General features: G+C 39.6%; 2 protein-coding genes across 3 annotated transcripts; one reads left to right on the forward strand and one right to left on the reverse strand.

Moving 5' to 3' along the window:
• Positions 1-2,723: 2,723 nt before the first annotated feature.
• tll1 (tolloid-like 1) lies at positions 2,724-62,867 on the forward strand (the record flags this gene model as incomplete). Its single annotated transcript, XM_036516941.1, has 21 exons — positions 2,724-2,868; positions 23,033-23,143; positions 24,843-24,923; positions 26,107-26,259; positions 27,811-27,928; positions 32,068-32,246; positions 33,131-33,236; positions 33,743-33,867; positions 38,717-38,832; positions 40,967-41,069; positions 41,339-41,455; positions 41,984-42,129; positions 44,028-44,223; positions 45,494-45,619; positions 46,360-46,520; positions 46,908-47,088; positions 51,674-51,799; positions 55,512-55,639; positions 59,218-59,431; positions 62,167-62,417; positions 62,564-62,867. Coding segments are annotated over 21 exons (3,018 nt in total), but the record flags the coding sequence as incomplete, so codon positions are not given.
• Positions 62,868-86,990: 24,123 nt separating this feature from the next.
• spock3 (SPARC (osteonectin), cwcv and kazal like domains proteoglycan 3) lies at positions 86,991-122,268 on the reverse strand. 2 transcript variants are annotated; one of them, XM_036516798.1, is made up of 12 exons: positions 122,127-122,268; positions 121,855-121,986; positions 106,329-106,337; positions 106,188-106,227; positions 104,858-104,966; positions 100,760-100,868; positions 99,218-99,326; positions 91,453-91,569; positions 90,072-90,293; positions 89,197-89,259; positions 87,473-87,610; positions 86,991-87,292 (listed from the first exon to the last, which is right to left on the reverse strand). In XM_036516798.1, the coding sequence occupies exons 1-12, from the start codon at positions 122,136-122,138 to the stop codon at positions 87,129-87,131; spliced, it is 1,224 nt and encodes a 407-aa protein (XP_036372691.1). In that variant the 5' UTR covers positions 122,139-122,268; the 3' UTR covers positions 86,991-87,128. The 2 variants fall into 2 exon arrangements, with proteins under 2 accessions (XP_036372691.1, XP_036372692.1); XM_036516799.1 differs by lacking the exon at positions 106,329-106,337.
• Positions 122,269-144,179: the final 21,911 nt, after the last annotated feature.

Here is a 144,179-nt window from a genome sequence, read left to right on the forward strand (position 1 = left end):
GAGTGCAACACAGCACTGTCCTTCCAGGTCTCGGAGCAGCCCTTCCTTGGTTCCACCCCCCTACATTCACGGAGATAACCCTTGCCCGAACCACTCTGCAGCGTGTTAGCCTCACAAATTATTATAGCACATTCGCTAGAGCTCGGTATTATTATTATTATTATTATGTTTTCGGTATATCGTAAATGCTTGGTGGGTCGAATGTTAAAAGTTAAGTTGTTGGTAGTATAAGACTCACAGCAATCTCTGCTGTCTCTGCAACGACTGCTACATTGTTATTTCATCGTCGATTTATCTACATACATTGAGGGAAGAGCCCACGTATACGGACTATTCAGCGCATAAAGTTCGTCTATCTGAATTCGCTGTCTGGTCTGTTTGTAAGGGATTTACTCTGTAGGTTAAATGGTGATAGAGTTAGGACAGCCCGATGGATTGATGGAGTGACGTAAGCACGTACCTTGCTGAGAATTAATCTCTGTCGAAGAGACGGTCTAATCTCACAGGGGAAATGGGCACCTTTGGAATGAGATATAACAGTCAGCAACTGCTCGCAAATGTTCTATTATCATTGCGAAGTAGTTACAAAGACTTGCGAGAAATACAGCCGCTAAAGTTCAAGATAATTTGCTGTGAAGCTATAAAAACACTAAAGCCTTAGGTTCATGGGAAGGTAGGCTATGTGCATTGACTTGTGTGTTTGACATATTGCCATCTGCTTAACGTATGTTTTGTAGATGCTTAGTCGTTTCAGCTGTTAAGTTTTCAGCAATTGATGGTTCCCCAGGGATTCTTCGGCACTAAAGTCAGCTGTTAGTCGAGCAATATTAACTAATATGACATTCGGTTCGGCATAATGGCTTCATTTTATGAGAGGAAATTCAGCCATATGGCTTCCAGTGGTATCTAGAATTTACCTAAACAACAAACAGTTGGAGCCCTATATATGTGTTTCAGATGTTTACGACTTTAAATATATGAACAACGGGTTTTGAGTCGAACCAAAGAGCAGATCAGCTATTTTCGCAAAGCAGCCTGGCCCCCTACGAAGTAGCAGGTTGTCAATAGAGTCGACAGAATTAAAGGACTGCTAATGAACGAAACATCGATTTTAGGCTATGGTACACCTGCCAGATGTAAAAGCATTGACATTAATGATACAAATAATACAAGTATGAACAAAATTATACAACTGTTAAAGTAAACGTAAACAACACAGTCGTCAATTACTAATTACTGTTTATTAACTAAACTACTTTTAACAGCCTGCATTTTGAAAATCGTCCACTGTAGACTTGGCTACTTAATTTGACAACTGTCAAAAACAGTGCCGCTCTTCTGTGTGTTTAGTAGAGTCAAGGATCTTACCATACTCATTACCTGAACTCGTGACTTACGAATTGTGATAGTACAGATATAATTAACACTGTAATCGCCTATTCATTGTCAATCCCTCCCACTGTGCATCCAGGTAATTCAAAGGTGCAGCAATTTTATCCAGTAATGCAAGCACAAGCACCCGCAGTATTGAATGTCTTAAAAATGATCACACTGGTGTCTGTGTGTGTCTGTGTGCGTCGGTGCGCGCGTGCGTGTGCGCGTATTAGTGTGTGTGCGCGTGTGGCCGTTGTGGTGAGGGGTGGGGGGAGCCCCAGTTCAGAAACAATAAAACGCGTCTGTTAAATGTAACACCGCTGTACTGTCCAACCCCCACCCCCTTTAAAATTTAAGCTGAAAACAGAGATTGGTTTAAAGGAGTGTTTATTACCAAACTCTCACCTACATGGAAGCTAATTTTATACATTCAACATCCTGCATTTATTTCACCAACAGTAGTCGGGGGTTTTAATTTTAAATTGTGGTAGGCTTCTTTTACAGCTACCGGCTTCTTCGTTTTATTTCTTGCGGACAATTGACTAGAATTATAGATTGTAACAACTGAATAAAGGACACAGCCCATTGTTTTGGAACTGCTTCCTAACGAGCTGCCAAATTGTAGCCTGCTTATTTTTGTTACGTTCTTATGACAGCCCGACCATAATGACAGAGCTGAAAAGAACACACTCGTCTGGGATCATAAGTAGTTTCTCCTTGTAACGGAGGTTGCCCTGTCTTTGTGGATCCGTCACTGTTTCTCACGACTTGTGTGAAGTTAGATTGTATTATCTGGAGACTAGATCAGAGGCGGTCCGGATCCTGACCCTGATTGTATGAATAAGTAAGCAGGATGCTGACGGTGACGGGGTGCCTATAGGATTTTAGTAAGTTAGCAAAAAGTGGTAGAGCTGGCGGTCTGCCCTGCCGTGCTGCCTGTCATCAGAGGCTCGGAGCCCTCAGAGCGTGTTGTTTAAAACATTTACGTCCTGTTGTACTTCCAGAGACCCGTTTTTCTAATGCTGCACTGGACCTTTTATTTTCCCAACAGGGCTTACACCCGGGGATTTCGTCTCGTGAAGAAAACAATTCACCGGATTCAGAAGTCCTAGGGAAGCGCAAATGCTGAGACAGAACGGGTTGCTGCAACGATAGAAAACTTACAAACGCTGTCATCGGCGAAGTGATCTACGCTCCGAGCAAGAGAGGCTTCACGATGACCCTCTAAATTCCATTAACCGATACCAAGACTTTTCCGAGGAAAACGCATTTCCTCAAAGTGGCAGAGGTACTTTTTCATTCATTTCTAACTTTGGCTGGTCTGCATCCATTTGCCATTGAAATCTAAAATGCATTGGATCACAGTTTTACTTGCTGGATTGACTATATGTGGAAAAGTGACAGTGCACAATTGCTTAGATTATGAAGACAATTATGATTATTATGAAGAGGACAGAGCGGAATCAATTGACTACAAAGATCCGTGTAAAGCTGGTAAGTACTTTCAATTTAACTTTTGTCGATTGCTGCGTTGGGATAAAATTGTCCTCAACTGTGTATTTAGTAGTAAAATCACACACGCACGCACACATATATCAGTTTGTTTTACATTCATTTGGTGGGGAGTATATTTTCTTTGCACAGAAAGTGCTATTTGATCGCGAAATAACTTGCTAGTCTTTACTACCCTGATTATTCTGAGTATCGCCTGGTTCCACTGTCGCTTCCTCGTGAACGTGAAGCAGGAGAATTTCATCCACCCGGAATGGATTTGGTAATCGACTGGACTGAGCGAACAGCGTCCTGGAAGGTCCTTCATCCGTCGTTTGACACATGACGTTTAATGAGTATGACAATATCCCTAGTGTGAACACACGTACCTTGTACGATTTGCAGACCATTTCCTCCACTGTACCCGAATCTACGTCGATGTAGCTGCGGGTCCTCCCGTTAGGAATGAACGCGATGGCCCACGTGCAGTTTGCTGTCATACGTCAGTATTCTGCTGTACGCAGTTTTAACTGACGCATGCCTCCCGCCCATCGATACTCACAGAAATAACTTTAAAAATACTAAATAAATGAGTAGTTTTAGTGCTCTTTCCAGTCGTGTAGATATCTCTTGTACACTGTATAACTATTTTTATCTCCCGTTAGCATAGTGAGCTGCCTACTCATATCATGATTAAACGTGAATACATACATTTCTATGAAGCACTAACGATGGGATTATAGCTGTACATCCAGCGATACTGTTGAAACGTACATCAAGTGCGTGAAAGAAAACCTTCCATGCGTTATTTATTTATTTATTTTTTGTGGCCACTAATGGTGTTATTTTATTCACTGCTCACACCTTTGTAAGATGAACTTGTTTTCGTAACCGGCCTGTTCCGTGACCTAGAGAGGCAGTTTCACCAACAAGCTGCTCATAAAAGTCCTCTGCCAAATAATAATTATATCCATGGTCTATCAGTGAACTTGATTTGCAAGTGCTTTTGTGTGTTCTCCGAAGGCGTTATCAGACAGCGGAGCATGGCTGGTTGGTAGAAGCACTGTCTGGCTGGGCTCCAGTTATTACTCCAGCAACGGCACTGTTGTGTTGGCTGCCTGGTGGAAGGGTCACTAGTGCATCCTCTGTCTCCTTCACACATTGCTGATTAATCTGGGACCTAGTCTTGTTTATTGTTAAAAAACCAAATCAAAACCTGACATGGAGAAATCCTCGAATGTCACTGCTTCTGTCGGCTGACACAGTGATGGAGACTTGTACTGTGTCATGTATTTGTGTTTGTTTTTAGGTAATTTTGTGCAAATGTGGTGTCCACTGTGTAGAAGCATCAGTGCATCAGTTTACAGTTTTGTTTGGCAGTTTACAACCAAGCAAATTTTTAAAACTACGTTCAACATAATAAGTCAAGTGGGAACATGACTGGGTGTCTGAGCAAATGCATTTATATTGTCCATTTTTTGTCATCAATGTAAATCACATTGATGGATACAGTATTATTGTAATTCTGGCAGGGTTTGTAGTTTTAAAATCCACAGCACGATTGTGCTTTAAATTTGATCCTTATCAATTGTTCGGAGACAGTTAGGACACTTGGTTACGTAGTTCTAGATCAATTGCTTCCTTTCTGTCATATTAAAAGTTATTTAATGTGTAATATATTGCACCAGTTACATGCCGGGACCTGCTTTGGAATTCGAGATTCTTGACCTCAGAAATTTGCAGGGTTTAACCACAGTGGAGCTTGTAAAATATTAATTGTGCTGTACAGTAAACGCCAGAGAAAGGTTACTCTGTCCTTTAAAATTAAGTATTGTGGAGAAGAGATCTTAAATCATTCCCATGCTTTTAAACTATGGCTCCACTGCTTTATGTTTCTGAATTACCTCTACAATTATCAGATCATGTTGGAGCTCTTCGAGAGAACCCATGATGGGTAGTTTTGACACAGATAACAGTAGTGTTCAGCAGACTCTTGTATTGTGAAACATTTCTCCACAGTCAAAAATCTTCAAGCTATGTCTTGATAAGATTGCTCAGTGTTCTCTCAATGCCTTAATGTGGCAGACAGGACAGATGGCCTTGCCATATGTATTTTCTCTCCTTTGCTCTCATTAAATATGAGCAAATGTGAAGTGAAAAAGAGGAAGCAAGTTTGGCATGTGAAAGGGGTATTTAGCGAATATGAAATGAAACAGACCCTCCAAAACTCATTTCATATATTAGGAAGATCCCGTTCACAGAAGTATATTGATCAGTGCCCACGGGGCCATGAATTATTCTGTTAATTTAAATCTCACCCCAGATGGTAAATTAGGTTGAATGATGCATTTGCAGCTTTACACAGTGTCGTATCTGTCAGTCTTTGAGATTAAATATAACATTACATTATTTATTTGCTTAGCGGATGCTCTTCTCCAGGGTGACTTGCATAGTATCCATTTACGAAGCAAGATACTTTCTGAGACAATCCGGGTGCCTTGCTCAAGGGTACAACATTAGTATTCCACCTTGGAACCAAACCTACAACATCATGGCCAAATTCCAAGACAAATTCCAAGAGCACTATGGTGATGACTCATAAAAAAAGTTCAAGTGGTGACTGGATTACAAGGCATTTAGTCAAATGGTGTTACTGAAATATTTTTTCCTTGAAGGCCAGTCCATAGTTTTGAGGGATTCGTTGGCAGAGATGATCTCTTGCAGGACATTCTCGGTTTTGAAAGCATGCAGTTTTTGCAATGCTCACAGCTCCCAAGCCGCCTCCTCAGTCTGGCGAGGCTAAAGCCACGTTGTCACTACTCCACTGGCCCCTGTACACATCCCAACCGGTCATTTGGCAGAGTGCTGCCAATGAGCGCTGTCATTTTCTGTCGACTTAATTATACCGTTTCAAAAATAGTCTCCTCAATTTCATATCACCACACCTGGCTTTTCTTCTCTGCTGTCATTTAGGTTTATAGCTGTAACATAGAGCAGGGCCACTGTACCTGGAATATTCTGCTGACCCCATGGTGCTAGTGTGGAGGGTTATATGTATTGAACATCTATATTCAGATATGTCATAATAAATTTGTATGAAATGTGTACACATATTTGTGCTTACTATGTACCTAAACATTAAACATACAAAACTATGATGTGTAAAGAGAAAGGAGGAATGGAGAAAAGCTGAACACATCATGAATAAAAATAATTTTTAGTGTGGGAGTATTAGCATCTTTTTCTCATTGACAAGTGGCTTTATAGCTAAAACAATAACAGTTAGTGATGTTAGAAAATAAGTTTGATATATTGGAATGTCTGACCTTCAAGTTGATACCCCAGTGTTAAATACACTGGCATTAGTCAGCCTGCATGTATTGTGTGACTGTGGGTTTCAAAAAGAGGTTTTCAGGTGACCTTAATCTGTATTGTTTGATTTGCTGTAGTGCAGCTAATATGTTTAAACCCAAAAGTGTCTGTTGACATGTTCATTGTTTACTGGTCTTACATTGTGTGTTCTCTGTTGAGGCCAAGACAGCTGTTAACACTGAAATTACAGTGACAAAACACCAGTGATTTATTTCAGGACATATAATACACACACACATCTCAATTAGTGTCTTCTAGAGAATGCACAGTTATCAAGGAGAAAAAGGAGCTATGTGTATATCTGGCATTGCCTCAAAGGCTCTTTGATTATACACATTTAGTGTTAAATTGGCAAAAATGACCTAGAGGTGAAAAGGTATCAGCCCGCTTTTCTGAGTGCTAAAGCTGGGGGGTTTTCTGTGGTTTTGTGTTGAAGCAAACCTTGAAGTTATACTTTCATTCAACCAGAGAACGGCACATGAGAAAGAATGTAGATATACCCAGAACAGATGCAAAAAAAACCTTGATTTTGTGTCACATTAAGATCATACTGTACCATTAATTAATAGTAAATAGTTTCTTATCAATCACGGCTGTCTGGAGTGTGGCAGTGTTTCCTTAAGTTTGAGCACCTCATACTGGTGTAATGTAGCCATGCTCATTATTCAAGGATCTCTATTTTATCTGGAATGCAGAGAAAAGGTACCTGGAGATGTTCTATGAGATTAGAGAAAGTGGTTGGACTGATATACCAAGTCAGGTCGAACTAAACACTTTCCCTGGAGTTCTTTTATATACGCTCTTGGACATATTCCAGGAAACATGCACGTATGCACTACATAGTGAATATGGCTGACTCCATTGTATGTCACTCCATTGTAAGCTTTTTAGAGAACAACCCTACTTGCCTGGTACACTGTAAAAGTGGTACACAATACAATATTACTTTCCCGGTGTGGTGACCACCTGTGTTAACCATTCCTTCATCTGTAATTCAGCTCTGAGCATGTGCACAGTGGACAATTACAGCAAACGCATTGAACAGATGAAGAGATGAGGCTTTGTACCCTAAGATCAGCAGCAACTGTGAGGGTGTAATGGGATAACAGACTCCATCCATGGGCGGATTCTTTTTGTAAAGAGATGTCCCGTGCTTTGGAAAACATGGGGAGAGGTGCCGAACGCATCATCCAGTCACGCGCTGGTTCAGCTTTTCAGATAACGGTTCATTCGGGACTGGGCTGAAACATCCCAGATCACTTAATGTGTCTTTCATCAAAGATTGCATCAGTCTTCAGTGCTCTACGCCTACATCTCATTGCACAACACAGTGTCACATGCGTTTTCATAACATCGATTTGTATTTTTATCGAAGGCCCTCATGCAGTGTATGAATCCATAAACTGTACCATACCCTATGAAAGCTGGAACATGTGGTATCTTAACTCACTATCCTTCAGTTTCACTTAGTTTTAAGTGTTTAGAAGAACTTGAAACTCCAAGCCAGGGTTATGTATATATTTTATGCCCATCAGTAAACGTGACACCAGAATTACCCTGCTTTGACTTTAAATTCCATATGTCATGTATTCATATTCTCATCAGACAAGATGTACATTCTGATTAGAGGAATCTCATTTAGCGGCAGTAGAAAGGCTCTGATCGTTCATTAACCTGCATTTCATACCTCTTTTTCCTCAGACAGTGTTCAGACCAGAGGCCCATGCAGAGTGCCAGGAGCACCCTCTGATTTTTAGACATTTAGTGAAATTGTGAACTGCTTGCCTTTCTAAATGGGCACATAATTGACAAATCGATCGGGGCCCTTTTCAACGTGCAGGGGTCCTAACTTAACAAGACCTAAATATTTCCTCAAGGCTGTGTCAGCAAGCTGACTTGTATACCCTCCAAGAAGTGAGCTAATCTGAATTTCAAATGATATCCAATACATGAGGCCTAGGCTCAGAGTAATAGATGCTATTGATTTATGGACATTGAGCCGAATCTCATTATTATTCATTTCATTAGAAGGAGGTTGATCCCCTCACAGGCCTATGTATATCTTTCATGGCTCTCCATAGAGGAGCACTTGTGTCACGTGTTACATATGATCAACACTCTGGTCCAGAACATTTGGTCACACAACACATTCCTGTGATGTCAACAGCAGCATTACTTACAAGTACAATAAATTCTGTGCACGCATGCACACACACACACACACACACACACACGCAAACTGCAGATATGACATAACCACTATCTCTATGCAGTAGTAGGCCCTCAAGATCAAGCTTCCATACAGTAACATGTATTTTTAAAGGCCAACTCCACTTAAGATCTAAAATTGTACATTTTGTCCTTGACCTCACAGCTCAGTAGTTATAGGAAGGAACTGGGGTCATGGATAATCCATTTCTCTCCATGAAAATGTCACATTGAAGTCTGCATTTATATGGTTTATTGCTCAGGAAACATGTTTAAAGAATGAGTAACAACCTAATTGGACAGGTAGATAACATACACTTTGTTACGAAACAATCACATCCAATTTGGATTGCTCATGTCAGTCCTTACTAAAATAAATAAAGAGAATTATCACTATGAACTAAATTTAATGGGCAAGATCAAATGACAATTTTGGTTAAATTACACCTCAAGTTGTTGCTGAATCATGAGCAATATAGATGTCAACTTAACTCCTGTTCAGTTTGTCAATTTAATGCAGTTGACTGTCAGAGCTACGAAGACCAGACATCGTGTCTTATTCTTTCCCTGTTTTATGTTCCTTTTATGTTCATTTGTAAGATGAGATATTGTCTCAGATGTTTATTGTTATTTTACAGATTAAAGGTGTGTACTGTGTAATATATGAGCATGTTGGCAATATGTAAGAGTGAAAATGAGCATTTCATAATATTTTGCCTACATTTTTTAATATTTTTAGCTGCTTTGATAGAATCTGGTCCTGTTATAACCCAGCACATGACTTCTGTGAATGGGGGTTTTGACTGAATTCACCCGGTATAATTTGACTGCATGTAACCTTTCGGAGATGAAAGGAATGGTTGCTATGGTGCTAAAATGTCAGCTAAGCACACAACTGCAGTTTTGAAAAAAAAATGTATTTGCTATCCTTGCAGGGGTATGTTTTCGATTGCTGCACATTGAAAATAAGGTGTGCATATACAGGTATTTTAACTCACATAAATACTGGCACTTTTATTTTGACACGTAGGTGCTAAAAGTTGGTGTGAAAACATGTTATCTTTTATGGGTCAGTATAATGTAATAATATGTTCAACACCTATGCTCTCCTGAGCCACACTTTATGTGGACTCATGGGTCATGCAGTTAAGGTGATCTTGCATTTAAGCATAAATTTCAAGTTTTGGTAACCAAACTGGCTCATTTTCTATACAGGACTTTAATTGCATTTTATTCTCACATTGCTGAGGTTGAAAGGTAATACATGCACCCATGCAGCGGTGAATGAACCGATGAATGAGCGGTGCATGAGTGATGCTCATTTAGTCGAGTGATAATGAGATTCATTGAGAATGCGTGTGCTCTCTCTCTGAAGGTAATCTCCAGATTGTGTGCTTTGTGTGACTTTAGTCAAAAGATGAGGGTGCTGCAGCATTTTTATAATCAATTTCTTCCACCTAACAGTAGCTTCACTGCTGGCCCACACTTAAACAGGAAAGAGGAGTGAGGGGAAGTCACATTACGTGACCAGTGAGGAGAAGGTGGGTTGGGCTAAGGATATTAATAAAGGGATGTATCTTTTCAAAAAAGAAACATGTTCATCCATTTCAGTAAAGCACTAGATGGACCTGTGGGGATCAGACAACTCAATAGCCCTGTATACTTACTGTATGTCCCTAACAGCTCCTCAAAGGGATGAATTTTATACTTGAATGTTATATTTATAATGAAATCCTACTTTAGACTACCAGTTGGACATTCCTGGTGTAGTTTGCCCCCTAGTCTTCTAGCGTTGTGATCATACTCCCTGAAAACATGTAAATCCTGTGAGTAAAGGGGTGTATTTACTTGTCAGGGCTGTAAAATGTTAACCTCGGGGTATAAAACTTAAACCTTTGTGTTAGAATTTACGGTGAGTTGAAAAGGGAGTATCTGACCTTTGACCTGAAATGATTAAAAACATCTTTCTTCAGTTACTAGTGAGAAGCTGGCCTGTCTGGACTTAAATCGGCTCAACACATATACTGCGAGACCACTATGCATATTTGTATAATTGAGGCCTACTAGACACAATTTATTAATTTAAACTCTCCTGTACTGTAAATTTAGAATCAAACCAAATTCAACTGAATATCTTGATGTTGTGAGATTGGTCACAGTAGGAGGTCTCTGGGATTATAGAAATAAAGAACCCTCCCATCAAACCTTTGACACCTTTTTGTGTGTTTTACCTCTTTTCTTAGTTGCTTCCTAATGTATTTAACTCCTAATGAACTTGCTAATTAATTTTTAAGCATATTCAGTGGGCAAACACATTAAAAGGCCATTTAAATCTGTTTGTAATGTTGGTCAAATAAACATGATTGAGATTAGCCTCATGTGGAGCAAGGGCTATTTTTTTTTAAAGGTCGGGAGTATTGCCAGGCTTTCCTGACCTCGTTGCCTTCAGAGACACAAGCAAATTGGGTGCCCTATTGTTCTCTCGAAGGGCTTAATGAAGGCCTGAGGGATTAGGAGCCTCCCCCCCTTACCACTTGGCAGATTGCCCTGAAGTCTCTGTGGTCTCTATGCAAATTAGACCGGAGCTTTGATGTTGACAAAAACCGAGTATCTGAGCAATCTGAACTGACTGGTGTCACTTTTGTGTGTTTAGACTTGTCGCTTTTTTCTTTGACATTTTATGACTCCTCCATGTTCTGAAGGCATCATATAAAAGTCGTTTCCGTGGATGGGTCTGCCTTTGTTAATGGAACTCGGGGCAGTCAGGAACACCCAGAATTTCAGGCAAGACTTCTGAAATTTTTGTCAACAGAAAACAAACAAACAAACAGACAAAAAAAACCCCAAAAAGCTTTGATACATTTATGTGAATGAATTGACTAAGTCTGACAGTATCATAAGTGTACTAATGTTTCCACTATCACAGACAGCAATGAAATTATCCCCCCCCTCCCCAAAAGTGAATTCCCATGGAATAATAAAATGACTCATTTTGGCTGCTTGATGAAATTGTACACTTTAATGGGGAACGCCCTCCACCATACACCATCCACCACAGCTACCACAGAGTACAGCCCTCAAGGAAAGGCAACACCCCACCAATGAATAAAACATGCAGCTGCAGTCAGGAGGTTACTACAGTTTGTGGTTGTTTTGGCCTAAACTTGTTTGGTTTCAGTCCTGGTCTCTCTCGTTGGGGCATCTAATTTTCAGCGCTAGTGACTGTCCGGTAACATATTTGCTTTTGGTGTGACAGATTTTCTTTGTTCTTCCTAGCCCTGTCTCATCTACCAAAGTAAGAATCTATTCAAAGCCCTACAGACCAATCCATAGAGCCACCACAAAAAAGAAAGCAATACATGATTCTGATATGGAAACAAAAAATGTGTCAAATGAAGCAATCATAAATAAATTGCCACAGACAAACTCCAGGAGCCTTGAACTCGTGTGGGGTCTGGAGAAATCAGAAGAGAGTGGAAGTTGCAAAACACATCAGCACACTTATTACTGTAGTAATTCCCAGGGAAGAGAAAAGAGAGAAAATCCAGCCTGCACTACAGTTTATGAGGCAGAGGGTTTCATAAAAGCAATTCCTCTACTTAAAAACTTTCAGGTGAATATCATGATCATGATCAGCACCACGTGGTGTATTCCTCTGGTTTTAGGAATATGTGCCTGGGGCATGCATAATTAATAAACACCTGGTTTTCAAAGAGTTACTGAAATTCAGTCCTCGCTTGTGTGGACACCCGTTCCATTTGATTTTACAGTATGCTTTTGCATTTAGTCTTCTAATGGTGGAAAACCAAGGTAGGAAATTCAGGCAGGGTTACAGCTAGATATGCATGCCATTTCTGTCAATTGTACAGTGTCTTTAAACTCCTTTCTCAAGTTCTCAAAGACCAAAATGTTGACAGTCACATTACATTACTGTGCAATTAAACAGCCACTTTAGAAGAAAAGTTCAGTAAATTTTTCCCTGCGCTTTTAAGGAAAGCTAGTACATACGGCCACAAGCCTGGTTTAGGTTTTCATGTTAAATGATGAATTCATGAGATCCTGTATGCATTTACAGTTAGCACATTTACACAGCTTGCCTTAGTGTAGTCACTTTGTTTGATTTCCAGAGGTTGGCCTTATCAAGTATATATGGTGCCTTGTATGTACACAGGGGGCTCTTTAGTTGGTTACACATGGACGACTAATTTTAAACATCTGTATACAACAGGTAACAGAGCATGCAGACCTTGAACACAGTTGAGCCATTTAGTTCAGGAAGCACTTAAAAATAAAAATAACTCAGCTGTAGGTTGCAGAATTCAAAGAAAAAAGATGGAGAGGTGGTGCTCTCCAGCAAAGGTAAATATTGCTCTTTCTATAAACACGAGTCCGTGTGGAAAAAGTCAGATGCACATTTGGCCTCTGATTTACCTGTGATAAAATGGCTCCTGTGATACAGAAACACTCTCCAAGGCATCCCACCAACCCCTAGTTGTCAGTAAGTCCCCACTTTGATGGTTAAAATGGTCATTGATACAGGCATGTTAGTGTTGTATGTACATTCCCATGATTCCCCTTCAGTTTTTTCCCTCACTTGCCATGACAGCTTCTCTGAGGCTCTTTTTGCCCCAGCACTCCTTATGTTAACCTGCATTGCCGTTTGGAGGTGGTTTCTTGGAATGTAGAGGCAGCAGGGTTGGTTACAGTTACAGTGGGTACATCAGATTTTAAAAATGTTTAGCTTCATATGTAGTGTATGGGACCTAATTGCTAGAGATTACATGCAAGGGTAGTGATGAATATTTTGTTTATGGGTTTTAAGGTCATGTGTGTAGGATCTTGGGTCTTTTGCTACATGCCTGCCAGATAGCTCACTCATGTGGTAGTTCCACTAGTACACATCCTAATTTGTACATGTATGCAAAATATATGGTAACTCCTGCACTGTAACCCCATTACCCATGCAAGTATAAAGTAGCATAAATGTAAGTATAAGTGTGTGCTATGCTTGATGTACTGCAGTAGGTATAAATGGCTGTGCATGCAGGCCTGGAAAAAGATGAAAAATGTGAATGGTGATGGTGAAACCCTGTGGTAACTTTTCTATTGTGATGTGAACCTTAATCATGTAGTTAAAGTCTTCATTGAAGTAATACTAACTGTAATAACTGGTAATAGTAATAATAGTACCTCATGGTACTAGTAATTAATAGTACAATCCTATGGATGAATATTCAGAGTCATTCAGTGTTATTTTCACCTGCGTTTTGCAAACCACTTTTTATCCAGCAGTGGATACCAACACTCATTTTGGCAACCATTGGACCAACCATGATTTAAGCGCTCATTCACAGAACTCAAGAACTGTTGCTACTCTGATATCTGCAATTGCCTGTTTAGCCATGTGTATGTGGAAGTATGTTGTGAAACTTCCAAACATGACCTTGTGGAAATGGTAAGAGTGCCAGGTATTCCTGTTCATGTTATTGTTTGGAAAAACATAATGAGAATATTTGGCCGTCTGCTTATCTGATACTATCTCCTCTTCTATTAAAGAGCAGAATGCACATTTCCAACCTTTTGTAATCTAATTTCCCGACGTGTATACTGTAAGGGGCTGTGCCAAGCTCTGTAGGTTTTGTGCAAGCACTCACCATTGACTCAGTTATCTCTTCCTGGTCGTCTGCATCCGGCCACTTAGCTGGAAATGTCACACACTCTCGCTCATTCATACTTCCTACAAATAACTGTTTTCATAAAAAAATGTACACAAAGCAAAACAAACAATGAAGGAGCAGGCTTCAGATGGCTGTATCGCACACGATTTTACTTCCTGATGTCAGAACATTCGACTTTACATTTGGGAACGTCTTTTGAACAAACTGACTCTGCTTTCACAGTCAAGTTCCTTTGTGTAATCCTGTTACTTTTTTAATTCAGTGTACTAAAGGGCCTGATAAATTATCTGTGGAAAACCTGTGTGTGCACTCTGGAGCCTTGCATTGTCTCTTTGAGCCTCTTCAAAGGCATTGTTTACATCTGTCAATGGTACTGGTTCTATCATAAAATATGAACTTGCACTTGCAAATGCTATAAAAAATGTGACAAAATGAAAAGGACCCTTAATGACTTGCCTGCCAAAAGTAGTACTGCTGCACAATTTCAAACAACAAATACAATAATGAAGACCAGCTCTGTCTTCTAGTAATGGATTAATCTGAAACTACTTGTTGACTGCAAGTAATTTAATGTCTGCACTCACCAATTCAATTTGGAGACTTGCTGAACAGTTTTAGTGTTTGTTTTGTGTTGTGGGAAAACTACTGTCAGGAACAAACACTCAGTTTTTATAAACCAGGTTTCCACTTTTTTTTTGCTACTAATAAAATTCCAAGAATACACATGTCTAATGTATAATTTTCCCTGCTGTGGCTGAAATTGACTACATACCTTCTTCAACAACATATGTGAATGGTCCTAACTACTTTACCAGTTAGGCAAGATTTGCTGTTATTGACTCCGTTTTGAGTGGTAGTGCACAGTTCTTTTTACCTTGTACAAAGTCTGAAATTCAAGCTTCAGAGCTGACTACATCTATAGCCGGTCACGTTTTATATGGTAGTAACGATAAGGCAATATTATGTTACGTGCCAAAGTTCTGGGCTACAGTGGATTTCACCCCAGAGAATGGAAAACAAAAGTCCAGCCACTGTATAGTTGGATTATATTAAACAGGATCTTCCAGGAGCAAAGAGACTTGACAGGGTGCTTCCTAGATATTTTTCAGAATTCCTAGCTCAGCACAAAAGCGACAAAAGGGAATGTTTATTTTGGATATGACTGAGGACCCCAGAGTGCATTACTCAGCACTTCTATCACATCCTCTGATAATGCATTTTAATAATTAAGCAATAACCAGTAGTAAACAGTGGTCCAGGCAGAATTAAAGAGACACCAGAGACTTAAAGATGACCAATGAAATTGAAATTAAAATTAAATAAACACAACACCAAAATGTGTTTTTAAGAAAAAAGGTGTTTAGTGCCTAAAACCCACTTGCAGCGTGATATTATTGAATAAATCAGTTGAACTTTACTTTCTTTATCCACTGAGGAAAATTAAAACTTGCGTAGTCAAAAGAGTCTGAGTGAAATGGCCATAAATTTGCCTATTTGCAGTGCATGGCAGACTCACGATTAAGGTCATATCCACCAGCGTTTGGCAGGCACTTCACTGAATACAGACTATAGATCTAACTCAATCCCCACGCAAAGCTGGGAGCCATATGTCTACGCCCTGATGCGTTGTCCTGTCAGGGCTGTGCTTTTTTGTATGAGCAGCTTAATTCATTCCTAGCGTAAGGCTCCAATGTCTTCTTAAGTATACACCCTGTAGATAAAACACATTACAGGCTATGCTGAGCCTTTTCACTACAATAACTGTGTGTGTGTGTGTGTGTGGAATTGTTTCCCATTAGATACTGCTTTTGTTGCCTAGTAGATTGAATCTCAGTTCTGAGTTTTACATGTATGCACATTTTTACACATTTTTTATAATGAAATGATAATCCAAGTCCTGTCTTCCAGCAGTTTTATGTTTTGTCCACACAACGCCAAGGCTTGTATCTGGTCCATTCCCCTGAAAAAAAGACAGCCAATAGTGTGCAATTACTTCATGCCAATTGCAACATGTTATAAAACTGTACTGTGCTGCAAGCCTGTTCTACACTTTCAGGCTTTTTTAAACACATGAAACATATTCTTGTTTTGCCAGATATTGTGTTAGGGATATCACCTCTGATAACCTGACACATTGTCCATAGCCAAAAGGATCTGAGCAATTAAAAACCTTGTGGAGGGCGCAGATTTTGAGACAATCATTTTTATAATCATTGACCGGCAGCACGGACATTAAACTTTTTTCATGTAGAAACAGGCATCCATCATTGTTGGATTGTGAGGTTCAGTTCATACAAACGGAACAGCACATACACGTTAAAAAATTTCTTAATTTCACAACGAAAGAATCTGAAAGACTTGCAGCCAGCTCTTCCCCTCAGTGAATGATATGTTTACATTTAGCTATTCTGTCATTTGACTCGTTGCTAGCAATTAGTAAAATGACTGTAAATTTGATGTTAAATATGGGCACAGCTTCAGAAAGCATATTTTCAAAGTAAATCCATTATAACATCCTGGCTGAAGTTTAATGAGACAAGTTTTAAACGTTTAATGTTTACCTAACTACTGTTCTAATTGACAGAGGTTGAAAAAAGTAACATCATGACTTAAAACACTGTAAGCAATCATCATAGGGACAATAGAGCTGAATGTACACTTGGCCTTATAGGTCAGAATGGTGTCGTGGTTTCAAGCACTATGCTCAAAAGGTTTAATTGAGATGTTACCTTAACTAAGGGATTGATTAGTGGTCATGCTTTAACTTGTGCAAAATAAGAGGATTAAATTCCACCCAGCTGTATGTTAGCTCGCAATGTTCAAAGTTGTTTCACAGCCGGGGGCTAGTTTAGCTGTCTCCGGATGATAATTACAGTGATGGTTGTAGTTAAAGGCGTTAATACGGCATTGCTTGTCAAACAGTTCAGGAGAAATATGACTCAGATGCTGAAAATAGGATAGGGCGTGGAATATTCAAGGTACACAGTGTTTACACATTGTACAACTTTACCTTGCATGGAATCCTAGGATTCTGCAGTGACGTACTATACAAAAATGTTTCCCAGGCATGTTAAACATCTCGGCAAATGCATATACAGTTGCATGTCTTGTAAAACAAAGCTCCTGGAATAAACTGGTAGAGGCAAACCGTTATGTGTATTGTTTGGATACATTTGAAATAAAGGATAGATGGACACCTTGCTTTACAGAAAATGGAAGAGATTTAACTGAGATGTAACAGGGCAGTGAAACAAAGTGTGGAATAATATCTATCATATCCTCCATTATCTTGACTAACAAAACTGTCTTTTTTTAAGCTTTTGTTTACTTTTGTTTTGAGCTTCTTCCTTTTTCCGTGATTGTCTTCCTTCCTTTTGGCATTCTGGAGCAGTGTTCCTGTAACAAAGCATTAAAACCACAGAGCCATCACCAGCAGCTGTGAAAGATGTCACAGGCAATACCATTTCATTTCCCTTGCCATTTTTGTGTACGAATACCTACACTCTGGAAATATTCTGTCTAATTAAAAAAAAAAGCAGAAGCTGATACTTTCACATTTGGAGAATATTTCACCATTTTGATCGGATTTTAATATCTAAGATAAAGTTTAATCCTACGCTGGTTTTTTAGTAGAGAGCTGTATCAAAGGACTCATCTGTCTTCTAACTGGACATCATTGTGTCATGGAATCAAATTTTAAGCCATATCATGCAATCATATTCTCATATATTCTCCAACAGAGTTATTATTCTAATGGTCTGTTCTGTGGTATCAACATATTGTATTAGCTTTGATAAGATGACACTATCAGCAAATCAGCATTATAGATTTTGTCCAGTGTCCAAATGTGGAGACTCTTGTCGTAATCTTTACAGCTGAATTCAGTGCCGTGAGGCAAATCTCCAGAGATTTATGCACAAGTCCGCTACCTCTTAAATAGAATCCCCTGTATATCTCTGGACTGGAACTACGTAAAGGAACACTTAGCTCACCCCTCTCATTACACGGAATAGTCATAACAAGGAGGAAGCGTTGCTATTTACGAGAGCTCCGCATAATGTGGCAGCGTAAACACTAGCCTCGCAACATGAGCACCAGCGGGTCTGACAGCCATGAGAGAGTCTCCAGGGAGTACAGCTGTCCGCCCCCCCCTCACATTCACTGAAGTATCTCCATATTTCAGGCGGGTCGCAGACCACGTAATTAGCTGCTTTAACCGTGGATATCATGAGGAAAAAGCCTCGCGCTCCCCCCCCCCAACACACACGTCACTCTTCTCGTGACTCAGTTCAGTTGATTTATTACGGTGGGTGACTGATGTAAGATACCATGCCATAAATTGGTTGGTGTAACCTAAGACGTTTGGCACGTGTCGCAGAATTTCCATTGAAGCCCAGTTTATATATTTGTTGGGACTAAGGGTTTAGACTAAGTTAAGCTATACACTGTGGGATGATATAGCCTCTCAGAAATTTGTAAAAAAAAAAAAAAAAAGTAATAATTGAGAGATTTACTCACACAGTAAGAACATGGAAACGCAGATTTATAACCTTGACCTGTTGCGAAAGATCCCGTTGAAAAAAATTCCATCACAAGCAACCCCCCCCCCGCCAAACACATACACCATCTGCTGTCTTTATTTGCCACTCTCTAAGGACTGTGTGCTCCAGGGAAAAGACAACCTGTTTGTTGTAGTTCACAATTATGTTCTGGAAGTCTTGTGAGATCATTGTGAAAGCATCAAAAGTAGCTTACATCATGTAACAACTGCCAGTCATTTATGTAACATAATAGAAAGTATATCCAGTTGAGACCAGTGAACAGGTTTTTTCTACTTGTTAAGAAACTGTTGGTATATAGAATTGTTTGTCATGCACTACTATTGCTGTGCATAGAAATTAGAAATTAAGTTTTGCAGTGTAGTGGTATTTACAGCAACAGGTTTGGTGTCTTATATAATATAGAACACCCTCTGTAACAGATTGACATCTTAGCTGACTATGTTTAAAAAGACATCCAATTAAATATTTCCACATACACAGTGAATTATATCTGTTGTTTTTACTTTATTTTACAGTTTTGTTCAAACAAAAGTTGTTGACTTTGGCATTGATTCTCAACTACTGGCTGGCATGCACTCACTAAAATACTAAGCCTGGAGGTGGCAGATAGCAGGGGAAAACATAAACAAGCATAATTAAAGATCAAACCAGTTGACACTCTTTAGGGATATAATGTGCATACATTTTTCCACAGGTTAATTTATCTCAAGATTTTTGTTTCAGTTCAGAGTTATATAATATAATTTAAGTTCCATAGGAAATGAAAAAAAACTGTAAAGATGAGAAAAACATGTGATTAAGGGAGGGTTGAAGAGTCTGTCTGACCTCTACAAAATTTCAACTTAGATATACTCCAACCACAGCCACCCAGTGAAAAGCCTTGAGAGAACAAAAGCTTGCTTCTTTGGCTTGTGGTGATCCAGTGAGCATTGACTATAGGAGTTACTATAACCTCACTTATGTCCCTGATTAACCTTACAGGAAGTACAGTGGTGTTCTCTATTATATTCAGTTAGTTGTAAATTATTACTGCTCAACAGACTGCATGTGCAAACATTGCATACTTTGTCTGAATCTATTCATGTGAAGTAATAATGACAACCGAAGCTTCCCACAGTGCATGGGAAAACAGACATTTTATATGTCATTTATAAAACATTTAATAAGCGTTTAATCTGCTTACCAAGTCCAGAACTAGTTCACTGACATTAATCACAACATTAGGACACTTATGTTTGCATACTTAAGCAATTAACTGCAGTATACACAGACGCTCCTATTACTGTTGTATAAACAATGTCTGTACTAAAGGTATGTAATATAATGTATGTGTATAAATCTGCTCTGACAATTTACTCTGGGTATGTCCAACTAAATTGGTTTCATTTCCCTGCAGTTCATTTCATATGGATATTAACCTTTTACAGAAAACAAAGTTGAATTCAAATACATATATATATTTTTAAAAAATCATGGTAATCTAAAATACTGAAAATGTTTGTAGCCCTGAGTTCCTTTTGGAGATTGTGTGTCTGTGTGGACTTATGATGTGGCGTCCAATGGCTTGAGGAAATGGAATGCATTCCCTGGCAGTAAAAGCTTCAATTCACTTCACCAGACTACTGCATGAAAACAGAGCCGTGCATTTATATTATAGCAGAAAAATATGAAAGCATGGAAGTTTGCCATTTTTAGCTTTAAAAAAAAAAATCAATGATTTCTTGCAAAGCTATATGTGCAGAACCTGAATGAAATTCTCTGCACCTATTTGATTTCAAAGGTTAAGCTGTGTGAAAATGTCAATGAGATCATATCAAGTCCAGAGTTAATCTCTCTTTTTAATTCAACAGAACATAGCTCTATTCATCTTTACAGGGGATGCCATGATATTGACCTCGCCAGATTATAAAATCCCCTTACAGTGTCACTGATGAAAATGGAAAAATCCACAAACATGAAGGACAGTCTAAGGGGGATAAGCACTGAAAACAATGTTGGCTGAAGGGTGTCTTGAAAAAAGCTTGATAACTCACACAATCTAAGGAATCATTCATTGCAAAAGAGTAGCTCATTAGACCATAGAGAGAGTTGATTTAATTTGGCTGTTGTATGCGCTTTGGTTGTTGTATAAAATTGAAGTTCTGTCTTCTAAGGGTCACTGAGGAAATGAAATAATCACATGGTGATTTCCGTATGTCTTGTAGTGTCAAAATTAATAGAAAAAACATGAAGAAAATGTAGGTTATTGTGATTTTCCATATATTGTCTGGCTGAAAAATGGTACCAAAAGTTTTGTCTTCCAGTCACATCATGATTCTATTAATGTAAATGACATGCTGTAAATTTCAAATGTTAACATTATACTTATGTTGTGTTCATGAATAGTGTATTAATGAAAACGACATGCTGTAAATTTTAAACGTTAACATTATACTTATGTTGTATTCATCAATAGTGTAGTATTGATATATTACAGTATCTTCAGATTTGGCATTGCACCTTTTGTTTTAAGGTTATCTGTAAACTATAGTGTGTTCTCAGTTTTCAGGTTGTCTCCAGTTTGACGTAATAGTGTTGAAGTTGACGGTTGATTTGCAAAATAGCTACAACATGTTTTGTACAAGCCTTGCAAAATAAATTCCTACATAAATTCCTCGGGGTAATTAATTGTATTTTGCTTGTTTGAGGAGCTTATAAGTGGTGGTTCTCTCCTGTGGCACCTGGAATGAGTAATCAATAAGAAGTTACAACTCGCGCGGCTAAAGAGATTAGGTGACGAGGAACAAACCTCATTTCAGGGGGTTTGCGAACCGCAGGGTGACATTTCTGGAGAATTGGTTCTGTGAGTATTTAATGCCCCTGAGGCAGGAGGCCGCAAGAGTGGTCACATTTCTAAATCAATCTCCTTGCAGCACGTCCTCTGCATTAAGCTAGTGGAGTGCTGCTCCTCTGCAGATCGCCTCTCTATTTATATAGCAATGGATTTACTGGAACTCCAAAGTCAATGGCCTGCTTTGACATTGGAGAATGTGTCTCTTCCATTCACGAACGCTGCTACCTCCTGCCAGTACAAAGTCATAAGAGCTTGGGTGCTAACCCTCGTGGAGTGTCTATGGTATTATAAATGAATAAATATGGTTTTCTGGAAATAATATTACTAAAGACCCTAATGGTTCATTTTTAATAGACGTTTTATGAGTTCACCAAAGCAAAACGTTTGTAAGGTTCTTCCTACAGCCTGATGTAAACCTGCCACATGTAGGTGTTGGCCTTCTGAACCATACTTTGCTCTGTTGTTCAAAACCAGTAAGCAAAGAGTTAAGCAGAAGAATGTCACTGTACTCTGGGGATCGTTGGAATTGTGATATGTGTCCTTTCTTTAATTACGGGAGTGTCTGAATAGAATTTGGAGAGAGACTGCGGTACAGATGTTGCATTGTTTATTGTTTTAAATCAAGGTTATGATGTCCCTTACTTGGCAGACCTTCGACACAGCTTTGAGCTTCTGTGCCAGTATTAGATCTTATCCAGTCTTAACATGTACTTTTGTCATTTTCTGGTTTACTGGAAAAAAATGATACTGCTGTGAAACAGACTCTTCGAAGGTAGCAGTTGACAGACACAAGTGAAATACGGACACATTTGTTTTTTTATCTTTTATGAAAGCACCTGTTTGGAATTTAAATCGTAGAATTCCACACCATCATGGAATACACAATGGCTGTTCTAGGATTCTCTGCTGTAGCTTTTTTATTTGTGCTCTGCCAGAAACAGTTAATAAAAGCCTTGGTATTGATACCCCCAAGGATGGAAGTGACCAAACATTCATTAAATAAAAACATATTTCATGAAAATCCATTCATGAAGTCTTGGCAAGACAGGCCCTTTTAAAAAAATCTGTGGAATGTAACAATGGCTTAAGCCTGAAAGCACAATTGACAAAAACATCTTTATCACTGGTATAATCTCATGTTCACACACTCTATAAAGTGGTGCTTCAGTCTTTATCTGACTGTGGGCTTCTACTTCATGCTGGACCTTCAATGACTTCACAGTCCTTTATGAGATACATATGTGTGTATAGACTGATGGATGAATATAGACTGATGGATGAATATTAATGAATGAATATTATTAATGTCGATTTCAACATAAACCATGTAGATCCCTGGGTTTTAATGTATGTGTGGATATTATGTCTGAGGAACCTTAGAATTGATTTTTATGTCACCTACAGTACTCTACAGGATAATTAAAGACACAACAAATACATAAGACAGTTTTAGAATCTTAATACTGTTTCATCTGTAATATATGAAGCTAAAATGGATAACTTCTTTTTTATAGCTGTCTTTTGGGGAGATATCGCCTTAGATGAAGAAGATTTGAAAATGTTTCAGATCGACAGAACAATAGACCTCACTCACCATACAAACGAAAGACAAGGCCACACATCAGGTAAGTTTTGAAAATCTTTTGAGATATTTAGAAACATTTTAAAAACTTCTGCTTAATTCAAGCCTAATCATTCAAAATCTTAGCATTAGATCTGTGCTAATACAGTACTATGATGATCACACAAAGAAACTTGAGATATATATGTATATATGAGGTTACTTCCAGCCTCTGGGATCATAGTTACCGATTGCACAATTTGGTAACCTTGTACGGAGGTGAGAGAAACAAACGGAATGGATGGGCTTTGCCAGGCAGAGGAGTCACAGTTCCTTTGATTCAACGAGTCTGGTCTCCGACATTTTTGCTGCACGTATACGCTGAGCGCAGCCTCTTCCTCAGACCTGACTTCTGGAGTTTTGTTTGTTCCCGGCCTTCCTGTTGGCTTCGACATTCCATTCCTTCAGAGAGGAAAGGAGAGGAGAAAAAAAAGAACAGAGTGAGAGAGATCGAGAGAGAGAGAGAGGGAGAGAGAGAGAGAGAGAGCAGCCAGAGAGAAGCTTTGGCAGGAGGCCACTGAACCGTGCTAGACATCAATAAAGAGGAAATGCAGTATTTCACACCTCACTTGCTGGCTGAGTCAGCCAACCTGGGCAGAACTCCAGTTGTCAATAAGGAACCATCCTTCCCCCTCCACCTTTCAGAATGCATTACAATCCTGTAGGACCCAGATCTGGGGCTCCAAGGAGAAGAGAGAGTGTGCGACCACATCATCACACTGAGGACTATATTCACAGCCCAGAACACCTACTCACAGCTGTTTATTGAAGAAAGCGTTGGATTATTTACAAGGCAACATAAACACAAGATGGATGATGTGTCCTAATTCAAATTTACAAGTACCAATATCTGGTTACTGGACTTGCAGTGATTTTTATGACCTTACGTCCATGTAGTGTGCGGCGTTGGGGGCTGTGCAGTAAGATTTGCTGCAGTGCTGTGGAACTGTCCAATTCTTTGCAAATATCAAAGACTGTGACTTAAAAAATGTGGTCCTGAAACACATTCAGCTCTGTCTCAGTCACTCTGAAATAACAATGAATTCGCTCTGCCAAGAAAAAAAGGTGTTGTCAGGTACTTGCATTTTTGCCATTTTAATGAAATGTAAAATGGCTGCAGATAAACAGAAAATATTCACACCTCTCTCTTCTTACGGAGGCTAAGTAGCGGTAGGCTGAGGGTAGCAGGAGAGCAGAGCCTGCTCTCTCTGCCTCTCTACAGGGGCTGGAATGTGCCCGACCTGCAGCACGCAGCGTGAGAGAACAGGGGAGCCGTGTTATCTGAGGTAAAGCTCAGCACGCTCAAACCCAGCATGCAATTCATACGCACAAAAGTCCAATATTTTTCCACACTAATCTGAACCAGCCAAAAAAAGAAAAAAAAAAGGCTGCACTCATGACTTCCTGTGAATTTTATTTTGGGGGCGGAATAATTGCAAATAAGTGTGGTTGCTGGCTGATCGTAGCTGCATAATTCTGAGTTGTCCTTGAGTGGGTTCCATGCAGCCTGTTAGGATGACCTGGACACATAAAGTTGATAAATAGTGGCATAACCACATTCCAGAAGAACTGACAAACACTGAAAGGTCCTCCGTTGAATGCTTAAGCACATGACAGTCATCACAGTACTGCAGAAAGATTCGCTAATCTATGGGTATTTTTAAAGTATGATTTACATTCCATTGTTCCATCTGTCTTTCTAGGTGGTTTAGGTGAACATGACATAGCTAAAAAGAAAGGATCACTATACCTGCTGTTAGACAGGATACGAAGATTGGGTTTGGGTGAGTACTTCTTTTTTTATTCTGGGGCTATTGCACAAATATCAGATATTTTAGTTAAGCATTAGGTACCTCATTAGGTACCTTAGGTGTAATATTTTCTTTGGAAAAGAGAATTGTTTAGGATAGGTAAATAATAGATTTTAAATTTAAAAAGATAAGAATACAATAACTTGGATTCACAGATGATAGGTGATAAGTACTTATTGTATAAGACTGAACTTTAATATTTAAAAATGGAGCTGGAACTTAGAAAATAACCATCATAGAATAACCACAGATAAAAAGAAGGCTGCTTTTCTGTCTTTGATATTGTACCATAGATTTGGTGATGTGATCAGATGGAGTCTTAAATTTAGTCCAAGGCAGTGGGAGAGAGGGCATAATAATGTGATTGAATACTGTTTGCTTATAATTCATTTTGGCATAATTCATTTGGCAAAAATGTTTGATTTATAAGTCATGTGAGTAGCCATGTCATTTCACTAAATATCCAGAGGCATATATGACAGCTTCCAAAATACAGCTAGCACAACAGCACAAATATAACCAAAACATTTTACAGAACAGAACTTTTTAATTATTTGTCAGAAATACAGTCAAAGCTGTCATTTTCAGTACGCAAGGAAACATGTGCTTGCCTAAGCTGATGCAAACTATTAGGGCATGTACATTTTGTCTTGGTGTGCATGTCCTAAATTGACGTGTATGAAAAAAATTTGTTGACAATTTTAACTTCAAATGAACATATCGATCTACAATCTTTACACTAAAATAGCACTATTTAGTTACAGCGAATCCCCTATTTACATTATCAAATTAGCATCAGTCATATTAACTTCTTATTATTAAAGAGTAAATGCTGGACTTTAAACTTTAGTCTGAATCCTGACTTCATGCCATACATAGCTATTGCACATCTGTGAGTGAGGCCCTCAGAATGTCAAACAGGTATTAACCTGCTTTGTACAAAATGGCTTGATGAACATCCCTACGCATCTCATTTTTCTACCTCCACTACTCTTTATAAGTATGGCTTCCTGTTTGGTTTCACTGGTATCAATAACTGTGTTTAACTTTCTGCAATAAATGACAAGAAAAAATAAGTTACTTTCCTCTGTTCTCCTACATTAAAGTGATTTATTGTTTCTTGAGACAATTAAAGGATATCTCAATTATCTCACAGACAATGGGCAAAAAAATTCCACCAGGGAACCTGCAGGCCCAAAATCCTCAGGGAAAATTCAGAAAAGCAGAATTCCTCGAGCCGCCACTTCCAGAGCAGAGAGAATATGGCCTGGAGGAGTCATTCCATATGTTATTGGAGCGAATTTCACTGGTGAGCTACGCCACTTTTGCTTCCAAGGAGGTTGGGAAAAGAACAAGTGCAGAATAAGTGCTTTTGGGGTATTCCACTGATAAAGGTTCACTTGTTTAGCCTACTGTTATCATTTTATACTTACATTTCAGTCAGAGTGTGGATGTTTTTCGACAAGGAATAATTTCCTAAAAGATATAGAATTAAACATTGGGAAATTGTTTGCTTAGATGTGTCAAGAACACAACTGATGGATGTACTTTACAAGGCTCACTGATAAATTCTTGGTATATCCAAGCAAATATTTTCCCCGTGTTTTACTTTTGCCCTCACACAACCTTACTGTAAGACCCCTTTAAACAGTAGATGCTAAACTTTCCATAATCCTGTATTAACAGGGTTAATTATGTTTTAACATTTACAGTAGCGTTTTTGTGGGTTTGAACAATCCTCCATTGGGTTTCTAAGAACATGGATTCCCCCATGTTGACCAGCGGGGAAGCAAAGCCCTGGTACTGTAATCTTTGGTGTGGGGCCTGGAGATCCCAGCAGTCTTAGGGGGTTAAGGATCAGTTCAGCCTGAGGACAAAGTGCATCTTGCAGCAAGCAGTTTTCACTTGTGTTCAGAGCTGGATTAAAGGCTAGCCCCATAATCCGCAGTCTTTGATTCCTCATTTTTATTTAACTGGTAAGAATCCATGTATGTAACATGTGTGCTGTGTGGTGACACTGTATTAATAGTGGCTTGTTTGCATTTCTAAATTATGCTATATTTTGACCCTCAATTTTTGAAGTGTGTCCCTGCAAAGAAATTTTGGAAAGGGGTTGAACATTAAGTAACATTGCTGCAACACTGGCAGTCTCTTGACAGTGCATTTGCCATTAAGCAATCCAGCCTGTTTTATGGAAGTGCATTTAAAGTGTAGTGTGCACTACGTAATACAGAAGCAGCATTAGTTAAGCTGTAGTGGGATAAATATACTACATAATTAAGATGTTCAGCTTGTCCATGGTTTATTAGGTTATAACCAGAAAAACAGTTTGTAAGGGTAAAAAATATGAATTCACTTTTAAAGGTTAAAGGTTAGAAAATAACACAATTATACCAATGCAAATACCACAGAGCTTTATTGCAGCATTATTTAATATTTTATGTTTACATTAATCAAATGTGCACCATATAATAGTTAGGGGCCTGTGCTTAAAAAAACAGAAACAATCGTCTAAAGCCGAAGACAAGAAAGATGAAGGATGATTCTGCCACGCTGCAATTTTGAAAACAAAGCGAGAGCAGAAAAAAACTGTCCTATTTTTAAGAAATAACAAAAAACTATATCTGCAAAAAAAAACATTTAAAAATTCTGCAAGATATTGCAAGAAATTGAGATGGTGACATTTGTATGCTAGTTATTTTTTCCCCAAAACAAAAACAAAACCAAAACAAGCTCACTCTGCACAAATTACTGGCACCAATTAGCAGGCAGATTCTGGGAGTAAAGGCCGGGACTCTGTCTTGCCTTGCTGAGTGTGTATTCTGAGTGTGTAAAGTGTGTATGTCTCTGCTTCCCCCAGGCAGCCAGCGAGCCATGTTCAAACAGGCCATGAGACACTGGGAGAAGCAGACCTGCGTCACGTTCATAGAGAAAACAGACGAGGAGAGCTACATCGTCTTCACATACAGGCCCTGCGGGTGAGCGCTCCTCTGTTGTGGTGAAGTCATTAAGCGGGTGCAGGGTAATCAGGTTATAGGGGAGGAGGGGCGACGGGGGGAAGATTAAAGCCCTGCTTTTTAGGACACAGCGGGGCCTGCGAGTGAAATCGCATCAGCATCTGCAAAGCCTTCCATTGCTGTCCTGTTGATGTCTGTCTTCGGGTTACGGAGGGCGGGTCAAGCATCGACTTGAAGTCTTTCGGTTTGTCAGATTTGTACATTTGACTGAAAGTAGAAAAAGAAGGGGTGTTTTCTGAGACAGGGCCTTGGAATATGTGTGCCACTTTCCCAAGAAGGTCTGACTTCAACTAAGACGGGGGTAATTTAGTTAGAGAGCTCTCCATTCATATTGATAGAGCTTAACATGATGTTCCAACGTAGACCTTTCCTCTCAGTCAAGATGATAGCTCTGCGAGGGTAATAACCCCACTTATCAAACCGGCATTTATTTAAATCCTGTAATAAGGAAAGATACAGAGGTCTGGATCAGCAGTAACCTTTCACGTACTCCATCCACCTCTGTTGCAACGATGGGAAATGTCAGAATGGTTTTGTGAAGAAAAGGCACTCATCTGCATTTTCATTATGTGCTCGAGGAGAAACTAAGTGCATTGTCTTTTTTCAGCTTTAAGTAGCCGTCTCTTTGTTACCTCCGAAAGATCACCTGCTTGTTGAAAAAGTAAACGTATTGTACCGTGGTAAATTGGTACACATCGGACCAGGCTGAAACCGAAGCTGTTGAATGAGCATTGAATTTACCCACCGTGCATGCAGACAACTTTTATTTTCTCCGTCTGTAATCTTTGCTGACTTTTGAAGAACAGAAGACTCAATAATGGCACGGTCACAATGAGAGTTGACAAGTTCACTCAACAATGGGCTCATTTTCCTTCCTGCCTCCGCACCAGCAGTGCTTTGGGCATTTCTCCCCCCCCCCCCCCCCCCCCCGTCAGTTATTGTTGTGCGAGGAATGGCATCTCTGTGTCTGTGCATCGTGCAGGCCAGCTGCTGTGGAGCACAGACTACACCATGGGCTACCCCCCCCAACCCCCAGGAAGACAGCAGTGCACCTCTGGTTGGCGATACTGGCTGGTCGGATCTCTCACATGTTAAATTCTGCAGGAGGAACTAGGGGACACAAGTGGAAAAGGAAATAGCACATTTACCATCGTTACTAGAAAGTGCTTTTTAATAGAGAGTTCTTTATGTAGGGAAGAACTGGGATTTATTGTGGAGTCAGGGACTTGGTATGGGACAATGTCTAGAAGGGAATCTGATGCCCTGTGAGCTGTATCATATGTATTTTTCATGCAGCAGTCTGTGCACTGGACTTGAGTAGCTGTTGTTACTGGCATGAGACTTCACTATAATCATCATGGCAACGGAATGCTGACAGTATGTGCGAAATCAATTCCTCATGGACCTTTCCCTGCATGCTTCTTTCATTGATGGATAATAGCATTTTGGTCATTTTTCTGACTGATTCCCATGTGATATCTTGCTATGAATATGTCCCACATATGTTTTTATTTTGTTTTTGTCTGCATGACTAGGCAGGTTATAGTCAGTTCTGGGGAATCTCAGAGACTATTGTTTTATTTCCACTCATGAATTCTCCATTGAAATCACAATAGGAATATCTCCTCCAAAACATTCAAAATAAGATCACAAGCAATTTTGTCTAAGCAGAAAATTTCCTTACAGGCAAATGACAAACCTAAATGCCCATTGAGTACGGGCGTCACGAAAGACACAAAAAGATTTCTCCAGAGAAGCAGTGCAGGTCACACGAACTGATGGAGGCTGGATTATCTGATCGTGAGGATGGATCAGAAAGTCAGCTCCAGACTAGGAAAGCCTCATGTTGTCATGAAAAGAGCTTCAGCATATCGTGGGAAATAAACACGGCTCGAGAATGCAGAGCTTTGGAGTACAGCACATGTTGTGGCGTTGCGTAATTGTAGCGTGCGGCACCTTTAATTATCATTATTGCCACAGGTGCAGGAGACAGTTTGCATATTTAGGCTGCACAGAAAATGCATGTGGAAACAAAGTCGGCCACATCATTGTGTAGCCTTTGGCAGGGCTGGTGTGTGCTATCATTGGCAAATAAAGAGAAAGGGATTAAGGTGTCATAATCCAGCCTTAAAAATAGAGGCCACCTATACCGTTGTCTGAGGTGATGGTGTTTATGTGGATCAGTCATTCGAAGCTGGTTTGGGGGCACAGAGCATGTCGTGCACAGGCCAGGTGTGGAGTAATTACACCGAGGCACCGCAGCACCTCTCACTGAAAGCACCAGCTGAAGAGCAGAACGCTCAGCATGCAGCTTTAGCCTCGGTCTGGCCTGGATAGCTATGGTTACTGTTAAGACTCTCAGTCCATTTGCTCTGGGAGCTGTGTGCCAGCTTATCAGCTTGCGTCAGGTGCTGTGATAATTGCTCTCACGAGCACCTTCTAGCTGCGACTCGATTCTTGGCAGGTCAGAAAATTTTAGCACAGTTGCACTGAGCAGTGGTTGTCATGAGAGAGTTTAGGAGAGGGACTGCCAACAGCCAATGAAAAATGACTAATTAGCAAATGTACTAGCAAATGCTCCAGCAGCTGTTTTTGACAAGATGGTTCCTGTAGAGCGAAAATAGCGCAGAGACATTGAGTGAGCCGTAGAATAAGAAAGACACAATGGCAACAAGACAGGAGCACCAAGGCAGAAGCACACACAGGACAGAATCGGAAGATGTAGAGCTTTTTGAACTGTGGTCCACTTTTCATTTGGCAGCATCACACAGCTCAAGACATTTTAGCCACATTTTGAGGCACTGACAGACTCCACAACCCCCCAAACAATAATAATTTCTCTAGGTACGTTGGCTCTGACTCCAGCGATTGGCAGAAATAATCTGTCATCAGATCCTCTTAAACGTTTTCACAGCACATTCACAATGCACCTGGTCACAATTTTTGAATATTGTTCTGGGTGTTCTGAGCTTCTGGGATATGAGGCTCAGGTGAGAACGGGCTGCCGTTAACAGGCTAACATTAATCAGCTTTGCTTGCTGCTGCGAACTGTTCAACTCTCTGTTTCAAGGAAAACACAGATTACAGACTTGGTGATGAAAAACTGATGCCGTTATCCTCAGTTCTTTTGATGTTGATTTCTTTCCATACAGTTTTTTGCTAATTGGTTTTTCATATCTCAGTCATATATGTAAGAATTTTTGATAGTGATAATTGCTTATTTGTGTGCCGGTAAAGGTCTTTAGAAACAATGTGGGTTTTTTTCTTTTTCCCTGCTGTTCTTTCATTTAATAAAAACATACATGGCCCACAAAACCCCACGTTATTCTAAACCCCTCCTGATGTTATGTATTCATTGCTACAAATGTGGCATGTTTGAAAAGATCAAATATTTGTATGCCCATTACCTTCATAAGAGCAAAGCAAGGAGCCACCAGCAGTATTTAGCCTCTGGTCTGGATGGCGTTTGCCCTTGGCTGTATGGTGCAGATACAGAATCTATTTGGAGAATTGGCTCAGACACAGCAAACAAGCTGTCATCAGTCGCTGGGAAGTTTTTGTTATTTTTCCCCATTGCAAAACAAGCGACTTTGGAGATCTTTCATAAGAAAACAAGCGCAGAGATCATCAAATGATGTCATATGGGAGATAACACGTTTAAATGACAAGGTTCAGAATGAGGTTAATAAATGCTAGTCCCTTGTACATTTACCAGCCCCATTCACCATCATAATAGAATAAAAACACTTGTGGTTGTGTAATGCCTTGAAGAACTCCTGCAGGTTTTCACACCACAATGCCCGTGGTCCTCAAATGAAGTGTTCTTCTGTTATGTCAGATTGAAATGCCATCTTTTTTCCATCTTTTCTTCTGTTCTGTGCAGAGGGCTAATTAAGTTTCAACTGGCAAGCTATCAAGAAATAAACAATTGCTTGTTCTTGGCTTTGGACCCTGAGGCTCCCTGTGTCTCCATTCTGGAGTGAGGAGCGAAGGCCTAGTCCTCCCACAGCTCCTTTGTCGGGGAACCGGAGCCATTTGAGAGGTAGCGCTTTGCTGTGAGTAAGAGAAGAGACATGACCCCCTCTCTCCTTGTGTGGCAGGTGCTGCTCCTATGTGGGGAGACGTGGAAACGGGCCGCAGGCTATATCCATCGGCAAGAACTGCGATAAGTTCGGCATCGTCGTTCACGAGCTGGGACATGTGATCGGCTTCTGGCACGAGCACACACGGCCGGACCGAGACGATCATGTGACCATCATCAGAGATAACATTCAGCCAGGTGCGGGTCCTCTAACGCTTCCCCAGTTTCCCAGGGCAGACATCTCTCAGATCTGATGTGAAATTACACACCTGTCATATTCCTCATGGACCTTTCCCTGGGAATGACTACAAGGCCTTTGGTTCAGCTTTTACTCATTCCTGGTCTTTGTTAGGATTAGTGCAGTTAAGATATCATGTTTTTTTACTGCCTGTCTCGTAGCGGGAAGGTATACTGTTTGGCACAGAATTATGGGTAATGCCTCAGATGTGTGGGAAACCCCTTACTATGTAAAAATGAAAATGATTTATTTTTTATTGCGTTTCTAAGTAAAGATTTAAACACATTATATCACACATAAGACACTGTGGTACCTTTTAGTGGGGCGTGGGGGCATGATTAAAAGCAGAGAAAATATTGTTAATGATCCTAAATTATACTTTTTTAAAACACAGTTTTTATCATCTACATGTTTCATTTGGAAAGCAGGATTAGGCGTGATAAAAAGTATAAAATTTGTGTGCAAGTTTGCAGTGTATTAATGATGGGCCACATTTTTAGAGAAAACAAATCTCCAGATAACATCCTGGCTTTGGATTTAAGTGCCTTTGGCTTTGGATTTAAGTGCTTTCCCAGAAATTCCAAAATTTAGTATGTATTTGATTCAGAAATATGGGTAAGATTGACACCATTTTTTATTTTATCACATTTTTATTATGTGAAAGAACCGTATAAATATTCTCGCTGGAAAATGAGATGTTGAAAGCAAGAGAAAGTATTCAAAATGACAGTTATGTACAAGGTGTTTGGGCATGCACACAAAGTATACACACACACACACACACACACACACACACCAACCTTATTGGATGATTAATCAACATCTCTGTATAAATTGCTTACAGGGCAGGAATACAACTTTCTTAAGATGGAACCTGGGGAGGTGAACTCTCTAGGGGAGCCGTATGACTTCGACAGCATTATGCACTACGCCAGGAACACCTTCTCAAGGTTGGAATCGAAGGTTATTTATCTCTGAGTCTCAGTGTGTTTCTGTTCCACAAACAGTAGCAGTGTTCCTCTTTTTTTTTCCTGAAAAGCACACCCTTTTTGAATTCATGCTTCATGCCTTTATGATTTCATACGTGGTAAAAAGGAAAAAGCTAAGTTAGTTAAGTGAGCCATTAATATACAGTATTAATAGGTTATAATTATTATGTTTATTTCATTGAGGTATTAAATACCCATATTATATCCAAAGGTGTACCCAAAGCTCCCTCAAAATGACACTCCAAGTTTTAGTGATACAAAATATGTCTGCTGGAAATTGGTCATCTACCGTAATGCATCCACCCTTAGATAGTCATAATTAAAGCGTTAAATCTCCCGATGTCCTCTGTGGGTTGGAGATTCAGAGACCAGCTTGTCAGGTCATAATGTGCCTCCCACAGAAAACAGAGGCAGTGTATGTGGGGCTCCCTTCAGCATGACTTTGCTTTCGTTTTCCCGCTCACCAGGGGCATGTTTCTGGACACCATCCTTCCCTCCCGTGACGAGAACGGGATCAGGCCTGCCATCGGACAGCGGACGAGACTGAGTAAAGGAGACATTGCACAGGCAAGGAAGCTGTATAGATGCCCAGGTACTGCTATGCACGTAACGGAGGGTGTGCGTGTTTGCCGTGCCTCTCTACGTTTACACTTTGCTCCCTGAAAGAGCTTAAACCGTAAGCCGCCTGCTGGAGTTAGCTGATTGGTGGTGATCCCTCGGGAACTGGGTAAATGAAGTATTCGAATGTGGAATTAGCGGAGAGAAACACAATCTTCGCTGAGCTGATATGGAAATACGGGCCAACCAGATCGTTCCACCCAGACTATCCAATCAAATTCATTCTGAATGCAGAATTAATATAATTAACAAATCTGAAGTAAGTGTAGCAGTGTAGCATAGTGCGCCATAGTGGTTAAGGAGCAGGACTTGCAATCAAAAGATTGCCTGTTCAATTTCCCGATGGGGCACTGTTACTTTACCCTTGGGCAAGGTACTTAATTCACAATTGCCTCACCAAAAATCCAACTGTATAAATGGATAACATTGTTTAAAAAAATTGTAACCAATGCAAGCCGCTCTGGATAACAGCATCTGCTAAATGCCAGTAATGTAATGTCTGAAATATCTTTTTTTCAACCAGAGAATACAATGAAAAAATCTGAATGGTTGAAAAAAAATCATGTGCTATTTATTACTGACATTAATATGATCCTTTTATACCTTGTAGCTTTGTACTCAGATTGAATAACCCTCCATGTAATGTTGATGAAAATGAGTTGTAAGGCTGAAGAAAATGTTTGAGGACAAACTTTTTATTTTGGAACATGCATTGGGACAATGAATCATATTGTTCAAACGCCTTACGCCCAGTCTTGTGCGCTGAGCTGAACTGGCACAGATGAATGTGAAATGGTGATTGTCCAAATCTTCTCAGAAGGTCTGCGGTTTTGGCATGCTGTGGCCAACTCTGAGGTTACCCCAGGGCCATTGCTGGGTGTGTGTGTCTGTCTGCGGCGTTCACGCGTGAGTGATGAAGTGCTGTCCCTGCGCATTAGAGGGAGGGTCGCCCGCACTGTTTAGAATAAATCAGCTCCGTGATGACCTCACTGCCGTCTGGGTCCACACGGCCACACTTGGATCGTCAGAGAGATGATCTGTGCTGTCAGTCAGCTTCAGGTCAGGCACACACACACACACACACACACACACACACACACACACACACACACACAAATTAACACACTCATGTGGAAAAAGCTCTCGTTCTTAATGGGAAGCGGGCGTTATCGGCGCTCCAATTCGGGGAAAAGCGTCGTTGTTGACAGCTCTGAAGATGATCTCAGCTTCTTCGGAACATAGCTGGATGCACCAATTCTAATGACTGCTGCTCCTGACCAGGCCTGCCTGACCCTTTCCCCAGCTCACCGATGTACGACATCACAGCAATGGTGATGTCATCTATTTTCTGTCATCTGTTGCCCTCGGAAGGACTCGGACGTCACGCAAACAGCTATGCTCTGCCTGCTTGACGCAGCCTCGTGTCCCAGCGCGGGGAAAACCGTTTGACGGACAGAGTGCTGTTTTTAAAAGTGTGTCACTACATGGCTGTGCTGTGTACTGTAAGGGGCGTCGAGCTGAGCTGTGCGTGCGCGCTGCTTGTAACGCCGCCAAGACAAATTCCTCGCGGCATTTTTCTGGTCAGCAGTAAAGATCCATCTTAAAGTGAGCGAGATGGAATGTACAGCAAACGTTTGTGTTTTACTTTGAGCATAAATTATTTGACTCATTAACACAGAAGTAATCAACAACAGATGAAAAGCAAAAAGAAACGACGAGACGCGAACCGCCGTAGCACGCAGTGGTTCTCCCGTTTCTGGGGCGGCGGCCTTCGAGCGCGCCGCGATTTGACCGGGGGCTCGGCTGTTGTCCTTAAAAGAGAAGGTTACAGATAGCCATGCGGGATGGCCATGTTGTCTGACAGACGTCGCCTTGAACGCTTCAGGGCCGGGATGCGCGTAGCAGCAACGTGACAGCCCTACCCCCCCTGCAGCGGCCATCACAGGCGTGCTCCACTGGGAGGGATGGCAGGTTTTACCTTCGATTTCACTTCTGGTCACGGCAATCAGGCTAACAAGCGGGGGCCCTCGCCCTACAGCTGACAGCAGCGGAAAATATCAGTGTGATTCAGTGGTCGCGTTGCCAGCATGATGTAAAACAGGTTTTGCTGGAATTAAGAGGAAGATTTTCCTTATCTTATGTTGGATTTTTATGTTTCTGCAGTGCTACATAAATTAGGTGCGTAAATTGTTCAGCCTCTAAATGTACAATAGATAGCAATGTTGGATTCCCTTTGGGGCAAAGCATGGTAGGATTGTGGGAAAAGATGTCGTCCTGTAAATGCTTTTTTTCTAATTGGTTTCTTTTCCTGCCTAGTATCCAGTGAACATACTGAGTTAATCTGTATAATCTGTGCAGATTGGGATCATCATTTGTTTTTTTTTTTTCCTTTGAAGTGTTTTTGAGCTGTTAAGACATATTTTGTAGCCTGATCATGAATGGGTTGAACCCAGGACCAGGCCTCCCTACTTTGTAATCTGAGCACAGATTAATCATCCCACTCACTTCCTATGCTGTACCACTCTGTTTCTTCAAAGATGCGTCCGTCTGAGCTTCCCTCTGCACCCAGTCACAGTACAGATCATTTCAAGTCCACATGTGGACAGCATATTTTCCGCTTCTAGCGCTATCTGTAATCGGTCAATCAGCTGATTTGATTTTGTTCAATGTTTTGTCCTGCATACCAGAAGCAGTTATTGAGTGAAGCCCATCACAGAGAGGTGACTTGAGAGATGAAATCATTTTAAGTGCCGTGTTTTTAAAGACAAGGAATTCAATGCCCCCCCCCCCCCCCCCCCCCACACACACACACACACACACACACACACACACACATTTCCTTCCACAGCACTTCACAGATATGGCAGACATCTGCGCTGTCACTCTCTGTATAAGGCTCTCCTCCGTATGCCCGGTGGTTCTGCGCGTTGGGGAGGGGAGCAAGCGGGGGCAGCGCCGCGTGACTCAGGGCTGCTGTGTGTGTGTGTTCCAGAAGAATGTCCTGCAGGCAGGGGCCATCCCCACGCTCACTCCGGGCTCTTCTCTGACCTTGTGCGTGGAGACTCTCACTATGCCTCCCTCCCTCCCTCTCTCTCTCTCTCTCTCTCTCTCTCTCTCTCTCTCTCAGCCCTTCTCTCGCTCTCATTCCCTTACGTCCTCTTTATTTCTCATTCTTTCCATCATTTTCTCTCTTTCTGCTTCCCTCTCTTCCTCCTTTTTTCTAATACATGATTCTTTTGGCGTTCAGCATATGCTGCGTGATTGCAGAAAAATGGCTTCCACACATTGGCGATTAGACAAGCTGTTCCTCCATGTTCTTCAATCCCGGGCGTGAGGTGAGACGGCACATTCGGTGCTCCCTGTGTAAAGCCGTCTGCCTGCAGCAGTGCCCTGTGTCAGGCTGAACAGTCCTGCTCAGTACGGCAGAGGGAAGGCCCTCGTTGCTCTATCTCCCTGTGGAGGCACTCTGCTCACCACTCTGCATAGGAGGCCCCCGGTGGATCAGCTGAGAGTTTGCAGGGTGGCGGTGTCCTGTGATTCACTGGGGAGCGGGGGGTGGGGGGGGCGGAGTGCAGCTGCGGTCACGTCGCGAGGGGGGGAGTCACCTCACACGGCATTGGCACGTGAACTTACCTGGTCGGTCGATTGGCGCGCCGGGTCTGGGGGGGGCGGGGGGGTCAGTGGCTGGCAGCTATGTGGGAAGTACTCTCGGTGAAGCTAAGGATAATGGAGAAGGAAAGGGCAGCACTCAGCGCGCAGCGGGAAGTTCTAGAGCATTAATCTGTGTCCTGCCGCCTGGGGTTGTGATTGACAAAACTGACAGGCATTAAAGGGCACTGGGAAAAAATAATTAGGAGTTTACCTTACAATCGTAATTTAACATGCATGTCTAATTGGAGTGCGGAATGAATGAACAAATCGATTTTTTTCCCTTGGATGAACAAATAAGTGAAAATGAAGAGGGAAATAGTTCAGTTGGATACACAGTACCTCGCATGACCTATGTGGCTTGTCCCTGGCTTGCACAAAGGTTATGAAATAACCTGCCAGAAATATTTAGGCTGAATTTTTTTGCCATTTTAAGCTCAAATGCTTCTAATAACATTGAATTGATGGCTTGTTTCAGAGCTTCTGACACTCAGTAGACTGATTCAGTCCACACAGGGAGCAAGGCCTAGAGCACTAATCAGTCTTATTTGTTTAACGTGGTGTGAAGTGTTGTTTTAATGAAAACATTTCTAGGCTTATTGCCACATTTGCTGCACATGTGGAAATATTGATTATTTCCTCATTACACATCTGTTGTGATAGGATGTCACATAGGATTCAACGTAGTTTCACAGAAAATATCAAAGCATTTGATCAGAGTTGGAGTAAATACTTCACCAGAGAGTCCTAAGTCCTAACAATGTTGACTAGGCAAGACAGTCTTAACTACGGCACGCTAGTTAACTAATACAGACATTGCAATGTAAGTATCTCTGTTGTATTCAGCCAATTATTTTCACTGGGTTTTATATTCTTGTAGATCCAACATAGTTGCCTGTCAAGTAGCAGGTTAAATACATCCATGATATATTGGGTGTTGAAAGGGGTGTCTACTGGATTGCTTTGTCTGTCTGATAGAAACAGTTTCCCTTATAGGGGTACACCCAGCTATCAAGTCAGACCCATGTGTTTCAGCATGTAATTACATGACTGTTAAACGCTAACAATTTTGTAACTACTATGTAATTATCCCTCAAGGGTGGTGCCAGGAGTATCATGTTGACTAAAATAACTATTACTGAGTGGACTTGATTCTATCAATGTCTGTTTTCCAGCTTGTGGGGAGACGTTACAGGAGTCAACGGGTAATTTTTCATCTCCTGGCTATCCCAACGGTTACCCGTCATACACACACTGTGTGTGGAGAGTATCAGTGACTCCTGGAGAAAAGGTAAGCACGTACTACCACTCATTGCCACAGAGTAACAAAAAACCACACAGATACGTTTTTACTTGTAGGTTTGTGTCAGAGATAATCATTTCCAGGTAAGTATTTCAAATGCAAACCGTCCAGTTTTCTTTAGTAAAATGAGACTCACAGGAATTGGGCCAGCGGAAAAAAGGCAGGTCTTGAGAAATTCACCTTTAGGGAAAAAAAAAGAAAGTTATTAAAAAAGACCGTGCCAATGCATGGTACATTTGCTAAGACCAGGCTGGATGAAATCCACCCTGCAGAACAGTCATTGTGAAAGCTGGAATTTCATCCGTAATGTACAAACTGCCCCCTCACCCCCCCACCCCCCCCGCACGCGGATGCCCTCAGAAAGACGTTGCTAAACCCGGGTCAGCGCCGCCGGCTTTGGCTCCCGGCTCCCACCGCGTCGTCCCAAGGAGCTAAAAACGGCACGTTCTCGGTGACCCTCCACCGTCGCGGGGGCCAGCCAAACCCATGGCTCTATTTGCATTCCACCTCCTGCGGCACTGCAGAATCTGCTGGCGTAACCAATAAACCTGCGAAGGGTGCTGACACGCATCCATTGATTGGGTCTCTCCGGGGAGTGCAGGCCACGCTGTCCCCTTGAACTGGAAAGGTTTGTCTCGTCTCCGTTGGCTCCGGAAATCTGCAGAGTGTTGCAGAACACTTTCCTTCTTTTTTTTTTTTTTTTTTCTTCTCCCGATGACTTCTCCTTTGCTCGCTTCCAATAACCTGTGGCCATCGTTCTTCCACCCCCCCCCCATTGGTGCATCTGAAGAATTTGCATTTCTCTCCGTTGTGCATTTTCAGTTTGCTTCTTTTTTAGGAGCGTCATCAGAATAAGCTCAACCTTACCTGTGGATTGGAAACGTAAAGACACGATTGCGTAGCGATAACCCGTTTTTATTTATTTATTTAGCTTTTTTTTTTTTGATCAGAGGTATTTTTCCACTCTGAAATGCCATCAGCACATGGCCTCAAGCTTCGGGCCTCTCGCCAGTGAAGCTCAGCGTGGTGCCGCAGTGGCAATCAGCTTACCATTTGATTAATAGAATAATAGAAAGAGCGCCTGCCCTGTCCCCCCATGCCGTCACGGACACAATCTCCATCTACGGGAATTAGAGATTTTTTTTTTTTTTTTTTACAGTGACCTCTTTCATTTTAACCACACCACGTGACAGGTACGCTTTCCACTTCAGGGGTTATTTCGGTTCAGCCTCCAAGGTGAAGCAGGAATCATGGTTAGATTCCAGTATTTCTCAGTATGTCTCCTGTTGGTTGCGATATCAAACGAATGGCTTCTCAGTTAAGAAATGAAATATGTTTGTTAGCCTTGATTTGTTTTCGTTTTGGAATTCAGTATATGACATTCCACAAAAGGTATGTTTTCCTTGGAATTTGATTGCTTCATACTTACTCACCACCCACTAAGAATGTTTTACAGTTTTGTGGACCTTGCTTGCATGTTTTGCTCTATAGCACCCTCTAGAAGGAACTGTTGACACCTTTATAGGGTGGCAATTTGATCTTATGGCACAGTTTTGCATCAGATTTGATTAACAGAATAAAAGCAGGTCTCCTTTTTTGGCAATGTATTTTACCTTTCATTTCCTTGTGAAATAAACAAAGCACAATGTTTGAGCAGTGAAAAGGTAACTCTTTCTGATTATAAAGAAATTAAAGACTCTTTGTGGTGGGACTATGTCCTGTTTGAAATGGAATAACTCAAAGCTGACAAGATCCAGGGCATATTGCAGATAGCAGATATTTCACACAGAATGCCCCAGGATGATTAATTTTGTTATGTAAGTATCTTGCTTAACAGATTAGCAGGCAATAAAATATCGTTATTCTGCAAGAACACCATTGAGACAGTGATGAAGGAGGACAAAAAGGCAGAGATTACCAAGGCACCAACATTCTGAAATACGATTCAGTTCCAAGAATGGAGTAATCCCTCCACAGTAAGAGCACATGTACAGTAACAGCATTATTGACGGCCGTTTTGAAATATTTCTGCGATAAAAAGCATCAGCCTTCAGTTTCTTTCAAAATCGTCTCCATTTAACTGTTGCAGAACAATACCGTTGTGTGTTATTTTGTTTTGCAGATTGTTCTGAACTTCACAACAATGGACCTGTATAAAAGTAGTCTATGCTGGTATGACTACATTGAAGTTCGGGATGGCTACTGGAGGAAGGCACCCCTTCTAGGTATAACAATGCCTTGCTTTGTATTTACTTTGTGTCGTGTGTCATGTTGACCAAGGTCCTCTAATTTTTTGCTAAATATTTTCATGTTACGTATCTAAGATATACCCCTTATTTATAATATGTAATACCTGTATGTAGGTGAACAAGGCAGTAGGAGGGACAGACTGAACTGAAATGCAGAGACAGTTTGAATTGCTTGAGAGAGATTCATTGCGCAGGGTTTTCCCAGTCTTAACAGCCCAGCCGGTGTGGCCCCGTCTCTTCTGCAGGCCGATTCTGTGGAGACAAAGTGCCTGAGGTCCTGACCTCCACAGACAGCCGCATGTGGGTGGAGTTCCGCAGCAGCAGCAACTGGGTGGGGAAAGGATTCGCCGCTGTTTATGAAGGTATTCACAGTTTTGTTGGGTCATCTTATACCTACTAACACTGCACTGCTGAAGGTTACCGCAGGAAGACTTAATACACTCACTCTCTGAGGTCTGGAACATGCAGATGTTTAAGTGCATACCTCTTTTTCTGTTTACCAGCTTCATAATAGCAGGGAACGTATCATGTGTATTCTTAGGCTGTAGTTTTCATTTTGTTCAGAACATTTGTCACTGGATCATCTGGCATTATACTCACTAGGTTGCAGCCTCTGCCAAATAAAATAGTGCTAACAATATGGTAATTGTTAGTGTTGTGATAGGAGAGAACTCATGAGGTGTCAACAGTCTCCATTTTTCTCATTCGTACAGGAAGAACAGATCTGATTAGTTTTTTTTCCCCCCGCTCTGTCCTCATTAGTTAACAGCCATGTGACTCCTAGTTTAACCGCCAATGGCTTTATAAAGAGGTTTCAGTCAGACCCACCTGCCAGCTCGATCTTGATCATCTCACAGCCACCCTGTTTAAATCTGTCTCTGTGCTATCAGCCATCTGTGGAGGTGAGATCAACAAAGACGCAGGTCAGATCCAATCCCCCAACTACCCAGACGACTACCGGCCGACGAAGGAGTGCGTCTGGAAGATAACTGTTTCGGAGGACTACAACGTGGGATTAAGTTTTCAGGCTTTCGAGGTGACAGCTCCGGGTGCTTCTCTCTTTTCAAAGGCTTGCTGGGATTCGGGTGGAAGGGATTACATGTCAGTTGATTACGTCTGAGCTATGCTAGGCAGTTCTGGCCTTCTTTTTTTTTCATGGCTCAGCACAACAGACATGCACAAGCACGCACACATGCAAGTACGCACGTGAGCTCATGCGCACGGACAGACAGACACAAGCATGCACACATATGCACACGCATGCAAGCACACACGCGCACGCACACACACACACACATACACACCCATTTTCTGCATGTTAGAGAGAGAGCAGGGGGAACATTCCCTCCTGACTGCAATCCACACGTTTTCCTTTGGAATGGGTATTGGTTTCAGGACTCTCTGAGGACTCAGAGGTGCATAGGGGTCAAACACAAACCTTGAGATTCAGGGGAAAGCTTCAGCAGGCCCTCCCGTTCACTATGAGCACTGTGAAATATATTCTCATTTTTCTGGGGGATATGAGATGAAAGTAGATGAAAAGCACGTTGAGTGGCAGGATTAATGCATAAACCACTTTGTTTGAATTACTGCGTGTTTATTTAAATCAAGAGTGGAAGTGTATTTTTCAGTGCCAAAAAGGATTGCGGTGCAAATGTTCAATATGTATTCAAGCCCAAAAGAATGAAAATAAATGAGGAAATAATGCGGTCTAGCCCTGTGTGGCATAGTGGTCAGGAAACTAGACTTGTGTCCCGCTCGGTGTGCGAGATTAAAAGTGATGCCATCCTACTCTTGATTAATGCCAGTAACCTTATGTATTGAAGGTGTACCTAATTATGCTGAATGTATCGATGTATATAAGTCAGTGACAGTGGCATCACCAAAGCAAACTAAATCATAGACATAATGTCTGTATTTCACATATAAATTATAATGGAGGGAAAAATGTGGTTTCGGTCTGTGCTTTCCCTCTGATTTCAGTGCCACCCCTGTGCCATCGGCTATCTTTGAGTAAAAGAAAAAGAAATTCTGTATTCTTTTTAAATGTCACAGTTGAGGCTTATCACTCAAAAGGGCCTGCGTTATTGTGCGCCTCTGCAGCCCCTGAAAGGAAAACACGTCTTCCTCCTGTGCGCGGCACTCATAATGTGGGGCGGAAGCCGGTGTTCCGGCTCTTAAACGCATGCAAGGTTCACACCAGGCACACACTCAGGAAAGTGGCGGCCCCTGCGCAAGGCCCGAGAAGCCTTCAAAGTGCCCGCCGGGGGACCAGCGGCGAACCCCGGCTCAAATCTTGTCATTTCAACCGATCGGCCCCAGGAAAGCCACCGCAGCGCGAAGGCATTGTGATCTGTGAAATCCTGTTTGTTTTGGGCCGGATCCTGGCCGTAAAAGCACACTCTACTCCACTGTTTTCGTACGGCATTGTTAGCGTCGTGATTGAGAAAGCACATGTTCCAGGAGCTCCGCGTATCGCGCGGCTCCAGTCACGTCTTTTCAAACACCGCGGCGTGACAACAAAAGCCACTACGCACCTCTGCGTTGTGCTTTTTTCTTTTTTTTTCCTGATTCGAACTGGGATGTAACCTTGTGGTGACCTTAGTTATGCAGAATTTGTTGCAGAGGTCTCCCAGAGTTCAATTTAGAAGGACTTACGGTGTGTTTACCCACAATTCCTGCGCTACGGTTTGTGTTAATGACATTATTAGAACAGTGTGAGGCCTTTTGTCATTGTAAGGTACATGTTTTTGAAAGAAGATGTTTTGTGAGTGGTTGTGTGTGTGAGAGAGCATACATTTTTGTTGCATGTGAATTGCCCACACTGTAGTGTATGCAGTATTGCACACAATATGGATACAAAATTGGATACACTTGATACACTAAATGAATGTAATATAATGTAATTGCTGAATCTGAGTGCTGTTGTGACAGATCGAGAGACACGACAGCTGTGCCTATGACTACTTGGAGGTTCGAGATGGAAACACGGAAAACAGCCCTCTCATTGGTCGCTTTTGTGGATACGATAAGCCAGAAGACATCCGCTCTACCTCAAATAATCTGTGGATGAAGTTTGTCTCGGATGGAACGGTCAACAAGGCCGGATTTGCTGCTAACTTTTTCAAAGGTAAACAAACTCTAAAACAGGCGTTTGACAGAATTATTAATATATATTATATATACCAATATATTACTTTTTCCACATCTTTGTAAAAGATTGATAAACTACTGTCCCATGAAAAAGCTGTTAGTATTGTGCTTTCTAATTCAATATGAGTCTCTTCTTGTTGTTGAATTACTTTTTTAGGTTCAGTGTCTCATTCAGAATCAGTCATTACCATAATCTTTTAAGAACAGTATTTTCTGTTGAAGATTTTTTTCTGCCCCAGTCTCCAGATTGCCTCAGACAATAGCTAGCCTGGGCTGGACTCTGCCAAATGAATTAAGTTATTGGGAAAGGACAAACACGAATCTTGAGTCCTAAGGTTCAACAATGCCGTGCCTAATTTCCTTATGGAGACAAGTCATTAAGAAAGGTTAAGATAGCAGAATATTTAGCAGACGCTGCTGATTGCTTTGTGCCCAGACTGTAAGAGGAGAAGCTTAAGAGATAAAATAGGACTGGATCCTATAATTCCATTAGCATTTTAAAAGAGTCCCATCTTTTTGAGACAATATAAAGGCTGAACCTGCCTCATAATAAACACTGTATGACATTTTTAATTATGATGGAGATATTTCTTTTAAAATTAACTGATTGCATATGGGGTAACTGGAAGAACCAGAGGTAAACATGCAAGGCGTTGCCGTGGAGGCGTTTCCTTTGCTTATGTTTGAAGAGGATGCTTTGAATCTTGTGTTATTCTCAGGTTCACTTTAGGAGAGGTTGGTGTTGTTTGTCTGTTTTTGGACATACCCACTAAAGTAGTAGTACTGCCAAGTTGACACTCAAAAATGCCAGTCAGGTTGCTGCTGGCCAGAAATGGCTAAATGCGTGTGTTCTTTTGGAGACATTCTAGAACTTGTTCTTGTGGTGCATTTTCCCACTTACACTAGACAGGGCTGCTTGGCTCATGTGCCTTTACCTGCTCTGCTTCACTTTGGGGTGTCCAAACTTACCTCCATCCTGCCATTACAAACCAGATGGAGCTAGACTAATCAAACCACATGCCTCTCTACAAAATCAATGCATTGCGAAATCATTTTAGAAATTATTTAGATAGTCATTTTATCACAGTTTCATATCCATTTTGAATTTTCAGCTCTGATTCGCTGCTGTGAGGCTCTCTGTGATAGTTCCTTGTATGAAGGGCACAACGCTCAGCCGGATCGGACTCCCTGATTGGTTGCTCGGCTGAGAAAGGAGCGGTCATGCTGTTTGTCTGTGTCCTTTTCAGAGGAAGATGAGTGTGCCAAACCAGACAATGGAGGATGTGAGCAGAGATGTGTCAACACCCTGGGGAGCTACAAGTGCGCCTGTGACCCTGGCTACGAGCTTGCCCCCGACAAGAAGAGCTGCGAAGGTAACGCCCCATACCCCCCCTTTTTTGCGGTCTGTCCCAAAAAATCATAAACCAGCCAGTACATTTGTTACAGTTTTGAGCATGAAACAACTTCAAGTGGATGTTTTCCAAAACATTGAGGAGGTTTTGATTTTGCGAGATACAGTAGATATTTTATTGCCGTCCTGAGGTTCTCAAAGTGGATGGGGAATAGACTGTGAAAACCAGTCAACATGTTGGTCACTCAACCACCAGATGTTACAATGTACATTGCGTAATATGAAATAGCCTTTTCCTTTCCTTCATCCCCAGTACTTGAGTCATCCATTATTCTGCTAATAAGGCTGTAGACAGAGCAAGAGACTGTTTAACCTTTACATTTCTGGAATATTCTCACAGTCAGCTGTAATTTCACAGACAGACAAATGAAATGTAAATATGAAATGTCACCTTAATGTCACAGATCAGATATAACTTGGGGGGAGGGGGGGGGGGGGGAATTCTTTTAAATATATCCCCGACCAAAGGGACAGTTTTACACTTTTTACACAATATAATATATTGTACAGTGGCAGAATTTTACAGGAAAAATTGAGGTTAAGCAACTTGCCAAAGGGTATGAGAAAAATGTTCAACGTGAGATTCGAGCCCTCTTCCCTCTGGTCCAGTACCCATGTTCCCAGTGTAGCCCAATCACACATTCCTCACATGGTTGCCTGCAGTTTTCCCTGTTTGCTGTAACTCTTGCGCATCTCCCTCAGCTGCCTGTGGAGGCCTGCTGTCAAAGCTGAATGGGACCATCACTACCCCCGGCTGGCCAAAGGAATACCCCCCCAATAAAAACTGCGTGTGGCAGGTGGTGGCCCCCACACAGTACCGCATCTCCATGCAGTTTGAGTTCTTTGAGCTGGAGGGAAATGAGGTGAGTGGTCCCCCAGCAGGGTAGCGTGAAACTGAAAATAATATCAGCATATTCAGCAGACAGTTTCTTAATCATGTAGTCAGTTCATGCTACTGATTTTTTAACTGTACTCAGTGTTTTCTCATTTTAAATTGCCCCCGGTTTTTGTAATCTTTTTTGTAATATCTTTTTTAAGATAAAACTAATCTCAAATGCTTTTTCAAGAGCAATTTGAGTTGCATTAAAAGGCCATTTATTAAGATAAAACATTTAAGGAAATTCATCTTGTGCCTTTTAAGCTGAATAGCATTAAAATTAGAGAGTGAGAACATTTTTCTCTGCTTTGTATCTATTATAAAGATATATGCTTTTATATTTTAGTTACATTTCTCTCTCTCTAAAATAAAGGTGTGCAAATACGATTATGTGGAGGTCCGCAGTGGCCTGTCCTCAGACTCCAAGCTGCATGGAAAGTACTGTGGAACCGAAGTGCCTGAAGTCATCACTTCCCAGTACAACAACATGAGAATCGAGTTCAAATCTGACAACACCGTGTCCAAAAAGGGCTTCAAGGCTCACTTCTTCTCAGGTACAGCCCTGAACTTTAACCCGCTCCCCTCACCCCCCCATTTTATGTTTGCAATAACCCCCAATAACTCACCCCAGCTATGCCACAGGTAGAATAATGTTATTGATATCTTTAGACGTTGTAGATTAACTATGCGTGAGGATTATTTCTTTTATTTGATATAGTGTTACACCAAACCAACAGCACACCTGTTCGTTTCAATTTTTTTAATATAAAAGTACTACTTGCCAAAACATACCGGAAAAGAACCTGAAACCTGCTCTCTATTTCTGGCCCATTTCTACAAAGGCTAGGGAAAAATGAACCATGTGACCTTGCAGCTGTTTTCCATCAATTCAGGGTCTTTTTACTGTACTCAACTCCATACAGTGATATTTCAACAATTTTACTCGACTGGATTGTGGTGCCGATGGAGCTTTCACAGTAACCACAACATCACTCATTTTACTGAAATTTTTTTATTTAAAAATGTTCCTTTTCAAAATGATGTTTGTTTTTTGCTGCTGTTTAGATACATTTGTGGTAAAAGCTTCCCGTGTGCTTTTTTTTTTTTTTTTAAATGAATGGACCCGCATTGAGAGGTGAGCCAAGTCTTTTTGGAGGCCGCGAGTGGTGTACCCGCGTCGTTGGGCGGGGCTGAAACCGGGGTGGGAAGCTGTGAGAGATAATAAACACTGCTCAGTCCAGTGCCACCTGTTTAACCAAAGCCAGTTTACTGATATGCTGGTGGCCTGCTGAGAGAAGGGGGGGGGGGGGCTTGGGTGGGGTGTGAGAGGAGCAGGAGCAATGCCTGTTCTCACGCCTTCACAGAAAGTGAAGCAGGTCATATGCTGCTAGACATAGACATAGACACAGACATAGCTGCTACACATCAGTTCGGCTCCAGACAACAGCAGAGACGGAGTTCATAGCCAGACCTGGAGAACCACTGTGGCTTACAGCGGTCATAGGAAATCATTTATAATGAAAACCACATTGTATATCAGGAGTCACCACCACTGCAGGTTTGAAATGGAAGCGCTCAGAATGAGACAAGCGCTTTGGGGATTGGTAAAAATTGTTGAATAATATGATCTCAATTTACTGGAACGTGAAATGAAAACCTTATTTGTGGTTTACAAGAGTCAAATGGCTATTACGAATGAATGTTCGTTCTATGTGCTAACTTATGTGCTTGTAAATAGGCCTTCATACCAGCTGTGCTGTTAAAATGTAATGAATGAGATAAATTAATACTTTCCCCCACCTTATCAAATGAACGCTTTTCCTCACCTTATCATAGTTTGCCTTTCTGGTACTATTTGGGTTTTCCCCACCATATCATAGTTTACCTCTCTGGTATTATCAGAGTTTTTGGTCCAGGCTTTTCTTATTTCTCAGTGTGAGGCCAGTAATATTTATTAAAAGGTTTGTTAAAAGGTTTGTCAATGTGTAACTTTCATAGGTGGGGCAGAATGTTGATAAGCATATGGATTGTAATAACCATACAGGTCTGTGATAACCAAACAGGTTTGCGATAACCATACCATACTGTATGTATTTGAAAGGTTTGGCCTGGCAGGGCAGGTGCCCACACACAGACTCACCAATGGCGCCATGTTGCCACGTTTTCTTCCGCAGACAAGGACGCGGCCTGCAAAGAGAGAATTTTTGTTTTTGAGTCTTGCAAAGACTCAATGGCGCACGTGTCCCCCGCTGGTCCAGTACGTATTATTGACAGACTGGCCGCCTCTGAGCGAATCAGAGGTACGACCACGTGTCACCTGATTGGTTCCCAACCAATCAAAATCGTCGAGCACTGGAAATGGATCTGTCCTTGCCCCTCAAGGATCGACAAGAATCCATTCAGCTCTGGGAAACCGGGTTTCCATCTGTTCACAACAAATGCATCTTTTCTCATGCTGGGAAGCATTTGTTGCTTATTAACATTATGACAGATCTTTGACCGTCTCTGGGAATGGTTGCAGCTGTTACCTTCTTTTCTAAATATAATACATGTGGCGAAATAATGGCACAACATAGAGGATAATCAGTACAGTTTCAGTTCACGTACTGTTTTGGTATGATGCAGTGGGCTATTTATTAAAACATATTTCTCCTTGTAATTGTTTGTTAACACTGATAGTCTTTATGTGTTCCTGTGTATGCGATACAGAATTTGTTGCAACATAACTAACAGTTCTAATATATGTTATGTCATATCAACGTCATTAGCAATTAATCACTGTGATTAACTATGGTGGGACTCAACCTTGGTGGAATTTGTGGATTTCTTATTATAAACGGTGTTTGTCTGATTCCAGATGTTCTTAAACAATTTCCCAACCAGAAACAGATTTACTACTGAAACACGTGCAGTGTAGGTGGTACAGAGAACAAACTCAGAAAACCCAAAGGGAAGAAATTGGCTGACAGGTGCCTGGAATGACTTGGCTCATAAACGCATGGGTGGGAGGGAAACAGGTCCAGAATGGCTGGTCATGTAGATGTCAGATGGGTTTTTTTTTTGTTCTAGCTGGAATAAGCATGAGCCAGAGACAGGCCCTGAAGTGGCCCATTCAGAGTCAGCCTTAGATCTCAGGGCTCCATTCATCTTGTGCGCTTGAGTCATGTCAAGTTGGCGCCCTGGCATTGTCAGGAGATTCCCAGGGATGCCACTCCAGCTGGCACCGTGCCAGCGAGTGCTGGGGGGGAGGGGGGCGCTGGGGTGTCTCAGACAGCCAGTGCACCAGTAGTCTGTGTGAGTCTGTGTGTGTGTGTGTGTGTGTGTGTGTGTGTGTGTGCGCACGCGCATGCGTGCATGCAGCGTTTCCTTGAAGAGCTGCAGCAGATTCCTCCCACCCCCACTTGACATTGGGATTGTGGAACTAAAGACAGGCACTAACCTCACAAAGCCTGTGCACTGGGCACAGTTGTGCAGGGGTGAGCCAGGTCGGAGTAGGAACTGGTAATGCTAAACCTGAAGAAATACAGGGGGAGAAAAGGAAAAAATAACTGAAAATAGGTGGAGGAATCTCATTATGTATGATTATTTTTTTCTGTTTCTGCACAATTTAACTTGATGGATTGTTTAAGAACATCTGGCATGTGTTTTCTCAAAGACCATCAAAATCTACATCATTATTATTCTACTATCGCTTAGGAATCAAGCTGTTTTTCCTGCAAAAAATAGCTTCTATATTTTTACTCGGAGACATGTAATTTGATTATTCGTGCATGAACAAAATTACACACCAAAGTTTTTGCAGCCAGTGTATGACAAAAAAGATACCCAAAAGGTCCTTGCTTTTAGGGACCTGACGCTTTGGTGTCAAAGTAAAGTTCATGTCGTCTGAAAAAAGCTTCATTTGTTGTAGCCTGCAGTGCTTTGTTGACGTGGCAAAACCAGGAGGCGTTGTCTCTTCCAGTGACATAATGAACAGGTTGAGGCTCTCTTTCAGTTTCCGCCCTCTGGTGTCTGTTTGTTTTGTCTGAGTTTTTTTTTTTTTCTTGCGCGAACTGTTGACTGTGCTTGATTTAACGGCATGCTGAGATGACAAGACTGGCTCTGACAAGCACACTGCTCTGGATGTGTCGCGGGCGGTCTGTAGCTGTGAGTCTAATAGAGAGGAGCAGTTACTCCGCCCGAAATGGCCGCCCAATCCGAACGGCGGCACCTGGATGGACCGCCTGCTGATGCGCTCTGACTGTTGTCCCTCTCGGGAGAATTTCGGTGGCTGTCTCCTCGCGCAAGCCGAGCTTCCTCCACTAACCTTGGCTCCCGCTAACCCTGCAAAGCCTCTCTGAAAGGATTACTTGGCTTCTAAACACTAACGGCCTGCTCTGCGGTTGTCCTTCAGCAAGCTCTGTTTAATCTGTCATATTGTCTCTCTCTGTTTTTTCTCAACTGTTTTTTTTTTTTTTACAATATTTTTGTGCCCTCATTCTTCTTCATCTTTGCCTCCGACTTTAAATGTGTCAATTTGTCCAGATTCATCAACTTCAATCAAATATTCAGAATGGATTAGAATTTGATAAAGGGGATATCAACAACCACGAGCTTTTATGAATATAAGTGTTACGAATACACATGAATATATACAGAATTATATTGCATCATACTCATATGAAACCTGTTTGATATTAATTCATATTATTTGTTTTTATTTAAATGTTCCTTGCACACACTATGAACATACAGTACTTTTATATGAAGATCATTCTAGTAGTAAAAATACTCACTAGCAGTCACTCATTAACTTGTATTTACTAAGAATAACACAACTTCAGACCAAAAGGTGTTTTTTTTTTCATGATGCTTGTAAAAGTAATGATCCTGTTTAACATTTCACCGGTTATTACATCATGACTGTTTGGTGTAGACCCAGAGGTAGGCCCACAGAGCACAGAATGAATGGGTACAAATATGGCAAAAGGAACAAGCCCTCTGCCTTCTTGTGACTTTCTTGCCATAATTTGCCCTGTTCTGGACAATAAGATCAGCACGTCTATCTCTCTCTGTCTCTCTCTCTCTCTGTCTTTCTGCTCGTCTTCAAAGTGAAGCGATTGATGTTTGCATGTCGTGCGTATCTCGCACTCTCCACAGATAAGGATGAGTGTTCCAAGGACAATGGCGGCTGCCAGCATGACTGCATCAACACTATAGGAAGCTATGTGTGTCAGTGCCGCAATGGATTCGTGCTACACGAAAACAAACACGACTGCAAAGAAGGTATGTGAAGCAAAGACCCTGCTCCCCGCTGCCTGAATATGGCCCTCAGATACCACACACTTCCCGTATTCTTCACTACTGCACACGTGTATGAGGGTGGCCGATCGATCATGGGATTTTAAGGTAAGCACGGTTGTGTTGCCACCTGAGAGGTTCATGTGGACTTATTAAGACAGTGACGATCTGTGAGGAGCTTGAAGGGGAAAAAAAAAGGTTCCGTGTGTACAAACACATTGCATGCAAGAGATTTTCCCAGCTCATCACTTGTGGTTGTGAATTGGCTCTGGTTTCACACACAGCTGGATTTTCCTGAGCCTTCAAAGCAGTTGTTCTGTAGTCTGAGGGCAGTGGTGTTTTTTATCTCTGTTATATAGGATGAAATTCCAAGGTCATGTTCCTTTTGGAATTCACATACATTTAGAGTGGCTCTTTTGAGCATGTTATCCTACCCACTTGGCAAATATGTTTACTTATCTTCTTATTAAAGGTCACACGTTATTGACATACAGCTGAATATTGACTGCAGTAGCATACCCTGCATAGGAGGCTGTGGCATTCTGGTTAAAAGCTGATTTTAATAACTACTGTCCCTCACTGCCAGTAAATGTCACACAACACTTCAAACCAGGCTGTATGTTGGGATAATGACTGCAGTTAATTTATTCTTAATAACCTTTGGCTTATAGAGGGTTTCTCAATGTGTCATATGCTACATTATAAACATTGCAAACTGTTAATTATATGTATGTGTACAGAAACACAGATAAATAACTTAAATGAGTCTCCTAAATGTTTTTAGAGATGAAGAGTGGAGATTACTTAAGGCCATGCCCCAAATGGACTTTTGTTTGTATTGCTTGATGTATTGCAGCAATATATGGCCATTTTGTCTGACTGTAGGGATGTAATGTCACATAGAACTGATAGATTAAAGGAGTGACCAAGGCCCACAGAGACGTTTAGGCTGGGGGGTTCCTCCAACAGGTACGCCAACTAAATATACAACCGAGAGATTCATGACATATTTACATTCAGAGGTCATTTCACTTGAAGTTAAGTGATAGTGTATTATGGCAAGAGGTGCATTTTATTAAGCACTCCAGGGATGCCCTATTTAATTCAGTTACTGTAGCAGTATCCCAGTCAGCTGTTAGCTGTGGTCAACCATTTATTCTTAATTTGATTAGGAAATAATGGCATGTGAAAAGATCAGTTCTGCCTGCACCAGAGGCATGTGAACTTGAATCTACCGTGGCAGAATAAGTTTTAATCATTTGTTATGAGGACTTAGCCTCCAAGGTGTGAAGTGGTGCCTTCATTCTATGACATAAATGAACATTATGACAAAAATAGCACAAGCTTAACTAAATATCAAATGGTCCAGAATTCAACCTTGACATAAATGCTCAATTCCACTAGGTCTGTTGGCTATGTTATGCATAAAATATGCATAAAATATGTCTTCTATAAAGTAATTAAATTCAATACATATTATTATTGAAAGTCAAAAATGAAAGTGTCTCATTACACATATATGCAGTGTTATACCTCATGCAGTGTACCAGTATACATAGTTTGCACAATTTATAAAAAAATGAAAAAAAACATGTTTTGGCATTACACAGAAATGGTTACAGAAACCATATACACATCAAAAATGGACAATATGTTTGAATACAAGACATCAAAATATGTTAAAAGCTGCTGACCTGCTACTTCCACACGGATAATGTTCGGAGTTAGCATCACTAGGTCTCCAGTACCAATATTTAGGTAAGAGATGAAGACTTGGAAATGGATTAAGATGTCTTTCTACTCTGCTGTCTTGAACATGTTGCTCAGACAATTGCCAACATATTTCTACCACTGTTTGATGTTGGGTTGTGGTGTTGACGCCAGAATAAACTATGGGTGTAAAAAAAACAAAAAACATTTATTGAAATGCCTACCAGATGTATTTGCTGCACAAGTTTGTCAGGGACATGTGGTTTGTGTTCCCACATGTCTAGAACTCAAGATTTCTGCAATCTGGCGTAAAAATAATTGTTTTTTTCCAAAATATATAATTCTTTGCTAGAATGATTTATGGTTCATGATCAAAATTGGATTCACACTAATACAATGCAGACTTTTTCCTGTTTTGTTTACAATACCAAAGGTCATGCCTGAAGGTATAGATAAAATAATTACGGAATGATATCATAATATGCTTTTAGCTAAACCTATCCAAAAAAACGTACCACTTCCTGTCCTTTCATGGTAAATATGCAGCACTGCCCCATGTTGCTGTCCTCTGATGAGCGCTCAATGACCAGAAACCTTCTGCCATTATCTTACTGTGGTAATACACGTATATGAAGTAACCTTCAGTAAGGTGTGCGTTGTTTTGACATTTCCCCTCATTCTGAAAAATCCAGGTCAATGATGAGCGTTTAGCTTATTTTGGACAGCACGTAAACATACAAAAGGTTAATCATGTAGTAATGGTATTTGTCCAAGGTGCCTTGACCAATTAGGCTGTTCGTTCAGATCCGCTCAGCAGCCCAGTGCTACTCTTCATAGTCTGATTATTTCGAACATGAATGCAGTGGTCGAATGTCATTTGCTCAGTGTCAGTAAATGTACTATCTAAGTATTTCACCACTAATTTCACCACATCCATGACCTCTTAATGTATTTAGGAACATTTTTTTTTCACTCATTCATAAATGCAAGCTGAACCACAGCTGCAATGCAAATGTATAATTGTGGGAGGAAAATCAACTTTGTGAATTCTTGCTGTCAGTTCATTTTTCACTTCTCTGACGTAAAGAGTTACAATCGCAGATAGCGTGTATGTGTGTGTGCGTGTGTGTGTGGATATATATATATATATATATAATAACAATGTGTGAATGTTTTTCCATGCTGACTTGAGTTCATCATAATGATGACTGCTTTGATATTTTGCACATGAACATGAACAGCATAATAACACAACTGTAGCTTCGGTCCTATCTGTAACCATAATGAATCAGGGGGCTGATAACATTGCTTGGTGTGATGTTTTTTAATGTCTGTATCAAGCAAGAAGGGTCTCCGTTTAATCTCACCACAGTGCACTTTGTTCTCAGCCTTGTAGAAATGATGAAAACATTCATTTTATCAATGCTACATGGCATGGCATCTTACTGGGCCCTACAGTTAATAAATGCATTGTAGAAGAAAAGAAGCAAAAATGTTATTCCAATTTTTAGGACAAAGTGGGCTTGAACAGTGTTATGCTCACACTCACTGGTCTGGGAGTGTTGTTAGCCTGGTCTGACGCTGTTGCTCATTCAACTTGAATGGATCCCCTTATGTTCTATTGTGCTGTAAGTCGCTCTGGATAAGAGTGTCTGTTAAATGAATGTAATGTAATGTAAGTGCACTGTGATCAGATTCAATAGAAAACTGAATCGCTATCTGTTCGAAACCACTCAAACTGGAAGCTGGGCAGAGTAACGAGTGTAATTGATTGCCCAAATTGACACCCACTGAAGTGGCTTCATGCTTATTTCTCAGCACAAATGAGTGAAGTTTTGCGTCAGTGCTGATGCAATTGAATCTACAATGCAAAAGATTAGACAAAGAGAATCAAGATGAATAGACAGAGCTATGATTGTTCAACGTTGCATTGGAGCCCAGCTACTCACACGCTTGAACTGAACTGCCTTTTTTTTTGTGTCTGTAGCCGAATGCGAGCACAAGATACACAGCTCCAGCGGGACGATTAGCAGCCCCAATTGGCCCGACAAGTACCCGAGCCGCAAGGAGTGCACCTGGGACATCACGGCCACCCCGGGACACCGCGTAAAGATTGTGAGTAACGCGCAGTCCCCGAAACACGAGCACCCGGGCCGTCGTTATTCCGATCGTTAATCACAAAGGATGCGGCTTCCAGGCTGACTGCGCTAACTCCATTTGGCTATGATTGCAAGCACATGGAGAGGATAATTTGCCTCTGGCAGCAAACATCTGCACCAGCGCTGTATGTCATCTCATGTCAGATTAAATGGAGAAAGCCAAGGGTGTCTGCCGCTACAAGCCATGAGCGCAACCCATGTGTCAGGGACGCTGCAGTTCGCTCTGATGTAAATGGTGTGAACCTGAAACTCTCGCTGTGTAAAATTGCTGATGTCATACCACAAATATGTGGTGTATGTTATTGGTGTTTTTACTTAAAAAAAAAAACAGAATGCCACATTTGTCACTTACAGTATTTACAATGTTACAGTATTTACACAGTGCAGCCTCAAGGGTTGTGAATAGTGGGGAGTTTGGGATGGGAGTGTCATGTTTGCGTCCATAGCAACGCATTAACTGTTCATAAAAGGGTTCAGTAATGCCGTGTTTATGCAAAGAAAACAACTCTTTTTTTCCATTCACTGCACATTTTCTCTGTCACTCTCAGTTCGTGCAAATAATGTATTTGGTAAGATTAGAGGGGATACTCATAATGTCTCCTTTTGCACGGCACAGTTTAAAATACCTCTAAAGTAGCAAAGAAAATCAAGTGGGGAGATGGTTCTGTGATAAGGCTCTTAAAGGTAAAGCTTTTGACAGCTTTTGCACTGATCCTAATATACTTGTGAGGGTTGTTGCGAAAATTGTGCAGACTCCTTTTTAAACTTCTTTTTTGATATTTAATTTTTTACAGTCTTGCATACAGTATACATAGATATAGGTTCTTGTTAGGGGACAGCTGTGGGCATCGGAAGCCTGCAGATTCAGGGCCAGGGCAGGTTCCTGCAGGGATTAGATAGATTAAGGCAGCTTTGCTGTACTAGACAGAACTTGCACTATAATTTGCACAATGTTGTACTGTTTTCTGTTGATTCATTACAAAATCTCCCCTCTTAATCTTTGAGGCCGCTCCATTTTGGTATGGAATTCATTCTCACATTTTTTTGAGGCACGGATAAGAAATTCCTGTTAGAGACGTGACTAATAGTAGAAGATTTCACTTCTGTCATTCCAATTGGTTGAGGCAAAATTGCCCCAGTGCATTCTGTGTTTTCTGGTTATTAGTTTCTGATATAACGACCTGCAGCAAATACCATGAAAACAGACGAGTACACAGAAACACATGGGCTTTATTGTGTACAAAACAAGGAGGGAATATGGTGGAAAAAAAAAACTGACTGTCCATAATTATGAGGCTTGTAAAAAAGTCAAAAAATTTTTAGGAAACCGACATGACATATAAATGGAATGGAATATAAGTGGAATTTCACGAGAAACAAATTAAAACTGGCCACTCGGTACCTGAATAACTGGCGGCGGTGCATTTACATGATCCGATTAGTTTAAGGGAAGTGAAATGAAATGAAAACGATGAGGCGCTGTCCGAACTTAGCCTATGGAGGGAGCGCCGGGGCCAAACAGATGGCCGCGCTTCCTTAAAGCTACCCCCCGTGGCATGCCGACGGACCGGGGGGGGGGGTCGCCGCGAGTCAGCTGCAACGGGCACGTTTTCACCGAGGCGGAGGGAGCGTGTCCCACGCACGAGGTGCTAATCCTCCCAAAGCCAATTCACGTTTGGGACACGAGCGCCCCACACACACACACACAGCCCCCCCTTCACACGCCTGCGGTGCGTGCGCATTAGTGTGAGCGCAGATCACATGACCACGTGTCCCATTTTTTTTTTCCCTCCCCCTCTCTCCCCATGTACTTTGCTGATTGACACCGCAGGTTCCATTTCTTGTCTGGCCAACTACTGAAACTTGGTCATGCTGCGCTTATAATATTGTTGACTCCTTATATGGCTTTTTGCTTGTGTTGTGCTCTGCCTCGCTTGTAATTCGCTTTGGCCTGCCAAATGGATAAATGTAAATGTAATGCATAGGGTGACATCAAATATACGTTGGGACAATTCTACCATGCGGCTTCAGGAGCATTTAGAAAGAAGAAGGGAGGTTCTCTGTTTCTTTGTAAGAAACCTGTCACTTTCACATGTGATGGGTGGAATCCCAGATGCACATATCATTGGACTGGCTGGAAAAATAGATCCATGACATTTTTGCACATATTTATGAATCTCAGTGCCAAGATGTAATGCAGTATAAGACACACAATTGCTAGACCGTAAATTCAGCTGGAAGTATGCAAAAACAACCCCTCAAAACTTCCCGGTGGCTATTTAGATTTAGTGGTTCTGAAATCTGAGTTCTGCGAATGGCTGGCTGAATTTATGATCTGGTAAATTAGTGCCTATATTAAATTTGGTCGTTAAGGTCAAAGTGACTGAAAATGATTTCAGACTAAAGCCAGAAACTGAAACAAGATCACTTGCACATTGCATCTGGATGCAAAACATGGCATTTGTAAGTTAAAAGACATGGGACATTAATTTGCAGAGTGAAACAGAATACTTCTGGACAATATCAACACTGAGGCAACAAAATAATTCTTTGTTTTACTAAAGACATGACCTGGCTTTGGGACATTTATTGAATTACGTTGACATCTTTTGTCCGTGTCTCCTGCCAGTGGGTGCCACTAGCGGCCTACACACCCAGATGGGACATTATTACATTATGGTGGAATTAGATGCTGAATTCAAAGGCTGTTCAGATGGAGAGTTGTTTTTATCTCTTTATGCCGTGACTGTCTTAAGGCTAAATAGTTTCTAAAAGTGGAATGCATTTTCAAGCTGTGGTTCCTGAAGCCTGTTTTTTCCTCTCTGTTGGCATTCCATGTCCCTTTCTCTTACCACAGTTCCAACCAGGAACACTAAGCAATATGTAACTTCCTTTGTATTGTTTTTGGTTTGTATATGGCGTAAACTGTAATGGTTTAGTCACATTTCGGCAATGTCAGTGTACACACGTGTATATCCTAATTGTCACATTCGTACACTTTCACCTAGCATCAAATTCAGGTACATCTTGAATATAGACAAGAAGTAAGCGGAGCATTGAGACTATGACTGCACATCATGGTATTTCTCATCACATCAGTAGTTCTCATTAATCATTCCAAGAAAACAGCAGAAATGTCCTTTGATTCAAAACCAAATCAATCATACTTCTCAAATGTCTGTAAAAACTTAAAGTTACCATTTGAAAGGCAGTCTTGTTTTTACATTATAGAATAAATTAACAGGCATCAAAGGATCTGCACAAAAGCCAGTTCCCTGCGGTCTCTAAAAGGCCCTTTGAACCCTAAAGGTTCATATCATGTTTATGTCTGACTTAAGCATATCCCAGCAATTTGCTCACTCCCCCTCTCTTCATTTAAATAATGATTTCCTATTCATTGAAAGCAATGGCAGAAGATGTAGCCATCCATATTAATAGTCACATTCAGGCCACATTTAGACAGGATGTCAGAGTGTGGAATAAATGCAGTAATGAGATGATGTCTGAAGCCCCTGTGTTTTATTGCTTTTTCAGTCCTTTAATGAGTTTGAGATCGAGCAGCACCAGGAATGCGCCTACGACCATCTGGAGGCGTTCGACGGAGACAGCGACAAGGCAGCCATTCTGGGACGACTGTGTGGGAGCAAGATACCTGACCAGCTTGTCTCCACCGGTAACAAGATGTACCTGCGGTTCATTTCTGATGCCTCGGTCCAGAGGAAGGGCTTCCAGGCCACCCATTCCACAGGTCAGTCCCAACAGGTCTGGGCTGTGCCGCTGTGTGCCTGCATGCAAAACCACTCTTTTTCCTCCTGCTGAACTCAGATCAGTGATCAGCCAGCGACGAGTAGCCTTGGAAGAGCGATGCTGCTTGACCTTTGAAAAAGCTGGAGCTATCATGTGTTGTTAGAGACACACTGATTTAAAGCAATTATAGTGTTTTGTTGTAGAGAGTGTTTCTTTGAGCGGTTGAGGACAGTCAGTGATTGACAGCCCAGTATGGGGTTTGTGATCGCACATGCTGATTGCAGATCAGTATGGTGCAACTGCTATGGTTCCCTACTCTCTCTGCTCCACAAAGTTTTATTATTTTTATGCACCTCTGATTTTATTTTTCAACCATTTGCTTCCTATACATACCACAATAACTATGAATTGTATTGCAAATATTGTTTTAATTGTAAATCCCTTTAGGGCATAGACGGACAATTTAACTTGGTAAGTATAGTGATGCCCTCTAGTGGCAATAAACAGAGAATTCTAATCAGTCTGAGGGAATGAGTCTCAGGTAGGTATCAACTGTTGCTCATTTTATAAAAATAGAGAGAATCTCAGTTATTCACACTATAAACTTTAAAACTGGCAAGACGTTAATGTATGTCCTGGGAAAATAATAAGAGATAAGAGTTCATTCAGTTTCTTTATTAATCAATTAAAGTGAATGTTGAGAAAATGTGTACATTTTGTACCCATGTCCTTGTAATACTCAATTCTGTAACATTAAGTATTTGCTGTGGAGCTTGCTGTATAGGCTTACTAAATGTCTCAGAGAAATATCGAGCTGAGCTCTCCTTAATATCCAACACATTTTGAAAAATGTGCAGCTGCGGAGGAGAAAACGATGACGTGCATTGATTTTCCGAAGCCGATGTCAATGCGGCTCCGAGACGTAATGCTGGTACATGGAGAGGTTTTGACCTTCTGTCTAATGAGCCTGGTGAGATTTCGATCATGACTGCCACAGTGATCTACGTCAGGAAGCCAAGCGTTTCTCTTGGCAGCCGTTTTTATTGTGAGGTTTTTGATAATGGGGTTTAAGCCTTTAAATAGCTACGCACTTGCTTAATTCATCTCCCATATGTTTTTTTTTAAACACGCATACATTAGTTGTTTACTTTTTTAGCTCCTTCCTGCAAAGAAGGTATCATATTCAGTTTATGGGCTTCTTTACAGGAAGTACACCTTTCCCATCATGCCTTTTAGTATATACTGTACATGTGTGATGACAAAGGAAACGAAACTGTATCAGCAATATATTATGCATACCTAAAATACAGTATTATGATACTAATAGAATTAAAATAAATTGTTTCCAGACTGCCTACAGTTCCTGTTCCAGAGAAAAAGAAGTCAGCGCAGCAATACAGTAGTCTTGGGTCGTATATAGCATCGCTCAGTGGGAAAAGAACAGAAAAGAACAGCCTGGAACAGAATAAACCTTGCTAATCCCCAAGGGGTAATTAGTTTGTTTGGAGCAGCAGCAGATATCCAACAATAGGGCTCCCGAGTGGCTGCATCAGTTAAAGCACTTGTTCCAAGAGCAGGCTGAATCCTACAGCCCAAGACTTTGTGAATTCGAGCACGGGCTGTGTCATTTACCGACAATGACCCGGGGGGGGGGGGGGTCTGCTGGAGTAAGAACACAATTGGCTTCTTTCTGCTGGGATAGGGTGGGTTTTGTCTGCCAGGGTTTCTTTGTCTCACCACTCTTGGCAATCTGCAAGTTGTCAGGTGTCTGCGAGTTGCTCAGATGGCATCAGGGAGATGTGCCTATTCTTCGTCGGCGTTTGTTTTCCTACCGCACCGTGGGACTGGAAATGTGGAAAACAGTTGTGGTTGTGAATCGTGGATTGCGTTTTCTCCACCTCAGAGCTCCTGTGGGAGTGCAGAAAGATGTCACAGTGAACATAATGTCCTAATTCACAATTCCAAAAGAGAGGGGTACAAAGAAATCCTTAAAATAATATAAAAACCATATTATGACACTTATTCCCCAATTAAATGTTTGGAAAGAATGCCATGGGGGCCATGTCACCTCAAGGGATGATCATCTCACGCTTTGATAAGAACATAAACTTCTCACTAGTTTTGTGACATCATGCTTCTTGAAGATTGCATTTTCCCCTCTGATTTTAATGCCTTTTTTGCATTTTACCAAAATTAAGGAATGAAGGACACCACCTTCCATTTTAGTCCAATGGATATACACAAGCTACTGAAATAACATATCAGATTTAAGTATTATTTTCAGTGGAGTCTGTCTTTATAAAATTATTGCAGGTTTGAAAGAGTACTTCTGTTAATTGGTAAAGAATCTGCGAAGAATAGAATGCACTAAAACACTTATGTTGCATCAATGTGCAAATAGAAAATGGAGCTCATTCTGTATACTGGCAGCAGTTCTCTTTGCTATATTCCATTCAACAGTTATCTTAAGGAAATCTAGAGGCCTAACAGTTGTGGAGTCAGCTGTCTTAATTAATTGTTAATCACCACACCGTTGCAATAAAATACCCAGGTTTCCTATCGTCCCCAGAGTTGTACTGTAAGGCATCTGTTTCTCCAGAACCTCACACTCAGGGTAATTTAATCTAGTCCCTTCTGCTTCCATTGGGTATTTAGAGTGGCAGGCTGAGTGTTGGCTCTCTCGGCTCTTCCGGTTTCCTGGACTCAGCTGTTTCCTTGTGGTTCCGTGTTCTGCAGAGTGCGGGGGGAGGCTGAAAGCTGAGCCCAGGCAGAAGAACCTCTACTCTCACTCCCAGTTTGGCGACAACAACTACCCGGGGCACACGGACTGTGAGTGGCTGATCATAGCCGAGAAGGGCTATGGGATTGAGCTCACCTTCACCACGTTCGAGGTGGAGGAAGAGGCGGACTGCGGGTATGACTACATCGAGCTGTTCGATGGGTATGACAGCACGGCTCAGAGGCTGGGCCGCTTCTGCGGATCCGGGGTAAGGCCCTGTCCCCTGTCCTTCTCCCCTCTCTGTCGCCCTGCCTCCCTGTCCCCCTCCCCTCCCTGTCCTCACATCAATCAGCATGCTATCTTAGACCACTTCTCTGGCTCATGCTGATAATCTGTCCCCCTTTTCGCTTCCAGCCCAGAGAAGAGATCTACTCCGCGGGCGATGCCCTACTGATTCACTTCCATAGCGACGACACCATCAGCAAGAAGGGATTCCACATACGATACACCAGCACCAAGTTCCAGGAAGCCCTGCACACCAAAAAATAAAGCGGAAAACCTCACCAGAAACGACACCTTTTATACACACGGCTAAACTGAACAGAACGCTGCTCATCTGTGGAAAATAATGCACCCAATGAGAAAAAAAAACCCCCACAAACACACACAAACATGCTCAAACAAAAGTGCGCTGTTGTAAGAGAGGTTGTCCAGATGATACCAGGACATGGAGGTGGTTAGTGGCTTCAGTCATCGTCACAAACAAAACAGCAAACAACTGATGCTACAGTGGCTCTGCTCGATGTGTTGAGATTCCAGCAGACGGGAGAACGCTAAAGAGGACCATCGTGCCATTTGCAGCTGGGCCCCATGTCCAAGTCTCATTTTCTACACCATAACCCATACTGCATTGGCTATACCAGCTGCAACACCGCAGCAGCCGGAGCTGACATAATGCAGTGCACAGGCTAACAGCTACACAAACATCGCATCTAACAGTATGTGAAAAATAAACCGGCAAGGACTTTATTTTTGTATTGTATTTGTAATATTTCTTGACTCCTTTTACCGAACAGCGACGTTTTCAGGTTCCATGCTCTTCTCTGTGTGATATGAATAAATCATATCTGTTCAGTTTGAAAGTGAAGTTATTAGAATACATGGCGATATGTATTCCCAGGAGTTGGAACAGGCACGCCCTGTCCCTGTAATATGAGTTTAGACTGGTGTGGATAATTCTGCCAGTCAGTACCTCTACCATGCTTTAATGCAATGGGGCATCTCGCGAGATATGATATTTATCAAAGATGTGTTCGAAGATTCAGGCTGTTAACAATTTAACTGTTGGCATCTATGTCGCTTTACAGATGCTGTTAGCCAAAATGACTTTGTTTCAGATTTGAATCCAAAATGCACAGGACTGGAGGAATGACCTTATTTGAATGCCTTCGATGCCCATGGACTCGTTAACCAGACTCTTTTACATCTCTGAACCGTTGTAATGATTATGTTTTTTTTTTTTGTTTTTTTTTTTTGTCTTAATTGGTAATGTGTGTATGTGCATGCACGTGAACACGTTGGTCTACAGGAGCGAGAGGGGCGACATTTCTCTTGCTTTTGGCTTTTGGCAGATGTGAAAACAAAGTGAAGCCTTGCATATTGTATGTTCCATTTGTGTCCATTTTCTGTTGTTTTGCTATGACAGTGCTGTTCTCTTGTTATGCTCTTACAGTACATTGCAGAGGAAATCCAGCACAGGGTCCCTGTGCTGTGCTCTACTGTGCCGTGTTCAAAGTGTTATGAGAGACTAGTTTTTATTTTTATTATTATATATATATTTTTTTTGAAGGGGGTGGTGAACAGGAAAAGCAGACACCCCCCTCCATCAGTTAACATGGCTGGCTCAAAATACGTGGTTGCTCTTATGGATCCTGAATCTACTAAGTCAAAATACCAAGAACAAAAACGAGGGACCTTCTCAGTACGTACAGTTGTATCGATAGTGGCGAATGATAAGGCAGGTGTCTGACCCTTTGCCAGAAGGCTGTCGTTTCTGGGACTCAGAAACGTCAGCAGATGGAAGGAAGGCCAATGCTGTCGAAAGGGAATTCCTATGGTGCTATAAAATGTACAGTACAAAGGACTTTTTGAACCTATGAGCCAACGATCCTGCAAACGTATGAATGTGGAAGTGCGCGTGCGGGCGCAGCTGAAGGGAGACCGAAAATGACAGCAGTAGTCCTGTGGATCAACAACTGTTGCCTTAGAAACCAAAATGTATATTCTTGCACATGTTTCTGTAGATAAATTTGTTGTTTTTTTTTTTGGAATTATTTTATTTGATAATACATCTAAGAACTTGAACATTTTATTGTTTAAAAAAAAGAACAAATCTGAAGTCCTACTATGCCCCTGGACTCCTGACGGGCATCCTGTCTAATATATGTTGTGACGCAAAGTGGTATTTCTACAAAGAACCATTCTATGTATGTTATGTAAACTGGGCCATACATGAATTATAGTTATGGTGTATGGTGTATATGCATTATGTATGTTGTAGGATGGGGGGTGGGGGGATCGAAATTGATGTGGTATGGTTGAACAGTCCACACATTACTGTATGTGCCAAGCTCCACTTGAACCTATTTCACCGTAGTTCATGTTCATTTTCTCCAATGTTTGTAGCCTGATGACAGTGACTGTACACAAGGTCATTAAATCTTTGGGTCAGGTGAAAATTAAATGTATGAGTGGCTGAGAAAGAGGTTTTTTGTCATTGCTACATAATGTGTTTATCTGCATTTTGCATTTAAAAACTGCTGTTGAGTCTACCTAACCTCTGGATACCAGGTAATGTAATGGCCATACACTGATTCTTCACAGCTTCTTCCATGTCCTGCTGCTCATATACACTCCTTGGTGCTCTTTGCCTGCTGTATTTAGGCCTCATAAGACATTGTTTGTATCACATAAATGACTGATATGTCTGGGGTTCATACCATTGTGAAATGGTAATTTATTTTGGGTGCCCATGGATACAGTATATGTGCTAAATGATAATTGTATGGCAGAACATTCTAAAATGCTGTCAGAGAATATTCCCAGGTTCTCTTTAACATAGTTTTTCTGCTCACTGAGAAAAAGTGTCTCTTTCTCTGGCTAGGTCTGGATAATTTATAGATTTATAAATCATTCAGAAACATTACAGGTTCTTAAAAATACAATGTTGTGAAAAACACTGAAAGACATTATTGTTACAGGATAAAAGAAACACTCCACTACACACACACACACACACACACACTGAGAATATAAAATCCATGTTTGTTCAACACAGTCTATTTAAGTACAGCAAGACTGAGGTCTTGTATCTTACTGTATGGCACCTTCGAGTAGTACTTTTATAGGTGTTGCAGGTTTGCTGGTCAGAGAGGTCAATGTTGAAAGGGGCTAGCCAATCTAGGAAAATGTATTGCAGCAGTTTGCAATTTTCTTGCAAAGTCAATAGAGTGTGTCATGTCTGTAAGGTAGTATGGTAATCATGAGAGCTGACAGTGCCGCTGTGTAGCCGTTCTGCCCTTGGCCAATAATTATCCTACAGGCATGTTTCTGTGTGCATCCCATCCATTTTGATGTGCCATTGACTCTTTTATTCATTTATATATTTATTTTTACTGTATATCAGTTAGTAGCCGGTAGCATATGGTCAGCTTGTTGGCTGCATGTTAGGTAGGTCCGGGTGTTCACTCCTAGGATTTGATAGATTTGACAAGCTTCACGGTGGCTTGAAAAGCTCTGCATTTCTGTGAGTTCAGTTTCATCTTGTGGTGCTTGACCCATACATCAAGCCTATTCACAGTGGTCCAGAGAGTGTGTGGTTTCTGCAAAGTCTATATCTGGGCCAGGTTCATGGCAATGACATATTTCTGGTGGTTTGGAAAGTCTTGGAGGGCATTGACAGTTATTGTCAGGAAGATAATTAGGCCTAGAATAGTTCCTTGCGGAACTCCATAGGTGTTCCCAGTCCTAGAGGTGGGTCTGGCAGCATACTGTGATAGCAGTAAGTCGATCCATGGGATCATGGCTGGTCTAACTCCAAGGTTTAGGAGGCACTGCACAGCAGTTGGGTGAACCATACAGCTGAAAGCTTTGGCTAAAGACCATTGTTATGAATGAATACACTGAGACATTTGATGACTTGTAAAAATACTCCACCAGACTGTCCACAGAGTATATTGTGAGTAGCGAGACATTTGTGTGAAGTGTTATTCACAATCAACTTGCAGCAAACTACTAGCATAGTTTCAAATGTTGAGAAGTTACTGGAATGAGTCTCAGTTTCTGAACTTAGGTTGGAGTTGTCTTAGGTATGGGGTCAACATTGCCTTCTTACGAATAAAGGAAGAGCATTTTTGTAGATCTTGTGAGAGTGGTAACATCTACATGATGGTTTGTTGAAATTTCTTGAGACTTGTCAATTTTTTTACAAGTGACCCTTTTTTACAAGTAAGTCAGTGTTGCATACCATCAGATGGCCTTGTACTCTATCTTGATTTGAATTAAGTTTGTTTGGTAATATAACTGAGATGGGATTTGTGGTTTGGCTAGGTCAGATATTCTGGCATTGACAGTTTCAGCCTTATGCATGATGTTCCTACGCCCTCTCCCTCTTGGTTTGAAAAATTCCTTTGCGTCCCCTCTTCAGAGAAGCTTTGTAGCTGAGGTTTAAGCTTCTGTTAAAGTGGAATACTAGAGGCTCTTCGTGAATTTACCAGGATTTCTAGCCAATTCAGGAAGCCTTTTATGATATTGCAGGTTTAATCTGAGGCATACAGAAGGACAAAACTGGAAACTCTTCTAACTCATATTTCGGAAGCAAGGGCATACACATCATAACCTATTAAAAACAAATGGATGGCTAATATAAAACAAGATATTCACTGGATTCTAAATTCTCCTCGAAGAGGCAGCCATTTTGTAAGATGTCATGTGACCCCATCACCATCAAGAATCATTTGGTCAACCTTATTTTATATTCTCAAAATTCAAACGAAATTCCACATTGCCTCAGCCTCATGGCAACATCAGAGAAGAGAGAGCACAATTAAACAGGCAGAATAAAATTTAACCCGATAAATAATCTCATTACGAACCCTTATGGTGAATATACAGATCCACTGAGACTAACAGACTCCCCCTTGAATTGGCCCACTATGTAAATGCCACCAATCACATAAGAATTAAATTGGATTTCCATATGATGGCATTGGGAGTATTCCCAAGTATTGGTCAAGTAAGACCCCTTTATCCCTGTATATTCAGGAAAGTGATTGTATTTTAATCTCAAATCTCAGAAGAAAGGAGGGGAGGTTACTGAAAATATTACGTATAAAACAAGGTGCTATGGAATCACAATAAAAATTGTCTTGTACCAACTTCAATCTTGTTATTGTCAAGCGGTTGTGACATTATTGTCAAGTGGTTATGAACAGGTCTCTTAAGTGACTATGTAGGCTATTGGAGAGGGCAAATATTATCAGGTCACTTGGAATCATTTGGAATGTAAAAGTCCCATGGGGCCACGCTCCTTTCTTCACTGGACGGGGATGTAGCTGGCAGAGGGACGAAGGATTAAAGCATGAGCAAAGATTTTTATTGACAGCAAGGATTGGCTGGGGTGTTATGAATGAACAGGGTGCGTCTTATTATTTGAAAGATTCCCTCATGCGACTTTTATTTTTTTAAAAGCACTAAAGAGAGGTATTGAGGCAAAAAAACACTGATCTTTCTTTCCACTTCAGAAGCAAGCACTTTTAATATCAAAATCATAGAAAAATCCATGTTTCTGTTTGATTTAATTAAGACAGGGGTTTGTATGATAAAGTTTAAAATTAATTAGTAAATGTCATAGGAATATTCATATATGACAGCAAATATGCTTATTAGTCCAAATAAGTATTGAAATATTTCTTGTCCCAGTCTATTTATTACAAAAGATAATGTGTGGTGTCCATAAAGAGATACTGCACAGTCATTCACACTGAACAGGGTTCGTCTGACAATTGAACATCTAGCATTTCAGAACAAAATGAACTCATCTCACCCATCACTGTGGAGAGAATTATCTCCAACGTGCATTGGAATGTTATGGAATATAAATGTTTGATTATCCCTTAAACCCATTTCACGAGAGGTTGAGTTTCGCAGAGAGCCTTCGGAGCTGAACGAAAGGCCGACGTACCGAGCACAGGAACATCTGCAAGCGGGGGACATCCTGACCGATGATCAGTGAGGGGAGAGAGTACACGACTGGCTGAAGGGCGCGCCCCGGGGGGCGGGGGGGGGGTTGGCTGCTGCGGATTTGGCAGGAATGGCTGAGATGAACCAAATGAAGCAAAATTGCTAATCTGTGCTGCCAGAGTGCAGAGCTTGACTTGCATGGATGTGCACGGAGGAGTCGTGCAAGGGTGCTGACAGAGTTGGCCGGCCCTTTGCACATGCCCAAACAAGTCCAATGAATTATTCATGCATGTGCAGGAGGAAAAAAAGCACCTGTCTAACCTTTGCCCCTTCACTAGATGTATTGATGTGGCATATACAGTATTTACTGAAAGGATCCTAAAAGCTCCATTAAGATGAATTTTTCTTCCCTTTCGACAAATTGCATCACACGAATAAAGAAATGAATTATGAAAGATGACAGGTGTATTTGTTTACATTGCTCTGCATTGTCTCTAATGATAAATGATTCAACAGTGTAGCATAGTGGTAGCATAAGGTAAGGGCTTGTGACCAAAAGGTTGCTGGTTTGATTCCCTGCTGGGGTCCTGCTGTTGTACCCCTGGGCAAGGTACTTAACTCACAATTACCTCAATAAAAATATCCAGCTGTATGAATGGATAACATGTAAAAACTGTAAGCTACAGTATGTAAGTCATTTTGGATAAGTGTCTGCTAAATGATAATATAATGTATTTTCCCCCACTTTGATTTAGATTTAGATTTAGATTCAATGCTGAGGATGATTCCACTGCACAAGCACAATGGAAAATCACACAATGATACTATGCAAGTATCACAAAAACATCTTATTAGGGGACCAGGCACCAAAGGTGTGAAACAGCCTATTGTGATTTTGTTAGTATTATTCCAGTTCTTCTTCTCACACTACTTTTTTCATAAATTTCTAAACTCCCAGGCTGTGTGTACTAATTTTATAAAACCTGGCAGAGTTGTAGTTGGGAATGTCATACCATGTGTTGTGTAATTAGATCACATTACAGATGAATTACAAGTTATATTTTGACAATTTCAATAACTCTTATCAAATAAGATGAATATTTAATTGTCTTGAAACTCAGGATAAAGTGCATTACCCGGTTTACAGACATGGTGGTATTGGATTACACTACATGTACATAAATTCTGTATAATATTACACTAAATCCTTACAGTAAATACTCTGTTGACTGCTGTAGTAGTTATTGCATCACTGCGCTCTGTGGTTTTAGACTTGCTCGAGGCAAATGCAGAATTCTGCAGAATTCTCAGAAAAATGCTTTTGGTCAAAGAAAAGGTTACATTAAAAAACAAACTGTATGATATTGATCACTGTAATGTCAATAAGCAGGAAGGTAAGTCAGTACAGTCACAAACTGAACAGATTACAATGTAACATAAAAATGTAGCCAAACCCCTACTGGATTAGGATTCAATATAAAAGTATAGTAAAAATATAAATGGATCATGATGTAATATAAAACTACAGTCAAAAATCAAATGGATCACAATGTAATATAAAAAGACAGTCAAAATCCAAATAGATTATGTTGTAATATAGAAATACAGGAAATACAGTCAAAATCCAAATAGATTATGTTGTAATATAGAAATACAGTCAAAATCCAAGCGGATCATGATATAATATAAAAATACAGGTGAAATCCGATAGGATCACAATGCAATATAAAAATGCAGTCCAATTACAAATTCCAAATTCCTCCTGCATTTTTTTTTCTCCTGGCACCTGTCAGTCCTTACCCACAGTCAGGGAGGATTTAGGACCTGGGAGAGCAGGGGCCTCACAGACAGGCGCCTGCACAGCTGAGGCGGATTGCTAATCACACCATGTGTTGCTTGTTGCCTTCATTGGGCCTGTTTTAAAGAAGGCAGTGTGGCATGTATGGTGTAGCTGGGGTGATGGCTGTCTGTTTTGTTTCATTGCTGTTTAGTAGGACTTTTTTTTTTTTTTTTTTAATTTTAGTTAAGTTTTGTTGGGAGGCTAAGTTGTTTTGTTGTTTTCCTTAACTCCAGACCAGGGAAAATGAACAGCTGCAGCAATCAACAATCTGGTACTTGTGTTCTTGGCCAGTCACTGCCTGGCACCATGGCCTCCCCTGCCACCCTTCTACAAAATGCAAATAGTCCTAATAGCTATATAACAGGACCCAATGCTGGTGTAAAATAGGACTATGTCATGATAGGAAAGGGGTGTGTGGTGATGCAGGGATGGACCTTGGTTTTGTATAAAACATTCTGAAAGAACATCTTATTGCACAGTAACCTTGGCCAAGCTTCATGCTCTTTTAAAGAGCTGGGCCCAGCACTGCTAGACATGGGATTTAGAATATGAAATCTAAAAATGCTGAGCACACCTGCTCAGATGAAACCAACTGCATTTTCCACCCTGTTTAGGGAAACAAACTTTGAAAGACCAGCTTACACTGCTAAGAAAGCATTGCTTTCAGACTATGACAAAATCTCTGCTTAAAGTGTATAATTGGCAGCATCAGGCACTGGCGATCCATGCTCAGACACATGAGAAATTTCAGCTGTTAATTATTCCTGCAAGTGTGTTCTTTCCATGGTATTGTAAATGCGCACATCTGCTGATGTTGTAAAGATAATGTGGTCTCAGTGTCTTCACCGTGTATCAGGCACACGAGCAATTTGCTCCATGCATTAAAAGACTTTAATATATTAATATTTATCTTTTATTCCAAAGGTGATGTTGATGGTATTTTACAAATACTTTGACATTTGATACAAGAATCTCTTTTGTCAAGTTGGCTTATTGAAAGTAAGCCTTTGATTGATTGAGTCAGTGGTTTTTATTTTTACTTAAGTTTGAAATGTATTATCAAATGTAAAACAATAATAAAATACATAAATAATAGTGAAAATAATATGATAGGAGTAAAGACTGAGTTGCCATATCATGGACACTATAGCACATTCTGCACTACACAGTCATGCCCAAGGTCCAGCTCCAGCTCAAGGTGAAGGTACACAAAATGGCAGCATATTGCAGTATACGAAGTCACCACTAGATGTCAGCAAGCCAATTGAAATCAATCTGTTCTTTCAATTTCCTATCCCTTGCGGCATGGAAACAAGAGCTTTTGTGCGATACAAAGAATGTTTGCGTGCATAATATTTAAATGAGACCAACAGGTGAGCAAATCTGGGACAGATGACAACTTTATTGTTTTACTTGACAGACTTACACCCTGTCCAGTACCTGGAGTTCCATCAGTGCTTCATCTGATTGGTGCAGGTATAGGTTGTGTTTTGTTCCTTATTGAAATGTATGTTTTTTTTTGTTTGTTTGTTTGTTTTTTCATGATATACCCATACTGTAAGTGACTTGCGCTAGTATTTTTGATTTCATTCTGATGATCCAAATGAAATACAACATGGATCATAGGATAAATGACCTTTGGAAGTCACACTGAAGTGTAATATTCTCCACAAAGATGAAAACAAACCATGGTGACCTGTAAATGATGGGTTATTGAGATGGGGCCATTTAGAGAATGTACCTGCCCCTCACTACATCAAAAATGGTTCCCCGATTCAGGAAAGTAAACATGGATACCACGAGAAACAGGTTAGATGTAACCAATTTATTATATTATGTCAGGTGCAGCCAATTACAGTCTGCATCTATTTTTTCAATTAGAGTGGAACCCAACTCAATTAAGGTAGTTTGAAGAAAAGTGAGCATGATCCATCAATGAACCTTAAATAACCAAAGCTCTACGGAGCAAGACAATCCTCAAGTATTTTTTCAGCATCGAATTTCCTGCATGTACTATGTACAGCTAGTTCCCGATAAATGCATATACATGGGATAGCAGTATGAACATAACAGGAGAATTAATTCAGCAGGACTCAGGACTAAAAGTATACATAAGTATAAAAAGAATAAAAAGGTCTGCTCAGACAGGTCAAAAGATGATATTTTATTACATGCAATTCTGCTTGATTCCTTTAATTCACTTTTGTCAAGCTACCACCTCCCTCTCTACAGAACAGTAGAATTAGTTTTGTGTTTCAAGTGAGAAACACAGTGCTAACTCATTTGTTCCAGCAGCTATTAGATTTTATGCTGAGCATCTGGAAAGATGGGCTAATTTTGATCTATTTTGTTATGTTATCAAATGAGCTGGAGCCCACTACTTCCTTCCTTATGTTATTGACTTATATTGTGTGTGTGTGTGTCTGTGTGTGCGTGTGTGTGCGTGTGCATGTGCGTGTGTGCGCGTGTGTGTGCGCGTGTGTGTGTGCACATTAGAAAGTTTGGGGGCTAATGTTTCATACATTGTGATTGTGATATGTGCTTGTTCCATGCTTGTTATAAAAGGCAGAGGACATAAAAGGGCAAAGGTCATATAACAATTTTTTTTTTAATATTCTATAGCTCACCAATTCCTCCTAACCCTCTGTTTATGGCTCCCCAAACATTTGTTGTTTCATATTGGCACAAAAACGGGTGCTGATAGGCCTGGGGCAACAGCCATCTTTTTTTAAACATTACTAAGTGATATGCTGCTAGAACTCAACACTTTTAATTTCCCCTGACAATAATCTGCGCAGAACATTACTTGAATGGATGTTTTAGCCCATGGCACTTCCTGGTTCACAGATCTGTGGATGATTCACAATGATAAAGAAATTTTTAAAACAGGAAGAAGGAAAACAACATTTATTTAAGAAATGATGGGAAACTGAAATGTTTTAGGGTGTAACACCAGTGCTCTTTAACAGTATCTACCTACAAGAGACACTTAGACCTTGAACCCTTGGGACAAAAAACAGGGGAACTCTGAAAAATGAATGGAGTCATTGTTTAATCACAGGAACACAAATGATGCAGATAATGTCAGAGTTTTAGGTTTTGGACATTCTGAAAAATGTGCCTTTTTTCTGAACAAAATAACTGCAGCAGCCCTACATCGATACCTGTCTGTTTTGCCTTGTCTAGGAGATGAGTGCATCTGCATTGCCCATATGCACACACCCTGCGTTTGAGAAGTATCGCATACAGTACAATAGACCTGTCACTTTTTATGTAGTCGTACATTATTCTGTATGCAGCAAAGATCTTATGTCTACACTTGTGGGAAAATAAGGGGAGAGGAGCTTTGCTGTACTCACGCAAGTAATGCTTGTGTAAACAGACCGACTCCACACAGTCAGCTAACAGAGGTGTTATTTTTCCTTTCACTTGTGGTATTCATCCACTTTCCTGTGTAAGAGTCATACCTCAGAACCAGCTGTGTAACAAAAGGCAACCAACAGGTCATACTACTCAAATCAGACTGCAACAAAACAGTATTTGCTTAACGGATTCCCTTTCCCGGAGTGACTAACATAGGTTGCATTTAATCCTTGCACACACACGGATATTTACTGAATAAATTCAGGTTAAGAATCTTGCTGAAAGGCAGAACAGCAGTATCTGACCTCGGTGTCAAACCGGAATCCTTCTGGTTACACGGCAGTAACCACTTCGACATATTCTTAATTCATTTTTCTACTGTATCCCCTATCATATATATGTGCACATATGCACACAAACCATATTTATATGTATCTGTATATGTTATACAAGTAGTAAAATATATACACGCATACAGTACTTACTTGATTACCCTGAATTCTGAATTGAAATGAAGGCTGACCTTTTATATATTTTTTATGATCTTTGAATAACGTGGTTTCACACAGAGCATGCTGCATCTACACACTTCACTTAATGGTCAAGGATCACAAGGCAATGCTTACATTGAATGACCCTAAAGAGACAAAGATCACCAGACATTATCTTCAAACACCAGCTGTGAGGAAAAGAGAGGTAGCTGAGTAAAAACAGGACACACATCTATACACACGTACACTCCTGCGCATACAAACACACACACACGTACATAAACAAACGCACACATACATATGCATGCATAAACTAACACACAGACCTCATTCTTACATTACAGGAGAATCGGCCACTGTGTGCAAAAGCCATGTCCATCTATTGTCTAAATTGCACACTAGCACAAAAAGAGTGAGTCTAAGTTTCCGGAAAATGTCCAATTGGCTCCCGATGATGCTTTATGAACTGCATGTATAACTGGCACCCTGTGTTCCTCTTCATCTTATCGCGCTGTCTTTTCTCTCAGTAATTAATGTAGCCTGAGCAATGATCTGCAAACCCATGAAGCCGCTGGCTGACTCGTTACTGTCACGGCCAAAGCAACCCCAAAGGCAAAATAGGGTCGTTCATTAAGAAAAGATCAGTAGGTTACCTACCAATTATCGTTTCACGTTGGAGTCTCATGAGAACTGGAAATTGCTAAACGCAATCATTGGCCTGAGCAGTACTAGCTATAAAACCATGTTTTTTCCTCATAGACTCACCATACGCAGGTTTCAATGACAGGTACATGCCCACACTGGAAGAAATGGATACATACATCGAAACATGTTTTAATACAGCACATTACGAAGTGTAGCTTTAATTTTTTACAGCGTTTTTGTTGCCAAGCAATTCCAGTTGTTCATACAAATTTATCGGTTTCGCATACTGAAAAATCTCTTGGCTGAGCTCTTACCAAGAACACTGGTTGGGTAGATGCTGCTGCAGCAAAATAAATAAATAAATAAAACAGTGCAGTCAATCAATCCACTCAGGCTTGCACTTCCTGTTTTTACCGCCACTACCTGGGACATTAGAAGGTTTTATTGACACAAGGAGGGGAAACACTAAGTGGATGGAAGCCACTGATGGGACCATACTTTAGATAAAGCATTGAGTTTTAGACAACAAAAACACATTATTGTCCATCTTAACACAACCCCTTCCAACCATTAGAATTAGGGTTCAAATATGTATTGATTTATTTATTTTGTACACCATAAAGGCCATTTACTGCGATTTCAGGAAACAAAAAGATAAGCTAAGACACATGACAACTGCAGGGAAAGCACTTTTCTTCAGTTCATGTGATGTCAAAAAAAAAAAAAACAGGTTTCGGTAAAACAACATGTGTATACCATTATAAACACAACCTACTACCATATGATTTCAGTTAAACGTTTTTATTATTATTTGAAATAGCCAGTCATAAGAAGCGTACTGTAATGGCGAGTGGGAAACACAAACAGACCTTCGCCCAGTGGGAACATTGCAGGCAGGGAAAGGGGAACCAATTAAAACACAGCTTAGACAGCCTATGGTAAATCATGTCTGTGTTGAAATATTGTAGAGTCAAAAGTTTATTGGTCACACAATGTGCCCTTTTGAATCCATATCCATATATACGGGATCATGTCATAGAGGTACAGTCCTGAATATAGAGAGCAATGAGGTACATGAAGGGTTTCGTCTAGTCTCAGACTCTAACATCCTGTACTTCATCATTAAACATGATGGGTGAGAACCCATTTTGTTTTATGTATTTAATTTTGTGGTGTCACGAGTTTCAGAGCAGGGGAAACGTGTATAAATGTTTGACTCTGAGAAAAAGGCAGCCAACTGACATTCCTATTAGAAAAGGAATGATTCACATAAATTCACCCACAAACTTTTCAACTTATTTCCCAGGGGGAAAAATGCTGACATTGTGGCAGCTTTGGCAAACCATTGTACATTGTGTTAAATTCTCAGTGAATGATAATCAGTGGTAATCAGATTGCATCACATTTTAAGCCTTTGAGCACAATGCAGGTTACAGCTGTAGTGCTGCTACTTTTAAAGCTAAGACAACATGTTCGATTTTTCATAAAATCTTTTAAAACCCCACAAAAGTAAATGACAACGGCAAACATCTAGATTATGATAATCAACTAATTCCACAATAAATAATGCTGTTCTACTGTAAAAGAAACCTAGGCTTGTTCTCTAAGAAAATAAAACCCAGGGGAAAGGTTTGGGCAGATGTGCAGTATATGTATTCTCTTTGTAAGAGGTCATTTTTGTTCTAACATTTGTGCATGCTTGGTCTATTTAACTAAACACATTCCATGTATGAAATATTAATTCAGAATGATAATTGTAGTCTGTATATATAATATTTCATGGAACAGTATAGGCATAAATGTACTTCATAATATTTTATAGCACAGACACAGTGTAGCTGCCGATAATGCTCTACATACATCAAGGTACACAATGTGGCAAACACTGAAAACAACTGTGTGTGTGTGTGTGTGTGTGTGTGTGTGTGTGTGTGTGTGTGTGTGCGTGCGTGCGTGCGTGTGTGTGTGAGTGTGGTAAAACACACTGAACCCAAAGTCAGATAATGGTACAGCACAACAGATTGAGAATATGTGAAAAAGTTGTTCTCTTCACATGTGTCTGCCATGAAATGTAAACTAACATGACAGACAGAGACTGTTAGTATACTTTTTAGCTGTGAGCTATAGCACTTTGAAAATTTGATTGATAATGACCTATGATTTCATCTCTGTATTTTCGACAGAGTCAATGCTAGGAGATTTGCAAAAGAATTATGTCCCTAAAAAATTCCACACAATACTTTTCTTGTAATTAGCAAATCTTCTCAACCACCAAAAAAAGCTAATTATTTCTAAGACTTCAGTGCATGTTTGTGTAGACTAAACATGCTCAATTATATATAATATATATATATATATATATATATATATATATATATATATATATATATATTACATCTGCTTCAAAACATATTTAAGACCTAAAAGTGGGCATGCACAGAAAATCGACCATTGTTGCATTAGTGTTATCTGTACTTTCAATTAGTTCAAGTGTGATAGTAGCAAAGCAAGGCCAGGCACAAGGGAGAGATCTTCAGCAGTACATTTATGCTGATTTATAATGATCATTAAAAGGAAAAATGAAACACGCCGGCGCAAGAGGCTTAATAACAGCAGGGATGAATGTGTACATCCACAGCTCAGAGCTTCAGGGGATGATGAGGTGTCCACCCTTTTTCTGTGTATTCTCTACAAAGTGACCCTGTGAACAAATGCTGTTCAGCTCTCCCCTTTCCTGTTATATACTGTATACACCAGCAGCTATAATGGATGGGGCTGGATCACAGACCGATAAGATAAGGATCTTTTCACCTCTAGCTCATGTTTCCTTCCACACTTCTGGGACATTTTTCGTGCCATTCTGCCCTTATTACAGATATAGATTTATGGAGCTAATGAACAAATATTTTGCGTTCTGGGTGACCTGGTTTGGAGATGTGGGGGTGACAGCAGCACACTTTAAATCAATCAGCTATTAACAGGAATAGCAACTGGATTATACAGCCAGAAAGAAAGAAAACAAGACCTGATCAGGCAATGCTCATGTAGACTGCTTGCCTGAGGTGGCCTATAGAAGCAGAACATGTGACGGTCTCTCAGTCTCCATCAGTCAGTGAGTCGTTCAGTCACTCCTGGAGCGTAGGACCTTGTACATTTCTTAGTGCCGTCTCTTCCTTTGGATCTGTAGTCCTTACACCTCTGTAGGACTTTCCAATGATCAAATTCTCTACCTAGGGCTGGGCTAGGACTAGGGCTAATGGATAATGTCCACCTTTTTCCACTGCTCTTTTTCAGATTTTTGTAGGTCTATAAATTTAGGATTACAGCTTTTCCATTAGCCTTGTTCGTGTCCTTGAGCCAAGAGGGGAAAGTAGGGCTAATGGAGGTGATATCCACTGTTGTTAGCATTTTTGAACTAAACCAGGAAACAATTGCATTACATGTTACTAAAGAGGCAAAAACATCAGGAAGAAAAAAATGCAGCAAAAGGCAGCTTGGCTATACATATATATTCACATTATAGTGTGTCTTCTCTGAATCAAGTAATGTTTATTTAATCAACATGTTTGTGTAACCAACTTTTGATTGCTAGCTATGTGAAATGCAAAAAGAATTCTGCTTTCTAGCTACTTATTGACATTGTTTCCCTGGCTTGAATTCAATATCTACCTAGCTTGCTGTCAGCTAGTCAGAATTGCCGTCATGTTGTTATTACATATGACAGCAATTCTGCGATATCTTGAGTGGAATTAGAACAAGGGTTAGAAAGGTTTGTATAGCTTGATTTCTGTTCTGTTATTACAGAATATTGTCACAGGGATTCAGCCTAAATGTATATGGTGAGATATTAAAGAATCACACTTTCTATACAACTATGTGTTGGCCAGTACAATTCCATTAGGTAAGCATTTTAGAATTTTAGAGTAAGTTATAACATGGTATGGTGCTAATGTGAGATGATTCAAACCCCAAAGAAAAACTGCAAAACCGTCTTTAATATACACATATCTTCAGAAGCACTCTCCATTGAATGTGAAACTGTTGAATTACACAGTAGTGCACAGTCTGTACGTAGTAGTATACAGTCTGTACTCGCATTCACCTAATCCTACTAGTTTCATTTCAGTGCCCATCACTTATGCATTTACGTGATTATTTTAAGCAGTCTGCTGAAAAAAAGAAACCCTTAAACTCATCAAACTTGTGGAGAGTGACAACGAATCAGCGGAGAAAAGCCTTCTGGATTATAGCTCCTGAGTATCTACGGTAATCCTCAAAATCTGAGCAAATCCAGGCTCAACTATTTTAAACCCACTGGCCATAAGGACAAATAAATCACAAAGAAGGATTTGGTCAATTTAGTAAGCATGAAATTAAAGACCAAGCCATTTTTTTCCAGTTTTCTCATTCACACTGCATTGTCATGTCTGTCAACATAAACAAAGCATGCAGTAAAATTCAATGAAAAAACATTTTAAATGTAGTCCATGTGAACTAGATTCAGGATAATGTAGAAAACATTCAAAATGAAATTAAATAGAAAACCAATTATACTGATATTATCATTATAATAATGTTTTAGTTTATTTCAATTATCATTCATTATTTGCACATTTTAGTTATTTTACCTTATTGTACCATTCCTCATTCTGGAAACCAAAAACAAACACAGTGTGTTTGGCTTGCATATTTCAAGCAATATTTTTAGATTCAGATTAAGATTTTAGTAGCAACAAAAAAAGCAGTGATGCAGAAGGAGAAGTAAAGTTGTTTTTATGCCTTTTGTCCTCTTTGCAACTCTGTTTATTCAGAATCACTGCTTGTGTGCTGGGCTTGACCCGCTGTAACAACCTGCACACAGGCAGCATCTGTTTTTCACACAATACGTCACACAGTGCACAACAGAGTCCTCATTGGAGGATAGGTCCTACTTCACCGATATCATCTGAGCACCTCACAGGTGCCCAACAAATTGCAGGGTGGCTGAGAGCGGTGAGAGAAGAAAGTCTTGGCTGGCCTACCCAACCTTATCTCAGGTGGGACAAAACCAGTTTGCTCCGATGCTGTGGGATCCAGGTCATTGCTGGAAAATTACACAGCATGTTTCAAACCACCACTCCGTGGTGTCACAAAAGCAATACTGACTTCAAACACTTGGGAATGTTCTGTGAGACAATCAAGAAAGACAAGAAAAACAACCCAGGCAAATATTAAGCAAAGGAAAATAAATAAAAAACTATCCTTCATTTTTATCTGTGAAAATTCCAGACGAATAGCTGAATAGCTTTTGATAACTCTACAAGTTATCAAAAAAAAAAAATAGTATAGCAGACCAGAATAGGAGAGCATGCCAACTAATTATGTGCATGTTGTTGTAAGGAAGAGTAGATTTCTGTCATATAACAGGTGATGAGGCTTTTTGTAGCTTTGGTTAAATAGTTCAGAGAAATCAAGAAGCCTCTTTTGTTCATCAGTCAGTACTGAGTTATGCCTCAAACCCCAAGACAATCCTACAAAGTAACTCCAAAAAATTCTTGAAATTCGAGATGTATTGATACTATATATAGGTCAGAGCTCCTGGGTGAGATAATTGTGTGATGCTGACAGCACAGTACATTGCTACCTGCCATAGTCCGATGGACAGTGAGTGGCACTGGAGCAGCTAATAGCATGAATAATTATAATAATAAAAGGGAGAATAATTATGAAATTGCATATTTTACCTGATCTTCTATTGTCTGTGTCTTCCATTTACACAACATTATGCCAGTTTGTTCTTTTCTTCTATTTCATACCTTTTGTGCATGCTTTGGCAACACGTGTATATGTCATGTCAATAAAACTAACTTAACTGAAAAAATTGAAATTGACAGAGAGAGAGAGATAGATAGAGAAAGAGAGAGACAGACTGAAAAAAAAGAAAAAAAGAAAGAGAAATCTGTGATGGAAGCACCAGTCAGCGGCAGCAGCAGTCAGCTCCACAGCTGTGACATAGAGACCGGAGGCGGTGCAGCCAGAACCTGATAAGTGGATGTCTCCTGGGAGCAGCTGTACCGTGATGGAGTCACGTAGCGGGCCATAACATACACTGTCCCATTTATTTAGAAGACAACCGAGAACCTTTCATACAGTACAAAGTAATTCTGCAAGATAAATACCTTTCATTAACTGCAGCAGTTAAGTCATTGTGTCATACCTACCATTTCATATTTTATAATAGTAGGAATAATGATGTAAAAACCAAAGGTCACAAACAACATGGTATCTTAACAGGGAGGAAAAAAACCCAAATATTCCTGAAATACAGATGCAGTGGTGCACCTTTTTTAAGGAATTGTGATATTTTTATTTTGATTAGGCCATATGTTTTAGGGGCTATATACATTTGTGCAAGATGGAATATTGTAAAGGACATTGCTGACTTACCATATAGCGCAGCAACTTTTTCTTCTAAATTTACTCACAGCATTACCACTAGTTTGTACTTTAAATATTGAAAGGCACAGCACTGTGTGATTTTTGAGGGTGGCCATTTTGTCAAAAATGACTTAAGTTTGCCGTGATACGTGTGTGTGTGTGTGTGTGTGTATGTATATGTATATATTTAGCTCTATTAATATATTTAAAATCACTAAATATTGCTTTTTTGATATATATTTCTGCTTTGCAGGTTGGCAACTTCATCTTATAGGGAACTACAAGCACTGTATATGCTGTCTACATTAGTAACTGTCTTTACGATATGTTAATATAATTCTCTTTTTGCCTTTCCAGCTTCACCTGCTGTACTGTAATTTACCTCCTACCACTCTTTCCACCATTTAATAAGCTATTTTCACTCCTTTTTCTTACTTCAGTACAGACAAAATAAATGGGTGCAATGAAGTGAGCCTTTCCCCTGCAATGTCAAACTGCAGTCGTCTTCTGTCTCACAGAACTAGGCTTAGAACTATTTCCCCTTAGCCTGTGAGAGGCTCCCAAAGCTGTCAGAAGAAAGAGGAACACCTAGACTCTCTTAACATGAATGGACCTGGCAACAGTATGCACCCATCAATCATCCCTCTTTTCCCATTCTTTACATGGTCACTGTGTCTAACAATGTTTATCAATAATAAATATTATATATATTTTGGTATACTACAGATGGACACAATGTTGTGCCCTTTAACCATTGCAGGGAAACAAAGATAACTGGTTATGTAAACCTGACCTACATGCCCTTGAAATAAATCCAGCCTGACTCTCCTCGGCTAATCAAGGATCACACCCGTTTCGATAAAGAAGTGTCTTACATACACAGGATAAGGAAACTTGGCTGGATATATTGTTCCAGAATACGATGTGTTTTGATAATGATTAGCAACGTACACAGTGCTATGTCAGCCACTGTCCAAAGGACATCCACTCATACCGTGTAACGGTATCCTTCACAAAGGATAAGGGGATACTGTTTTTCATTCTACTGGCCAGACTATACCAAGAACTGAGTGCTGAGGTGGATTAACTTTTAACCAATTAATGGCTTATTCAATGAGATGGTCTTCTTGATTTAAATCCAAAAACAACCACTGAGCTACGCTGAGTCCTCTGGACAGGAATGGGGTGTTTTAAGAAAAACAATAGATATTTACACAGTCATTTCCTCTCTCTTGAACTAATGACATGTTAGCTGACTCAGGAAATAGTTTTTTTATTGTTTTATTTTATTTTCTTCTGAAATGGGTTTGCTGTAACCCTCATTATACTACTGAGAATACATGCCATCATGAAAATATAATGATAAAGAGGTATATTGATCTCTGAATCAATCCGAAACCCCTGAATAAGATTAGTTATTTTTCCTATGCTGATTCATTGTTCTGTAGTGTTTCAGGGCCAGAAGCAAAATGCATTTAAAACCCAGAATGTCTCCCGATTTACTGTAAAAGCTTTCACTGTTTCCAGGTCAGTGACATTGCTTTTATTCAATAACTTAATTTACCAGACATGTGACCGCAGCGAATACTTCTAGACCCCAGCCTTACTCAGCTCTTCCAACAAATGCACAAGCCTAAAATGTCTTTGCAAACCCATGCCTTGTTACAGAGTTTTCTCTTCTGTACATTGGCGTATTTTCCTGGTATCTGCATGGAAGTATTAATCGGAAATGCAAATGGACAACAATCTAGAATTTTCAAACATAAACTATTTAAATTAAATTTCTGCCAAGCAGTCGCTTGCCCTCATGTGGCATTTCCAGTTAAATGATATGTTCCAAAATATTTATGAGGCGGAATGTTTCGATTCTTAGCAACAGAAATAGCACAGCAACCGATAAAAATGAGGTTGTCAAAGTGGCAGCGTTTGGCCCATCAAAGTCTCCTGAGCAGATTCTTCTGTGAGGGTGCAGAATGACAGAGTATGTGTTCCCCTACTGAGCTGAGGCTGTCTCCAGCACGTACTGTAATCAGTCTTAAGTCATATGGAGGATTCAAAGGATCCGGGAGATGAGCAGGCCTGAAAGGAGATTTGTGACACATGGAGCATTCAGATGCCGTGCTGCTGTACTGCTGTATAATGCAACATGGCAAACCTCTTTACATCTTTTTTTTTGTTCACTATTAGCCGACTCCTTCAGTAAGGCATCTTTGTGGTTTAAAGATGGGATCTGAGTTGTAATTAGAGACATCTCTGAACAGCTAGGGGAAACTTGCCAGTATGCTAGAGAGGATATATACAGTCATACACAAACACACACACACACACACACACACAAATTGAATATATACAGACGGTTGCCACTTTTATAAAACAATGCTAGGGCTATCATTAACTGGGTCGCTTGAAACTGAATCTCATTTCCCCACACATGTAATGTTATAATGAGGTTACATTCATAAACAGAAACAGAAGGGCTAGAAATCACAATTGAAAATAATAGGAGAGAACCATGGGATTATGTCATGATTGTCATGATTACTGTATATTTAAATATACTTATTCAGTACAGATATATATATAATAGTTGATGGTTTGGAAACAATAGATCACAGAGAATGGCAAATCGCAAACCACACTCTTCGGACACTCTTCTGGTTTATTTAGCTACAGGGTGAGCGAGACAGTGCACAGAGTTAAAGGATAAATAAATAAGTCTGCGTCATCTCTCCCTCACAAGTTTGCTGAATGAACACAACAAATTAAAACAAGAAAAAACAGCACATAAAACTAAAACAAAGGCCCCAGATGTGGAAAAAAAAAAAAAAAAAAAATCAAAGTTGACTTTTTAACTTTTGTCTTTTGCCGGCTCTTTGTCTCACTCTTGCTGTCACTGGTCAGCATCTCTCGTAGTAAATAATGATTTTGTTTCAGAAAACAATGGAGGTATTTTTTTTTTAAATGTTACCAAGGATCATTGTAAAACAGGAAATGTCAGTATATGGACATTGATGTAGACGATGCTCTGAAGTTAATAACCAGTTTCAAATCGGGTGTTATACAAATGTGTGCTAAACATTTTTCACACATAACAATGAAAACTGCTTGAATAAAGAAGTGTCAAGTTTCTTCTGAATACTGATACCATACAAACTAGGACATCCAGCAGCAATTGGACAATATAGATATATATACGTATATTTATTTCGGCAAATCATACATACTGTAAAAATGCATGTTATTACTAAACAGTTATGATTGAAACAACATGAGTCAATGATCTCCATTGTTTAAGTGTGGACAAAAAGCAGAATATCTCCAGTTGTTGATGTAAAAGCTTATGGTTAAATGACTGTCCACAAACAGAAACACCGAACACAGGACAGAGTCATAGGTACCCAGTCTCTGGATATCTTCTGTTTGCTATACTGCTTAATATGCTGAAATGAACACAAATGAAAAAATGAATAAAATAAGGTACTACATGGAAGCATAGCTGTCCTTTTGCTAATTGATGTTTCATACACTTTTTATGTGTGTCTTACAAACAACTGAAAAAAACCACTTCATTTTCCAGCAGCAGTAAATATCTGAAACCCTTTTATAAAGGGTTATGTGCTTTTCTACAATCTAACTTCTAGCTTTATTATACATGCTTAACCCTTTATATTTCTATGTCTCTTACCAAAAGGCACCATATACCGTAGCCTCTAAGAATGGACTAAAGAAAAGTAAACTCATATTGATAGCCTACAAAATACTAATGCGCGTGTGCATGAGTATGCATGTGTGGGTGTGGATTTTAAAACATTTTTAAAACATCTCAAGTCATTACATAAATGTTATAGCAATTCAGTTCTGATTTTTAAAATTTTTCTGATCAACATCCTGAAGAATGTAATAAAAGAATTCAGATTCACTATATTTGACTAATTAAATAATTTGAATCAACATATTTGTTAAAGTAAAGGATGTATGAATGAATGCATTATTCAAATGGTGACTATAACACATCTCCTCTCACTTTGTCTTGTTCTGAAAACACGCTCTTCACAATACTGATTAGTGTGCATTTAAGATATTGAATTAGCCATATCACACACAGTTTCAATTCATAAAGTCTTTGAATCTTTTGTGTATACCTGTGCGGGTATTCCCACAAATCCCATCTTATACGATTCCACAAAAGTACACAAAACCATTTTCAATACATTTAAATGTATTTTGAAAAATAAAGAGGACAGAGGAGAAATAAGACAGGATCCACATGAGTTAAACCTTGAAGAAACCGATCTTGTTTGAATGCACATTCTGTTTGACAGCAGATATTAATTAAATAGACACATTGGCTAGACTGCACTTAAGATCACTCTGTGGTCACCCTTCACACTAAACATCTGACCTGTCTCACAGTCTCTCACACAAGCAGACACACAACCACACACAAAAACATACACATGCATATAAAATGCACACATACCCATACACACAATCACATGCACACAGAGACAAAGCATTAATTTCATCCTGTTCTGCTGCTCCAACTGCATATTTGTTAACAGACTCATTCAATCTGATTCTCCCAAATACTGGTGTCTCCAGCTGAATTCAAAAATGTCATTATCTAAATACCAGGGGGGACAGAACAGCTACATGTAAGCTTGGGGACCACTAGAGAGTGATCTGGCCCTAACACTCAATTATGAATGCAAGGAAGTGCCCCTCTTTAATTACCTATGCAAGACATTTTTAATTTACTTAATTTGAAATTAAAAGTACAAGTAGTCTAAGTAACACTCTTAAATTTGCCATTGAAAGAGCAGATCAAACCACTTTGTGGTAGGATTTTACCTTCCTTGCCACTTCTATATGTTGTCCATATTTACTAGGTTATTCTGTGTACTACACTTAAAGGTATGATATCATATTTACTGTGTCATGGCAAATTGACAACGAAACCACAGGACAATGTCAAAAAGATTTCAGTGCACATACTGTATACATGAAGATAAAAATGGTGGCTGGGCTGCACCCACAATTCTACTGCACGTACACACATCTCAGAACTCTTGAGTGGCATTTTTGCTTGCTGCAGTAAAACACTTCTATAGTCCACGAAGCAGTCACATGTTACCTAAGCTTGGGATGATGAAACTGTGAAAATATTTATCTGGTGGCAAATCAAAAGTGGACTTGCCATATCAGCATGAGTTGTCACTGTGCCAAATTCACGAAACTATACAATAGAAAAATAGATAAATTCTACGTGTGTACTTTTTTCACAATGACATTTAGCTCTTGAGAATCTGGACGACTGAACAGTCTTATGTACTGTTGCATATTCTGCAGCCCTGTTTTCTCAGGAGAGTCTGATGTCTAACCTATGACATACAACGTGTAAATTCACACAGCAGGGTGCACATGTTTGTTGGAACATCATTCAGTTATACAGTTATCAAATGAAAATAAAAAAAATTATAATCTTCTCATTTCTTGATGTGGGAATGAGTTCCACCACAACAACAATATTAAAATTAATAAATAAAAATGTAAAAAAAAATTAAAAGGACTACCTTGCACCATGGTGCCAAAAGTCATACTTAAGTATGGATGCAGGCTGGCTATAAAAAAGAGCAACTCCTTTGAGAAAGTAACTATATTATGCATGAATGGGGATCCACCAGTGGAGTTATGTTGTTTTTCATCTCAATCTACTGTATTTCAGTCCAGTTTCAACTGGTTTTCTGATTTTTTTGTCTGATTAGACAACTATGAAAGGACAACTGCACACACACGTTACTTTAAAAAATAATAATAATAATAATAACATAAATAAAATTGCCGGGAAAATTTGTAATTTGCTTATACAAATTGTACACACTGAATATAAATCCTTCAGCTGCTATTATGGTGAGTAATCTGCCCGGGTTGTCACCTAGAAACGTGCAATTTGATCAAGAAACAAGTTTGTGAACTGTGAGGATTAGGACACATATGCGTCATCATCGTCTTCGTCGTCACCATCATCCTCCTCGTCATCGATCATTTCATCTTCGTCATTGAAAACCTCAGATTCATCGTCCTCGTCATCAGAGAGTTTGTATAAATCTCCACTGCCAAAATCACCAGAGGACTCCAATTCGACACCTACAAAATAAACCACCAAAAAACAACCAGCATTTGAGTAAATCTGGATTGTCCATTGAGGTAACTGACACCCCCATCATCCCATTCAACAGGCTATTTATTTCCAGTTACAGTGTTTTCAATATTGTTGGTACATCATGAAATTCAGAGCACACTTTCGGTCATTTATAATGTTCATACCGCAGTCTGTTGGCCCATGAGTCCGTGACCCGGCAACCTCATTTCCATATCTATCGACACACCAGCACTGGCCGCTGCTCCCGTGACACTGATGAGACTTGTAATATCCATCTTCATCACAGGATGGGACATACAGCCCTGGAATTACACGTTTTAACAAAATCTCTCAATCTTCCTCCGAGATCACAGAACAACATCGTAAGTACAGCAATGACATGGCATCTGGGACTTGGCAATTCAGAGCGTGACAATGAATTGATATTATTCATTCTTCAATGTCTAAACAATCTTGATACATTAGTCTGTGCCAATGAGTTTTATCTTTATATGAAATACATGGTAGTCTGAAACCATATGACCCAATGTTGTCATTTTGAGCATGGGGTCGTTTCCTATAGCTCTATACTTCTATAATTGTGAGAGTTTGGAGAATAAAGCTCATCCAGCACTGAAATAACTGAAATCATCAGAGATAAAACAACAGGGCATCTAAGATCCCATAGTAATAATAACCATAATAATCATAATATTATTGCCACTAATTATTATTATTATAGAAAACTAATGAACAACAGTCCTCCTGGTTTTGATCAAGTTACATCATTTCCATAGTGATTCCAAGTCCTTACCCAGAGCGCCTCATATACCTGTCTTTTTCCAATGTAAAATGATACATTTATTCTTCTGAAGGAATTCAGGTGTCTTGTTGATCGCACATCCATAACCCACCTGGGATTCACACTTGCAACCCACTAATACCCTTAGCAACAGGTTATACCAATGCCACAGAAACTACAGTCACAAGCTTACAGATTTAAAAATTTTAAAAACCAGACTCTGTGCAAGCACAACGCTAACATAGTATCACTACCTCCTCTGTAGCATGGTCTCCATCTGTGACACAAGTCAGCTGGTGTACAAACACAATACGCTGATGTAAAATATTCCCAAAAGCTTCCAAAATCAGTATTTAAAAAAAAAGAAAAATTAAAAGGAAAAATTGCTGCTGGCACTCAAGGGCGAAGCACTTTCGCAATCAATTTATCACCGGTGATTACAATTTAATTTTTTTTCCTGGTTCCACGTGAGACATTGCCCCCTATCCACCTTGAATCAAGTCCAGTGCCTTTTGAGCCCTGCTTTAAACGAGTTCCTCCTGGACTCCGTCCTCATGATCCGTGTGGGCGGCATTTTTAAGAAACTCATTCCTCAAACTGTCAATGTGTGTTAAAGTCATTTCACAGCTCCAATGATACACAACCCCAGGTGTGCTTCCAAACTCGACCAGCAGCCATGAATGTTACACAACGATTGCTTTACCTGCAGCAATTCATTAGAGAAAAAACCCTTCCTACGCCATCCTGCATCACTCGGCATGTTACAGGCCACTGCATATTTTCTTATCTGCCCCCCTGAGGCAATAGCCGTCCGCCTCAATCCTTTTCATGGGAGAGGCTCAAGTTAAAAATATCTCCCTTTCATTTTTTGGATTCCTGCTTCGGATTACAGTTTATACTGCAATTAAAAAATGTTGTTTTTTTTACTTCAGAAAAGGTTTGCGTTACTTGTTGTGTGACATCAAACAATATGAAATAAAAAAGTTCTATATTCTTACACACACAAGGCATTGTACATGAATATGCATAACTGAAAGTGATTACAATGCAAAGATCTAAATGAAAAAAAAAAACAATCAATTAAGAAATTGCAAAACTGATGCTTACCCAGGAGTTTCTTTCCAGAATGCTGTTTGCTAATGCTGGCCAGCTCAGACCGACAAGGGGGATCTGCAATGAGTGATGGAAAAAACTGGCAAATGATATAAACTTTAAGTGATATCTTATATACAGTATGACCTAAACGTGCATTTAGCCAGCTGGTATGAGTCATGTTGACTTTTCCATGTTACTATAAGAAGGTGCTTATAAAATAGGAACGACATTTGAAACTGTTGTGTGAGCACAATTCAGAAAACATAAATAATTGACAGCCCCAAAACACAGTCATGCAGGGAAGATGTTTGTAGCTTATCAAATCCAATATCTATAGCAAAAAAAAATTCCCAGGCTGGTCACAATGTAGCACAGCCATTATCCAGCTGAACTACTCAGGCCTCGTTAAGAAGACAATGTACTGTATCTTACTAGAGAAATGTCATCCTTGGAATTGCTGCTAAGACAGAGAGATAACCATGGTGATTTCAAACTTTCTAGGCCCAAAATGTACCTAATGAGCATGTATTTTCCATGTGTATGCGTGTGTGTGTATGTGTGCCTGCCTGAGAAAAGGATGAATGACCATTCAAGACATTATCTGTATGATAAACTGTCATATGCTGTTCATACACTCTCTGAGACTCTAAGATGAAGTCTCGAGGAGAGGAGCAAACACCCTCACAAATGTATTCCCACAGAAAAAAGGCAAGGCAATTGTAAACCACTTTATATGACTGAAGCCTTTTAAAGCTTGTCAAACCTGACATTTAAATAAGCGGTGTTCCGTGATTGGCCGACGGCATGTTCCCGCACTGGAATGTTAGCACCGATCTCAGCGTGTGACGCTGTTTATGCTTCACGGTAAATGGCTCGGCCGCGCTTACCCTGCTGTCTCTGAAAGCAGGAGCACCACTCGTTGTTGGAGATGACCCCGTCGCTGTACGTGTCGCAGGAGGAGAGGAATGACCTGGTGCAGCGCTCATTCTTGTCCAGATAGAGGCTACGGAGCTCGGACTGATCCAGAAGGAGGTCGTAGTTTGTGTCCAGTCTGTTGAACATCCAGCCCAGTGAGTCCTTACATATGGGCAAAATACTAGTGTCAAACCCTAAAAAAGATTTCAGAAACATAAAAAAAACAAAAAGTACGTCACAATCAGATCATCTTTTTGTTTACTCACACCAAACAAATAGGTAATATTCTGTATTGCCTATTTGTATCTTACTAGAGATACAAATACAGCGAATTTCAAAGCAGCAAATTCCTAGGGATATTACACCAAATACAAACACTGCTCAGGAGTGTTGTGGTGATACTGCATCATTGCCATAGCGACAGCATATCAGAGAGGGCAACAAATACATCATTATCTGTGGGTTCAAATAAATACGTCTGTGAACTCTCTAAGCACCTGGTCCTTAGAGTGGACATCAGACTTACATTTTTACATTGCTGTTAAGTAAAATCGCATATCTTCACTTGTATGGCATTAGGGTCAGCTTATGAAATTGGTTAATCTAATGACTTTCTTATCAGTCATGACTGACATGGTGAAAATCAACTCGAGGATAATATCATATTCTTTTGGTAACATAATTCTCAGTGTATAATTAAAAAAAAACATGATTTACATTTTGGGTCATATTTTTACAATATGTTTTAAACATTGAAATGTAGCTTTATTTGAAGCTGTTCAAATGGTCGGTGTACTGTAATTGGATTTCTAGCTTCAAATAAGGTTTCCTTTCAGAAACACATTGATTAGTTGATAGACCTGTTTAGACCTGTTCAATAGTTGTGACCAACAGAGTTGTAAGGTTTTTTGGCCAGTGTATATCATTGATTTTGAACTAGGGAGGTGTTTCTCTTATCCTCTTCACAGAGCATAGTGGATTTTAAAGACTCGCTTCAGATTTCTTTCAATCTATTTATAACTTTCTTGACAGTAGAGAATAATTGCCAAATGGAAAGAAGATAAACAGCGTAGACTAATGTGAATGTGACTTGGAGACTAAATAAAGACAGGGCGGACTCACATGAGAATACAAGCAGTTTAATTAATTTTCTTCCTTTCATAAATCAAGCGTAAACTGTATTTCATTCACCTCTCTGCACAGTCTTTAGGAAGATAACTGAAGAGAAACCGATCACCCAGTCACTTCAATTGAATGCTGCTGAGTTTGTGCTATGCCACATGCTGAACAGCGTTCGACTGAATTATGATGAAAAAGGCGCAGACGTGTGACAGATAAGAGGAAGAAACTTACGGCTTCGATCCGGCCTTTGAATCTTTGCTTTTTTGTTCTGGTCTCCGTTTTCATGAAGCACTTTAAACCAGTCCCTTAATCGGTTCACCACCTCCCTGAGCTCCACATCGCTGCAAACTAGACAAAAAAGTACAGGAAATAAAAAAACACACACACACACATAACAAATCCACTTTAAAGTCTGTAAAAATTAATTTATGTGTGGACTTGCTTTTATGGCTAAATGCACGTGTATTTTCATTGATACTTCTGTATGTTTTGAAACGTACAGATCTACCTCATTCTCAGTGTACTTCAGTAATGAGACACTCCGCAGCAGACAAACGACTTAGCTGTGCCCTCTCCTTCAGTAAAACTCAACGAGTGCACTGATCCAGCAGCGGCACTGGGGCTTGTTATATACAGAGTTCTTCCAGCATGCAAGTATACTCAGCGTAGTTTAGTATAATCAGCGATTGCCCTTTAATGATGTGACACAGATACTTTGGCTGCAAGGTTATTGGGATTAGAATGGTGTCTGTATTGCACTGAAGACAGACGCCTAAGAGCTAGGCCACACACACAGTCTCTATCAATATTTCATTACATTCCTCAACCCAATTGTTCTTGGATGGCTGGCACATACTTGTGTAAACACAGCACAGGTGAGGCCACAATTGTTCACTGTGCATATTTTTCAATTTCTTGACTTTGTTTAATGACATACAATGAATTTTCTACTCGGGTTACTTTCGTGTGGCAAGGTAATTAATAAGAATGGGACAGACGCCATATTGTCAAACTGCAGTTCCTTTTTCATAGTGCCACAGAATTAATGTCCCATTCACAAGGCTGCTGGAGATTAATGTGTCATAACATTTCAAATCATTCCCATTGGAATTCCATTTTCATTAAGTAAATAATCTCGCTGTCGAAACAACGATGAATGAAATGTCATCTTGCGGCCCTGTTTTTCCCGTCTTTTACTCTACTTTGGACTTGTTTAGTGAGGATAACACCAGTGCAATGAAACTTCCTTTCAATACTAATGCTGTGACTCTCAGAAACTGTTAAGGCAATCCTTAAAAATATGTGCACATCTTCATTTAAATTAATCCAGGTTAATACATCGATGTAATGATGATAAAATACTAAACTGTCTGGAATAACACCGCTGTCTGCAGCTTGCCCTGATGGATGTGGGGATGGTGAAGCCTTATCTATGAACTGCAAGATATAGTGCTCACTGTAAATCACTTACAAGAGACAAAACAAAGTAGTTAAAGAGAGCCCAGCTTGTGATTGGCTTTAGGACTGCTCCTGACCCCTTCAGACCTTTTTTTGCTCTCACCAACATAGATGGACCAGTTAATAGGCTGCAGTGGGATTTTCTGGAGATGTGTGTACAAGTCTTGAATTAAACACAAGGAAAAAGTGAAGCTGAAGGTCTGCTTTACTGAGATATGTCATCACAAACTTCAAAAACAAACAGAGCACTTCTCTCAGAAAACAGAAAAATGGCACAATCGCACCCCGCAATGTTTTTTCACCATGGCATTATTGCAGACAGAGCGTATTTTTACACCCGCTGAGCAGGGCGAATCCTCTACATACATGGCCCTTGTGTAGCCGAGGGACTTCATGTATCAGGGAGTACTGAAAATTGATGACAGCATCTTTCATCAAGACAGGACATTAAAAAGAAATATGCAGCCAAAAGAAGTCAGGTTCTTTGGAAATCAGACTGTGCCTGCAAATCATTGTTTGTTCATCCAGACTTCATGAAAGAATATTTCCATGGTTTATGGCAATCAAACTTCTCATGCCTGCTTACTTCTCACTAATGCACTGCATTTTATGTGACTGGAATATATGTCGCTGCTTACTCCTGTTCTTTTAAGATGAGTGCAATTTAGGTGAAACAAAAACTAGACACCTCCTCATAACTTCAACTCACAAACTCTTCTTTTTAGAGATGCATTAAGCTGTGACCATAAAAAACAAGAAAAAAAAGTAGGTAACTTCAAAACCTCAACAAGAGACCTAATCAGTATTCATACATAAATGCAACATTTCAAGAGTATACAGAGATTAAGAGACTTTTAAAAGTGTTGTAATTCTAAATGTACCATGCGGTGAACATATCTCTGCTGAATTCAAGAAAAAAGGATGGAGATGCATAAATTACACCACATGCCCTTGAATGTTCCTCAGTAAACAAAGAAATGTTGTTTTACTTTGTTTACAAAAGTTTCCCCTTCAAAAAAACCCAACTGTGACAAAACGACTATGCTGAATGGAGCATGTGAAAAACATGTACATACTGTATGTACTTCCCTGTCCTGCACATGGAGGTTCCTGCCTTCATTACTCAGCTTCATTTGAATCAAATCTTTATAAAATTTGATACTAATATCAACCTGTTGTTGACAGTAAAGTGTATTTAGCTCCTCTGACAGAAACAATGGAGGCATCATGAACCCTGGACTGTTTCATGTCCTGTCAATGACTCATTAATTTCAACCAATCATAGTACTTTGCCCTGAAGGGCATTGTTTTTTGATTGGGCTGTATAACTTTGTGATGACCAGAAAAAGGTGGCGTCACCCAATACAGGGTTTATGAAGCCCCACTTTCCCAACACAGCTGCATAATCTCCATGGTGCTGCAGAACGTGGGAAAGGACTTGAAACTCAGCAAATTATTGTTGGGACACAGATATTTTCTCTCTTAATTAGGGGGGGGGGTGCTCCTCAGTCATAGATAGGATGGTCTGTTCCGTTCACAAAGCTGTGATTCAGTCAGTGCCATGAGTCCCAGGCAGAACTGTGTTCCATTATATTGCATTTACTATACTTGCTTGACAGACACCCTTATCTAGAGCAACTTCACATAGTTTAGTTCTTCACAGCTAGAAATCTACTGAAACACTTCAGCTTATGTATGTTGTTCAAGCTGGGACTTGTACAGAACCAAACTCCTTAAACCACTACATCACACTATTGCAACAGCTGTTATTTTCCAAATATCATTGGGTGCAGGGTAGGAAACTAACACCCGACACACTCCAAAGACAGGTAAGTATTTTTATTTGCGGGTAAATCTTTCCAATTTACTGGCCGTAGTGGTGGGTATCCCAAGAGCATTTTCAATCACTGCCACCTAATACAATCATAACTTTCCTTAAGGCTGACGTTACACAAAACAACTTACATGCAACCCTTATGCATTGTATTATACAACCTGCAATTAACTAGCAACTCAGCTGCAACCAAGTTGAACAAAATGTACTGCAATCCCACTACATGCAACTAGTTTCATGCATAAATGACACAGATGTTGTTTACGTTTCACTGGTGAAGCTGGCATTCATTCATAATAATTCATTTTCCAACACACTGTGTTTCATTCAGATGATCTAAGGATCTAGAATTAATTCGTATTCAGCTGTTGACAGATGGAGAGGAAAAAATGCACTGTGTAGACTCCAGGGGTAGAAATCATGCTCAGTGAATTTTTTGTGGGTCTGTACAAGCAGTAAAGCAGTAAATAAAATGTTAAACATTAAACATATTAAAATGTATTAGCTTTGTAGCTAGCTCATAGCTAACTATAACGACAACTACTGTGTTGCTGTGATTTTTGTTATGGGTTTTCGTGAGTTACTGAAATTCTCAGTAGCTAATTCACTAGCGAGATAAATACAATTTTTAACATCACACAAAAGAATACAAAAATGTCATTGGACACTGAGTGCAAACTAATATACAAATATGTATATTTGCCTGTAAAAGTGGTTGGTACACTTTTATCATTCACCAGCTAGTCAATTTCAGCTAGTTAATTTCCCACCCTTACTGGGAGTCCATGGCACTGCACCTTTAGCAGGGTTATGTGGAACTATTCATGATTTTTACAACCAAAGTCATAGATCATGGTAAAATGACAGTGAGACACCAATTAAGTATCTAAGAAAAGAAAAACCAGAGGGCTCTTTGGAGGATGCAATGGGGTCGATTCATCTGTGATAAAAGTCAAAATAAAGAGCTTTTAGCTTTTTCATCCATTGAATACATCAATAAATTTAATAGCCATCTTTAACTTGTCATTAGATATTCTAAGCATATGCACATTTCCTGGGTTTAGCCATCTCCAAGGATATTGATGGACTCTAATATATCCTGAATTATAAGAAAAGCACTGATAGGATGATGTTATTGTGAGCCAGCTACCATCCTTCATGGCTACAAAACAACATTCAGTTTAGTCAGTTCTAAGTTTGTATTTGTGAAGAAGATCGGGATTTTGAGAAACAATCGATAAAAACAAAAAGCAGATGTCTCCACCAAGGATAAAAACCTATTCTGACTGTCATAGCTTTTAATAAAGCATGCACTTCCAATCGATCAGAAACAACATGAACTTGGAGGTTCGAACTTAAAAGGTTCCATAACAAAAACTTCTGGAAACTTTTGGGTTGTCTGTGTGTTCCCTCTCCTTAAACAGCCCTGAGAGTTAAGCTCTTTTGGGATGTGTAACAAAAATAACCACGATGACCCTAAGGTCTGAGTCCTCACAAACACTTACTTCTGCATCATCAACCCTGATCTGAATGCATACAATTCGGATACAACTTCATATGGCCACAGATTAAATGACCAAACCTGGACAATCTTTCGTATCTGCTCTTGCATTGACTTTTTCTAATTTTTCACCTCAAAATTTTTTTCAATATTAATCATTGCAAATACTCCTGTTCCCCTAAAATATTTTGGTCTGTCCTGTCTGCATAGCCTAAATTCTGACCTTTTCAACCAACAGGTATCAGGTCTTGTGGCACATTACAAGTTACTTGAAGTTTCAAAGAATTATGGGTACTTTTAGAGGCACAACTATGCTGGATGCTGCAGTGTAGCATAGTGGTAAGGAGCATAACTTGTACACGAAAGGTTGCCCGTTTGAATCCACAATGGGGCACTGCTGTTGTACCCTTGTTCAAGATACTTAACCCAGAAATGTTTCAGTAATTATCCAGCTATAACATATGGGCAACATGTAAAAAAAACTGTAACCTATGTAAGTTGCTCTGGATAAGAGTGCCTGCTAAATGCTAATAATGTAATGCAGTGATCTTACAATGTCAAAGCAATGGGCTGGGGTTTATCTTGAGCAGTGTTTATTTAGTTCATCTCGTTATCATCTCGAGGTTGAACAAAAACATCCAGGGCAATGAAAAAATGATCAAAAATTGGCCAAGTTCCTTGGAAAATTCCGGAAATATTTAGCATGTTCTGAATAGCGCATCTTTAGTGGGTGTGAGGTAATGTGGGCAAAACTGTGAAAACAAAGATTTGGGAGAACTTTCAGACAATCCCTATGCAATTAATCAAACCTAGATAAACCGGTCCCATCCACGACTAGGAAAATCCCACTCACCACTTCCTTTTTGTGTCAGCTGTTCACAGCATTCCTCCTCCACCCCTTTTCCCTGTCGATGATGTCCTCACAGAGGGCCAACGACCTCGGCCCACGGCCAGGTACAGTCCCTTCGTCTGACTTCAGTCCAAATAAAAGTACCTCTATAACCACATCAAATGTGACCTTCCAAATGTGTATATACTGGCTTGTGAGGAACTTGGACTATGCTGACTGCTTGTTGTTTGGGAATTGTCATGGCCCCAACATTGCTTAACTAAAATTTGGAAATAAAGAACATTGTCCCTGTCCTAGTGTCACCTTGGGAATACCAAGTAAGGTATTTCCTGATCAGTTTCAGACACACTGCAGGTATTAAAACAATCAGCTGATTAACTACTCTCTCAGGTATTGAGGGAAAGTCATGTGTAGCTCTTGCAAGTATTATAACAATGTTCTTCACAGTAAAAGAAATAAATAATTAATTTGAGAAGTAATCGAACAAGAAATGGATGGTTTTGTCAACTGCAACATAAACATTGGGTCCATACATAGTTCTACTACTGATGAGGAACTGATTTAATAAAAGGAAATAAATATGCCCTTTACACATCATTTAAATGGCTGAAAACTGCCACAGTTCACACCATGGCAACCCAGGTAAAACATTCAAAAGGTAAGGAAACCTTTATTGTAGAGAAAGAATTCATGGATTTATATATTAAAAGCTCTGGAGCTTTGCAAGTATGGTCAATGTTTACTCTTCCTCTATATGGACACTGTCACTCAGGAAAGTCTAGTCCTTGAGAAGTCAAATGACTCTAACAGTGGTTTCATTACTTTAATGACCAGCGGCTAATAACGTTTGAATTATGAGGCTTGAGTTTAATTTTTGGACATGTCAAAGTGCAGTTTTTAGATTTTTGCCATCAACCCTTAAGGTTGCCCCAGGTTTCTGGAACGAGCAACCTTTTCCCCAACTTTAAATCTGGATCTCTCAAACCTTCCTTTGTCCTGCTTTCCCTATTGGATGATGGCGACTGCATGTGTTGGTAGCAGCTTCCGTGTCTAACAAATTTGTCTCACCTCTATCTGTGTGAAACCCTAGTGCCTCCGAGTATTTTCAACACTGCCCTTCGGCAAGATTCTGTGATGGAGAGCACTCTCTTGGAGGAGTGGTATCGCAGCATATTTTTGGTATAGCATGCGCATTGGAGAGGACTGACATTGATGAATCGTGAACGTGACGTTTGGCAGATCTGACACATTACTTGACTGCCCCTGAGGGTTGAATCAAAACTGCACGTTGTGATGCGATACCTCTCACATTTCCAGCCAAATATTTGCTGACAGCCACGAGTGAAAATGTGGGGTTTTTTTGGCACTTCCTGTTGTGTGAGACGTTGCTTATATAACTGCCTGTGTTAGCACACATTACTGTTTGTACATTGTACATCGAACCGACCGAAGGACACGCAAGGCTTTAAGTCTCACATATTTTGAGCGTGAGATTTGTTTGAGAAAATGTGTCGTGACTTTTCAAGAGCATGTTAAATTTCAGCAAAAACAACAGCTGGAATTTTTTTCAGTCAACAGCAAATAAAACAGACATTTCTGAAATGGTTTCCCATACTTAGGTTTATTTAAAAAAAATGAAGAGTTTTTATTTAAAGTGAATGGAATGGAGTGGTGAAGCAATCAGAAGGTTTTTATTAGGTGTGACTATATTTTATATTAGAAATGGTTTGTAAGAATAGATAAATGCATTGCATTACCACTCCTACAGCTGCTTGTCCAAGAGGAGAGTAAACCGAAAGTAAGATGATGTAAATAAGTACTGTACTGGCATGCATATGCTTTTCATCTTTCAGTGTGGACCGCATTTCCCAGATGAGCCACTAGTGGGCAACTGGAAATAAATCAAATCCTAATTGAAACTGACACAAGGGGCGTACAGTGTAGCATAATGTTTCCATATACATTGCTTTATGTCAGGGTGCATGGAGCCAAGAGTTATATACGGGGTTGCTGGGGTCAACAGATACGGTCCAAAGCAAGGCAGTTACAGTAGGCTTCATAATCTACTACCTATTATTATATTTGCAGCTTCTGCTAAATAGTAAAACCACTTGATTAACCTGGTCCTAAACACCTTTACTTTAGCAATGGCAGGCTTCGTCATCCCCAAGAGTGGAGCATCCATATGCTGTTAATCACTCACACACATGAACCAATCAAAAAACTTTGTGTACCATAACAAAGCACAATGATAACATACTAGCTGCACCCACGTTAAGGCTCCCGTCATTGCTTTACAAAGACTGATGTTTATAAATAAGCCACGGGACACGAATGATCCGTTTGTACTTACCTTTCTTCTCCACTCTGTTCCTTGACTTGCTGGAGGGGCAGGGACATTGGCCCGTACACTTTACCGATATCTGCTTCCCCGATACACAGGCCTGGTACTCCAGTTTGCACTGAGAGACACAAGTGCACTGCATTATTATGCCAGTTTCAAAAAGACAGAAATCTCAAGCAAAATCACCACAAGTATCTGATGAAAACATAGACGTATGAATATTGTGCTGCTTATGACACTCACTTTATCAATTTCAAAGCAGTGTGCTGAAGGAGTCGTGTGTAGAATTCGGTCAAATGAACATGACGACACTCCAGAGCTTGCTCATCCATTCGAAATAATGATAATAATTAAAAACTCATGTACAGCCACAGCCAAACTCTGGAAATGATGTCCCAGGAAAACAAAGGTAATTATTTTTTCAAAAGGAGTAATGTTGCTGAATTCCCCCAAACAACTCTTATGCCAGTGGGAAAATGTGAAAGAGGTCTCTCATTGCATGTTACATTCTTTCAAATAAATATAATTTTTCTGACTTAAATTCACAACTCCCTGGGAAAAGTTTCAGTTTCAAACTCTTCCTCTGCAGGCATGTGAAATAATAATCATTAAAAAGGTCGTTTTTAAAATATTATCGGTTAAGGTGGTGAAGCTCCTGCCATAATTTTATTTAAAAAATCATGAAATTCGACACATTCATTCTTGACAAAAGATTGCCTAGCATTGAAAGAGTTAAATATGCTTTTGCTGGCAAAGTCACGCCGGCAATGAAAGTGATAAATACTGACAGGCAAGCTATCACACTTTCACAATAGAGACATCTCCCTGACCTTAACGCTCATGGACACTGGCTTTGAGAGCATCTTCAGATATAACAGACACCTGACCATTTCTGAATGTCACTCCCAACTGTTGTACACGCAACATATGGCACGGCACCTTTTTGTATTTTACCTTGACATAAAGCAGTAGTGATACAATTGAAGCTAAAACAAAATGCCATTCATAACACAATGCTAAGCTGTATGCACTCTCTGTGTGCTCTTGGGCTTTGTACACTCTCAATGACTTCTAAAAGCAAAATGACCACAATGTCTCTGCGGCAATGTCAAGGGTTTGTATCTCACTGTTAAAGGTAATTTGGAGGTCTCCATGTCCTTTACATTTCTGCATCGTGGTCAGGGAGGGAAGAGGACATTTTTTTATAAAATGGCTGACCCATCACTTACTGTACTTCCATTAGACATGTGAACACAGTGCCATTTGTGGGATCTCTTTAAACCGTTCCCCACCACACACGGTCAGCCTGCGGTCAGGCCGGTGGTATTAAACCCTTTCATAGGGCATCATTGTCAATGTGCACTACTGAGGCCGACCACAGAGGACGCGGGCCTGCCCACGGGCAGAAATGTGCACCAGGCGAGAGGACACATTTCTAAAACCTTTATGTCTTAGCGGACCTCCGTTCAGTCTGCAGCGTGTTACACCACATCATTTTTTTTATCACTCATTTCTTGTCTGCCTGAAAGACACCTGTGGGTTCTGGCTCACCTTTGAGGAGTAGGTATGTCCGTCAGTTCCACACACAGGGTCAGGATGGACAACTGGGCATGGCTTGCATTTTGAAGATATTGGGTTCTGAGAGAGGCCGACTTTAAAACTGGGAAGAAAGAGTAAAACTATGAATTATGAATCGATCTAACTAGGTTATGAGGTTTTTTCTAGTTGGTGACCTGATATATTCTCTACCAAAACAAAGAAGGTTATAACAGTATGAGGGTGGAGTGATTGTGAGTGTGTATGTGTGTTTGGGGATGTGGTTGTGGCATCCATTTTGAAATTATTTTATGATGTAACGTGCATCAGATACAGATAGCTTTTCTTTTGAAAAAGTGGAACACATGTCTTCCTTGTTTGTTGGACATAATTCATAATCAATGAGCCAAAACAATGTGCTTTTCAGATGATCTAGCATCTAATGGGGGTGTACATTTCAGAAATGATGCTTAATTGCTTCATAAAGAATATCAATTCTGCAGTAAAAGCTACATTTAATATCATTCTGACTTATTCTTCATCCTTACAATGGGAAAAACACTTAACTGAAACCTCAGATTTCATAAAAAAACATTTTGAGTCATGGTGCTATACAGTATTTCTCTACATAAAAACATTCATCACTTGTAGATCACTATTAAACTATAAATGTTACAAACATTGTCCCTGAATAATTGTTCCCTTGTTACAGGGATATTTGATTTGATCGTTATTTGATCGATATTTCAGAATCAGCATGGACATCATAAGATACAGTAAACGGCATGACAGCCAATATCTTACACACAAAAGCCCTCACTATGCTTGCAATAAATTCAAATCTTATCTGTGTGTCTTCAATTATTGAAGCACACCATTTTGATCACTTGTGACCTTCAAGTACATACAGTAAAATACCATTTCATCCTTTTTCTCTGTGATTAGTATCCCGTGTCCTTTACTAATCAAATTAATACATGAGCACTCTTCAGAAGATATGTAGGGGTTGCGTAGTGCTTGGCCTAATTCAGATTCAATTGACTGTCTGAACCGAAAAGACAATTTAACAAGATAAAAAAGAAGAGATGATTTTAAAACATGCAGGGCACTTTTCAGAGAAGGCTGAACATTTCCGCATCATGAAACACCTTTTCAAAACTCATTAAATGAAAATATAATTGAGTGACAAAAAATCTCCAACAGCTTCAAGAAAAAACATGACAATTTTAAAAAAGGGTGAACGACAGAAGGTCTTAAGGAGTACACTATTTCATTACTGCCGTTTTTCTATCTAAACATATTTGGTGTAGAGAAGCGGAGACCACTTGAATCTATTTGGATTCACTGCAGGAAGCCTTTAAATAGAAATTGACTGAAGGTGTACAATTCACAGTTTCTTTCTTGGAAAACTCCAGTAAAGTGACTGAATCTCCAAAGCGATCATAGAGAAAGTGCTGGATCATCTGGGTGCCAGTGAGAGGCACAAAAAATTGCGTGGCAGAACTCCTGGGGACTACCAAGTGTGTCGTTCCCTAAGAAGTAATGCTGCGATGCAAATCTGTAAACCTGGCAGTGCTTCATTGTGTCTGTGAAGTAGGAAATCAAGCACTAACGTCAATGGCCATTTGACAAAAACCACCAAAATAAAATCTGCACTCAAAGGAAACGTTCATGTTTTTTTTTTTTAATCTTGGTACAGATAAGGAAACATTGCTGACATGCAAAATGCTACTTTATTGTAATATAAAAAATGGGGCAACATTTGAGTTTTGGAAATTTGTATGTAATGTATAATTATGATGCAGAATCTAAGATTTAATAGGTACCATGGGTTTTTTCTAAGAATGGTAAAACCTAGATGTGTCTCCATCTAAAGAAACACTTTCCCTAGGGTTCATTTTCAATTAGCTGACTTTTTGAGGAAATATTTTGAATTGATTCGAAGCTCCACATACTCACACATGCTACATTATGATTGTCAGGAAAAGTCTATGCTCTATTTGCAGTTAAAGGGAAGTAAAATACTCCCTTTATCTGATGGTAGTCTGCTTATAAGTCCCTCCTTCTCATTGTAAAGTTGAGCACAGGGTGCAAACTCACATATTTCTGTCTAAAGTTTACATTTAAAGTAAATGCATTTCATTGTAACTTCTCCACAAAATGTCATGTCTGCTATAGTTATGTAACTGATACTAAAAAAGACTATATAAAATAAGTATTCAGGGCATAACCGTCTGTATTGGAAAGGATTTCATGACATTTAAATCTGATAGACAAATAGAAAGGAGCATAGTCTGTGACATAAGATCAACCAGATCAAACTTGTTTTGCCCCATATACTATTATTTTTACTACCAATATGGAGCGTCTTTATTCAGACAAATTCAACCCTATTTACATGTACATTTGCACAGGAACAGTGGCTGTTGATGAGAGTAGAGCTGTAAAAAATATGTGTCAGGAAAAATTAGGCCACCTCTTACTGCTTGTATTGTTTCTGCCAGTTCAGTTTCTGTGGCAGTCTCAGGTTTTCTTCCAGCACAAGCCCTCACACTCACACGAACACACCACACACACACAAACACACACACACACACACACACACACACACACACACACGCACACACGATTCATTCTCATATTTGGCAAGACATTGCATCCACTTCGCTCCTGCCAGCTTTGTCGTAATTGGGCTAAACGCTTATGAAATGTAAGCAAACAATAAAATCTTGCAGAGTATGCAGTGGAAGAAAGCACCATAAAACAGCCGAATAAACTCTCTCCCTCTTGGGTTCTTCACCACTATATCAAATGTGCATACCAGTCCGACATAATTTCCCCTGTGTGCGTCTCGACAAAATGATGTTGTTTTTACTGTTCTCTAAGACACATTAATGGGTTTTGTTTGCATCCACCATTTCATATTTCTGAACATCCTCTCCACCTGGACATACATTCGAATATGCATAGCCAAATAGGCCCGTCTATCAATCAGTCTATGCCTCTGGACCCCCTAAACCTTCCTGCTAATAATGCATGCTGACCTGACAACAGTTCTGTTTTCTTTGTATTTAACATGTCTAAACTAGTGCAATACCAAAGACATGAGTGCAGTAAGATGTATAAATACAATGTGATGAACTTCAATATCAAAGATATCAAATATCAAAGATGCTTGTGCAGTACATTGTAACAATATAACACAAACAACAGAAAAAACAATACTTGGAAGCTTATTTTTCCTACCAAAATGTCACACACAGATAAACAGGTATTCGCAGCCTGGGGCAACACTGTTTTTACCCACTTATCGAGTGCAAATGAAGTTTGGCATATGCAGCACGGGAGTTATAGTACACGTGCTAATGACAAGGAGTGAAGCTGCATACAGTTTTAACTGGCGTGCAGGAATCCTTCTGCCAATATTCACAGGTTTTACTTGGGTATTCATTTAACATTGATTTTGGTTCGAACAGGGATACAGTCATGTAAAACGTACATGCATTTCTGGAGGAACTGGTCATTCACTGTTCCATTGTTTTGTTGTTTTTTTTCTTTGTTTTAGAAGCAGGATCATGACACCATGTCTAAATGCAGCTTGGCACAGCAGAGCCATTTAGAGCAAAAGAGTTTGTTCATTGTACTCTAACTGATAAAAAGCCAACTCCTGTCAAGAGACTCTTCAGTTGAGGCAACACTGTACGTGACAAACAAGTGACTGCATCAAAACCAAGCTCTGCCCTTTACTAGAGGAGAGGCACACTGTTCAGCAGCTCTGCCAGGGTCTCTCCCCCCCCCCCCCCCCCCCTCGTACTATTATATCAAAATTACTTCTCTGATTGGATAATAGCCCTGCACATTTCAATCAGAGCATCAGCCATTACTGTCAGTACATTTACACTGGACATACATTCTTCCAATAATAACATGCATATCTCAGTCCACATTACTGACAAAGGGGAGTAAAGTCTATATATAAACATACCAGAATACCAGATAATTTAGACTTTTACAAAAACACTAAAACACAGATTCATGGTAACAAATTATTTGCCAATATCAATGTCCCGAATGTAGTTCACACCATTTTAGAGACAAATTCAATATGTTTACCTCATCCGCCTTTGACTGACGCAACTTGCTGTTTGGTGGCCCTGTGCCACACAGACCTTGTGATGGCTGCATTTAACCTTCTGGCATGGGTCTTTGGCAGGGTCCAGAGCTGCAGGATGAACAGAGAGAGAAAAAAAAGAGCTCTCTTTGACAACAACCTGTCATGGAAAAGTGTAAAAATAAAAAAAAAGGAAAATTATGTAAATAAATGTTAGTAAGGCACAAGAAACAGACAGAAGCATTCAGAGAGATCATGACATGACACTTATAGTGACAGACTGTGGCAGGAGCAGAGGTAAACTGGAAGGACATGCTGTGATAAGAATCTCAACAAAGGTGATGACCATGGTGGCATTGGGTACCCGAATCATCGTTATGGCTGAGCTAGTCATTCTGAGAGTACTCAGAATGCACATGATAATTCATTGCGGAAATGTTTTGATGATCCAAAAAAAAAAAAACAAAATAAAACAGTATTATGCTGTCAAAAATGTATATCATTTCCAGAGCCCTCTGGATAACACTGAAAGATAACAACAGGCTTACTTTGCGTTTTCTAGACTGGTGAAAAAAAAACACCTTTTTTATACCATGAACTAAAAAAAAAATAAAACATTGGCTTCTGGATTGTCACTTGAAAAAGAAAAAAAAACGTATCTGAATAAGAAACTGTTGTCTCAAAAGGCATACTACCAAGCCAAAATACCACTTTCGGTTCCTGGAATTATAGTCCTTCCTAATAGAATTATGTCCCATTAAAGACACTAAGCAGATCTTTGTAGTTAAATAGGTTGTCACAGTCTCTGCCTAACAGCGATGTCCACCACCACGGTTAGAGTGACCTCTGTCCTTAAGAGCCTTATGTAAATCCTGAACTGGCTTTAAAAGATTATCCATCAGCTATCATCTGACTGCACTCTAATTCTATTGTTGCCTATCTGTGTGTGTGCATGTGTGTGTGTGTCAGTGGGTTTGTTAGGGAGCATGCGTGTGGTCATGTGTAAATCAGATTAATCAAAGTAATTTGATTCAAATAATGGGAAAGGCATTTTCTCAGTCTGAGGAAGGATGGGTTGTGTATAATTGTTTTGCACCCAGAGCCATTCTGAAACGAATGCTTTCTGCTATCTACAGAACAACATGTGTAATGTAAAACCAGGTACTATGTCCCACCTCTCTCAACATTTCTGATAAGAATGTGTATTAGTATGATGGACAACCTTCTCGCTATCTTCTCATTTTCATAATTGTTTTTTTTTTCTTTCAAGCTAAATGAATAGGTGCATAGGTTCATGCAATTCTGGGGTCAGAATTATAATCCTGTTCCTACCTTGATCAAAAGGCTTGCCAGGATTCCAGGTTCCAGGCTCCTGAAATGAGAGTTGTACAAAGTTATGAAACAAAAAGGGATTAAAATGAAAAAGCAATTTGGACGAAAGTACAGAAAATATGCGAAGGTACAGATACAAACCTCCACCTCCTGAATGGGGGCAGCAATAAAAAGAGAATAACAATAAATATTAAAACATATAAAGAATAATTATGCATAGCAATAAGAATATTGAGATTTATCCCTGATGAAAAATGTGTGCATGAAGTCATATCATCATAATAATAAATATCATACTAGTGGCTTTCATAAGTAAAAACATAAAAAAGAATGATGTGCACAAGTGCACACACACAGACACACACACACACCAGCACATTGATTTGAAGGACTACTTCATGTGGTTCAATCTTGCAGAATGCGGTGGTAATCTGATTTCACAGGAATCAAAACTGTCAAAAACTGTTGATATGCTGCCAGTTCAACACTGCAATTAATTGACGCAGACAGCTAATATGCTTTAACGTGTGGTAGACAGAAATCCAGCCAAGTGGCCTGCCAACGCCTTTGTTCCCCAAATCCTCGGAAGACAGTGGCGTCTGAGTCTCCATATGGCTGTGTGTGTCTCCGTCACTCACTGGTCTGCATCCCGCTGAGAGGGGACAGTGATACAGAAACACATCTCCTCGCTGACAGGATCCTGGCATATGAATCCGCACGCCTGTCTGTTTCAACACCATAATCTCCCTGAGTTGGCTTGACTGCCATTATGTAGTGACTTGGCACGAGGGTGTGAAGTGGGGTGCATATTCAAATATTTATTAATTGCTGAAATTGATTTTAAGATTCGGGATTGATCCAAAGCTGTATCTAAAAATAGATTTCTGATACAGAATTTCTCCGAATTTCATCAAATTCTACATTTTTCTTTCCCATAAAATATAAATAAATTATAATGATCTCTCACAATTATGACACAGATTATTTACAGTACACATGAAGCCCTAATACACATGCTTGCATAAATAATTATGGAATGGTAGTAAACGTAAATTACATGCTTACAGTCAAAGCAATTCATAATCCTTCCATCTCAGCTCACATCATTAAGAATATACAAAATGAGTCCAAAAAGATATAGCTACCTGTGCAACATATCTTTATATTTTACAGCAGTAGGTGAAAACATTTTAACGTGGGTTTAAAATGACAAAATAGGGTATAAAAAAGAAAACAATTTTACTGTGCCAACTTCATACAAAGACTTCCACCTTATAATACCTCTTCAGTAAACAAATAAGTAAAGGAGAAGTGGGTACTGTCTGTTTTCAAATCAAAACTGCTGCATGGGGGATCTTCAAAAACATCTTGGATAAACTGAATGAGTGCCTTTCATCATGTAAGAAGGAAGCTTCGGTTCATTTCACAAAGGAAACCATGCCAACCACCCTGCAAAGACCAACCTCCGAAGAGAGTGGTCTGACTTATTACAACCTATACATTGCTGGCAGCGGGTAATTTCAAATGCGCTATCATGGTATACAGGATGGATTTTGATGAAAGCTTTGGTGAGGAGCACAAGGAATATGCAGTGCAAGCCAATTTTGGCCGCTCCAGGCCCAACCACTCTGGGCCACGAGGAATACACATGTTCAGCATCTTTTGGAGAGGAGGAATCAATCCTTTCTCAGGGTGGACCTAGTGCTGCTACTCTGCTCAGCAACCTACAGTTGTGTGCTTTCAAGGACTCTGACCATTCTTGGCTGAAACTGGAACTCAGACTGTTTACCGCAAGAAAGAAAGCCAGTACCAGCTACATTTCTCCTCTCACAGACACAGAATAATTGTTGCTGTGTGATGAATACCATGTGTAATGTGAAGGTTAGTCATAGCTGAATAACTCCTTTCAGTATTGCTAGCAACCATACATGCATGTTATTTTACATAGCTGGTTAACTAGGCAGGTGGACTAACATCATTTGGTTAGCTTAATCTACAACAGTGCAGTATGTGTTAAATAGATATCTAAATTCTAATCCATTACTGTACATATTCTGAGTTGGAACACAAACAAAGCAGCGAAAACTAGTTTCACTAATGAGCTACCATCCTATATGTGGTTTGGTAAAATCAGTTCTATTTAAATCTGTGGCAAAAAAATTCAAGATCTATCTTCCATCTCACAAAGACTGTAGAATCTCACAACTTGTTGTGGACAACAGTCAAAATATGTTGCCCATTAAACTAGGAAGTACAAAGTATTTAACTTGTATTATCCATTTATGTAAGCTCACTACTGATGCTGTTTCATAAAAACACAGATGCAAAAGATGCGCTTTATATTAATATTCTAAATGCTTAGATAGTTTGATCACAATGAGAAGTAATGACTGGGGGGGGGGAACTGATGGGGAAGCCTAAGACCCAGCTCTTCTGCTCTCACCTGAGCACCTGAAACACTACCACCTAAATGAATTTCTCATGTCCCAAAACTGTTTCCTATTAAACCATGAACAAATGTAATCTAATGGTTTAAAGCACTTGTTATCTCTACCAGCTAGCTTGTACCTTGTCTGGCCAACCATTGAAACCTGGTCATGCAGTGCTTCTTTTTTCCTTGTGTTGTACTCAGCCTGACTTGTATGTCACTTTGGATGAACGTGTCTGTCAAATGAATACATGTAAATTTAAATGTAAGCCTATTTTTAAAAGGGGATTCACCTAATAAATTAGCAAAATTGAAATGCTCTGAAAGGTACCAACCAGGCTGAATAACTTAGTATAAATATTTTCTGCCAGTTATTAGACACCATGTAGCCACTTAAAAATGACCACTTGAGCTGGCAGTGCCATTTATTATAAATAAAGCAAAACTGCTGTTTCATAGATATCAACTAGCAGTCTGTGGAAGACTATATTGTATTCTATACATCAAATGGGTTTATAAAGTAATCAGTCGCTATTTGGTGGAGGGGTAAATCGTTCAAAATCTTTACCCTTAAGAAACAGTATGGAAAATGGAGAGGGTAAATTCATATCTTAGTTACTCTGCAATCGACCCCTCCAAAACAGCAACAAAGGCATGGTACACAAACACAATGACCACAATAAGCCATATGTTCTTCTCCCACGTGCTTACTTCATCATATGAATGAGATCTAAAATTACGCATTCTACACTATTTAGCAGAAAATACTGTCCATCTACAGCCAAAGGACTTTTATGTTATTAAATATTCCCCTGGCAACAACGTGTGTGCCAAAAAAAGGACAAAAATTGCCTGTTTCTGACAAGAAAATGGCAGCATAGGCGAAATTGCCCACTCAGTGGGTGTTGCGCTATTTTAGAGGTAAATATTTCAAGATTTTTCAAGAACTATATTAATGGCTTTTTACATCCTGTACTATAATTTGAAATGTGTTTTAAAATAGCTGAAAAACAGCTTTAATTAATTCTCAGACAAATTCTTCAACATTAAGTAGTGAAACAAGAAACCTTGTAATGATATCCTAAAGTGCTTAGAACTTAGAAAAAAGCTGGGTGATCAGGGTGACAAACAGCTCATGTCAGTGACACAGAATCTGAAATAAAGCTAGACAAAAATCTTCATTAAAAAGAGTAACACTTTAGTCGATTGATTGAACAATTAGTGCAACATACCTACATTATTCAATCAAAACATAAAACACACAACAATCATATATTCACATACACAAACGTGAATAAATTGTAGACATACCAACCACTAAAGTCTCACTGTCTGGGATGGGGATCCTTAATGATTGGGGGGGGGGGCTTAACTGCTCCCCCTTATCTCTTAATGAAAGTGATTGATGGCCCAGCTGCCATGGTCACGAGTGAGCTGACTGAATAACCTGGGACAGGTTAACTGGCTACGTGACTGCAGGATGATGAGAAAGCCACTTTACTCAAAGGTCACAGCGATTGATGCTGAAAAGCGTTAAGGGGGCTCATGCACTCTGACGATTTAAAAAGTATGGGTTCATGAAACTCTCCACAAAGGGCACCCTTTCATATAAGAAACTGAAAAGAAATGTAATCTATATCTGAGTCAGGCTGACATGCTGTTTTTTTTTAGTTCAGTGGATGAGTCAGGGTGCAGCATTCTGAAATGCACGCAGAGAAATACAGAACCAAGAAGGTCCAAATGCTCATGAAATCTTACATAAATACTGTAAATACGTGGCAACCTCAGCTTCCAGGTCATGCACAATGCTGCAATTCAGCCTCTGTTCCATCTAGCTAAAGTGTGCTCAGTCATTAACTTTGAGCCAAGGAAAATTAAACATTTTTAAGTTCCTAACACCACATTTTTCATGCATTTTAACTCACGTTATGAATGTATAAAAAAAAAAAAAACTTCCATTTCCTTCACCTCATAACTCCAAGTGAGGTAATTGCTGTAAGACTCAATAGGGGCCTTAAAACAGGGATCTTGCTTAATCTGATGGAAAACCCTGACAAAGGGCCAAGGATAGAATTCAACTGAAATTGGGCTAATGACCTCTCTCATTAATTTCGCTATTAATACCTACAGCATTATCAAGCGATCATGAATTATCCAGCAACGGAGAATGTTTAGACATAAAAACCCCCACCATTTTCACACGTTCACTTTGCGCCCTGTCTCCACACTACATCACCAGATTGTACTCTTTAGGGTACATTAAGCAAGGCAGCTATAGCTGGTTGAACATACAGGCTGGAAGCTGGCGCTGGATCTCCTCCTCTCTGACGTCTTCATAAAACACAAACCGTTCCGACGCCTGCGTCTGTCACACAGCAGCTGTCCCCTTGGCCTGCTCTGCCCCGCGGTGTTTTTCACCACGTTGGCATGGGTTCAAAGCCCTGTCGGTTGAGAGCACTTTACATTGTGGGAGTGCCAGGGACAAGGCCAGGGCATGCATGGGCACACCAGATAATGCTAACGTGATGATGTGATTACATTTTTTTTTTAAAGATAACGAAAACAAGACATCAAATTATTTATCCATCTCCCTGGCAAAAAAAAAACACGCTGCATTGGGAATTTTACACACCCACCCACATATGACCGGACATTTACAGAAGCAGGACAGGTTAAGAGCTTTGCCCATAGTGGAAAAAAAACTGAATCTCACAAGCGATTTGAACCTGACACCTTCTGGTTGTAAGTCCAGCTCTTTAAGCACTGCGTCCACCGTCCACTGAATCCAATACTTTACAGGATTTCATTGTGAAAAACCGGTGCGAGACAAATAACAAGCACAGGTTTCACTAGCCATCTTTGCAGAGAGCCTATCATTGTCCAACCAAACATGCTTCCTAACAGGGAACAACTCTAGGTGCCCTTTATCAGCCCCTCACTGGAAAGCTTATTACCTCCACTGAGGGCGAAGCAAAGGCATCCTTCAAAATTAGGCTTCGGGGAGCACACAGGAAATCATAACACCGAGGACTAATGAGGAGTATTTTCCAGCTCACTGATGGAGCGGACCTGTCTCTGTTCCAGGGCCACAAAATCATAATGCAGCGTTCCAGCAAACGAGGAATATCAGGGCCCCGGTGCTCATCGATCAGCAACTGTTTTAGGCACGAGTCTGTGCTTATAGTAGATCGTAATGGATATGTTGAGATCAGCATGATTCAGGATAAGCTGAATGCGAGGCAGCTGTCTGTCACTTGGGTGACCTTGTATTCATGTGGACTACGAAGATTAGCCCTCTGCGGTGGATATAAACTGACAATATGCTCACTGCTATAAACGTAACCTCTAGATATTAATTACTAAAAATAAGGAATACCTGCAAAGAGATAATAGTGTTGCCTAAATGATAGTGTTGTCTGAATTACACATTCTGTTTTAGCCCTTCAACGTTTTTTTTATAAACAACATGTTTGTATAGCTGATGAATAATTTAACTAAGAATAAAAGTGCTTTGAAATACACCATCTGTACTCAAATGGCCCTCCATTTGGATCAGAATGTGAACACTGGGACTAATGTGAAAACAGACCAAATTGGACACATTTGAACACTAGCTGCCTCCCAGAGACATCCATTCCTGGATTTTATTTTCACTACCAATACAGTGCATTCGGAAATCACCAAACTGAATGAAAAAAGCCTGTTTATAAAAATGCACTCACATTTAATTGTTATTCATAGTTAAGAACAAATGTTAATTGAATCAAGGCCCCAATGTTCTCTTCCCTTCCCCCCCAGGGCTATACAGAACTGCATCATGCACCAATATTAGAAATTTGCAGTCTTCATCTATCTTCTGCTGTCTTACCCATTTAAAAATACTAATGTATTTCCCCTCCTCTTCCATTTTTTTTCTACCCCCATTAACCTGAACTGTTTAAAATGCTACTCTTTAACTCCAATGAATTATTTTAACATCCTCTCTGTCTGTTAATACATTGTGAAAATCAATTGGATTATACATGTCTTCAACATGGAGTGTGTAGCCCCAGCACTGACAAATATATTCAGATGCAAAATTACCCACTTGCATAACTTAATCTTTCCCATACTGCAACTAACCTCAGAGGAATTCATACAATGACTCGATTATCAGCAGCTCTTTCAGAGCAATCGCCTAAAGGTTTAAACATCATTCAAAAAAGAAAGATTTAAAATGAATTATAAAACACTGCCTGATTTATATTACAGGAAAAAAACCTAACTCTGTAAATCAATACAGGCATTTGGTCCTTGCTGTATACATACAGTATATGTTATATGTTTTTAAGACCACAGAAATTAGATGAAGGAGAGGCTCTCCTAGGCTGAAGACTAGCCAAAGGGTTTCATTCACTAATGGACTACATGCACAAATTACTGACTGCTCTCTTTAAATAAATCTAATTCAAAGCTTTGTCTAAAAATGCAAAATCCTTATGTAAACACACTTCAGTAGATTTCCTCCCCAGTATGATGAAATTTTGCAATAAGTGAAATGGCTTCCTGTAGCTGCACAAGCATACCTGAGGCTTACCAGAGCATGAGTGGCAAAGCATTAGAAATGACAATAATAATAATTATGGTAAATGGTGATTAAACACATGCTCCTGGATCGAGGCATTATAGAATCCTTTCTTGTAAAAAAATAAATAAATAAATAAAAAACCTAATATGCTAATGCTAATAATGCTAATATTGGCTCTGTTTTCTAACCACCTGCAAACTATTTTAGCTGTAAGAGCAGGAAGAAAAATGGCACCTGGAAAATGTCTTCAACACACACCTTGAGAGTTCAGTAATGCATGCTACAATGTGTAATTAGCTGTCACCAGCAGTAGCTGGAGAAATGGCGAATTCCATATTGTATATGGTGGCATGCCACGAGGGCAAACAATCTCATGTGAAAATGACACTGTGATAATTGGTGTGTAGTCTATCTCTGCTATGTTTCCCACTGTTGGATCCAAGTATTACTATGTCTCTGCTGAAGCAGAAGGCGCGCACAGTACATGTCCAACTCTGAACGCACACACTTCATTAATACTGCCCACACTGAGCTATGCAGGTATTGCGTCCCACAAGCTTTCCTTCTGCTCATATAGAACGGTCACTATGATAGTGTCACAGAGGTAACGCCACAATACCCCTAAGCTGGCTACACAAGCATGTGCTATCCCTGAGGGGGAAAAAAAAGGAAAATCCCAAAGCTAGATGTGAGTGTTCAGTCAAGCTACGTATTGAAAAGAGTTCTGGGTCTGTTATGAAAAGTTTTCTCTGTTCACATTGGAGATGGGGCGCTCTGCAGCAGAAACAGCCTGCAGCGTGGAGCCTCACCTTCTTTGCGTCATTCATTCTTCATGACACAAATAGCTCAGGACAGCAGAACAAAACATACGGCTGCTGGACTTGGTGGGAGCACAGCTTGGGAGGGTTTTTAATGCTTTTTGGCAAAAGCCCTTCAGCATAATGTTGCATTTAATTGAACCCGAGTGAAATGCCACCGTTCGCCTGTTTACTAAAGTCTTAACACGCACGCGCCCTCACACACAAGCATGCACATACACACACACCTATGTATATATACTTTGCATATTCTTTTAACATGTAAGTCAGCAATGAATATAACCTAGAGGAACATTTTCATGACGTACGTTGGTTAGTACAAGAAACAAGAGAAGGTATATGGACTATTTTTAAGATTTAAGAAGTACTTTTAAAATAAGATTTTTCCTTATGCATTCCTTTGAAAAGGTTCCAGAAGTTATAGCCAATGGGGTGAAGCAAAACTCCAGTTTTGAGATGCAAGCATTGACACTGACATTTCAATCAGCCCCTAATGACAAGGTACAGTGAGCACCGAGACAGCAAAGACAGTCAAGAGCAAAAGCCAGACTTACAAGCTTTAGTTTGGTATCCAAATTCACTACTTAAAGTATTAGACTCACACTTGCCTTCCTTATCCACTGCTTTAACCACATGCAAAAGGAGACACACGAAGAAAGATAATTGCACAGGTTATCCAAGGACACATGCTGTACATATTACGTTGCAATGCCAGAAATCCAGCAGACTTCTGTGGGTTGGAGGCTCTGCACAACTGCTGTCTTCAAATGCATGGGATGCCCACAAATCCAGTTACTACCAGCTTGCTATGATCACGGTTATCATTCATGAATATATAATAATGTATATCATAATCAAATGCATTTAAGTGATGCAGCTACATTTCAGCAACTTTTATAGCAACTAAAGAGAGTACAAACAGACACACAGATCAAATGCTCTATTCATGTTATGCCATGCATTTCCCTCTATTCCTGATTATTCATAACATATTATTTCATCCGTGGTTTTCAATTTAAAGTCATTAAAGAACTGGGCTTGTTACCACCATGTTATAGGCTTGAAGTCCCAGATGGACTGTTGTAATTTTAATTCAGACATTTAGCCTGAATCAGTAAATATATGGTCATGTACAATAATAATACACAAAAGCTTCACTAGGTAAAGGTGTCTAGCAAGGAAATAAACAATCACAACCATTTTAGTTTAACCAATAACAGCATAATATATGATATAACCAATACAACTGATAATATAAACCAATAATAGCAAGAACAGCCCTGGATACCTGTAACCACTGGTAGCATATGCTTTGTAAAGTGCATTTAGCAGTTTGAGGATATTTGAGGAGTGAACAGAGTAACCAATCCCAGACATCTATACACATCTCTGCCAAACTGAATGTGACAAAGCTACTGCGGTGAGAAAGCAGGAGTTACAGTGCAGACTCATAATTCCACTCTAAATTCCAGTTCCTATTTCTGAACTTACAGGCTTCTAGGCTTTTAGGCTTTCATCAGATCTGGCCCGCCTTGATTAATAAGGGACCTCAGAGAAGGAGAGATGTTAGATTGAGGGCACATTAAAAGAACTTTTATGCATTACATTTTTTGAATTACATTATGATTCGTGGCTTAAAATTCCATAATAAAAATGTGGTCTGGAAACTTCTCTCAGTTATTCAGCTGTTATTTTTCTGGTGTTCTTATATTATGTGGTGCCTATAGGACCCTTCATGAATGTCTTCAATGTAAAACCAAAACACTTGCTTTTTCAGCTTATTATAGTCATGACATGAAAAAGATGACAAGTTCTCGTGTTCTCAACTTATTTCCTTTCCTTGGATCCGCGTAAACCATACAGACTGTTATTGCTTCAGTGGGATGCCCTGTATTGATATTTATTTTATTAATAGGCCGTAAATCTGTTACCTAACACAAATATTGCCTTTTTCATTATGTTGCTTTCATATCAGTATAATGTAATTTTGGGTAGACACCATACTTTGATGTGTATTGAATGTTTTGATACTGATGGGAAATGTATGAGTGATGTGAACTGAAAAAAAAAAAAAACTCTTAGCTACAGATAGCTATGTCTCACCAGGCTAATAATCAGAGCTCCACTGGTTCCCCTGCAGGGAGGGACCTGGGTTCTTATGCCTGCAGCTATTCGTCTTGCCAGGAAGTTTTGCTTTGCAATTGCGCAGGTCGTGGATTTGAACCTGACTCAGACCACACTCGTTGCAGATGCATCCAATTCACGACACAGCAGCTTCTCATTTCCACATACAGAATAATGGGGAGATGTGTACTATAAAGGAAAACACTGGCTGAATGATTGCAGATAAGATGTAGCCAACTCTTCGTTACACTCTCCAGACAAGTTGGCTTAACGGCTATTTTGAAACGGATGCCTCTTTAAAGTGATGATGTGCTGTTGGGGTAATTGCCAGTGCAGTTTCCCCAGGGAAGCTAGATTTTATTCCAGCGGCATGAGAAAATGAACCAGGGGCCAGCGTGTGCTTGCAACCAGATACGCAAGGTAGAGAACTAGTCATTCTTACACGTTTATTGTGTTTTCTCTACAGCAAGAATGGTAATTCTGGTGTACACAGGCTTAAATTAGCCAAATAAATCAATAATATGGACGTATGGAGGTTACTTTTAGGCAAGCCATCACAGAATGTACCCCTGAAACATCTGGGCAGTGATGACTGGCAGATGGCCCACAAAAAATTCAAATTATGATGATAAAGAAGACAAAAATGGCAAGAACATCAAAGTGATGGCATGGGAATGATCTCTTCATGTATAATAAACAGTGGTGACCAACAGAACATTAAAATGGACTACTGCTAAAATATCAACTGACCACAAACACAGGAATATCTGATAATAAAGAGGGCATGGTAAAATGGTAAAATGAGGTAAGATCACATGTGTTGGTCAAATAAAAAATGGAATCCAAGAAGTACTTTCTTACTGTATAGGTAACCTTGGTCATTTTCATGTTGGCATTTAATGTTGCTTGACAATGTCATTTAAAGAATTTGTTCAAATTCAATAGGAAATGTTTTTGCAAAATATTAATTTATAACATGAACACAAATAAAATAATCTTGACAATCTTCCTAAACTGAACATCTGCCCTGACGTGAGAAAAAAGCGCTATGCACTTTCGCGTAACAGCAATGAGATAAACCTACTATCTGCCATTGTGAAAACAAGTAATAACATTTCTCAGTTGTGGGAAACAGACATGTCATGCTAAAGAAAGTGTTCCATGCACTGACAGGTCTGCACCAATAATATTGGGTTTCAAATCTGAAAGGTAAAAGCTGAGTTGTCATTTATACAGAAAAGGATGGCATAAACTTTAGAGTGATTTTGACATGTGAAATAATCATATCCTGGTTCTTAGGACATCAACATTAAAACAAAGAATCTATTCAACCCTGAGTGATAGCTCATAGACATTCCCTCTGAATGCAAGCTCCTGAAAATGACTAATCTTAACAAGTTGATGTTTTTATTTTCACCATTTCACAGCAAGAATTCAAATATGTCAGTTTCATTTTGTTACTGGAAAGTAAATCTAGTGATAGAATGGTGTGGAGGAGCTAGGAAACCCCATTTGCAACCAAAATGTTGCTGGTTTAAATTCTGAACTGGGCATGGCGGTTGTACCCATGAACTAGGTGTTTAACCCAAATTACTTTAAAAAATGTTCAGCTGTACAAATGAATAACATGTCCGAACACAAGATATGTAATTCATTCTTGATAAAAGCATCTAAAAAAACAAACACTTAATAATAACAACAAAACATACTTAGAAGCATTAGAGTAAATGCTGACTAAAAAAAAGAAAAACAAAACCTTTCAAACCAAGCCAAAAAATGTTTTGTTCCAAAGCAGTGTATTGCTGATTCTTAATGAAAATTGGTAGCTATATGTTTCAGCCATGCAAATAAGAATAAAGGGCCAATCCTCTCAGGAACCGCTGTTAAATTGGACAAAAACGGGAAGCAATGAAATGCTGTACGGGTATTACCATATGCCAATGCCTGACCGAGGGACTAGCATTTAAAAGCAATCAGCTAAATTCAACATGCTTGTCTGGCCCCCGAGGATACTGTGATTATCTTGTGGAACTATAAAGTAAAAAAGAACAAAAAGTCCTTTTTACTTACAGCTTATTATAATGACCGCCTAATCTTCTCCAGGAAATCTATTCCAGTTGCCAGCGTAAGGCCTTTAAATGAGGCGTGACAGAATAAACCTTTTTTCACTTCACAAGTGAAATCATCCTGTGTTCCGAATATTAAGTCAAACAAAAAGATGCAGCTGTAACAGTAATACATTGGGTTTTATGGATTAAAACGAAACCACTTAAACTCATTAAATGCCTTGCTAAATCATCAAATATGGTTTATCTGTCAAAACAAGTTCAGCAAAAGATTTACAATTGGCATATGTTCCAAAAATACTTGATGACGGAAACTTAGTAGGCCTGCATTGGCATCAAACTAAACCATAACACTATCACAAAATCAAATGTCTTAATGTCATATCTTCTAAATTTGCTGAATGACTTGCTCATTGATCATATGCTCATAACATAAGTTTAAGTATTTCAATAGTCAACTTTGTGTCAATGAATAGTACTGTGAATTTACTACAGTCATAAGAAATGAAAGTCAATCATTAAAGGGTGATGCCCCCAGGTTGGCCAATAACAGGGATTTGTATAGAGCCAACGAGCAGGTTACTGGCTGCCATTCTTGAGTGGTTGAATCTATAAAGCTCTGCTCAAGGCTCAGTTTCATGTACACAAGACTAATATATAAGAAGTCTGATCCGCGATTCACCAGCAGCTAGAGGGGGATTGTGTTTGCAGTTGATGGATTTTGACCACCTCACCTTCTTTCCATCTCTGCAGCAAGTGGTAGACAGCAACATATGTATCCACACATAACTTGTTAATTATGTGTTAATTGCAGGTCCATTAGGCAGATTTTCTAAAAAATATAATTAATAAACTGTCTCAGTGTGAATTTCCCATATTTTCAAGGTAACTAATTAAGATGCCTCAGGTTTGTTCTGACAAAAGACACTTTACATTTAATTCTGGATCAAATAAACTAAAATGATCCTGTATCTGCTTTGCTGTCGAATCTCAAGAGCATTATGAATACGGAGAGCTAAAAATAGTTTATTTCCCAGAGGAAGACACCAGGTTAAATATCAATTCATCATTATTTTTAGATTCAATAAAGGATGACAGACATATACACAGCAATAAAAATTTATTATTACTAATATTTCAAACTGTACTTTTAACTTTTTTGTTCTATGTGCAGAGCTGATATAAATCACTGACACTAAGATTTGCAATAGGGACATAACCAAGAGATATATGGGACGAGAACAGCGTGTTTCTCTCTAGGATATGCCACAAAAGTTTTATTTGTGAAAACTCATAAAACAGCTCAACTTCTTTTAAAAAGCCTCAAAGGAGGAGATTGAGTGTACCGTAGACTCTTAGAGATAGTGCCAGTCCTCTTCTGTAGCTTCTCAAAACCCCGCCCGACATGTCAGACAATCAGGTACAACTCCCAAGGCTGTTGACCAAAGCCCCTTTGATCTAAATGACAGTCCTCAGAATAAAATTGGTTGTACCACCGGTATTCAGATTTGGAAAGAGATGTTTTTTTTTCATCTTTTGTCAATCTTATTCAAAGGTCAACGTCAAATAAGGACCAGAAAAAATTAAGGGTAACTTTTCCTGTAAGACCTGTGGTATCAAAAGCTATATAACAACATAATGGGGTGAATACTCAAACATGGCATGAAGGTTTGTCTTTGGAAACATCTGTTAACAGCACCAGTTCACTCAGTTTAACTTTAAATGCAATACCATTTTGCCTTTGGCAAGGAAACAGCACACCTTTGAAAATGATTCAGCATAACTAGATTTTGGAATAAACTTAATGTTGTCAATGTGTGTTCTGTATCAATATACAACTGAAATATATCTTTTATTTTTAACTACATTTGGTTATTTCAAGCGCTGTCATTTATGTTTTAAATTTAAAAGTATGCAGCGTGTTCACATTAACATTACACACCCTACAGATTATATTCACTTGCACAGCATACACACTGCTTTCTAAATATTAGTACTAATGTAGTTTGCACTAGTATAGGTTGCATAAAATATTTTTATTCAAAATGTACTGTCTGATAAATGTAAGAGGAGCACTTTTCCATGGTGACAGCTTTTGTAAAACAATTCTTGGCAGCAGCATGACTTTGAGCTTTAAGTGCTACATTTGATGCTGTGATTTAATCAGTTGTTATCTATTTCAATCCGTGAAGCTGATGTTGAAATAACAGACAAAATTGCGTTATGACCTGATCTGGGCTCAAGAACAGTAACAGAAAATTCAGATAAATATTTTCCATTTCGGAGGTTCGCTTCTGAATGGAAAGGGTAAGCCTGCGTTTGTCTCGGATGCACATACACACACATAACTTACTTGAAATAATGTTGCCAGCTAGCTATATAATGGGACAGCATAGACTGATGATATTTTAACATGCATTCCTCATTGGTTACTCTTTCTCTCCCTCTGTCTCTGAACCAATCATTGGAAAGTGTGTGGTGAGTACTATATGAAAAACAACTCGGCCCCTCTTTCTCCATTACATTACATGAATAGTTGGACCACAGATCATTGACTAGCTTTCTGCAATTTGATTTTCCCACACATTTCAAACATCTGCAGAAACTCCAAAACAACTATCCCTGCCACCAGTCCAGTCTAGAGATTTCACCAACGTTCAATACAATGCTGGTTGGATTTGATCGGTTTCTCCATAACAGTAAGTTTAGCCACACAGCCAATGTGTTTGTGTCCCTCCAGTCTTACTATTAACATTACTGTTAATTTGTATACATAGCAACATTCAAGGATTTTTGTTCACAATATCACTGAATTAATACCAATATACGCTGATGTCTTCTATTATTGATTAGGTTGCCTGATACACATTTTGAAAATCTTCCTCTGAAACAACCTCAAATGAAACAGAACATTTTTTAGAGGGTCATCATTTGCTTATTTTAACCATTTTCTTATGATAACCACGAAGGAATGTAATTATTTGAAAACTTGTTTATGACATTTTGAGATAATTACAGGCTGTATTATAACCAATGGCATTGCGATTCTCTTTCAGTGGACATTACTCAGAGACAACATTGCTTCACATTAATGACATACAGCGACTAACTGTGATCAAGGAGTACAGCTAGGTGAGAACAAAACAGAACCGCAGAGTAACGTTTACGCACACATCGATGCTGTGTAGCAAAATAATAAGTCTGCAGTCCATTCTAACCGATTATCTATAGTTGGATTATTACTCTCAGACCACTTGGTGACTTTCTACATCAATGACAAATAATTTCATCTGCGTTAGCACGACGACATCGTAGCCCACCAAATTAGCTTTTTAACTTCAGGTGATTGGTTAGCTCCTGTCCTAAAAAGGAGCACATTGCACATACTAAATGTATTCTTATCATGCGGATACGCGTCATACAGCCAGATATAATGACTGCCTATAATTATTTTTCAATAAAAGTATGTCCTCTCTTGCTATTAACTGCAATGCTGTATGATGCCCGAGTCTCGTAGACTATACGTGAACAACTTCGAGATAACGCGCGCGTCCTTTTTGCGTATCCTTACGAAAACACACAACACAAACACGACCTGAAAGCGCAAACGCACCGGGCTGAAAAAATGATAATCGAAAGGACAGTATATTGCAAGCGTACGTACGTCTCGAAATTTATCCCAGCGTCCGGTGAGCCATTTATCATCCAGAAAATTGCCGCCGTCCGATCTGGCTGCTGCCGGGAGAACCTGACAGCAGGCGACTGCACAGACGCACAACAAAGCTGCATTCAGCATCTGCAACACAGGGGAAGACAAAAAGACATGTCAGACTATAACACGGTGTATTCGCATTCCCTGCGCTTGCGAAAGGACACATTTTTGCATAACAGCGGGGTTTAACTGCACGCGTTCGATATAATTAGGGCAACTGTCACCTTCCGAGTCATCTCAACGCAGTTGCATGAAGATGACAATCCTATCTGCCTTTCTGCTGCTATCTCTCAGCTGCGACTAACAGCACTTCAGCTTCGCTGCCTGGCAGTCGGTCCTCCGCTCCGCTCTCCGCACTGAGCGCAATCTCGCGGTGGCGGGTGCGCGCAAAAGAACCCCCTACGCTTCCACCGTCCGCGCAGACGAGAGAGAGAGAGAGAGAGAGAGAGAGAGAGAGAGAGAGAGAGAGAGAGAGAGAGAGAATGACCCCGTCATTCGACCTGCTGCAATGTTCTACGTTGAACGGTGTTTGACCAAACCGAACCACAGTTCCGAATAATAAATAATAAAAAAGCCTTCTCCACTTGGACACGGCACTGACACGGCGTTTTGAATCTTATATTAGACATTAATCTAGGGTAGTAAGCTTTTCTGAGTTTTTTTTTTTTTTTAAGGAAGTTTTACTAGGGTGTGTCTTTCATGTTTTAACTGTAAGCTTTTTTACCTAAATTATAACAGTATGGCACAATAAATATACAGGTTTATAACGCAACATTGATTGTGTCATCTAAAGAGTGCGTATTGCATGGTCATGTTGAGGTTTAGAGCTCCCAGTAATCACTAAATTACTTCAGCATGGGGTGATGATGTGCAGATCATGTGACTTTTAAAAACAGTTTCACTAGTAGCTCCATGTGGCAGCCGAGGCTCCATTCGCGTTTGTATTTCCATGTAGACCAAAATACATGCATGTAATGCGTCCTTATGTGGATCTAATTAGCACACAGCATGGCCCTATTCGCATGCACTGTTCAGTATTCATAGTCAATTTTATCACAGTATTCAAAAGAGTAATAATATTACTCAGAGCTTTCAAAACGGAGTTTAAACCTTGTTGCTTTGTGCAGATAAAATTATACTTAAGATATGTAAAAAAAGAGCACTATGTCATTTGAAAGTTTAAAGGATCAAAGGTTGTTGGCAGTGAGACATATATGGGATGAATATGCTTTTATGTTACCTGGACCATAGTACTGCCATTGTTTACGCATGATAATCAATATGTGTATGTATTGTGAATGTGTAAAAACAAATATACTTTAATTTTTAAATTTAATGTTCAACAGCAACAACATTCTCTTTGCAGAAAGAAGTAGAATTAAAGGGACTCCGGCACCCCCCAGTGTCTGACAAACACACTCAACAACAATTAGACCTTGTCACAGCATGTATGGACTATAACATTTATTTGCACTCTGTACAATGCTAATCATACAAATATTTGTTAATTACACATTTTGGTAATATATATTGCAAAGAGTAAAAAGTAAGAAAATAAATTGCTAATCTGCAAAAAAAGAAGAAAACAAGCCATTGTATCATGATATACATTCAGTCTGATGTGTGGGTCACTAATGTGGGGAAAAAATTATGTGGCAACAGTTCTATTTTAAAACATATCACTAAGTTCATACCTGTAATGGATCAAGGTAACCATGTAATGGAGTTATTCATATTTCAGTTTCCCTGTGCCACAACTGATATCTTTACATGTATCATGATTCAAGTGATGGTTTACATTTATTCATTTATTCATTTGGTTCAATTGTGTTTGTGTCATTGTTGGTAAATAAATTGTTATTATTTGCATTTGTTTTACATTTACCATAACCCAGTTATCAGATAACAGTTCTTAATGTTTCATTGGGACTTTCAATGCAATTGCTTTATGGTGTCACATTTGTGATACATGTTTTATATCATTATGTCTGATCTGTGTTGTTCCATAATTTGTATCCATCTTTTCCAATGTAACCTGCAAGCTATTTTAAATGAATAATTTGATGAGTTATATATCATGAATTGCAATAATTTTTTTAAGAATTCTGTCTGACTGTGAGGCTGTTAGATTTTAATCGACTGAGTGACTGTTTGATCCACTGGTTAGTCGATTGATTGATTGGTTTATTGATAACATCCTAATGAGATTTGAGTACAACTGTAACTTATTCTAAGGATACAGGGAATGTTATGGGCCTTCATTTTTGTTTTCCACCCTGAGCCTGATGTTTAAGGGGTAGCATCCATTCGCCCAGAGTGCGAGGTCATAATCCTGTAAGCTTCATCACAAGATTCAGCTTTAAGTGTATTTTTGTCTTTGGCTTGCTTTGTGTTAATTTCTCCCAATATATTAACTCTTAAGAGGTCCTGATCAAAACATTACTCAGATAAATTTACTTCAATTGACAGCTTTCCCACTAAAGCAGCACAAAAGCTAAATATGCAAAACTTCAAGTCCAGGGACTACTCCATCCTAGGGCCTTGGAGCCCATCTCACTGTTACATTAACTTTGTCCCCAGCACATGAAAGTAAGTCATATCTTAAATAGGTCACTTAACTATTGAAGTCAGCAACACATTGATATGCAGGTTGCAGAAGAGATTGACCTTGAACCCACAGTATGAAGGGTATTCATCACAAAAGCCTTAGAACATAAAAAGAATGGTGACAACGATGAATATTTACACTATTTGAAAGCTGCATTAAAATTCCTCAGCATACATCATCCACTTGAAAGGCACATTAAAATATGTGATGCAGATTGGCCAGAGTATTACTGTTTCTGCATATGTAAAGAGTATTAAACATGGTTTTCTTACCAAGTACGCACCACATTGTGAAAGTAAACGTCTCATGTGCTGAACAGGATTTTTCTGGTTTTGTTGTTAGTCTTTTTTTTAACATGCCTTCATTTATTGAACAAAGCTGAGAATGCCTCCATGCCCTCACAGAAAATGCAAGTTCAAAGACAGCTTTCCACTTTGCTTTTGTTTACAGTGACCAGTGTATCAATTTCCCCTTTAAGGAAATGGTGTGATCTGAAAATCTTTACCAAGAACAAAGGGCATTGTTAAGCTCTGGAACAGAGCAGGCAAAGCCAGGGACATTTCAGCACCAGAGATGTCGGTGGGGTGCCTAGTAAATAAACAACATTAAACCCCTTAGTTTCCCAAGGTTTAAGCTCTTAATTGTTTGTCAAAGACTTTCCTAATGGAAAGTTGGTTGTTCCATCACAGAAATATGGTCTTGGGCTTTCATGGGTTTTTTCTTTGATGTTCCTGCTAATGCCCATTAGAGTCTCCACATGCACTGAGAGGAGTTAAACCCTGTTTAAATTTGTATATATATATATATCCAAGTTGCAAGGACTGTTCAAAGGTTATTGTTCTGACTGGCTTCATTTCTTTCCATATGTCCCAGAAAGGCACTATTTCACAGATCTCTAAAATAGAAAACGTTTGTATGTTCCATAGGTATTGACCAATCAGATGGAAGCAGGATGGGAAGATGTCAGTCATGTCCACGTGGGGGCATGGCGTGTGAAATCTGTGTAGTTTGCCTATGACACGGCTGCGCACATCCTGCAGAAGCAATCAAGGTGACCCCGCTGCTCCTGAAGCAAAATCACATCTCCAGTCTTTAGAAGTGACCTCTATGTCTTCTGTCATCCCAGCCTGTTTTGTACATTGGCGTCTCCTTTTAATTCTGAGGTCAACTGGCATAGAAATCTGGAGATATCAAATAACATAGAATATAATAAAATAAAAAAGAACAACCTTTTTAAGACTGTATACATAGATTATATTATGAATATATAATATTGTGAACATAAATGATCATGATTTTAAGGCACTCCATGTATATGCAGTATATAAGTAGATACAGTATATTATATATAGTGTGCGCACACACACACACACACACATATACATTTGAAGTGCTTGAAAAGAATGTCAATCTGTGCAAGATACCATTCAGTACTAACAAGGACAACAATTTCTTTTGAAGAAAAAACAGAACTCGACTCCTGGTGTGATGAAAAAATAGAGTTACCATGGAAGCACCCTCAAAAAGCCTTGCCTGAAATTGTATTTGTTGCACTGGCGGGGACCATTGTGAATGTGAAAGTGCATTTTGTCATAATCGGTTCATAGCTACCGAGGTCTGTTTTTCTTTTTTTTTTTTTAAACCTGATGGTGTTTTACAGTAGGTGTTTATTGGCATAAAAATGGCAAAAAAAAACAGAAAGAGGCATCACAAGGCCTCTGACACCCATGGGAATGTTCCATTATTTACCCATCATCATTAAAAATGCAAACAGTGGGTCAGCAACGTATGCATGCATAATATCCTGAGGACTTTTCTCTCTGAGCTCTGGTGAGGAAAAGCACACATTCTGGCCTGTGGCAGGAGCACAGCTCTCTGGAAGTCTGCTGTAAAACGCACATGGCTAAAAAAGATCACCTGTGCGTGTTTCATTAAGCTTCAGCTGTTAAATCTTTAATATCCCTCACTGTTGCAGTAAACCAGTTGTTAAAAAAAAACATTACTAGCTGGAACAGTGTATGCATTTTTTATACTGATTATAATTACAGTTGATCTATATTCTAAATCTGGGGTAGCGAAAGTATGTTAAATCTTATATTGTTATTATATTGCTTATGGAAGGTTATGTAAGTAGCCAGATGCATTAATACATTAATACATTAATATATACTTCTGTACAGTAGTATACCATTATTAACTTAACCTGAATGTTGGTTTATCCAGTTTTTCATTTAAATATATTTTATTGATTATTATTAATATTATTTAAATATTAATTTTGTGACAGTATTTATATAGTAAAATTGTACATGATTAAAACAGTCATTGTTACTTAAAACTGTACAGATGGATTCATCAGACTCACTTTCCCCAATAAATTTTTGTTGGGATAGCAACTGAAAACAAGTGTTGCCTGACAGAATCTGTCAATCTGAGGCATATAATTCAATATTCACTCAAGTGTTACAGGGAAAAAAAAAAAAAAAAAAAAACGCCCAGGTCTCAGCTGCATTCTCGACTCAAAACACAACACCTGCGTCTTCGGCGGTCTGCAGGCCTTGGACCTTGAAGGCTGATGGAATTCAGCTCCTGAGGAAAGAAGAAATGGAATAATTCCATTTCCATGACCGGTTATTTATTTTTCAAGAGATGCCATGCGATGCTTTCTGGAGAAAGAGGAGACAGAAGACATAGGGATTTGTTTACATAATCCCTCAGAAACTGCAGAGCGAACTATTGCCATCAGGAAAATTAGCAAAACAAACAATAAACCAAAATTGCATTATGTCTACGTAGGATTAAACTGTGTAAACTTCTGTTCAGTTGTGTTAGCGTGCTTAAACAGCATTTTGCTAATTAGTCATCTATTAAACCAAATCAACTTAGTAAGTGGGGAGAAAATGCAGTGAGACATTGAATATGGACTCATCTATGTGGTTATGTGCATAAAGAGTATGCCATGCAAGGGACAGAGTAGAAAGACCCATCTGCTCATACATTGACTTCAGGACCACAATCCTCTGTGCTAGCCTGCATTTCCAACAGAACCAGGGTTATTAGCGCACAAGCCATTGACCAGCTAACCTGCGAGCTTTCATTCACGCTTGTAAGATAAAGCTACTGACATTGCGGGCAGAGGAAAGCATGCTTATTGGCTTGTTGATACAAAATGGGCATAAACATTAAGGTAAGGTTGCAAGGTTGGTGCCTGTGTATTGGTGCTGTAGATTGGTCAGGTGTTCTCCTCAAGACAAGGTTCCATACCTCCACACAGGGAGGTATATTCTCAGCACCAATTCCCATAGGTGGGAAAGAGCAATGTCAAAGGATATAGCTCAATCACCATTTAGTTAAGATGGGCTTTGGCAGCACCCAATGGCTGAAATACCCTCTGGCTGGAATATCATTGCTCAGGGCAGGGCAATGCAGCCCACCCACTCCAGTGAGGTCGTCCAGGAGGCAAGACTTCACATGCGATAAGCCTTGCATAGTTTACCTGGAGAGCCGGTCATAAGCCAACATTCTGCTGTTTTGGTCTTCCAGAAAAAGAGCAAATCTGACCCCTTAATAAATTGGAGTCCTTGTGGTGTTAGTTGTACATGAGCTTGCATCGTTATAATTAAATGCTGAACAGGGAAATGTATTTACTGTAATATAGTGTAATTTACTAATTTACTTTCATTTCCCATCCCTGTTGCCACCCTACCTCATTTGTGGCCACTCTTCCACGTTGGAATTTTAACTAAGACTAAACTAGTAAGCCAGGCTGCTATGGAATATGACTGTAATGCAGTTTGAAAGTGTGCTATCGCTGCAGATTTGACCCTCTGGGGAATCCTGTTTCTTCTTCTCGATTTTGAGCTCTCTTTTTCTTTCTCTTTCTCTCTCTCACTCTCACTCCATCGCCTTTTGGTCCTACATCTCAATCAGTCATGCAGCCCACTTGGGGAAAGCCGTTTGAAATTTTTTCATTTTATCTGTTCACAGTCAATTGAACGTGGATGTATGTGATCATTAGAGGGCTCGGTTTGCGGGCTGTCAGACGTCCACTGCGTGCAGATGATCCAAAGTCTCCTCTCAGTCATCTGCTGACAGAACCGGAGACCCAGGTGATGCCAGAGGATGACCTTTGCCCTCTTCCTCACACAAATGAATTCACTGCAGTGCTTGCCCTCTTCTTTGAAATGCTAATGCAGGAGAGAATGGTGGCAGTACAGGTAATGGTTTGGGCCACGGAATACATTACATACACTGCATGCCGTGATTAGCCCATCCATATTGTAGTGGACTTGTAGCAACCGAAACAGCATCTCATTCAAATGAAAAAAAATGCAGCATGATACACTGTAGTACAGTTGCATATATTAAGGTCTCCCTACTGGTGTGATTAGACCTCTGAAACTCATCCAGAATCCTGCTGCTCAATGTGTCTGCAACCTTCCCATGTGTTCCTGTGTCTCACCCTTTCTGATTTCCTTCCACTGGATTACGCTAGCTGCTCGCAACCATTTGAAAATGGTGGTGTTGGCCCACCGAGCATCTAGGGGAAAAGCTCTTTCATATCTGTAATTGATCATCAGAATTTACACACTACAAACCACCCCCTGTCTGTCATGGCCCCCAGTTTAATGAGCCACCTCCTCAGACTGTATCTTGCTGCCCCTTCTTGTACATTCTCTGTTTCCATGTAGGGCATGTGTCATTGCATTTATGTAAATTGCTGCAGTACCTCTGTATTCACTATGGGCACTAGTTATTACCTCATTGTGTGGTTGATTGAGATCTGCTCAGATGTGCTTTATTTGTGTTCCGTTCTGTATTTACTGTTATACTGTTGTGTTGTGCTCATGTACTTTTGTACCCTTGCTTTGTAAGTTGCTCTGGATAAGAGCATCTCTCAAGGGAAAAAAGTAAAAGTTCAGTATATTGCAAAATTTTACAGGTATGTGTCCGATATCAATAAAAGGACAATTATTCAATAGGACCTGCAATACCGTTTGTTGGAAGTATTTGTGAAGAGGGCACCGTATTGACACATCTGTCACGCGTGTTTTGATGGCTTGGATGGTCGGTGATTTGTCTCCCAGGTGATTGTTGCGCGCGGGCCCAGCGGAAAACTAAGAAACTGGATGACGGCTGATTGTGTTACCATTTTAAATGGGCTGCCGTGTCCCCGCCGAGTTCTCCTGATTTTGCCTCGCCTCTTACCTGTCACGTCTGATTAACCGGGCCCCCACTATCCAGTCGCTCTGTGTGGTGTTTCAAATTGCACTCCTTGTCCTTAACGAGTCACCTGCAGCCTCTCGGAAATACAGCGACGTACCGGCGTCTCTCATCACCGCTGTCTGTCTGGAGCTGGAACCCGGAGGACATCAATCAGCAACATCTTAAAAGCGCACTTTCTTCACCTCACCTTTCTGTCGTAATCCGGTTATCAGATGCAATTGCATGCCGTTTGCAGTGTTCTTGGTAACCACACTGGACTGAGAATGAGACTACATTTGCAACCAGTGCATCACTCACCAGATGCACTTATATAACACTGTGGGGTGCTGCATGTTACAGTGCGCCATGGTGTGTGGTTCAATGTTGTAAGAGAAGGGTGAGATATGCTGTAATTCAGGTTGATTGTTGATAGAGTACAATTTATTCACTGCATCAAAACATCAAAGAACTTCAGATCATTTCATATTAAATGGGAAAAGGAAACAGAGCCAGAAATAGACCCAAGGGGACATACAGTACTTCCTGTCCTTGATATGTAAGGATAAATTTAACATTCTTACTATATAAAAACATCACTACAATACTTACCCTTACAGATGTCTGCTGTTTCAAATTTTTTTAACACATTACAAGTCAAATGTTAGGCACATTTAACATAGGATATTTTTTTAAAAAAAGAAGATGGATCATTAATATTAATGTGTGGCGTTTCAGCAGCACATCAGAATATGATTTTCATAATTGTGATGTTATGTATGCACAATATGACAACAGTTTTTAAACTAAGAATTACAGGCATAGATAATTATGAAATGTTGTTGTAGATTTATTATAGTTCAAGAAAATGTTCCATTATGATATATAATTATTAAATTACATCTCATCTTGATGCTACAAAACTGCCTTAAAACTGCTAAAACTACATTGATCTTTAACAGTATAAGAATATTTACAGTACATAAACATGAGCCATCCACAATGAATGTGCTCTGCTATAATCTTTCAACTGTGTCCTCCGTCAAGCACTATATCTTTTTAGAATCAATAGGACAGACACCTTTCAGTCTCCATTTTGAACAGTAACTAAGATGGTAACAGTGGCAACGGCCATGAATGATTTGTTCTCAGCAGCATAGACAAGGTCAGAATATAAGCAGATTTGTATTATACTATTGATGCGGTATGTGTGCATGTGTGTGTATGTGCGCTTGTGGAGGAGGGGGGATGGTTATGAAGCTGCATGTAATAAAATTGCATATCTCTTCTGTTGTAATTCACCTTCAATAATAATTCTAATAATAATGCTTTTGAAAAACATATGTCATAGCATTCTATTTTAAATGACCCTAGCTTATATTACTACCTGCTACCATTATATTTGTATGGTAAACTCACAATGAAATAGCTGGAGAATCCGGAATATTAACAGCCTGCTTATTTGTTCCCCAGAGTTAAGGGCAGAGTACCACAGCAGTTATACTGATTGCTCTCTCATGGACAGATTTATTTGTTTGTCAGATAGTCAAGTATTTCACTTGTGAGATTCTGTTTGCCGTACCTGGAAAAATGTGCCATCACTAGATATGAAATGATGAACCACATTATGTAAGCATTCATGCAGTGCCACTCTTCTGTAGTGAAGTGGGCCTGTATTTTGTGTAAATGTATGCAAATGTGTTCCTCTGATTGACAAGGAATATGAAAGGAGTGAAGGTCGAAGAAAGCTCTGAATGGAAAGCGTGGTGCTTTATGCATCAATGCCGGAGTTATGCAACACCTGGACACTGCTGAAGCCGACTCAAGGTCTGTTCCTCACCTGATGAGAGCTGAACTCAACTGCCTTTGCTTCCAGTTTGTTTTCAGCAGAGCACCATGAGGTTGTCTTGGAATTACAAAAAAAAACAGCCTCTTAATGTCCTGCAATTACTTCCAAACACTTCTTGTTATTTGGAAAATCACCCGAGTCTCTGATTTCAGGGAAGGGAAACCGGTTGCATGTTTCAAGACATTTTACAGCTGAATTCCTTGTCACTCTGCATCTGCCCCCCAGCCTAGGGGGAAAACATCAGGTGGAATAAACCTTTAACTCGACCATTTTGGATGTGGTTTAAGCATGATTGCGTGTGAAGTTCAGGTTTTTCCGTTCCATTCAGCTGTGAAACAGCACTGAAAAAAAAAACCCATCTGCCTGGTAATATTAGTGTTTATGATTCCTGTTTCAATGGCGCCTACCGCAGGTTTGTTCTGTGAGGAAAATAAACCCAGAGAAAGTGTTTGATGCATCGCTCACTGCGCTTCCTGGCTTGAGGCACATGAGGGCTCCATTCAGAGTGCACTGCTGCTTTCAGCCCAATGCCTTCCTGTTCACAGCTTGTCAGGCATTTACAAATCTGCTTTCAGGGCCATGTGTTCACCGTGTCTGACTTGTTTTGAAGTATTTCTGCAATCAGTTTCTGCTACTTTAAAACAATGCCAAATAATGCATTAATAGAAAGGAAAACAGTCTTGTATCGTGTTAGCAGTTGCTAATGTTTTGCCTGCTGAGGTCTGCGACAAAACATGAACGACAAGGAATGCAAGGAAGAAGGCAAGGACAAGGTGGAAATGAAAAAAAAAAACTCAAATTAATCTAAAGATTGTGTCTTTCTTCTGTAGGTGGATGTCAAAAGTTGAATAACAACACACAGATTATCACATTATTTCACATAAAAACAAAACAAAATGATGATTATTTGAAAAAAAAAAAAGTACTGTACCCACAAAAAATATCAAGCATGAATAAAATATTGCCTAAATTGAAGCACACATGCCAATGCAGCTAATAAAATACAAGTTTTCTGCTCCTGCTAAGCAATTCAGGATAGGTTTTCCCAGTGCTCAGCTTAGCCCCAACTATGTTTTGAAACCCTGAAAATGACTGAGGCCCTTACAGGCAGAACACAAGAACAACCTCTGGAATCCTCCTGTTTTTTTTAAGGTACACTACTGCCACCTAGTGTACACGAGGGTAGACTTGAAGGGCTCTTAAATCCTTCAATTCAAGGAAGGATTAAAGTGTTCTGAAAACCTCTGTACCCTTTCAAATACCATTAAGGATCTGACAAAGTAATTAATGGGTTAGCAAAACCAACTGAACATGTGCAGAAAAAGTGATTTATCAATGCATATTTATTCTAAATTAAAATTTCAAAGAAACGTTCAAATGCAGTTTCTTGTTGTTAATACATAATTGTCAGGAACACATGTAGGGATTCATCCAAAGTCCAGGCCAAAATGGGCAGGGGGGTTTGGCTTTATATATGCCCTTTATAAGCTGTCCTTTATGATCCTTATGTCATAATTACTGTCAACATGATTGTAATGCTGTAAGAGATTTGCTTTAAAGACTTTGCTTTAAAACTCTACAGAAAAAATACTTTTTTAGCTGGCTAAAAAAAATGGATGGCACACATTGAAACTGTCATCTTGCTTGCTACTTACTGCAGTTGATAAACTAACAAAAATAACAAAAAAGAAAAAGGTTTTCAGAGGTATTTAAATCAAAAGTATCATGTATAATCCATACCACACAATTTAAATTGCATAAAGCAATAAGTCCTGACAAAAAAAGTGAATGAATAAAAACTAGGTTACTCGCTATGAAGGGGTCAAAGGAGGAGTGTTTACATTTTTTATCAGGAAAGTATTCAAGTATGTATAAAATGAAATAATCCTGACACATAACAATGATGTTGGCATGTTTCACACGCAGACTAATTAGCCCTTTGGGGAGTAGCCATGAATGTATGTTCTGCATGGTCCATATAGAGTATTGCTGTAGAAGCGCTGTGGCCTCGCAACATTCCAGCTAATCTAAATATCCCGAATGTAGCTAATCAGACATCAAGGATTTTTATATGTGTCAAATATGGAAGTACTGTATTATGTATGGTGTAAACATCTTCATGCTGTTTCCATAAACCCTTTTTTCATAAACCCTTACCCTTATTATTATTATTATTATTATTATTATTATTATGGCATTACTTCATACAGATATAAATGTAAATTGTTACAATCAGACTAACCCCTTACAGTGAGAATAAATTAGCTGTGACACCGATCTGGTGTGCTCTCATATTCAAGTGCTTTAAACTTGAATCAGTGCAGCTAATTCAAATGTCTTATATTTTTTGGCCTAAACCTGTGATTGAATGTACATTTATTGAGACAGATCACCAGTGTGATGAGTTGGGTGACAGAAAGTTTCACAGTTTTACAATCAGCAAGCGCAATTCACTTTTTTCTGCACACTGGAGACCCACACCACTGGATTCAATGTGATGCAATGCACACAAGCCACAACCTGATGAAATCTGTATGCAAGTAGCACGGGTTTTTGACGTGTGTCTTCTACATTAGCTACCCTGAGTAATTCTACCTATATTAATAAAAAGTGTTAAATGTGTATTTAGATTACATCTAAATATATGGAACACTGTGTGCTATATGACCAACAATAGTCATGCCCATGTATGACTGCATTTCTCTTGTTCCATCACAGTGAGTGTGATTGACTGATTGATTGATTGTTGTTGTTGCTGTTATTCTTACTATTGCTTTCATTCTGTTGGGGAAGAACAAGAAAATAGCTTTGTTTGTGTTCTTGCCAAGTAAACAGATGAGAAGATCTGCATGATCAAAGGAATGTAACCCATTTTTAGTGCCTACTTATGTCAACTACTTATGTCAACCACCACTTACTGCAAAAGGCCTTTCCAATAAAGCTGCTCTTCACCTTATATATATCTACCTTAATGCCCTCGCGTCACAGTGGTGACCTTGATCATGGCATGTGCAATGAAACCAAGGGACACTTCAAAGACACACTGATGAATATCGCTCGGATTCAATTACACAAATTCGGAATCAATGATCTTTCACCAAGGTGAATCCAGCAGTTTATGCGGGGTATTGGGAATGCCAGGATGACATGGTAAGCTTCATACAGCAATTGTATCAGCTGGAAGTGAAGTACTTGTTAAAACAGCTATCAATAAATTTTGCTTTGAAATACGTATGATCCAGGATACCATGTTTGGCATGTCCAGTGTGGGTATGCATGTGTGTGCTTGTTTATGTGTCTTTATGCAGTGCACTACTTAAAAAACAGAAAACAGTTTTGGCAGAATACACACCTACAAACTGACATAGTACGCTGTATTATACTAAATGTTTACAAACAAGCCTCCTGCCCCAATTTTTTTTCTCTCTAGCTATAATTGCAAACCTGAAACACGTATTCATATCATGCGTATACTACTAATATATCATTCACCTGAACAATCAGAACTTCTTAAAAAATAAGGCTCTCAATTTCCATTCAGAAACACAAAGTTGTGCATATTCGTACACACTTTTTGCTTGCAAAAAAATTTCCTATAACTGTGTTTTAAGAGTGACTATGAAGCCCAGTGCCAGAATACTGTTTCAATATACTGTACAAAGTGGAAGAGAGAATCTGAGTCAAAATGCTTTTCCATTACAGTGGAATACAAAGTATTATCAGCAAAATGGCTGCTGCTTTTTTGTGAAAGTGTTATTTTAAGCTTGGTGGGAGGCGTGACAGCAAAAAACCAAAAACAAAATGAAAAGGGGGAAAAAAAAAACATAAAAGCGGAGTAATTGACTGTGCTATCAGCAGCTGTGGGTGTGCAGTGAGAAATGGAGCTCTTTAACATGTGGGAATGGAGGCTTATCACTGCTTACAGAGCACACAACTGGAGGCAGAGATAAGAACACTATCAGACAAAAATGCCTGGACTGACAATATGTTGTTAGTTGGAGCAATGAGTGCTAATTGGGAAAAGCCTTCATTTCAGAACTTGGCCAAAGCCTTGACTTTTAGCCCTATATTACCAATGCCTTAATCCGATACTTACACATATCCATCCAGAGTGACTTACAAACAAGGTATGTAAATACATAGGATAAAGGAAAATGGACAGTTGTACACACAGACACTGCGTTGTTATAACCAGTATCATAACTGAAATAGACTAAATGAAATGCAACAATGAACATCAGTAAAATAACTAAAAGTTAGACATAAAGAAGTAAACAAGCCACAAGGCAAGTGTGTTCTGTTTATGACAAAAAGCTTTTGTGAAAAACATTATTGCTGTTCTTCTGTTTTACCTACATTAAAAGCAACCTCGGTGAAAATTGCATCATGTTCATAGAGAACTATTACATTTCTGACAATCCAAATGAGCTGTTACAGAGTTGTTAATGCTGCTGATTTTCAATTACATGATTTCAGATTTTAAAAAGTCACTGTCTCCCCCTAGTGGAACATAAATACAGTGGACCCATCTCCACCGACCATACAATTCAACTGCGCTAGATTGAAACATGAAGGAATAAATATTGATAAGATTATGAATATAGGTGTCACATAATCTGAGACTTTTATCTATTTAGATGTTTATTATTGCAATGGCTAAAGGATAAGGAATGATTAGAGAGATTCAAACATACTGTTTAAATAACACTGAAACCATAGTTTAAAACTTTTCAAGATCAGAATTTGGTATTTTAACATACATGCTTTACTTTACATATGAATGATTTTTGTTGAAAGGTTGAGCTAAGTAGCAGCAGAATGAGCTCTCGTTAAGATGTGCAGACATTTGTCCATGTGGTAATGTGACCGTTACCATCCAGGTACCAGGGGTTGGTCTCTCTCTGCTTGCAGTCATTGTAGATGTGACCTGATTTCAGCACAACTTGGGACATGGCCACACCTCCTCTTCTTCCTTGCTAGATTTAAAATTGCACTGTGGGATTTTGACGTGCGCATGGTACAACCTTTCATCTTCTTTCTGTCTATATGTTTAGTTCTCCCTCTACATCCTCTTCTTCTGAAAAAAAAAAACAACAAAGATGCTGTGCAGTGTGGTAAAGAAAATAAGGTATTATTATTTTGACATTTGACAGAATAGGCCCCCAAATTAAAATGCAATGTCCTTTATTCAGATTTCTCCTGACTCCCCTGCATAATTTAAAAACAGGTCATCTCACAGCATTCACAGTCATCTGCAGTAGGAAAAAAAGTGTGAAAAAGTGCATGCGCCGGAGACTAAATCTAATTATTTTAGAAGCCCTTTTAAAGGATATCGACGGCATGGTTAATAGTTTATAAAGGACATCAGAGCAGTGGTCAGATGATATGGGCCAGGCTCAGAGATACCGGAGCGCTCGCGCAGGTGCAAGCGAGAGCACTCCTCCCCCCCTCCCCCGTGCGTTGAAAAAGGACAGATGGCCAGTGAGCGCAGGCCGCCGTGTGCGCCTCCCACGTGGGAGCTTATCTGAGCTAATGCACTTCATTAGCCTCCAGCCTCCAATTACATCACCGGACAGCACAAACGCGCCAGGAAATGCGGGTTGCATCATTACGCTTCTTCTGTGAAAGGAAGCTGCAAAAAAGGGGGCCGTATCAAAGTTTCACAATCGAACACCGGGTATATTGATACTGAAATTCACTAAAACCCAACAAATGCACACAAATTAATTTTAATTTCATTCATGACCTTTTCATTAGTTTCTCAGTGCATGCCATTTTTAGGTGACTGGAGTTTTTAGGAGATTGATTTAGGTCCATGTGATATGGACAATTAAATTCAAAGCATAATATTTGTGTAATGTCCTGTTACTTCCCACAGGTGGTGCCAATGATATAAATTTGAACCAAGCACAAGATACAATCACATGAACCTCAGAAAGTACACTTCAGGTGTAAAGAATTTTTTTTTACAACAGGTTTACACCAGGTCATAGAGTAGACCATAGTCTACACAGTATGCAGATTCTATACTTATTTATCATATAAACATCAAAGAGACCAGAGAGCACTGCACAGAGATATAAAACTTGCTCGATCATGTGGTAATTCAGTGTTCTTGGAAAAAGGTTAATCTTTCCTCATGAAATGAAATTTGAAGATGTAATGATAAATTATTTCCGTATAACATTTCACCAGGATTTTAGTAACAGGACTTTAATGTCAACTGGCGCACTTAATTTTTGTGGGATAGACTTTGCCTTAGGCTTGCAAAAAATATATCAAGGTCCAAATATTCTTTTAAAATCGGTTTCTTGCATGCATTTTGGTCCTCCAGCACCAATATAGCCTAATTCTGCAGGCCTCTCCAATTGCATAGCCTCAAACATCTCATAGTAATCAAATGTTCAAATCAAATGAGTTTGTTAACAAGCCTCAGGGGATGTCATACTAAGCCTTCATCATGCAGCTTGTGTTGTACAACACAAACACACACCTTTAAAATGAACTTAAAATGCATTTAAACATTTCACACTCCCATTAGCCACCGTGGAGTAATTTGCTAAGTTTAGACACACTATATCAGCCAGCATAGCTCTTATCAGTTAAAACTCTTGGAAAAGAAACAAAATATGTAAAACCAAATGACCTTCACATCTGTTTCACCAGTGTCTAGAGATATGCCACCAGATATTTTGATCAGTTCTTTGATTTTGCTTTTAATTCAGCAGTCAGTGGGACATAGAACTTGAAGACCTGACTGGCTGTTGAAAATGCCCACTGTTTATTACATGCCACGTTACAAATCTATGTTATGATCCCTTTTTATTTTTTTATCTATGTTATGATTTTATTTTTTTATTTTTATATATTTTTATTATATTCAGGTTATTTACATTTTGCAAAAAAAATTTGGAATACTACAGCAACACTGTTCTCGAGAGAGGAGGGTGGTCCACAGACCCTGAACACCGTGATCGAGGACAAAGGTCCAAATTCAGCGCTGTCTGTCCTTAATTTTTAACAAGTATTTACACAATACCATGACTGTGGCAATCACTGAAATTACCAAAAAAATGATATGTAAGAATTGGGAGAAATGAAAGCCTGAATGCTTGTGAAAGTGAAAGTGAAGGACAAATTAAACTGTGATTCACAAATGGACATACTGGAATCTCTCATGTATTTAATCAATTTGTACAACTGTGAGATTTGATTCTTAGAGTTAGTCGTAATCTATCAGGTACTCAGGGCCTGTTCTTTTCTTGTGTTTCCCAAACAAAGGAAACTGAAAAACCGCAAAGGAAAACGTTACTTGTACACATGCCAATGGTAATCCCTGTGTTTGCAGAAGGTTGTTTCCTCAACAGTGGAGAAAGCTAGTGAGTACAAAAACCAACAGAGCCATAAAGGGTCTGATAACCTATAGTTTCTCCTGTTAAATAAAACAAATATTGTCACTGCTTAAACTCAGGGAAAGGCCTTTGTTAAACCTTTGTAATGGTAGCAATCTTACACTTTGACAGTGGCTTGATAGCCTTACTGTAATTATTGAGGTAATGTTACAGCGGTCAGCTTCAAATCTGCGATGTTGTTCCTTCCAAATGCTCCACAGCAGCAGACAGGCACTGTACTACCAAGACTTTACTGTGAAACGGCAAACGATGGGAGCGTTAGCAAACGGCTTGGAGGTGAAAAGAAGGACTCAACAAGCCTGTTGGCTCTTTGGCAGAAGTCAAAGAGCAGGAGATAGCAGATTCTGAGAAGCGCCTTTTTGCAGACCTATGGTGTACCAGTTGCTCCCTGTGGATTTTTCCACTTGCCAATCCAAACTGTGCCAGTGAACTTCTGTGAGACCAAACGCCATACTGAGAGGCATAAACCACTAGAAAATGCCTGGGCCAGATGGCAGTTGAGTGAATATGCTGAAGAACTAGCAAATGTCATCACCCACTTTTTCAACCAGCCACATACTATGGGAAGATTCCTAACTATCTGGAAGAGTGCAAACATGGTGACCATATCTTACAAATGAATGGTTGCCAACTACAATAGTATAGACAAAATCCACTTGAAAACCACAGTGAAGCTAATAGGAACTTACAATGTCACTATATCCGGTCTGTGGTGAAGTATGCATATCAAAGCAAATCTCCCTCTGGAATCTATTCAAAGCAATTCACGACTGGCTCACTGGATGATTGTAATTGCAATATGGGTGCTGCTTACTAACATGAGGAAAGCATGTAGCAGTCAACCATGTGACTGATGCTGTGTGAAATCACCCCAGGCCCACAAGATGTGGCATGGATCTTCAGATATGCACATAGTGGGACTCAGAGAGTTACTGCCAATAACACTAATACAACATTGACTAATATAAAACTCCCTCTGGGGTAAGTGTTCAAGCAGCCCGGTTCTCAGCAATAGTGGAAACGTTGGTTGTGCTTACCAAGACATCCGTCTGCTAAATTTCCACAGGCAGAATAACCCATGGAACTGGAGGCTCAACACCTGTGTGAGCCGAAAAGAACAATATGATTCTACATGCAAAAACAAGTTTTGAATTGTGTATTACCCACACAAAAGCACCCGGTGATCAGCCCTCTGTATTTGGTTGGAACAGAACTCCCTGTGGTTCCCAAAGCCTGCAGTCTAGAGTGGTACCTGGACTCTACTTTGTCTCCCAGTTAAAGAAATGAGGAGGAAGTGACTGTCCACCTTGTGACTGCGGACTTGCACTAGCATGCCTATTGATGAGTTACAAAGTGCATATCGTTTTGACCTCTGATCAGGTCTGTGCTAGAGTATGGGAATTCACTGCCTGTGGACCGCACCACAAACTAGAAAGAAGGGTTGGAGAGAGTACAACAGAGCTGTGCTGGCCATTTCCAGACAAGGATCCCAAAGATCCCTCCTCTCTGAAGGAACTGAGAGAGGGTGCTATGTCACTCCTCAAGGCCATGCTTGACCTCTCACATTCCTTGTTAATCATCACAGATTATATCTTAATTTGTGATGATTGCTGGTATGTGAAATTCTGGGAATGACTGGGAATTTTACAACCTGTCACATTGCTCACGCTTACATGGTGTCACAGCATCATCAGTGGAAAATAAACAAGCTTTACCAGTAATCAGTGCTCAATCCACAGCTCCTTCAGTTGCCTTTGTCCCAAGGCCTGTCTACCTTCCATTGTTTGGGGACACATAACCAACTGTAGAAACACTTTCCAATACCATGCTGGTTACCAATATCCTTGATAATGGAAAACACATCTTACAGTGACAATACACAATTAAACACACACTCACCCTAGTACACAACAAAGGTCAAATATTTTGCTCCAGGGTACAACAGAATAGTCCCTCTCTAGAATTTGAACCCATGATCTAGCAGTCCAGACATCTACGCTTTAGCCCCAGCCCAGACTGTTGTACATACTGTAAATATTTTATGATTATTCCTCTATGTGGGATGTCATCTTGTTCTTCCACAAAAAAAGATAATCCATACACTGAAATCTCAACTCTGGGCAGATTTATATATATCATTATAAGTCATTTCTTACTTTTGGGCAGCTGACAAAGATATTAGTAAAATAATAAGAGGCTGTGTCAAATGTTTATCTTCCTGAAATGCACAGCTGCAAAATGTGGGGAAAATATCTGGTAAATTTCAGCAATTTAGACACGCCAAGAGATTGCAAGGTTTCATCATTAATAAGTATGTTTGTCCGCAGAACAAAGTCATGGTTAGCATCAAAAATGAGGAGGCATTTTACTTCAACCAACAGAGATGGAAGGAGAGTATACATTTGCAAGTACACAGCGCACAGTCATTTATCAAGAATTCCAGACGCAGCATAATTTGACCAAATGCAACAAGTTCCCTCAAAACCTTAAGATTTACTTAACTTTTGACTGAAAGTAAAACCTTAAATTGATGATAAAGAGAATAAAAGGTTCAGTGTGAAAAAGCAATCAGTGTGCAGGAAACCTATCAATTCCCATTCTGTAAATTCTTGTTAATTCCCATAAATTTCCATTAATTCCTGTGAAAAATTTCCCATTTTGAAAATTTCTGGAATTTTGCAAGCCTACTGTAATGTCAAAGACCCATAGCTTTACCACAACCACCAAATACTCTCATACAAGCTTGTAGTTGTTGAGTTGCATCTACTTATTAGGGAAACAGACAAGATGGCTGTCTCTCATCCAAGCAGTGATAAAATTAATAGCCTGAATGGAGAAAAATATCTCATAGTGGATGTAAAACTTCCCTCTTTGGTCAGTCATTTAATGTGATAACAGTGGAAACACAATCCAAATCAGCCCGCATTAATGATTAACCAAGGCTTTTAACAAGTCATCGCTCTATATCAGCTACATGCCATTAAATATTTAACGCCAAGTCCAGCGCTCGGACCTACAGCATCCATATAACTTGTGTCTCACTCTGCTTGCAGACATTTCAGTTTGGGTATCTAGTTTAGGTATCAGAGGTTGATTAAGAATTGATATCCAGCTCCAATGACTTACCTGATACCTGCACCTGCACACTCTGCTACACTGGGGGAAGCAGTTTACCTCAGAAATAACGTCTCTAAATGAACTCAAGTTGGTAAGGCACAGATTTCAACACAACAATACCATCCCACAGAAGGGAAATGTGTAGTAGCATTTTTTCTGAGTGACAGTTTACAACAAAACCTAGGATTTGTGCAAAAACCCAATTCATCAACTCCTTATTATTTTGTAATAATTTTAACTTATACCCTAATTGGGCAACTTATTTGACCAGTCTTCTTCACTCTCTCCATTATGATGAAGAAGCATCTCTTTATTCATAAATTAATCTTTGCAAGTCCCATGACTGCCTCTGTCTCTTTAGTCCTACTTGGACTAAATGGCATTTCTTGACATTTTTTGCCAAAGCCTATGAATGACATCATTTTGTGCCACTTGTACAAAACCCACATTGTCTCCATTATCTCTGAAACACAAAGACAGATTGAAGTTCACTGGCTTTAATATACCATGAGGAAATTGTAAACTTAAACCACTTCCATCAAAATTTGAATTCATATTGCACATTAACAATAAAAGACAACACTTTAATTCAACATATCCCAGAACCAAAAAGCCATAGAGCTACAGAAGCATAAATATGAACAGTGAGAATTGTGAATATGTATAGCTGAACTATTTATGAAATTCACAGTTTATATTGTATTTCATTTTTGGAATATGAAAACTTGTGATGAAAAAAGCATGAAAACTTGCCATTGGGTGCTCAAAGAATCTTTATGGCTTTTGATATGAGATTGTTACTTTAAACCACAGTTTCAGACATAAGATAAGCATTCCAGAACATGTGAACAACTTAAATTCTTACAGAAAAGCATGTTGTGCACTGTAAATAAAGTAAATGTTCAGTTAACTTAATGTTCAGTGACAAGATGTTTACATTACTTCAATTTGCCATATCCACTCTATTTTTTTCACCCAGACTTACTCCCAAGTGCTTAAGTGTATGCACTTCATAAAACAGAAAGCAAATTTAAAACTTGAAGAAAATACATTTAAAAATAAAGCAACTGAGTGCTACATGCATATGAAATGCCAAATATGTCCTTCCCAGGTAAAAAAAAAAAAAAAAAACTTGCTGCCTGGGTTTGCCCCTTTTGAACATCTTCTCACGCATAACTATCACTAATACAAAAAATAACCAGCTCATTCCCATCATAACAGAAAATGCTCTGGTTATAACCCTGGCCATAAATATAACAACCCAAAAACTGTAACACAGAAACACAGCAAACCAGACATAAGATTGTTGGGGATCTGGTACAATGTCCCTGAGCATGTTCAATCACTTCACACATATATTAAAGACATGACAATGGTGAGAACAGGTTGATCTCATAACGTCAGTACAGAATGATAATGAATTACAGTAATATAGGAATCACAATCATCTGGAGTGCTGGTGGTGTACTGTTTACTTACACTTTTACATCCAAAGTGTGATAAATCGCTTTTAACGACCTTTCTGTGTCTGGAACAGCTATTGCTACATAAAAGGTGTGGCTGGTGGGATCTGGGAGATTGAGGGGTGATGGGGATAGGAGTTCTATTTAAAATGCAGGTGTTGTGTATGTTTTGCATGATCTCACAGTGGTCGTTAACCCTTGTGTCTATGGTAACATCAGCTTAGGGGTTTTGTTAAAGCTGATGGGGAGTTGTTTGACATGCAGAGGGTGTGGGTGGAGTAGAGGGAGGGATTGAGGGAATGGGGGATTTGGTAGTTTGTGATATGTAAGTAAACTATTTGGGAGAATAAATCATGTATTGAGGGAGCAGAGTTTGTGTTGCATTTACATTTATTGATTCAGCACCATATTTTTATCCAGAACAGCTTACTAAGAATGCATTCAATCGGGAAAATCAATTGGCAACACAGACACTGAATCATTAATACCACCCTTTAAACAGAGAGCCACTGTAGGAATTGAGTTTTAAGCTTATACAGTCATCCAAAGGAATCTTCAGTGGGAGGAGTTCAAATATTTAATGAAGGTATTTCAAAGATGTTCTGTAATATTGAAAATATTGTAAT

This window comes from Megalops cyprinoides, chromosome 22 (assembly GCF_013368585.1).
Source record: "Megalops cyprinoides isolate fMegCyp1 chromosome 22, fMegCyp1.pri, whole genome shotgun sequence".
Lineage (NCBI taxonomy): Eukaryota > Metazoa > Chordata > Actinopteri > Elopiformes > Megalopidae > Megalops > Megalops cyprinoides.

Bases quoted from the DNA above. Each gene is read 5' to 3' on its own strand.
- spock3 (XM_036516798.1), bottom strand. The intron at 91,570-99,217 runs GTAAGTACAAAC...TTTTTTGTCTAG, and splicing joins GAACAGAGTGGAGAAGAAAG to TTTGCAGCGATGTGGAGCTC. The intron at 90,294-91,452 runs GTAAGTTTCTTC...AATCTTTTTTAG, and splicing joins TCAAAGGCCGGATCGAAGCC to GGTTTGACACTAGTATTTTG.